This window comes from Trichosurus vulpecula, chromosome 4, assembly GCF_011100635.1.
Source record: "Trichosurus vulpecula isolate mTriVul1 chromosome 4, mTriVul1.pri, whole genome shotgun sequence".
NCBI classification, from domain to species: domain Eukaryota; kingdom Metazoa; phylum Chordata; class Mammalia; order Diprotodontia; family Phalangeridae; genus Trichosurus; species Trichosurus vulpecula.
In genome coordinates, this window is record NC_050576.1 from 365616838 (window position 1) to 365761016 (window position 144179).

The window sequence follows — 144179 nt, forward strand, 5'->3', positions numbered from 1 at the left end:
TAATATGGATTAGTTTCATGGTGGGGTGGGATGGGGGGTGGGGGGGGAATCATCTTTGGTCTTGAGGCCACACATGAAAGGCCCCGGAGGATCTTACAGGGAGAAAAGAAATCAAACCCTGAGGAAATGGATAAGACAGAGACAAAGACAGAGACTCACACTGAGAGGTGGTAGGAAGATCTGTTAAGCAGCTATTGCAATTATCCAGGAGGAAATCCACTAGACAGCAACTGGGAAGACAGAGAAGGCCATAAAAATCTCTAGCTTGATAACTTTACTTCGTGTTGTCTCTGTGTATCTTCATGTACATGAAATCTGATGAAAGGCTGCAACCTCTTATCTTTACTAATGAAGTCAAGACACTCTCAGTGAAGCTAATAATAGGCGTATTATTTCTTAGATAAGTTTAATTCGTGGGAAAATATACCTTTTGCCTTATACATTTTCTTGATATTGCCAGCCCCAAACTGACTTTTTTTTATAAGTTGCACACAAATGCACGTAAAATTAAATTCTATTTCCCTTTTTCAAAGCTCTGTTTCTAACAGACAGTGTAGTCTAGTGGCTACAGATGGCCTTGGAGTTGGTAAGGCCTGCTGTGTGATCTTCTGAAGAAGACTTTTAACAGTTCAGTGCTCCAGGCAGCTTTCCAAGACCATAAATTGCAGAACAGGTACTGATCTGCATCGGGAAAGCAAATCCTTCACCTACAGCTCCCAACCCTAATGAAATCATACAAATCTGATTTTTAAAAAATTCTCTGTAATAAATATCTGTTGAATTATTAAAGATGATAGAAGATCTGTATGTACAGCCATACAGGTCTTATTTGTCTATGTACTTACTTGCTTTTTATTTACTTCTTTTTTTATTTGTTTGTCACCACCATTCTACACCTAGGTAGGTTCACCCAGCTCAGTTTTCTTTTTGACCTGGGCTGATTGGCCTCTCCTTAGAGAAGCCCAATCCCCATTTGGGGTGAGGGGCTCACTATCTTGGTTGTGGACTTCCTGCAGACACTTGATTGACTTTAAGTTTCCTGAAACTCAAAACTCCAGAGCTCACAAAATCCACTGGCTTCAGCCTTCCCAGCACCAAGAACTGCAGATGTGCAGGAGCACATCAGGCATACAGTCTCTGTGCCCTTCCATTCACTGTGCCCCACATCTAGACTGTTTTTACTCCTGACCTCCATCCCTTTGTATCATCGGCTTCCTACAAGACTGGGTTCAACCACTTTCTGCCTGAGACCCTCCCAGCTGGTAGTGCCTCCCCAACAAAGATTGCTGTGTATCTACTTTGTGTATATTTTGTATATTCTCTGTAAGTGCACACTGTTTTCACCTTGCTCAGATGTAAACTCCTTGAAGTTGAAGGCTGTCTTTGTACCCTAGTAACATTGCCTGGCACACAGTCGGCTTCATAAATGCTTGTTGTTTGATGAACAGTTTTTGGCTAGTGTGAGTAAAGTGATTTCTCCTCAACTATAAATTAAAATTGTGATTTTTAAGAATATAAAGAATGAAAGGACCAAGAATCAGTGCAAATGGTTAATCCAAGGAAATGTATTTATTTAAAGCCTTTAAATCACATGTTGATGAAGGTCTTATTGTTTTTATTGTCTTTGTAGACATCAACATAAAGCTGCTGTGTGTGTTTGCCAAGCCCAAAACAATTAACTCAATTATCCTCCAGAACATCCAACCAACTTTTCCATATGAGCTACTCCACATCCATCAAGCACACTCCTGACTAACCCAGTGAATTTGGCTCGATGCCCTAAAGGCCAGAAAACTTGGATTCTGGAAGATGAGTCCCAGAGGCAAACACTTCTTCAAAATAGCTTGGCTCAAACCCCAGTCTTCACTTTAATGAAGTGTGTCAGACCCTGAAAGCAGGAGTCCTTGTTCACAAAGGATTAACAACCTGAATCATACACTAAAAAAATAACCTCCCCCCCCAAAAAAAAGAAAAAGAAAAAAGCCCTGTTCAAGTATCTCCCTTCTCAAACCACTTAAGAACATATTCCCCAAATCCTGTGTTCATTCAAGGTGGCTACACCAGAAATATTAATATAGGTCCTTTCTTCTCTTCCCCCAATGTAAGACTGGAAAAGAGAAGCAACCGAGCAAATTTTGTGTGAAGGCACTAGGGTACTAGAAGGCCTTGTTCCCCCAGCCTTGTTCCCCCAACCTTATTCCTGATCGCCATCATCCTGTTTCTTCAGTCCTCTCCACTATGATTCTCTGGACTTTTCTCTGCCATGTCTCAGAAACCTCTTCAGCCCTGGAAGTTCACTTCAACCCTGGACTTCTCACCCTGGAAGTAGTAATAATAGTTAGCATTTATATACTAAGCATTTACTTACTAAGTGCCAGGCACTATGCTAAGCACTTTACAAGTATTATCTTATTTGATACTTAGGACCACCTTTCAAGGTAGATGCCATTATTACCAAACATTACAGCTGAGGAAACTGAGGCAAACAGAGGTTACGTGACTGTATTAGCAAGGCAATAAATACAACATAGACGATAATTGTCCATATGCCTATGTGGTTCTGTATCACAAAATATAAGAGATTCTCTATATAGAAGGTAGAAGAAGTAAACCATTTATTCAGACACCAGAGAACCAGATCCCAAAACCAGCAAGCCCAATCCATCATAGCAGCAAAGAAATTGATACACATTATCACAGCAGTGAACCACTCCATTCCATAACTTCCCTCCCTCCCCGCCTGGGGCCTTGTCACCAACAATCACTGACAGCACAGGTCTGCTCTTTCCCTCAGCTCTAACTGCTCTCTCTCTCTCTCTCTCTCTCTCTCTCTCTCTCCCCCTCTCTCTCTCTCTTTCTCTCTCTCAACATTTCCTGTGACACACTTTCCTTTTCCTCTCAGCAAGCTGCTCCCACCACATGTGACTTAGGCTTCCTGTGATGTAAGCAGGTCACATGGCCTATTAATGGGTGGGAAAGATCTTCAAATCTAAATTGTTATTACAATGACTTGCCCAAGGTCACAAGCTAATAATTATCTAAGACTGAATCTGAACTCAGGTCTTCCTGACTGTAGGTCCAGCACTCTATAACTCTATCTATCCATCTATCACTCTATCCATTGTTCCACCTAACTACCTAGCTCTGCCCCTTCGGTCTCTTCCTTTCATCGGTTCCTCCCAGAACCTCCATTTTAAGAAGATGCCTAGATCAGCCATGTCTTCATTCTTCTCCAGGATGTGCTCCTGACTGTCTGGACTCTCTGTACCATGCCCCACTTGGGTCCACTCCGCCCTTTTCAGCTTCCTTTTATGTCTCATCTTTCTTCTATTAGAATATAAGCTCCTTGAGGTTAGGGGCTGTATTTCTTTCTGCTTGTCTGTGTGTTTCCTTTCTTAGCACACTGTGTGGCACATAGTAAGAGCTTAATAAATGCTTGTTGATTTAACTTTTCTCTTCCGCCAGGGTTGCTGAAAGTCAGAGGATAGAGTCACAAAGTCTGCACCAACTACAAATTCATATAAATTCAGAGCTGGAAGGCACCTCAGAGGCCATCTAATTTTACAAATGAGCAAACCAAGGTCCAGGGAAGTTAAATGACTTGTCCAAGAACATCCTAGTAGGAAGTTGACTCAAACCCAAACTCTTTATATTGTACCATACTATTTCAAATCTTAGAGAGGCCCTTGATGTTGCTTAACAATCTTTTTTTTTTTTAATGCAATTTATTTATTTAACATATTTGGTTTTCAGCATTGATTTTCACAACAGTTTGAATTACAAATTTTCTCCCCATTTCTACCCTCCCCCCCCACTCCAAGATGGCGTATATTCTGGTTGCCCTGTTCCCCAGTCAGCCCTCCCCTCTATCACCCCCCTCCCCTCTCATCCCCTTTTCCCTTCCTTTCTTGTAGGGCAAGATAAATTTCTACGCACCATTGCCTGTGTATCTTATTTTTTAGTTGCATACAAAAAGTTTTTTTGTTTTTGAACATCTGATTTTAAAACTTTGAGTTCCAAATTCCCTTCCCTCTTCCCTTCCCACCCACCCTCCCTAAGAAGTTGAGCAATTCAACCTAGGCCACACATGTATTATTATGTATAACCCTTCCACAATATTCATGTTGTGAAAGGCTAACTACATTTTGCTCCTTCCCAACCCATCCCGCTTTATTGAATTTTCTTCCTTGACCCTGTCCCCTTTCCAAAGTGTTTGTTTTGATTACCTCCATCCCCATCTGCCCTCCACTCCATCATCCCCCTGCCTTTTATTTTTTTTTTTATCTTCCTCCCTCTTCTTTCCTGTGGGGTAAGATACCCAACTGAGTATGTATGGTATTCCCCCTCAGGCCAAATCTGATGAGAGCAAGGTTCACTCATTCCCCCCTCACCTGCCCACTCCCCTCCTCTCCTAGAACTGCTTCCTCTTGCCACCTTTATGGGAGATAATCCACCCCATTCTATCTCTCCCTATCTCCCTCTCTCAGTAAGTTACTCTCTCATCCCTTAATTTCATTTTATTTCTTTTAGCTATCTTCCCTTCATCCTCAACTCACCCTGTGTCTGCTCTCTTTCTTTTACATATATATATATATACACATACATACACATACATACATATACACATAGATACATGCATACATACACATTCACTTATATATATACATAAACATATATATATGCATATATATATATGCATATTCCCTTCAACTACCCTAATACTGAGGTCTCATGAATCATACTCATCCTCTTTCCATGTAGGAATGTAAACAAAACAGTTCAACTTTAGTAAGTCCCTTGCAATTTCCGTTTCTTGATTACCTTTTCATGCTTCTCTTGATTCTTGTGTTTGAAAGTCAAATTTTCTATTCAGTTCTGGTCTTTTCACTGAGAAAGCTTGAAAGTCCTCCATTTTATTGAAAGTCCATATTTTGCCTTGGAACATGATACTCAGTTTTGCTGGGTAGGTGATTCTAGGTTTTAATCCTAGCTCCATTGACCTCCGGAATATCGCATTCCACGCCCTTCGATCTCTTAATGTAGAAGCTGCCAGGTCTTGGGTTATTCTGATTGGGTTTTCACAATATTCAAATTGTTTCTTTCTGGCTGCTTGCAGTATTTTCTCCTTGATCTGGGAGCTCTGGAATTTGGCAACAATATTCCTAGGAGATTTCTTTTTGGGATCTATTTGCGGAGGCGATCGATGGATTCTTTCAATTTCTATTTTGCCCTGTGGCTCTAGAATATCAGGGCAGTTCTCCTTGATAATTTCCTGAAAGATGGTATCTAGGCTCTTTTTTTGATCATGGCTTTCAGGTAGTCCAATAATTTTTAAATTATCTCTCCTGGATCTATTTTCCAGGTCAGTGGTTTTTCCAAGGAGATATTTCACATTGTCTTCCATTTTTTCATTCCTCTGGTTCTGTTTTATAATATCCTGATTTCTCATAAAGTCACTAGCTTCCACTTGCTCCAATCTAATTTTTAAAGTAGTATTTTCTTCAGTGGTCTTTTGGACCTCCTTTTCCATTTGGCTAATTCTGCCTTTCAAGGAATTCTTCTCCTCATTGGCTTTTTGGAGCTCTTTTGCCATTTGAGTTAGTCTATTTTGTAAGGTGTTGTTTTCTTCAGTGTATTTTTCAGTATTTTTTTGGGTCTCCTTTAGCAAGTCATTGACTTGTTTTTCATGGTTTTCTCGCATCCTTCTTATTTCTCTTCCCAATTTTTCCTCTACTTCTCTAACTTGCTTTTCCAAATCCTTTTTGAGTTCTTCTATGGTCTGGGGCCAGTTCATGTTTTTCTTGGAGGCTTTGGTTGTAGGCTCTATGGCTTTGCTGTCTTCTTTAGGCTGTATGTTTTGGTCTTCTTTGTCACCAAAGAAAGAATCCAAAGTCTGAGACTGAATCTGGGCGCGTTTTCGCGTCCTGGCCATATTCCCAACCAACTAACTTGACCCTTGAGCTTTTCAGTGGGGTATGACTGCTTGTAGATTACAGAGTTCTATGTTCTACGTTTGGGGGGGAGGTGCCAGCTCTGTCAGAGCCGCACTCCTCCTTCCCCAAGGACCCCCAGTCCAGACTGGGCTCAGATCTTCGGCAGGCTGTGCACCCCTGCTGTGATCCGCCACTTAATTCCCCCCACCAGGTGGGCCTGGAGCAGGAAGTAACAACAGCTGTAGCTGCCCCACCTCCGCTGCCCCCGGGGCTGGAAGCCGAACAGCGAACTCCTTCCACTCCCGCAGCTTTTCCCACTAACCTTCTCCGCAGTCTTTGGTGTTTGTGGGTCGAGGGGTCTGGTAACTGCTCACGTATTCAGGGTGCTAGGGCCCCCTCCGCCCGGCTTCTGGCCTGGATCGTCCACGCCGCTCAGGCTGGGCTCTGCTCCACTCCGTTCCCAGCTCCCAGCTCCCAGCTCCGTGTGGAATAGAGCTCACCCAGAGACCATCCGGGCTGCCCTGGGCTGGAGCCCTGCTTCCCTCTGCTGTTCTGTGGGTTCTGCCGTTCTAGAATTGGTTCAGAGCCATTTTTATAGGTTTTTGGAGGGACTCGGGTACGGAGCTCACTCTAGTCCGTGCTTACCAGCCGCCATCTTGGCTCCGCCCCGCTTAACAATCTTAATAGTCTACACTTATCAACTCAGTTTTTCTTCTTAATTTTTCCAATCCTCTGAGCTGCAAATGCACCCTCACCCCCATCCCCATATTTATAACAGATGACCTATCTTCCTATTTCAGTGACGCTGACAAGACTTCAGCTCTCAGCCTCCATATCTCAGCAAGAGAAGCTTCTTTCCTCCTTCCCTTTGTTCAAAGAAGAGAGATCCCTGGGATTTGAATACTGACTCAGCTAGTTCTAATCAATCAATCAATGAACGTTTATTAAGTGCCTGCTATGTGCCAAAATATGACATGACACCAGAGATGAAGATGATGTTCAAAGCTTCCCATGTCCTATTTAAAAACCCATAGCTGGTGTCTTCTTATTCCTAGGTCTGTGACACTGTTGTCAGTGAGATAATGATATAACTATTTCCCAGTCTGGGGGGAGAGGAAGAAGTGAAATTTCCTAAGAAACCAAACAGGTGCAAGTGAAGTGCTCCTCCCAGGGGGATATCAAGGAAAGGAATTTGAACTTTACATAGTGGAGCTACCCAGAGCCAATGAAGAATGGCTCTGGTAATCTCTGATACCGAGAACAAAACTGATGAATCTTCTACCTCTCAGTCTCACACCTCTACCTGGAGCTCTCACCCTGAATCTATAACCCATTCCTCATTTCTTTGAGCATCTGTGCCTTTTCTTTATTTGCTGAGGGTCAAAAGAAACCAGTTTTCCAAGGTATCATTCATAGTGTACGTATCCGTGAGGGGATTAAAAAGTACACCAACCCACAGCGATACCTGAAGGGAGGAGTCAGGAAAGAGTATCCCTGCCCACAGGAAGGAAGAGGACAAAGAGGAGTGGTTAGTGCTCCTCTTCAGACAAACAACCTCATACTCCCAACCACAAACTAGCTATGTAACTCTAGGTAAATTAACTTCCCTGGCCTTTAATTTCCCTTATTTTAGGGGAAAATAAGGAAGTTGGACTAAAATATCTCAAGTTCCTTCCAACTCTACATTCTTTGATTCCTAAGGCTGTATCCCCCTGAATCTATTTTCCACACAGCTGCCAAGGTGGTATTTCTAAAACACAGGTCTGACCATGTTAGTCTCCTTCTCAAAAGGTGATAATGGCTTCCTATTGCTTCTAAAATCAAATACAAATTCTTAGGTCTGGCATTGAAAGTCCTCCAGAGCCTGGTTCCAATCTACCTTTCCAGACTTATTACGCATCACTGTCTTCCACACCTTCTGTGGTCTCACCAAATTGTCTTATTTTCAAATTTTGTGTCATTAGACCTTTGCATATAAGTTGTGACCCATGCCTGAAATGTGTTCCCTTCTCATTTCCACTTCTTAGAATGCCTCATTAGAGCTTAGCTCAAATGCCACTTCATCGATGGGGCCTTTCCGGCTGTTGGGATCTCTAATCCTACCTGAAATTATCTTGTATTTACTTTGTATATAGCTACTTATATGTATTTGTGTTGTTTTCTCCACTCCCCTGAGGACAGGAATTGGTTTGTTTGTTTGTTTGTTTTTGGTCTTTGTGTCCTCAAATCCAAGCACGGTAGAGTACCAGAAGCCTTTAGGGGCTTAAATGCTAATTGGCCTATTGAGCAAATCCATTCCCTTAAGCCTACTACAGGACCTAAGTCACTCTTTCTCTCATATGTATCTTCAATTCACTTTTGGACTGACTCCATCTATCTGCTATGAATGCTATCAGGTCTCCTCAGTAGGAAAAAAAAAAAAAAAAAGCCCTTCCTAGGAGCTTCACCCAGTCTAGTCTATCCAACTACCAAACCACCTCCTCCTCTAAATGTTCCACCCCTTGAAAAAAAAAGTCTACAGCCAAGACCTCCACAGCTTCACTATCTGTAGATCTATAGATCTGTACATCTGCACATCTGTACATCTACAGCATCTACAGATGTTGACTCGACATCTAACAATCTGGGATCTGCTTCTACCACTTGGCAGAAACTTTTTCCCCTAAGGTTACAAATGACCTAGTCACTACATGCAAAAGGTATTTCAAAATCCTCACCCTTATCTACCTCTTCGTAACTTTTGGTATTCTTGATCACTCCCTGTCTCCTTCCTTGACTTCAGAGAAGTCAATTCTTCTAGTTTTCCTCCTATTCTTCCCTCTCTATCTCTTTTGCTGTCTCCTTATGCATTTTTCAGCACCCTAGTTCCCAAGGTTCTGTCCTTGGTCTGCTTCTCTTCTCCTAACACTCTCTTCCTTTGTAACCTCATCCACTGTCATGGCTTCAACTGCTACCTCCATGTAGTTGATTTCCAGATCTGTCTTGAATTCTCTTCTGAGCCCTAGACTCCCATCTCCAGCTACCTATAAGACATTTCTATCTGGATGTCTCACTAGTACCTCAAACTTAACATATCAAATATGTCCACTTCCTTTTTTTTTTGCACATAAAACTGCAAATCTATTATGTACAACTTGCTCCTTTTAAATATATAATTAAGTTATCGCGTAAGTTTCTTTTTTTTTTACCTTTTTTTCTTCCCCCCCCCACACCCTAGAGATGGCTACTATTAGACAAATAGGTACATGTCTGTAAAATTATTCTATACATACTTCTATTTATCAGTTCTTTCTCTGCATACAGATAGCATCTTCCTTCATATATCCTTTACAATTAATTTGGGTATTTATAATAGTCAAAATTACTTATTTGCTCAAAGTCATTCTTAAAACAATATTGTTGTTACTGTATACAATGCTCTCTTAGTTCTGCTCATTTTGCTCTTCATTATTTTCCCTTTAACCCACTTCTTCTGACTTCACCATTTGTCAGGAGCATAACCTTTCATCCAATTTCCAGGTTCAAAACTTTGGGGTTGTATTTGAAACTCAGCACTCCTTCACCTCTTATCCAATCTGCTCCCAAAGTCTGTGGATTTCAGCTTCACAGTATTTCCTGCCTCCGTCCCCTCCACTCTATTCTTGCTTCCATCTTGCTCATAAAGACCCTCATTATCACCAACCCAGACTACTGTGATAGGGAATAGGTCTTCCCTCTTCTATTATGCTTCCTCCAAATCATCCTTTATGGGACTGTAGGAGTAATCTTCCTTAAGCACAGAAACGGTTATGTCCTTGTCTATTCAAATATTTTTAATGGCTTCCTGTTATCTGAGTAATGTTCAAATTTCTTTCTTGGCCTTCAAGGCCCATCACAATCTCATACCACACTACTTTTTCTGCTCTATTTAATGTTATTTTAATCACTGTCTTCTATGTGCCAGCCGAATTGGGCTTACTTCATGTGTACCACCTTGGTGTCTTTGCTGCTTTTCCCATGCCTAGTATATCCCTTACCCTCTCTTCCTTCATCAGTTTAATTCTTATCCACCTTTTAAGTCCAATTTAAATGACACTGTCCCTACAAAACCTTCCCTGATCCTCCTAATCAGTAATAACCCCCTCAACTCCCCCCCTCCCCTCCCAAGCCTGATTGAACTCACATTTTGTTTTGCAGCTGTGGAAGCATATTAAAAATCTTCTTTTGAGTTCAACTGCAAGTTGATAAATAAATATTTCTACAGTCTAAAGCCCTTTTCTCTTTCTTGGTCTAACCCTTTTCCTTCAGGAAAGTGTTTAAAAGGTCAAGAATAAAAATTAAGACCTTAGAAAACGGACTAAGGGTGATAACCAAATTTAGAAAGAGAAGTACCTCTTCTCCAGTTACCTGATCCTCTGAAGGGTTTAGAGTTATGATCCACCTAAGGGCAGTACCCTCTTCCCCATGTCCTGAATGGATTAATATTAACAAGAGCTAATTACACAGCACCTACAATGTTCTAAGCACTGTGCTGATTGCTTTACAAATATTACCTCATTTGATCCTCACAACTAGCCTTGGGAGGTAGGGGCTGTTATTATCCCCATTTTCAGTTGAGGAAACTGATGAGGATGACAGAAGTTGAGTGACTTGAACAGGGGTCCCATGGCGAGTAAGTATCTGAAGTCACATTTGAACTCAGATCTCCTTGACTCTAGATCTGACTATACAACCTAACTGCCTCATTAAGGTAATTGTCTGTGTTCTCAAAGAGGACCATGACATTAGGGAGGTAAAGCCATGACATGCAAGTGAATTAGATTTAAGTGAGGGGATGCTGTGTGAAGTTCTGGTCCTCTTTGAGGACAAAGTATAAACAACAGCCTTGGTGAGTAGAAGTAAGGGCTGCCACTGGAACTGGCCAGTGGCAACACAGTTCTTCCTTTCTCCCTTCCCTCCTTTCTTTCTTTTTCTTCCTTTTTCTTTCTTCCTTCCTTCCTCCCTTCTTTCTCTTTCTTCCTCCCTCCCTTCTTTCTCTTTCTTCCTTCTTCCTTTCCTTCTTTCCTTTTTCTTTCTTTCTTTCCTTCTCTTTCTTCCTTCCTTCCTTTCTTTCTCTCTTTCTTTTTCTTTCTTTCTTTCCCGCTGTCCACATAGGGTACCATACCCTTATCTGCAGACACTGCCCAAAGGAATGTAAATTTTGGTCTCTGAAAACTTTTTTTTCTTTAAGGACCACACCTCAAACTCATTTCACTCTGGCCTCATTAAGGTATGGATCAGAGGAAAGGAGTCCCTTTGATTACCTCAAGTCACCTGAGACTACCTGGGGGACAGCCTATAAGGGGTATGGTCAAAGAAGGATAGAGTAATACCAATGATCTCTTAATTGACAAATCTAACAGTCTTTTCTCAATCTTCCTAAGTCTCGACTTCTCTGCAGCCTTTGACATAATCAATTACCCTCTTCTTGACAATCTCTTCTCCCTAGGTTTTCATTTTATCCTCTCCTGGTTGTCTTCCTACCTTGTATGACATCTACTTCTTAGTCTCCTTTGCCAAGCCTACTGGGTGTCCTCCAAAGATTTGTTCCTGACCCTCCTCTCTTTCTAAACTATCTTCCTTGGAGATTGAATCAGCTCCCAAGGATTCAATTCTCTCTCTGAAGTTGATTCTCTTATCTCTTCATCCAGCCTTAACCTCTTCTAACATCACTGACTACTAGAAATCTCAAACTCAACATGTCCAAACAGAACTTATTATCTCCTCCTGAACCCCCCCAACCCCAAATCCTTCCTTTGCTAAACTTCCCCATTACTATCAAGGGCACTGCCATTCACCCAGTCACCCAGGCTCCTGACCTCAGGCTCAGCCTTGATTCCTCATTTGTACTCACTCTACATATCCAATCTGCTGCCAAGCATCATTGCTTCCACCTTCATGTCTCTCATTTATACCCTCTCCTCTCCATTCACGCAGGAATTATTCAGGCACAGGCCCTCCTCACCTCAGACCTACTATTGCAGTAGTAACCTTTTGTTTGGTCTCCCTGATTCAAGTCTCTCCCCACTCCAGTCCATCCTCCACTTAGCTCATAAAATGATCTTCCTAAAGCATAAGTACAGCTATAGTGTGTTTTCCTTCCTCACCTTCTCCTCCTGGCTTCCTTGATCTTCTTCAAGACTCAGCTCAAACTCTAAGGCAAGAGGCCTTTTCCAGTCTCCCCACCCCTACCTCCACTCCCCAGTTAATGTTGTTTAGTTGTTTTCAGTCATGTCCAACTCTTTGTGACCCCATTTGGTGTTTTCTTGACAAGGATACTAGAGCAGTTTACCATTTCTTCCTCCAGCTCATTTTAAAAACGAGGAAACCAAGGCAGAGTTAAGTGACTTGCCCAGAATGACACAGCTATTAAGTGTCTGTGGCTGAATTTGAGCTCAGGAAGATGAGTCTTCCTGGTTCCCAACACAGTGCTCTATCTGCTGTACCACCTAGCTGCCCCTACTCCAGAAAATACCTTATGTGATTTCTTTCCATTTATATTGTATATATTCCATATGCTTTATCATTCTATTGCTAACACTATAATGCCTTGGCAAAATGTCTATGAGAGTATACACAACAGGTGACTCAAAACAGGGCTTCAGACTTGGAGAACAGTTCTTGTAGAAAAAAAAAAACTAGTTTAGAAGGAAGAAAAAAGAAAAGAAAGAAATGAAAGCCACCATTCTGTCAGCTAAGTGGCATAGTGAACAGTGTGCTAGATCTGGGGTCAGGAAGATCTGAGTTCAAATCCTGCCTCAGACACTTACTAGTGGTGTGACCCTGGGCAAGTCAATTAACTTCTGTCTGCCTCAGTTTTCTCATCTGTAAAAGAGAGATAATAATAGCACCTACCTCCAAGAGTTGCTGTAAGGATAAAATATATGTAAACTCCTTGGACACCTTAAAGTGCTATATAAATGCTAGCTATTATTATTATTATATCTGATGGCAGATATAGAAGACCTCTAGGGAGAGTGTTTAGAGGATGAACTATGTGTTAAGGGCTTGCGAAAGTTAGAATTGCAAAGATTCTCACTCATTAGTCAATTTATCTGAAAAAAAAAACTATGGAAAGATAATGGGATGAGTGAACTTGGATAGGGAAAAATACATCTTTATTTCAATATAATTAGTTTCCTTCATATTTTCATGTATTTCAAAACATTACTCTGAGAAGGGTTCCATGACCCAGAAAAAGGTTAAGAATCCCTCTTCCAAAGGCAATTCCTACATACAGTAAGAGATTAGTAGATGACCTCAAATTTGTTCCCAACTCTGCAATTCTATTATTCTGGTATTCACAGGACAAAGTGTCTCACTTTTGGTTCTTGCACTCAACATTTAAATTTCTTGTTGAGTCAGACCTTCAATTTTGACCTTCACAGGTGATGAGGAAAATCAGATTGCAGTAATTAGAATACTGTAGTAAAACTGTGGCTTGATTAGTTCATTAGCTTTGCAAACCATAATTTCAGCTACTGAGAAGTTAAAACTGCTTTCATTTTAGTTATATGTTATTCTTTTTTGCCGCCTAAAGATAACAGAAATATTTGTGATGTAATAAGTTTAATTCATTTAAAGTGTTACTAAGGTTTTTTTTTTAAGATGAAAAAATGCTTTTAAAAGAATTGAATTTGTTTTTAAGGAAAATTTGTATTTTCTAAAAAATAATTATTAAGAATGTTCATTTCATGTGTTATGCAAAAACTTTGAGAACACCACATTAGGCTATTTGTAATTTCTCTGAGCAAACCTTAAAAAAATTTCCATTTTTAGTTTATTATTTGAAATAATTTGAACTGTGTGACTTCAAGATTATAAACAACTGTTATGTTTAAATTCTTGCTGAAAATATCAAAATTTTTCTTATGGGCTCTTATGTGTTTTACCTAATTTTTTATCCTTTGTTAGTTGGCATTATATTTTCCTCTATTTCTTAATTTTCATTGACATTTTTCAGCAGCATTTTCATTCCTGCACTAAAGATTAGGAAATGAAGACATGGACCAAACAAAATACAGCATTATTAGAAACTGGATATGGGACTTTCTATGTATAGGCACAGGAGGCATAGTGGATAGAGTGCTAGGCCTGGAGTCAGGAAAACTCATCTTCCTGAGTTCAAATGTGGCCTCAGACACTTACTGTGTGACCCTGGGCAAGTCACTTAACCCTGTTTGCCTCAGTTTCCTCAACTACAAAATGAGCTGGAGAAGGAAATGGCAAACCACTCCAGTGCCTTTGCCAAGAAAACCCTAAATGGGGGTAGGACTTAACTGAGAAATGACTGAACACCACCACTGCCCAGAAAAGGGATGAGGATTATCACCTGACCTTGGCATTTCAAATTTCTCTCCCCTTAGCCCTGAAATTAGCCCTAAATCAATACATTAGAAGGATGATTATGAAGAAGCTGACAAGGCAAGGAAGCAAGAGTGTTTTAGATTCTTAAGTAAGACATGAAAAAGAGAATGCATTTTGCTAAGCAATAGTGCAATTTTTCTACACGAAGAACAATGACCCCGAAGTCAAACATTGGTATGAGTAACCAATGAGGGTTCAAATATTGGTTTTCCCCTGGATATTAAAAAAAAAGAAGAAAAATGTTTATCTGTCCTGAATATAATCAGGCTAATAAGCCTGTCTGAAGATAGAATGATAAATTGATCGGTCTCTGGATTCTTTTCAGCTTTGTGTTGCTGTGGCACACAAGTCAGAATATGTGCAACCAAATCTTAACATCTTACCACTATATATTTAACACCAATATCTTTGTCTATTACATGGATTCTGATTAGAATGTCAAAAACTGTGTCAAAGTGTTGATTTGTATGGGGAAAATCAATAATAATTGCTACCTTTTATATAGCCGGCTTGAAAAGCTCCCTTACAAATATTAACTCATTTGATCACAACTCTGGGAGATAAATACTATTATTATTATTATTATTAAAGAATGGAATGGGGGTGGGGAGAGGGAAGATTACAAGTTCTGTTTTGGAGATGCTGACTTTGGGAAGTCTATGAGGCATGGAATTCATTGTAGATGTCCAAGAGGCAGTTGCTGATGTGAGAATGAAGCTCAGGAGAGAGTCTGAGGCTGGATAAATAGATCTGAGATTCAGTATAGAGAGGATAACTCAATCAAGGGGTATTGATGAGATCACCAGGTTAGAGAATATAGATGAAAAAAGAGAAGAGGACCTTTGGAACAGAGCCTTTGGAAATACCACAGTTAGTAGGCAAAACTTGGATGATGATCTAGCAAAGGAGACTGAAGAGTGGTCAGGAAGGAGAAGCAGGACAGGGCTATGTCATGGAAACCTAGAAAGATGAGAGTATCCAGGAGGTGATCAACCATGTCAAAGGCTACAGGAAAGGTCAAAAAGGGTCAAGGTTCAAAAAAGGTCACTGGATCTGGTTATTGAGATCCCTGGTAACTTTGAAGACAGTTTCAGTTTGAATGAGGAAATTGGAAATCAGATTGCAGAGGGTTTAAAATCAATGAGAGGAGGCACATTTGGAATCAGTACAGATGGCTTTCTCAAGGACTTTAGCTAGGAAGGGAGAATAAATGGCAGGGCTGGTAGGATCAAATGTGTTTTGTTTTTCTTTAACGATGGCGATAACATGGGCATGTTTGTGGGTAGCAGGGAAAGGACTGATAGATAATGGAGAAACTGGAGATTATCAAGAAAAATGGAGCAGACAGTGAGGACGCTCTGTTGGAAATGGAAGGTGATGTGATCAAGGGTTCATGCTGAGGAGTCTGCCCTGGCAATGCTAGAGAAGGGATAGCTTCTCCCCCACTACCACTTCCAGATTATTCCTTTACCACCAACACTCAGGAACCCCTCCTCTTTTGAGGATGCTATCCAAATTTATTACCCAATCCATATCTTGTTATCTATAGAATAAGGAATATTCCAACTCCCCTCCCCCCCCCAACCAGTGAGGTATGACCAAAAGTCTAATACTTTTGTGTTTGTAATAATTCAGTACCAGAAAGGGTGGTCAAGGATTGCTGGAAGGAGATACCAGGAGGGAGCCAGGTCTCAGTGAGTGCCAGAAGATTGAAGGGGTGAAAAAGGGAGATTAATATGAAAGGTTAAACATGGAGCAAGTATTCCAAAGAGCAAAGTGGGAGTTGCACGTAGATCTAGAATAGGACACTGGTGAGTAGGGGGAGGGGTAGGATTGAAAGTATGGAAATGAAGAAGCAGGTGTCTGGGTACCAGGAGTACGATTTACTCATCAGCAGGGTGGTGTTCAAAATAACTAGGCTGGAGAATGAGATGGTGGGAGTATGCTAACTATTGAGGAATGGGACCAGGCTTTATCAGTGGATAGAGGTTCACTGAGAGAGATGGGTGATTAATAATAGCTACCATTTATATAGCACCTACTATGTGTCAGGCACTATACTAAGCACTTTATCTCATTTGAACCTCACATTAATTCTGGAAGGCAGGTACTATTAGCCCCATTTTATAGAGGAGGAAACTGAGGAGAAGAGTCCAAGTGATTTGCCCAAAGTTACACAGCTAGTAAATGCTTGAGGCTGGATTTGAACTCATCTTCCCGATTCCAGGCTCAACACTCTTAATTGCGCCACCCAGCTGCCTAATTAGCATGTCTTCCCTTGAGATTCAGCCCCATGGCAGGTAGTGATGTACCACCTCAGGTGAAAGTATGGCCCGGAAAAGTTTAATCAGGAGGTAGAAAGTGATAGTATAAGGGGCTGAAAAAGTTTGAGGGCAAGGGAGGTTTGATTCTGGTTCATTAGATGGTCTCTGCAGCACTGGAGAAGGCTCATGGGAGTCCAGAGGCAGATGGCTAGGAGCCAGGACTGGTGCAAGGTGTTAGTGATGGTACTGGGACAAACATAGGGGAGGCAGATGGTTGAGATTTGGAGTTGACATTGTAGGTTTGAATATTTCTATCCTGATTATCCCATAAGGTGTAGGTAATGGCGGCAACCCATCCAAGCTCTTTGGTATCTTCTTGCTCATTCCCTATCCAAGCTGTTGTCCTGGCAAAGCTGGTGTCAAAGACACAACACCTTTGTTTCCTCAATATCTTAACTGTCCACATGCACAGACGCTCTGGGAGGCAATGTTGTAAAGCATTCACATCATATTGTCCAATTTCGTTTATAAACCAGATAGCCACTGAGACTTTGGGACATTTACAAACAAAAGGCAAGCATAAACAAATATGTGAGAGTCATCAATCACTGATCTCACTTCTCCAATCAAATCCCTGGAAAAATGACAGCCATAAATAATTTTGGGAAGCTCACATACCTTTGACCAACATCTTTATGGATGAACTGATTCCATTCCAGAAACGGCTTGGTAAGATTTCTGCACCCAATACTCATCTCCACCAGAAGTAAAGATATGCTAGATTTACATCAAATATAGACAGACATTTCATCCCAGTTTTCACATGCCTTTTCCTTTTATCATACTTCCCATTCGCCCAATAGTTAGAAGCGTCATTTACCTTGTAAGTAATCAACAAATTCTAAATGATGCTTAAAAAAATTCGAGACAAGAGAAATGTCAATAATGCTTTAATAGAAAATGGTTTATGTGGACATGAACTTTTTATAAATGTTAAAAATCAAAATAATGTTTCCCCTCATAATAAGCTAATTTGGAGAATTAAAGTTAATCTTGACAGCAAAAGACCTGAATTCAATGATATAAAAGGAATTCTAAAAATGAGAAACAAAAATTTTTGGTTTCTTAAAAAAGAACACTTTTTAAAAAGTATTTCTTAAGTTCAATGATATGTACAATGTATGCTCCAAAAATATTTGTTGAATGAATGTTTTAAGTTTCCAGCATCATTTAACCTAAGTTGGTCAAGTTATGCATTTTTGGTCATGAATATAGATAAAATAAATAGAAAATAGAATAAAAAGAATGAATGTCTCATTAAAAACATTAATACGACAATTTCATAAATACAAAATGAAAGCTAGACTTGCAGTACATTTCCTCTTTAACTCAAAATGATTTTTTTGCAGTTAAAATAACTAATTTAGAAACTTATACAAATCTTATATTCCTATTTTTAAAAATATATTTTTAAAAGTTTTTAAATTGCACAGTTAATTTTCTTGAACTTAATCAATTATTAAAAATCAAGTATCAAAATTTAAAAGTGCTTGAAATGTTTTCATCTTGTTTCAACTTTATTGCTTTGTACAGACAGGTATTTCTCATTTTATGGCAAATCATTTATGGAATTTAAAGCTTTAATTAGGATAAACACTCTGTATTACCTTAAGATTCAAATTTATAACAATCCCTAGCAAGGGGAAGTAAATCTGTAGTATATTCACTGTGTAAGAGCGAAGGACCAGGCCTGCAAGTGACACCTTCCCTACTGCCATGACTGATTTCTGAGCCAGTGGACCACTTGTGAAGTAGGCCTTTAGCTTATAGAACTTTCAAACCAAGGGATCGACTCTTTCCTTGTAGATACATCTGTAAGTTGTGCTTCTCCATACTTCATTCATCTTATTTCCCACTGTTTTCCTATTATGCAGAAAAGTAGCATCTTCCTTTGAGAATACAGCTGACAGTAGAACAAAATTCCATCAGGCCAGCTCATAATGCAACTCTTCCATGAACTGAGAATACCTATTATTTATAACATAATTTTACCTTTGAGATTTTGTGCAAAAACACCTGAATCTACTCCCGAAAGGAAAGAAAATTCTGTTTGGTAACTTGATTTCATATCAAGTATCTATGAGGTAGAACGATTTTCTGCTTTTCTCGCCCATAAACATTTCTTATTGTAAAACTTTTTATTCCACAGGAAAGGGTTCCAAAGCTTTTTCTGCATTCTTCCAGTTGTGAAAATTCTCTTTGTACCATTCAACTGATATGAAAAAGAAAGAAAAATTTTTAACTTTTCTTGTCAATTTTTTTTAAACACATAATACTTGACGGTTACCATACTAACTGCCATAATTTTTAACTTTTAAAAAAAATTCTTCTTTACATCAAATAAAAACTAGGAGAAAAACCAACCTGCTAAATATCTTTTTAAAAATGTCTAGTAACTGATGTCTCCATATTTTCATACACATATATAAAACATGCAACACATACACACTTATATATGTATGTCATATACGTACATGTGTGTATGCACACGTGCGTCGACCTATGCATCCAGTTGTTCAAGTACAGAAAATAGCATACTTCAGGGCTTAAGAATAAATTAACCTGTACAAGCACTTTTAATGAGTTGAAAAATAGTTCAAAATAAACTTGCTGGCATTTTTTTTAAACCAAGTCTTCAAAAGTTAATTTTTTCATTCTCTCCCCATTAACTTGATTAAGTTTTTAAAAAGTGAACTTTTTTAAATTCAGTAGAAGTATTAATTAAGTCTATTTGTAAGCCCTGAACCAAGGTTCTCTAAATATTTGGGTGCAGCTGAGACACTGAGACAGACACACACACACAAGGATACAAAACATTAACATTTGCAAAACACTGTGCACTCTCTCATGACACCTGATCCTCATGAACACCCCTAGGAGGTACATCTACGGGTTATTCTGACTCCTGTTTTGCTACAGAGCAAAGTGAGGCTCAGAGAAGTCAGAGACTTGTCCACAGTCACACAGCTAGTCAATGGCAAAGGGGAGTCCGAATGCTACCCTGCTGCCTCCACATCTTGTATTTTTTCATTAGGTCACATTACTCCTTAAGCCAGAATAAATATACAAGCCAGAATATTTCTGCAAAGGGTCTTAATATATGTACCTGTACCAACTTAATCTTGTTTATCTAATGGTTTTGAGGGGATGTGGTGAATGTTTCTTGAATCTCTTATTAAAATATTTAACAATATTTAAAAAAATCAGCTGAAAAGTTGATGAGTAGCTCTCCTGATCACTGTGCAGTCTGATGTGTCTTAAGGACTTTCAAAAGAAAGACAGATTTTTACAAGTTAAATAAACATAGGTAAAAAGTAGTGGCCTCCCCCACTGTCACTTTTCATTTCTGGGCCACCAGAAGTGGCCAATTGTGAAGTGGCTCGGCAGAAGACAGATAAAGACCAACACCCCCAAACCGTATGCCAGATAAAGTCCAAAAGGACACATGACTTAGACATAAAAGGTGACATTATAGGCAAATCAAAGGAACAGGAGGGAAGAAATGACCTTTTAGATTTGTGGTAAGAGGACACAGCTAAGATGGGAACTGGCTTTGCTAGACTGAGTATTTCTAATGAGTGGTTTTGAAAATTGTTCAATTGGGGAGGGGAAGGAACCCAAGGGAGAGAGAACATCTGCAAAAATAAAGACAATTTTTAAATGCCATAAATAAAACATAACTAAAAGCTATTTTGGAAGGCAAGAGGAAGATCAAGAAAGGCAAGCCCTGCTTGATTTGGCTAGGAAGATGATCAAGGACCACTGAGAGAAAGAACTACTTTACTCCTATTCTACTTGTATTTTATCTGCCAAGGAGAATGACATTAAACGTGAATTACAACTCAAAATAAGTAATGAAACAGTTATATCAAATGGCACAGGTAAACTGCATCTTAGGGCACTGAAAACTAGTAGATGTTGACTGTTAAATTTCTGCTGATCACCTTTTCAAGGAATCCTTATGAATTGGAAAGGTGCTGCACAGCTAAGGAAGAACTAACACCCACATTTTCGCCCCCTAACCCCCAAAATGGATGCTTTAAGATAGGCACAGCACCCTGACCTCATTTACTAAGTAAAATTCTAAAATGGATTATTAAAGGGATAATTGTAGGCACTTAGAAAGAGGTGATGCATACAACAGAAAGGGGCTCCTTAAGAACAAATTATACCATACCAATCTCATTTCCTTTTCTGACAATGTTATTAATAAGTAAATCAAAGCAATCATATAGATAAGTAGTTCAGTACGGCAAAAGGCAGCATGGTCTAGGGGACAGAAGACTAGGGTCAGAAAGCCCTGGGTCCAAGTTCCCGTTCTGACACAAACTGGCTGTGACTTTAGACAAGTCATTTAACTCCTCACAGTCTCAGGCAACTTTCTACTACTGTAAGTTGCACAACAGCTGCTGATCTGCACCGGTGGAGGGAGTTTCCTCACAGGAATGAAATCAGACTCATTCTCCCAACCTCATCACCAAAGGAAAGAGTATAGTGTGACATCTGACAACATCTCTCTAACTCTAGCTTAGGTAGGTGGTGGGACTGATTGCCTGTCCAGATCCAAAAAGTGCTGATTAATGAATCGATGTTAATCTGGAGGACAATATTTAGTTCTGGCCCTTACTCACGTTCTGCTCAACATTTTTATCAACGGTTCTGGTGAAAACAGAGCAAACTTATTGAAATTACAGTTGCCATGAAGTTGAGGGTTCCTACTAATACGAGGGATGAAAGTATTAGGACCCCAGAAGTTTCAGCTCATTATTCTATCCTTTCCAAGAAACAAAAAGATGAAATTTAATAAGGATAAATTTAGAGTCCTATAATGCGGGGCAGCAGTGAGGAGAGGTGTAGCATGTCCCTCATTATTAGATGTCTTTAAGGAGAATTTGGATGACAACTTGCCAGCAAATGATATAGGATTCTTGTCTGTGCAAGGGTGTATAGCATCTGAAATTCAAAGACAATTAATATTCAGATCTAGTTCTACAGTATTCTTAAAATATATCACATTTTTCTTTTCTTCAAATTCCTAGTCCTAACCCCAGGAAAAAATTTTTTAAAACATACTTGTTTTCTTTATTCCTTCTTTCCAGGTAACTTTAGGTCTCCATCCTAAACCATGCATTTTTTCTGATTTCATAGGATATCTCATGTCATTGGAAGGTCTAAAAAAACCCAAAGTAAATGAAATAATGACATTTAAACTTGTATCTCACATGTGGTTACCAATTATAACTTTAAATGATGTAAAATGCCCATAACAATACCACCACAACCTTAGAAACTAAAGTACCATTAATTAATGTTCCTGGTCTTTCCTTTTTTTAACCAAAATTTTTTAGGTAAGTTTTGATGCAAATTTTACCTGTGTACACCCATTTATTTACAAGCAAAAGACTGCATTTATTGTCCAAGGACCTAAATAAAAGAGCAGGAGTTCTTAGATTGGATACACAGACTCCCCAGGGGTCAATGGATAGATTTCAGGGAGTCCATTGTAACTATGTATTTACGGAAACTATTCTGAAAAGGAGTCCATAAGCTTCACCAGATTGTCAAACAAGTTTATGACAAAAAAGGTTAAGAACCCCTGCCCTAGGGAGACTAGCACTAGGTAATGAATGTTGCTATGGTGATGCATGCTCCTCACTTCACTTCCACAGAGACCATGATGGAAGAGGAGAAAAAAAAAATCATGAGATGCTATGCATCAATTCAGTTTGGGCCCAGTAAACACCCACTTATCAACAATATGGATTTCTAATAATCATTGATTTGAGGCACTACTAAAGGAATGAAACTACGTCTACACAAAACATTCTAGCTGTAGCTGAAAGCTGGAGAAATTAAAGTTACAGTTAAATACAAGGACATTTGTTTATTCAACAAATATTTATTAAATTATTATTAAATATTATTCCCACTAGCTGTACAGTGGTAGTTGCTGGGGGAAAGACAATGTTTGGGGACATACTCAAAGATGGCAATCATATCTCAAGTCTGTCTTTCTCCAGGTTAAAGAAATATCTATAGTTCCTTCAACCTTTCCTCATTTGCCATAGCCTCAAGGCCTTTTGTCTGGCTGGATACTCTCCTGTAGACACCTTCCAAGCTGATCATGTCCTTAAGCTATGGTGCCCAGAACTAGACACAATACTCTAGATGTGGAATGGTCAGGGCAGAGCACAAGCTCCTTATTCCTGGAAGCTATGCCTCTCTTGCTGCAGCACAAGACCACATCAGCTTCTGTGACTGGCTTATACTGAACCTTCAGTTCACTAAAAAAAAAAAAAAAAAAATCCAGACATTTTTCAGGCAAACTACTGCCTCACCCACCCTATACCTGTGAAGTTGATTTTTTGGATATAAGTCTAAGATTTTATATTATCCCTATCGAATTTCATCTAGGATTCAGCCAAATGCTCTAGCCTGACAAGAGCTTTTTGGAACCTCACTTTATCACCTATATATTAGCTACTGTTTTCAGCTTTATGCTATCTGCAAATTGGATTAGCATGCCACCTATTCCTTTATCTAAGTTTTCAATAAAATATTAAACTGTTTAGGGCTAAGCACAGATCACTGAGGTATTGCACTGGAAATTCCTACAAAGCTGATACTGAAACATTAACAACTATTCAAAGCTCATCCAATCAAACCTATTTAATTGAATTATTGTCTAGTCACACTTTTTCATCGTTTCCACAAAGGTTTGAGATATATTGTCAAATACTTTGCTAAAATCTAAATAAACTTTATTTATAGCATCCCTTAGATCTCCAGTCCTATACATTTAGCAACTCTGCTAGTAGGACTTACTACTGACGAAACCATACCGGATCTTTATAATCACCGTTTCCTTTTCCATACATTTTTAAACTATTTCTTTATTTATATATCCTTATTCATTTATTATTTCAGTTACAACCTAAACATAAGTGACACTAACTTCTATCATATCATACCTCTCCAACTCTTTGGCTATCTACAAAACTACTGTCTTATACTTCCATCTCCAAGTCAGTGGTGAAAAAAAAAATCTTCCCTCTGCCAGATGAATTATTTGGCATTTTCCATGCAGCAGTATGTATCCTGATGCTTTTTACCTAACAGTAGACAAGAAGGACAAGAATAACTCCTAGTACAACATGAGGATAGTCATGCTGCAGCAAAATTCAGTGACCTTCATTTCATAACCCTAAGACCCAGGGAGCCTATGGGACTGCAGTTCCTCCCATGAAAGGTGTTAAGAAATCAATTAACTAATGAAGGTAAGGGAAGGGTGGAGAAGAAACATTTACAGGGCCTACTGTGTGCCAGGCACCGTGCTAAGCACTTCTTTTTACAAATATTGTATCATCTGATCCTCCAAGCAACCCTGTAAGGTATTAATACACCCATTCCATACTTGAAGAAACTGAGGCAAACAGAGAGTAAGCGATTTACCCAAGATCACATATCCAGGAAGTATAAGTAATAGGAAGTAGAAAATAAGCACCTCAGGGAAACAACAAAATTCTAATCAGAGCCCTGAGGTACCTAGGCCTTGAAATCTTGTATCTCCAAAGGTCACTTCGGCATATAGCTCTCAAGGGCTTGGACCATGTCTATAATCTAGAACTCAGCAGCACCTGGTATAGGTACTATGCTACAGTGCAAACCCTGAGGATCGTAGATACAGAGCTGGAAGGGATCTTGGAGTTAGAGTTCAACTCCCATTTACACAGAGGAGAAAACTAAGGCACAGAGAGAATGATTAGTGACTTGCCCAAGGTCAAACACGGAAACGGCAGAGCCAGGACCTGAAGTCTGGTCATCTGACTCAACACCTCCTAAGTGCTCTTTCTTATCCTCTCATCTATGAGGCTATCATGTAGGAACAGTAATTTTATTTTATGTACACATAAGATTTGTGGACACAGAGGCTCATGATGAGCTGTTTATGTGTAGACTGAAGACAGAATAATAAGAAATGGGCTTAAATCCCACATGCTTTTACTTTATTATTATATGTAAAATTTTCTTTAGACTGAGACTTAAAAAACTGGGATGGCCTTTTAGAAAAGTCAATCTTTATGAATCACACAAAATTTCATTTACTCGGGATGATTTCAATGTTGTCCTACTTAAAAAGAAATTAGATGACTTAAGTTCTAAAGTTTTAGGACTTTAAAAATATTGAACACTTTGTAACTCTTTACCAGTACCTTAACCCATTTCTTACCTATCATCAACATAATCAACCCAATTTTCCATTTCAGACTCTGAACTGGTCTCTTTGATCTGTCAAAGACAAAAATGATTTAAGTCAAAACATAACACAAGAGAACTTAAAACATGATTAATTTTGAAATTAATTTGAAAATGAACACATTTCCAAAAGATTAAAAAAGGAGGTATATCTGCAATATAGAACGTCCGTATCATTCATTATGAACCCTGAAAAGGGTTGGATATAACACGAGACAGACACATTGCTTTTTAAACTAGCCTTTCATTCAAGTACAAAAGATTGTCTCTTTTTTTTAAAAAATGGAAGAGGGGAAAGGATTGTTTTGAACACATATTCTCCCTATTATCCTTAACACCAACACTGACAAATAAGTTTCCGTAATACAAAGATATGACTTTAATACCTATTATCATTATATCTACTATAAATACACTTTCAGATGGTTTATTCGAGGGCTCATTTTTATATAACGAATTCCTGTAAGTCGGAACTCAACTGTAAAAATTGTGTCTTTTTATGATGTATACTTACCAATTGTATCAATTCTTTGGCAAGTTGTGCGATTGACATCTCAAAATTGGTTCCTATGTTATAAATTTCACCTGGTTTCCCTTTCTTTAGAACAGTGAGAAAAGCTTCTACTACATCAGCAGCATAAAGGAAATTTCTTTTTTGGAGTCCTGAACCATGAATGCAACTAAAAAGATTAAGCAAAATTCAGTCATGTCCCATAACTGAACAAACACTTTTACTATAAAAGTAGCAGAAATGTGCCTGGGTGCTGATCTATAGGGACACTAAACATTTTCTTATATTCCTTATAATATATAATATATATAATATTATATATTATATATAATATATAATATAAGAGGCCAGGGACCTGACACCATAGTGTTAGGAGGACTACTCCCAATGTGAACTTATGACTACAAAATGGTTATCTCAGGTTGTCTAAAATAACATCGGGATTCCAGGATGCTCCCTTAGGGAAAATATGCCCCTGGAGAGTTAATCATTTATCAATTTTCCTATAAGAAATGTATCCTACAAATTCATCCAGTTCTATCTACAGTGTGAACATCAAGTTAAGTTACGTGTAAAGAGATAGTCAAATTCTAATATCGCTGATTGAAATACATTTGAAAAGTAAATTTAACCTAAAAAATTACAATTGATTCATGAGTTCCCATTAGATTAGAAAAATAACAAGGGACAATGGTAAATTAGAGGCAACTATTATCAATATAAATACATTACACATCAACATGTACCAAGAACATGTACATTTAAGGAGAGGTGAAGAGAGATTAAAAAGGGAAGATTACGTACCATTTTCTGTTGTGTTGCAATAACGATATAAATTTTGGAATAACCTAAAGAGAAAATTTACCATTATTTCTGATTCTGGAAGTAATTAGGCCACATTCATATTTATTTGACTTTTCCATACGATTAGCTGTCGTTATGATGCCCTTGCAGAAGATTAACACCATTATATGCAAAATCTGCTTCATCACTAAAAGTGTGTATTTGTTGACTCTACTTTAGTGGTCTGTTGGTTTTTTTTTTTTTAAATGTGAGAAGTCCATGAAAAGGTACTACTATATATCTTGAGTTTCTTAGAACTCTTGAGAATACTTGAGACTACTTTCTATCATATGCTAATCTGTCCCAGATAATAGATAGCTACTACATTATATCCTCTAACATGCACAATTTTTCGATGAAGAAAAGAGAAAAACAAACCAAAAAAAAAAAGTTTCTGAAAAATTCAAAATAAATATTTCACAGGATGTTACCCGTCAATAGTTTATTATATTAAAAAATCTATTTCTGACTTTATAACAAATCCAAGAAAGATTACATAAGGGGCAAGAGAAGAAAAACTGCTCCTCTCTGACTGCAACACCGCCTGAAATTGCTAAAGGCAGATTTTAATCTCTGTCTAATGTGGCACCATGTAAGAAATGGAGCAACTTCAGGGTTAGGCAGCTCAGACCCTACTTTAGGATCCTCGAGCTAGAAAGCAGAGGGGCTCTTAACATCTCAATTACGTATCCTCTCACTAGGGCTGTCAAGAATACGGCAATAGCAACACAATTAATTTGTATTTAAGTCTCAGATATCACTATCTAAACTTACTTAAACCTAAGCTTTAAAGTTTTTCCAAATCTGGCCTGATATCACAATGCTAATGTAGGAAGAAGGCAAAGAGGTAGGCTAAATGACACCTGGATAGAAGTCTGGACATGGACTGAACAAAGTTATAAACAATTCATTTTTCACATTGAAAAGCAAAACCATTGCTGGAAATACGTCAAGTGGAACTTAAACTTACCTTTTCTGGATACTGATGTGGTCCATAAACATTACTGCTCCTTGTGATAACAACTGGAAACTTCAAAGTATAAAAGACAGTTATTAAAAAGGTAATATAAGCTTAAGGCTTTTTTATAAAGCGAGGTATGATTTTTAAAGGTATCTGAGTTTACCTCAATCTTCCTGCATATCACAAATTATATAATGCATAAACTGCCAAAAAGGGAACTGAAACGGAATGAAGTTAAGTGACTTGCTGGAGGTCACCTCAGTAAGGAAACGGCAAAGTTCAGATTGGAGCCTAGTCCAACTCCAAAAAGCAATGATCTTCTACTACAGAGCCAGCCCTCCACCCAGATTAAAATGTCTTTGGGAAATGTTTAACAAAATAAATAAAATACAATACAAAACAGATCATGTTAATTTGTGGTTTTCTAAGTCACTATGCAGTCACATGGACCTATTTCTACTTGAGTTTAACATTAGTGTTCTACCACATCACACTTTCTGTACCTCTGGAATCGTGTTAAGGATGAACCTTTAAACTCTAAGTTAGATTTTTACATGTGCTACACAAATTTCTTTTTCTAGGGAAAAAAGGAGAAACAAAGACTGTTACTGATTCTAAAACATTTGAAGACAATTCTTCCAACATATAAGAAGTACATCTTACAGTTCAGATAATAAAGGCCAGAGGCAGAAAAGAAAGAGTGCTGGTGGTAAATTACAAAGAACTGGAAAAAAAAAAGCAGATACCCATCAACAGGGGAAAAGATGAATAATGGTGGTATATAAATGTAGCAGAAGGTTACTGTATCTAAAGAAGTGACTGAATCCTGAGAAATTTGTGAAAACTTTTATGAACCTATAGAGTAAAATAAGCAAATACAGAAAAATAATTTACATAATAACCACAGTTTTGTAGAGGTAAACAATGCTGAAAAACTTGAGAACTCTGAAGAGTACAGTGATCAGTCATGACTTTAAGATAGTAACAGTGAAGCATGTGTAATGTAGAGAGGTGGTGAACCAGAAATGCAAAATGAGGGGTATGTTTCTGGGCACGATCAATGTTAAACAGTATTTATTTGTTACAAGGGAAGATTCTATTGAGAAATGGGAAAATGACAGTGATGTCTTTATAATGCTGCTTTTACTGTAAAAGGCAGTGCTGTGGCACACTAGGTAAGAGTACTAAGGACAGAGTCAGGAAGACCCAAGTTAGAATCCCTACTTAGAGAGATTCCGGTTCTGGCGACCTTAGGCAAATCATTTAAAATTCTCTGAACTTCATGTCCTCATCTGTAAGATGGGAATAATAACACCCTTAGTACCTGGCTCATAGGGTTCTTTTAACAATTACATGAGATGATATATGTAAAAGCACTTTAGGGTTTTTCTCCCTATTCTCCATCCACCGGATAAGAAGTAATGAACAAAGGACCTCATACTCTTTATTTTTTCCTTTAAATGTTTTTGTTAAAAACATTAAAATAAATGAAAACGACTATGTTTTATAGTAATTACAGAGCAAAATTAAACACATAACAGATTAAATTCCAATCAGGATTCTTTATCTTTTTATTTTCACTCACTTTTTTTATATGAGTGTAGTTAATAAATAATCTTCTGGTTTTCTTTTCTTCCATTTAAAAAGATTTGTTTTTGGTTTTCATTTCATTTTATTCTTACTCTGAACTTAAACATTTAAAAAATGAGCATTTCCATAGAAGTTGTAGGAGAGGACCAGAGATGACACCACATTTCTGTAATCTAGAGCTTGCTTTTTTTTTTTTTAATACATATTTAATATATTACTTTCAAAGCTGTCCTGCTTGCCTGTGATTCCTTCTGTTGGGGGGGAGGGAGGCAGGGAGTGGGACTTTATACCTAATTCCCCTCACCCACCCATGTAAAATACTGAAAAACTTAAAATGCAAGAGACCAAACTTGCATTGTTAGAGTGAATAATCCAAACTTATGTCCCTATAGCAATATCATTTCCTTTCGGAAATTATTATGGTACTGTGAACTGGATGGAAACAAATTTCCCAGCCAGTAAGACTCACAAAGCAACTGTGAGCAATCCACTCTCTTTATAGGGAATCAAAAGCACAGGCATGAACATTAACATTATCTCCTACCTTTGTCCTGACTTGCTCAACCCATGGAATACCAATAGGGAAAGAATCAGGAATGCTTTTTTCTTCCTCACCCTATGAGGACTTATTAGTTCTGGCTCCTTTCTTTGTAGGTATTAAAAGCTTGAAAGGTAAAATATTGTACTTACTTCATGAATGGTCACATTACTTTTATGCCACTTTATATTTCCTATTTCCCATGTGGCATTTAATCTGAGAGGTCAATCAGAGGAGTGCTGTTCTTTTAATCTTTTAAAATGCTGTCAGGTTTACTAATCAATCAGTTCTAAACCAGGATAAAATTAACATACTTTTTGAAAGCACTGACATGTCTACATATTTGTTTTTTTAAAGAACTTTCACTTTCTCAATGTCGGATCCAATGTACTTGCAATATCATCTTCTCTTAATTTATCAAATTCTATTTTTAATGTATTAACAAAGTGGGCAATTAGTGATTTAAATGCTGATATGTTAAAATAGCATGTGGTCCCTAGTTTATCTACACAAAATAGCAAATAAGAGAATTGTTTATTGTTTTTTATAACTTAACACATAACTTTACTCAGCACCTGTCTCCTTATCTACAAGTAAAAGGTTAATGGTTGCTACTACAGATTATTTCATAGATCTCTGAAATGAACACTTACCTTATACTGTTCCCAGTAAGACTGTACAAAACATTCTGCAGCTGCTTTAGATGATGCATAAGGATTTGTAGGTTGTTTTGGTGAAGACTCATCAAATTCCTAATTTTAAAAAAGAATATCAAGGAGCTTTTAGCATATGTGTCTATCCAAGGGAATTATGAAGCACATCACAAACTTGACATGTTCATCACATTAAAGAAATAGGTAAGTTTATCTTAACTGCACTGAAACAAGATACTTTTAGCTTTTTTTCAACAATAAATTATAGTATGGACAGGGACTAACCTGTGATTTCACTGGGATTTCTGATGTAGACTGGCACCTTCTCTGCAACTTAGGGTCTTAAAGAGTTGCTCTACGGCACTGAGAAGTTAGGTGGCTTGCCTAGAGCCACAAAGCCTGTATTAGTCAGAGGCAGAATTTGAACACAGATTTTCCTAACTCCAAGACCAGTTTTTCTAACCATTATGGCAAGTTGCCTCTCAAACTATGGCAAATGTTTAAAACTGCACATTTAAAAACAAAATTCTTAAAAAAATGCATAATAGAGTACAACATGACAGATCAGTAGTGATAAGAGCATGATCTTCTCCAGGCTCTGATCATCACACTTTGCAAAGAAATTAGGGGTAATTATTTGCCTATAAAACCTGACAATTCAGCCAGATGTTACAAAATCATGTCGATATTTTATTAGTGAGACTTCTAGATTGTTGCCCACCATTTGAGGAAGAATCATAAGGACCACTGGCACATAAAATCTCAAAATGGAAAAGCACTTAGATTATTATCTAGTACAGGGGTGGGGAACCTGCGACCTCAAGGCCACATGTGGCCCTCTAGGTCGCAGGTTCCCCACCTCTGTATCTAGACCTGATGTATAAATCCCTAGTACAACATTCCCAATAAGTGGATATCTAGTTGCTGCTTGACCATCAGGACTTCTCTACCTTAATGAAGTAGTTCATTTCGACACTAGAGACATGTGTTTGAAATTACTCTATAAAGAGACAAAATCTGCTTTTCTGTCATTTCAATTCATTGGTTCTAGCTGTGCCCTCTGAAGCCACAGAGAAATAAAACCTAATTATCACAGCCTAATATGTGAAGATGCTTACTATTTCCCTCTAAACCCTTCCCTTTTTCAGCCTAAACATTCCCAGTTACTTCAATTCATGTGGTTTCAAGTCCAAGTTCCCTCAATACCCTCATTCTTCTCCTCTGGAAGCATTCCAGCTTGTAAATGACACTTAAAATATGCCCATGAAATATTCTACTTGTGGTCTGACCAGTGCAGAGTACAATGGACTTAATATTCTTCTTGACCTAAACCTTCCTGCTGATGTAGCCTGAGATCATAATAGTATTTCTAGCACCTATACCACACTGCTGGCTCATTTTAAGCTTGGAATCAACTAAAATTCAAGTACTTTTCAAGACTAATTTATATTTGTCCAGATTTATTTCATTTTACTCATTACAGATTAGCTGTTCTTGCCCACCCAGATCTTTTTGTCAGATCCCATTTCTGTCCATATCAGTTCTCCTCCATGCTTTGTGTCTATGACATGTTCAAGGAGTGCCCATTACATGCTACAACAAAGATGGTGTGGGACAGTGAAAGGAGTACTGGACATGAAGCCAGAGGATCTGGGTTCAAGTTTCCAGCTTGGCCACATTACTCCCTGTGAGACTCTGAGTGAGTCATTTAACCTTTCTGGATCTACTTCCTTATCTGTAAAATGTCTGAATGTAATGACTATAAAAGCAACCACTCATTTGGTCTTCCTATTTGCAGCCTTTATTCCATCCAATCTAACAAATATGTAACTGCCAAAAAAGGCATTTGTTAATAAAGAAATAAGCTGGATTTTATAAACGTCAATTTTTATCAAATCCCATGCCTTTTACAACCACTTTTTTTTACCTCATAGCCTGAGAAATGTGGTTATTTTTAAAAGTCTATCCTTAAGAAGTTTAAAATAAAGCACATGAAATATAAGGTTTTCCAAACTCACCTCATCAAGGCTACCTCCATATACTTCATCAGTGCTCACATAAATGAATTTCTCCACTCTGGCTTCATAAGCAGCACTCACCAGAACATGGGTACCATAAACATTGACATAGGTAAACTCCAAGGCATGGACAAATGAAAGATCTTTAAAAAAAAAAAAAAGTAAAATTAGATGATATTCAGAACTTAATACAGAACAGACTAAATAAGCCAGAATATCAAGTCTTACTATATAATTTCTAGGGATTAAAAGGAAAGGGGGAGAATCATACATGGGAGGCTATAAACAGTAAAATGCTAGATTCAAAACTAAGAACAATAGTCAAAAAAATCTATTAAGAGAAATTCTCTTCAATCGCCATTTGAACAATTTTACAAACAAAAATCTATGTATAATGGCCATTTCTATATCCTATGGTATACTATGACTACTACTGTATAGGTGAAAGTTAAGGAAAAACCTCTAGTCCTTTTGGTATTCCCAGCCCCAGAGGTTTGTATGAAAAACAAGGATGGGGCAGTTAGGTGGTACAGTGAGTAGAGTGCTGGCCCCTGGAAGTCAGGAGGACCTGAGTTCAAATCTGGCCTCAGACACTAGACACACTTACTAGGTGTGTGACCTTGGGCAAGTCACTTAACCCCAATTGCCCTGCCTTCCCCCCTCAAAAAAAGAAAAAAGAAAAACAAGGTTGATGATTCCTACAGCTTCAACCAGTTCCTCTGCAGTTTTGCTAAGAGAAATGATGTGAGGGAACCAGGGAATGATAGGAATTAAAATGATTTTCTACCCTTAACTCAGCTAAGAAATGGACTGAAATTTCAAAGGACAGCTGAAGGGACCAAGTGTTTTTAAAAAGACAGAATTTTTAAAATGCCTAAGGGCTTTTACTAGCTAGCAAGCAGAGTTCAGGTGGCTGGGTCAACATCACAAAGGAACTAAGGATGGCCCTGGGGCTTAAAGCTAAGAACTGTCAGAACTAAAAGTTCTACTTTTAGAAGTAGAATTACACCAGAAGAGCAGCTAACGGCACCAGAGAGCAGCAATTGTTAAACAGCAGCAGGCAAGACACAGTGGACAGAGACCCAGTAGAAAGCACTCAGGCAGAAATACCAGAACAGCAGAGGATCCACCCCAACAGGACGTCAACGTTCACCTGACTGACATCACTAGAGGCCGTTGGTGGATGCATAGCATCAGAGGCCAGAGTTCTTCCAACCACTCTGTACCCTCCCAACATGTGTGCCTTTTGCACGTGCCATCTGATGCCATTCCCTCCAGGTGTGCTCTCTCCCCCACTGGTAACGTGGTAACCTGGGGGAGACTCTTGTCTGTACAGAGAAATTTCTCTGGTTACTTACCTTGCTCTACAATAAAGCGTCCTCTGTTTGGTATAATACAAGTAAATGCATCTGTGGAAGCTCATGAGCTATGGCTTTATACGGATGGTGACCCACCAAACACCTAGCATTTGAGGGAGCTTTCTGGGGGCCTACATGCTAAACTATTAATTGCCAATTCTAGGAAAACATCACTTTAATGATAATAACAATAACAGCCAGCATTTCTACAGCACTTTAAAGTTTGCAAAGTGCTTCACCAATCTCATTTGATCCTCACAATAACCGTGGGGGGGGGGGAGTGCTTTTGTTACCCCCATTTTACAGGTGAGGAAACTAAGGAAGACAGAGTTTAAGTGACTTGCCCAGGGTCACACAGCTGGTTAGTGGTTCAGCCTGGATTTGAGCTTGGGTCTTCCTGAATCCACATCCAGCACTCCATTAACTGCTGGGTCTTTCTGTGGATGGGGGGAGAGGCAGGAAGGGGACAAATGTGATCGTGGGGAGGTTGGGGAGCGAGAAGACACTAGTAATGTTGAACAGAGCTGAGTCAGGGATGAGATGGGCTAGGAGTTTCTGGGTCTCTGGCTCCAGTGGGGCATGGTTAAGAGCTTGAGCACTTATTTAGCATCTACTATGTGCCAAACTGTGCTAGACACAGTGAATGGAAGGTTATTTGGCCAGGGCCTGGCAGATATGGGAGTAGGGCAGCTGGGGCAGCCTTAGAAAGAAGGGTGGGGGAATGGGGTGATCCAAGGTGGGGTGAAGGGCTGAACAGGACAAAGTCCCTGAGGAGATTATATACAGCAGGGAACAGTGTTGTGCTGGGCTGGTGTCTTTATAATGGGCTGACACAAAGTTACAGTTAAATTTCATTCCAAGTGGATTTTGGTTTTAAACTTTAAACAGGAGGCAACAACATTTTATTATATTTAACCCATTATTTCTTTAAACATTATGTTCAAGCTCTTAAAAACACTAACACAAATAATTATGATATGAAAACTGTATGGATTGTGGTATTTTCATAAGTGATTTTTCTAGGAAGACTTACCAACAACTATCTAATCTCAAAATTTAAAAACAGAATAAAGTGCCATAGTATTGCACAGTTTTAATTCCTCTTGTTTAGCATCTAAAGATATATAATAAGGGCCTAAAGGATGTTGTGCCTACAAAGTCTCTGCCTTCTAAAATTTGATGGTCTCCAAGACCATACTAGAATGGAAAGAGAACTTGTTTCATACTTCCATACCTCACACGTATTTCTATACCTAGGATGGTTTTAGGAAGGAATATTTATTGCTTGAATGAAAAACATAAAAGATACAAGCATAAGTATATCAACATCAAAGATACATATTAACTTTTAAGAGATTTTTTAAAAAAATCAAAATTCTAGTCCTTTATTACTATGTTCAAGAGAAAATACTGAGGAAATGGTTTTTTCTCTCACAATACTAATATTAGAAATTTCCTTAAATAGGGATCTAAAATAAAGATTATCTGAAAATCTGCTGAACTTCACAAAAGTGACACTGACTACACCTTTTCCATGTAAAAGTCTATCTCCCTTTTTTGTTTTCCCCTTACTACATTCTCCTTCTCGGTAACCTCTGCATTGGTTGTCCCACATGCCTGCAAACGCACTCCCTTCTTTTTACATTTAGAACTCAGCTAAAGTGCCATCATCTGCATAAAGCCTTTCCAGATTCTCACAATCAACGGTGGCCTTGCTCCCAAACCACTTTGTATCTGTCATATTTATTTGTATTTGCTCTTTTTTACATACAAGCTGTATGCATTTTTATATGTATTTGTCTCCCTCATTATAAGATTCTTGCAAGTAGGGATTGTGTTAATTATGTTTTTAACATAATTATCACATGATAATAAACACTTAGTGATTAATGTCAAATTTTTTTGGAAGCTGTCAGGATATAAATGACAAATAATATAGCAGTGTCCATTTAAAAACAGTTGGTTTTCAACACAGCTTAAAAAGCAAACTTAACAAGCATATTAAAAAACAATGGTGCATAATCTAAGCAGTTATTTTTTCCATTCATAAAGCTCCTAACTAAAAGAAAGTTTGAAGACAATCCCTTGGCTGGAACAGTAAACCCTTATGCCACTCTCAGTGATCAAACCGTAAATTAGTTTATAGTGAAAATGCTCAAAGACCTTGAAATCTTGCCAAACTAGCTTCACTTGGGATTTCTGGGATTACCAGAAATGGAGTAAAAAAGAGAGAACAAATAAAAAATAGTGAATAGACCATTGGTTCTGAGAAAGCTTAATGTGTCAATCATTACATACAAAAATGCTCACCTACATGTGTTTGAGCTGCAAAATGTAGTACTATATCTATCTTCTCAGTTTCAAAAAGCAGTTTTATGAAGTGAGGTTCACAAATGTCACCCTAAGTAAGAAAAGAGAGAAATGAGTTCCCTAAGCATCATAACCACAATCATTTTTAACATGGAAAAAATAAAAACTATAGGAAAAAGTTGAATTTACAAATAATATCAACACAATTGGTAGACATCAAAATCACAACCAAACCAAGAAGACAAAGTACAGTAAAGACTGGGGAATTAAATATTCTACATTAGTGAGTGTTCAAGCTAAATCAATATCCCTTAAGTGTAAAATATTTTAAGCTTTTAAAATAGAAATATTTCTGAAATGTATTATGATTTCCCTGTTTTCTTAAAGATCTTTTTCTTAATGACTCAGGTCCATAATGAATGCATCAATTATTGCTTCGATAAACTTTTTTCTCTTGTCCCCTAAGTTGTAGCTTCTGCTTGCAATGGCCTGCCCATTGCAAACTTTCTTCTAATTTGCTGCTTTCTGAGCTGCTGTCTCCAGAGGAATCAGATAATTAAAGTTTTTAGAACTGTGTGTAAATTAAATCATTAAGCTTTAAATGCTGGCTAGGAGACCTCTCCCAGAATGTTAATGTTCTCTAATAAACATTAAATGAAGTAGTTCTATAGGACAATGTTAAAATAATTGGTGGGTTCTAGAGCAGCTAAAAATCCAGATTATCAAAATTTTAAATTTATTTTACCAGAAACCTAACATTTTAATAAAGAATCTAAATGTAGAATCAAGAGCTTACCAGCTGGAGAAAAGCTGAAGGAGGAAACAACTGCATTAGGGGAAGAGAATTTTAGATGTGTCAGGCAACTTCTCTAAGGCAGCAAAGGGATCTTAGAGAAGGAAATGGGGCCCTTAAGGTCCCTTATAGGCATACTAAAGGGATACTCAATTGTGTTCAGGTACAGAAAAATCTCTAGAAATGTCTTTCTACCATTCCTAGTCAAGTATAAACCAAGAAAGTTTCTCTTCCAACCTTGTGAACAATTAAAAAATGCTTATTAAGGGCATATTATGTAAAAAGCAAATTTCTGTCCTGAGAGGTAGAGACATATAGTGCATTAAGTATTACTCTTGGACTTAATCAGACTTGGATTTGAATCCTGCCTCCGAAAATTTTAATTGTGTGACTTTGAGCAAGTATTTCAATTGTGGCCTCTGTTTTCTTATCTATAAAATAAGGGAGTTGGACTTGATAATCTTAAGAAGTCTGGTCCAGTGTTGAATCTATGAGTAAATGGTCTTAAAGAAGCTTATATTCTGCCAGAAATATAATAAAGTAATTGTGAGAACCAAGAAGAAACTTAAAGGTGCATAAACTTCCACTGTTAATTTCTGACTTTTCAGAAGTCAAAAACCCCTCACAGATTTGCCCCTCATCTAGAAGCAGTCCTTTTTATGTAAATGAACCAATCTGTCTTAACAGAAACATAGGACTTTAGAAACTTTCCAGTCTAGATCACTCTATGTAGGTAGATCGGTAGATGGATTCAAGGCACTGCAAATAATGCAGTTAATTAAAAAGTGTTTTTATTGAAGACAGTTCCTTGGTAACTCTTTAAAAGAGCTACCAAAAAACTTAACTTATTTTTTAAACACATTTTTGAATTAGCAATGAGTTAAAAACAAAAGTAAAAATTCATTTAAAAAAATTACACTACTTTCATACTACTGTAATTTTTCCCAATTCCCCAAAATATTTTACAATTGGTAATTGTTCTTTAAGCTGTAAAACAAACTTTTCTTTGCACTTGGGCTGGCCCTATCTGCCAATTTGCAAATGAGTCAAACCATTTGCAAACAGGCTAAATTACACATACTGGCTTTAACAGAATGGTTTTATGGACCCCGAAATGAGAGCAATTACACTATTTGTATCACTTATTAAGAAAAAAGTGACAAAAATCATCTATGAAAAGGTCACAATTGATTCTGAAAAGGTATATATCTCTTCCAATAGAACGTAAGCGCCTTGTGTGAAGAATTGTTTTATTATTTCTGGTTCTGTATCCCTAACGCCTAGCATAGTGCTTGAGAAATGTTTACTGGGGAAGTGATATTTGAGTTCAGTATCCACTGGAAGCTTACTGTGCCAAATGGAGTAAGATGCTGAATTAAGCTTTTTTTTTTTGGTCAAACTACTTTCCAACTTTTCTAATAGTTTTTGTCCAGCAGGAGTCCTTCCCCTAGTAGTCTGCATTCATATCATGGGGCTATTATGTCTGATGTTTTTGGGTCTCGCCTATTTATTCTGTTTCACTTATCTACTTTTCAGTTCTTCAAAATCAGCACCAAATAATTCTGAGGATAACTGTTTTATAACAGAATATTACAATATGACAGTGCTATACTACCTTTAATCCTAAGAATCTAAATCTTTTGCTTCTCCAAATGATTATTTACAAATTATTTTGTCTACTTCTATAAAGCAACACCTTATCAGAATGACTGTTATCATCTTAAATCTCTAACTTAGGTAGTACTATCATTTGTATTTATTCACATAATCCAACCACGAACAATGAATAATTCATCATTATTTTAAGATTTCCAGTATTTTTGTAAAGAGTTCTATATTTGTAGATGTCCTAAATGTGTCTTGGGAGGTTAATAACCAAATGTTTTCTGCATTTTATTAGTATTTTAAATGAAATTTCTTCCTAACTTCCACTTGGATTTCATTAGTACCATGTAGAAATGCTGATTTTTTTATTTTTTCAGTATCCTGATAATTAAATCATCTTGATTAGTTTCTTTGCTTACCCCTGGAAGCTTTCTAAGTAAGTTATCATGTCATCTACAGATGAGGATAATTTTGTTTCCTCATTGCCAGTTTATACCTTTCTTTCCTCTCATAAATAATCAGATTTTAAACAAAATACATAGAAACAGTAATAAGAAAGATACTATACCTGTATAAACTTGTAGTTTTGTTTGTTAGAAATGGTTTCAAGGTTCTTCAGGCTTGCACAGTAGTCCAGCTTAAAAGGAGAAAAGCAACAAAATCATTATAAAGCACTATTTTCACCCTAGAACTGTCACTTTATAAATTAATTTTGTTAACTATAGTAGGGTCAGTTGTAGCTATTTTAAACTTTTAAGGTAGCAGCAGGTTATAATGGGAAGAGCACTGGATTTAGAATTTTAAAACCATGCCTCAAACCCAGTTCTTCTACTTACTATGTACATGGACTTGGACAAATCACTAAACCTCCTTGGGCCTCAGTTTCTTCACTTGTAAAATAAAGATGTTGAACCAGATCACGAAATGAGGTCTCTATGACTGCCTATATCCCTTAATGGCCAGCATCCTCGTAGATCAGCAGTTGGTGCTCATTCAAGTCTCAATGAAAATCTTCTTTGTGATCTAAAGTGGTGGTGGTGTTTTTGGTTTTGTATGACCACCATAACCATGCTACTTCCAATTAGAACCTTTTTCTCTGAACATAAAGGGAAAACTTGACCTTCTTGTATTGCATCACTTTATGAGGCTAGTGCTTGCTACATAAGTCAAGCTGATTTGAGGGATAGTTGTCACTCCAGCAAAAGCATTGTCAAGATAGAGTGACATAATTCATACTTAACTGATCTGAGGTCCAAGTGATATAGGCATTGCCTCCCTGGATGCAAATCACAACCCATAACTGTTTCTTATACATGTTCTCCCTCTATCTCAGAGGACTGTCCCAATATAATACAAGTCTTCTTAGAGGTTTTGTTGTATTTCCTAAGTACCTGGGCTGTCTATCTGTTATGCTCCAAGGGCACATTATAAATAATTAAATGATTATAGGATTTTATGTTCATTTTACACTGAATACTGCTTTATCTATTTACTAAAATGATTAACACAAATTGTGGTATTTCTTCACGGTAAGATAACAATATGTCTATTTTAAAATTAAACTATATTTTTTTGCATTACTTGTTAAAGTGTGCAAGTACATTTTTTATAAAGCTTACCTTGTCAAGATTTATGATCATATAGTCCGGATAATCTTCTACTAGAGAGACTATCACATGTGATGCACTACAAGAAAGAATAAAATAAAATCAAAGAGGGAAATATATTTTTAAAGAAAATGTTGACATTTTCCCCAAATTCTAGTATGTAGGCTTTATCTGTCCTTTATCTATACTAGCACCTTGAAAAAAATATGCACTTTATGTCTTCTGATTTGCTTCCTAGATAAAGGCAGTAAAAGTCCTGTAAGAATCTCCTTTTTCCTGCTAAGCTTCCCCATGACAGTATCTTACATTTGTGTAGTACTTAAAGTATTTTCACATGCAAGAACTCATCTGAAACTTTTTAACAATTCTGTGAGGGAAGAGTGCTATTACTTTCAGCCTTATTTTAAAGATAAAGAAGCAGGCTCAAGAGGGTGAAGAAAACTGCTCAGTCACAGTGATAACTAGCACCCAGGTCCTTGACTTCTAATCTAGATCTGTTACATTGCACATTAGCACTCACTTCTTTTGGGCTCCTAAAAAAAGGGAAGAGAACTTCTGTTTGACTCCAAAATTTCTAAGTCAACTCGTTGAACTCAATCTCAAGTCACAAAGAACATATACTGCAAGTTTTAGGTGTATCTGTGTCATGGTGCCATTGTTCATCTTGGCACTGATATCTGAATTGTATTAAGCTACAAAGGAAAAAAAAAATAATTTACTTGCAAAGTTACCCTGATCAACATATTTGTCAGTACAGGGAGAGCAACCTGGTGTAACAGAAGGAACACAAAATTATGTATTAGGAGACCAAGCTTTGTGGGCCATGGGCAAACTGCTCACCCTGTTTCCCCAATGAGGCAGTTGGAAAAGGAGATGTGTATGGTTCTAGAAGTCAAAGTGCAATTAAACATGCAAACAAAACAAGCTATTTAGTTTCTTTACCTAATAAGCTATGCTTTGGTTACTAACTATTGGTTACCACTAAAAATTAAAATTTGCTTCTACCTTACAAGCTTTATATTTCATGCTAAGGAGCTGTGATCAAGTCAATATTATGTTACAGAAACAGCACTTTTTTTTCCTCAAAAAAACTTCTTTGTGGTAAAAAAAAAAAAGAGTTTAATTCCACTAAGGCATAATATTCTAACAACTTAGCCTGCTGAATTCCTACTCAATCCTTAAAAGCCCAACTCAAATCCTTCAATCCCATCCTTTGATGAGATCTTCCCAAATCTGCTCCTCTACCTCTTCCAATGTTCTAGCACCAAAAGAAGTTAAAAACCAGGACTAGTCCCAAAATATTTATGAGCATGCAAAACTTCTTGGTCTCTAGCAACAAAAACATATGACGGATTTTCTTGCAAAAACCCTCCTTCACAAAGCTTTTCCTGATTCCACCAATTGTTACCCTCATTACTTTGTATTTTTCTTACACACAACCTGTGTTTACTTATCTGTAAACATGCTATTTCTTCCAATAGAATGTTAACTCCTCAACAGCAAGGACTGTCTCACTTTTATACTAGTATCTCCACAGCAGTGCTGGGCCATAATGAGCATTAAATAACCATTTGTTGGTTGACTGAGGTATTAAATAAAAAATTAAAAAGAAGGCACCAGTACCTGCTGAAACCGTTTTTACATCAGAGGCTAGACACATCCAATTTGTTCTATAAAAATGTTCATATTAGATTGTAAATGTTTAAGGATAAATTAGACATTAAGACTAATCTTTGATATCTTACCCCACAGGAAAGAAGGAGGAAGAAGATAAAAAAGGGAGGATGATAGAAGGGAGGGCAGATAGGGGGAGGAGGTAATCAAAAACAAACACTTTCGAAAAGGGACAGGGTCAAGGGAGAAAATTCAATAAAGGGGGATAGGTTAGGAAGGCGCAAAATACAGTCTTTCACAACATGAGTATTGTGGAAGGGTTTTACATAATGATACGCATGTGGCCTATGTTAAATTGCTTGCCTTCTTAGGGAGGGTGGGTGGGGAGGGAAGAGGGGAGAGAATTTGGAACTCAGTTTTAAAAACAGATGGCTCAAAAACAACAACAAAAAAGTTTTTGCATGCAACTAGGAAATAAGATACACAGGCAATGGGGTGTAGAAATTTATCTTGCCCTACAAGAAAGGAAGGGAAAAGGGGATGGGAGGGGAGTGGGGTGACAGAAGGGAGGGCTGACTGAGGAACAGGGCAACCAGAATATACGCCATCTTGGAGTGGGGGGGAGGGTAGAAATGGGGAGAAAATTCATAATTCAAACTCTTGTGAAAATCAATGCTGAAGACTAAATATATTAAATAAACTAAATAAATAAATTAAAAACAATGAAAAGGGTAAATACCATCAATAAAGGTGAAATTAAAGCAAAAAAAAAAAAGGCTAATCTTTGCAAACTGGAAGTCCACTTCCACTGGTGTTTGTTCTAAAAATTTAGTTCTTCTCATCATTTGAAAACACTTGTCATCCTTGGGACTTCATTTCATCCCTTGCCCCCTCTCTTTTCCATCTTCAAAACTGGCTCCTCAAAAACACTGGCTCCTCACCTCCGCTTGAAAACATTTCATTCAAACTTCTCCAAAACTGCTATTCTCAAAAAGCTCACCAATGATTTCCTAGTAATAAAATCCCAGGGCTTTTCTTCAGCTCTCATCCCTCTAATCTTTCTGCAGCAATTGCTACCACTTGTTAATCCTTTCCTGAAAGCTCTTTTCTGTTGGCCTACGCAAGCGTATTCTCCCAGTTCTCCTACACCCAAGACACAGGTTCTGACCTTGGCCCTTTTCTCAAATTAGACTTGGGTATTTCTTGACCTTTGCTAATTCAATGGCTTAAATTTCCCCTCCATGCAAATCACTCTCAAATCTCTCTACTTCCAAGTTTTTCTCCAAAGCTCCAAAATAGTATTTCTAAACACTTCCACTTCCACATACATCTCAAATAGATTGTTACAAACTTATTTTCTTGTTCCAGAATAAGGTCCTCCTGATTTCTTTATTTCTATCAACTGCACCAACTTTCTCCAAGTTACCTTCACTATCACTGTTTCCTTTACTACTCACACACAGAGAATATTCAGATCTGAGGATTCTACTTCTTCATCACAAAGTCTCTTCTTTCCATTCCCACTGTCTCATTAGAGGCTATTGCAAAAACCTTCTAACATTCCCTTCTACCTCTATGCTATTTTACATACTACTGCCAGATTAAATGTCCTATTAAATCTGCCCTATTTCACAGGGCGGTAAGAGGAGCAGATGAGACAATAAGAAGTGTCATGAAGTAATGAAGCTGTTTCTCACGTATGCCTTAAGTAAATCAGTCATTATAGTTATGCCTCTTACGTGAAAGTGCTTTTAAATTAATCATTTGATAAACATACTATTACTAGATCATTTTATGTGGAAATGTTCTACGAATAAAAGGAGCCAACCTCTTGAGAAATGGCAAAAAGGGAAAAGCAAATGAATTATCTTGATTCTCAAAATAAGAAAACAAAAAATAACAGTAAGAAAAGAAGATAAAACACTTAATATGAAGGTAGGCTTTCTTACCCTTTCACAACTCACATATTAAGGCCTAATTATTATTAGAATAGTATGCAGAATGGATTACTTATTCATCTGAATTTATAATTGTAAAAAATTAAACATTTCTTTCTTTATTTATTCCCTCACTGGGGAAGGTAATAGTTGCAGTAGCTAATTCACAGGGATATTATGAAGACTTTCAGCTATACCAAAGTATATTAAATATCACTGACTCATATACTAGGAAATCACTGTCATTTACTGAGTTCCAGGGATGAGTGCCACTATGCCTACCTAATCAGCCTAAGGGTGTTAAGCCCCAAACCGATTCAGTGACTTAGAAGCTCTGGTTCAATGGTTGAAAATAAAAGAATTACAAAATAAGAAGGAACCTCTGTACTCATCTTATCTAACTCCCTCAAACTACAGAGAGAACTTTACCCAGACAGATTAAGTTATTTGAATATGTTCACACAACTAGTCATTTGGTAGTAGAGCCAGGAATAAAGGTAGGCTTACTTCTACTTAGTCCAACTCTTTCCAACTTGCCAATACAAGGTAGCCTGGTGATGTGAGTAAAACGTTGGATTTTGAGAAAGCAAGGCTTGAGTTTAAACACTACTGGGCATTTACTAGCTATGGGCAAGTCACACCCTCTCTGAATCTCAATTTCTTCATCTGCAAAACGAGGATATCTATTTTTCAAAAAAAGTTAATGTATAATATGCTTTGCAAAATTTATTGCACTACATAAATAACAATTGTCATTACTATTCCCAAGCTGGCCCTGGACTAGACCAGACTTCGAAAACTGTGTAAAGACAAACTGCCAATTACAAAAACAAACAAAAAAAAACCACAAAAAAAACCCCAGCACGATACCAAAGAAAAAAATATGAGAAGACATCAAACCCTACTTACTCCTTTGCGTAAGTGGAATGTTCCTGGGTGTTAATCACTACATGTATTGTCAGGTTTTTTTTTTTTTAACGTAATGGTAAGTTTTACTGAGTTTTTTTTTTCCTTTCATGTTCTTAAAAAAAAAAAAAACTTTGTTATATGGGATGGCTCTCTGGGAAGGGGGAAAAACACAAGGGGGAAATTTGGCTATATAAGAACAAAAGATATCAGTTAAAATTTAGTCAAAAAAGACTTGTCTATAACGTCCTCCCTCCTCTCCATTTCCTGTTGAATGAAGGTGTTGAACCCACCTCCATTTACCACCTTCCCAATCAAGCTTTCCTTGACTGACTCACACTCAAAGCATTTTTTGTTTCTCTTGAATGTAAGTTATTACTGAGTTCTCATGAATCACAGCTGCTATTAGTCATAGCTTCATTTTAAACCGTAAGATCAATTAGAGTAGAATTCTGCCTTATTTACACTTTGTGTCTCTTTCTAGACACATTATACACACAAGAGGTAATAAATGCCTGCTGAACTGAATTGATCGGATGACTATGATGTTCCCAAGGAAAACGTAAGTTTTAGAGGATTCTAAAGCGGCTAAAAGAGAGAGAAGAAAGATCTGTCTCGCTGTGTCCCACTTCCTGACTCAGAACAACATCTCCCTGAGAGGGCTTCATGCGCTCAGCGCTAGAGCCTTTCCAGGATCCTGACGACAGATTCCTAGATCATCCAGGTGTCAATTTCCTAGCCCAGACAAGCAGGAGGCGGGGGCCACGCCCATCTTGGTCCCGGGCCGCCCAGCAGAGGGGCCATCACCCTCCCCCCATCCCCCTGAGGACAGAGATCACCGTTACCTACATGAAGCCAGCACCGCCCGTGACCAGGACTCGCTTGGCGAAGCCGCTCGGTGGCCCGGGGCCTTCTCCGCCAGCAGCAGCCGACATCTCTGACTCAGCTCTGCCCTGGAGCCTGACGGGAACCACCACACTGCGACCTTTTGCGACTCACCCTTGCCCTCGCATCAGGCTTACTTGACGGCAACGCGGAGCTCCCGAGCCCTTAGGCAGGGAGAGAGCCCCACCCCACCCCGCCACGGCCAAGCCTGGCCATTCCTTCGCAAAGGTTACTGGGCATGCGTACATTTCCGCACATGCTCAGTAAACCCTCCGGGACTTGAGGGGCCAGGCTAGTTCTTAACGTTTTAGGTGGCCAAAGAGGAAGTGTGGAAGAAACTGCTCTTATCTAAAAATTCAGATTGAGACCTCAGTTCTTCAGACCAGAGGGATGTGCAAATTTGCTTTGCTTGACTGGACAAATAGGGAGTAGGAGGGTGCTGATGCTAAGGAGAAAGAAAAGAAAATGTCAGTGAAACGTTTTAAAAAGGAACAAGACTATTCCCCAATTGATGGGCATCCCTTTGATTTCCAATTCTTTGCTACTACAAAAAGAGCCGCTATAAATATTTTTGTACATACAAGTCCTTTTCCCACTTGTGTGATCTCTTTGGGGTACAACCCTAGAAGTGGTATTGCTGGGTCAAAGGGTATGAACATTTTTATGAAACGAGTTGTGGTATATGAAGGTAATGGAATACTATTGTGCTATAAGAAATGGTGAAGATACGGACTTGATAAGAACCTGGAAAAACCTACATGATGTAATGCTGAGTGAGCAGAGCAGAACCAGGAGAACATTATACACAACCACAGATAAATGGATTCTGTGATGACTAACCCTGACAGACTTAGCTCTTCCCAGCAATACAAAGTTCAAAGACAACTCCAAAGGACTCACGAGGGAGAGAGGTATCTACATCCAGAGAAAGAACCATGGAGACTGAATACAGATTGAGGCAAACTGTTTGCTCTCCTTTTTTTTTAGGTTTTTTTTTTTGTCCTTTGTTTTTGTTTTTTTTGGTTTTGTTTTTTCTTTCTCATGATTCATTCCGTTGCTAATAATTCTTCTTTACAACTCGACTATTGTGTAAATAAGTTCAGTGTGAAGTTATATGTAGAAGTTGTATCGGATTCCATGCTGTCTTGGTGGGGGGGGGGGGGGGAAGAAAATCTGGAACTCAGGATCTTGCGGACCTGAGTGTTGTAAACTAAAAATAAAAAAAAATCTTAATTAACAAAAAGAGGAAAAAAAAAGGAACAAGACAAAAAGAGGAAGAGTTCCAAAGGAGACTTATTGCAAGGCTGTTTTGTTACTATCATGTTAATTTTTTAAACTACATAATAATACATAATTAAATACACAATCCTCTTTTTCTGTCTTTTGAATGTTATCCATTTCATGCCCTAACTTAGGTGTCCCTCAAGGTTCAGTCCTGGGACCTTTTCTCTCCTTCTGGTGATTTCATCAGCTCCCATGGATTTAATTACCACCTCTATGCTGATAATCCTTCAATCTCACATCTCCAAGTGCCTTTCAGACATCTCAAACTGGATGTCCAGGAAATAACTTAAACTCAACGTGTCCAAAATACAACTTACAATCTTATCCCCCCTGCCTACCCTATGATTATAGAGGGCAATATCATCCTCCCAGTCCCTCAGGCTCACAACTTAAGAGTCATACTTGACTCCTCACCATCTCTCACCTCCAGTATAACAGTTTGCTGATTTCACCCTGCAACATCTGACCCCCTTACTTCCTCCAACACTGCCACCACTCTAGTGCAGGCTGTCCTGCAGAAGCCTTCTGATGGGCATGCCTTCCTCAACTCTCTTCCCCACTCCAGTCCATCCTCTGTTCAGCCACCAAAGTGATTTTTCTAGGCACAGGTCCAACCATGTCAGTCAGCTATTCAATAAACTGAAGTGACTCCCTATGGCCTCCAGGAGCAAATCTAAAAATCTTCTGTTTGGCATTCAAAGTCCTTCACAATCTAGTCATCGCCTACTTTTCCACTCTTATTACATCTTACTCCCCACCATGTACTGTTCAATCCAGTGACACTTACCTCCTGTCTCTTCCACAAACAAGACACTCCATTATCATATGGATGATAAGACCAGACAAGTAGATTTCCTCTTTCATTTTTTCTTTGTATCTCCCTCAAGTGGCACATAGGAGTCTCCTTCACTATTTCTCCTGTTTCTAACATGTAGGCCTTCTTCAGGATTTTGTTTTATGTGTTTGTTTTTTAATTTAATATTTTATTTTTCCCCAATTACATGAAAAAGCAATTTTAACATTTTTTTCTTCAAAATTTGAGTCTCAAATTCTCTCCTTCTTTCATTTTCTCCTCCACCCCACACCCCCATAGATTTTTGTTTGCAGCCTTATTCTGTTGCCTGGGCAAATTACCTAAACTCTTGATTTCATTTTCAGTATAAAATTAAAATAATAATAACACCTATCATGCAGATTGTTGTGAGGATCAAATAAAATTCATCCACCCATTCATTCATTGATTCAACAAGATTTATTTTAAAAATTATTTATTTATTTATTTTTTTTTTATTATTAAACATCCCTGAAATTCTAGGAGGGAATGTCCCCTCTGACATAAATTGTCTGTGTGACCCTAGGCAAGCCATTCAATCTGTCTGTGCTTCTCCAGGCAATTCCCTAAGGCCTCTAAGTTACAGAGCATTTGCTGTTCTGCATTGGTAGAAAAAATTGCCTGTATCATTGTTTGTAAGCCCCTACCTAAGTGTTTACCTTTCAACAATTCTCGAAAAGATATAATTAGCTCAAAGGAAAGGCATTTTCTGGAATACCATAGTAAAGAGATTCTTAATTGAGTACTTTCCTAAGATACATTCAGCACAGTTTCCTAAAATACATATCATCAGTTTGGAGAGTGAACAAGCATAGAGACTGAGCAAAAGGTCCTCCTACACCAAAAGCACACATAGAAAGACAACTTAGACCTCATGTACTTCAGAAGAGACGTCAAACACACGGTGGGGAGTGTGGCCTCAACCAGATTAAAATGTATTTGGGAAATATTTAACAACATAAAAATACATGTTTAACATGTATTATTTAACAACATAAATAAAATAATGTTAACATATGGTTTTCTAAGTCAAGAGCAGACTGCTTATTTGTGCTTGCCTTTGTATTCCCTGGGTTTAGTTCAGTGCTTACTACTAATGGAAATTTAATAAATGCTTTTTCTAGTCTGAAATACACCAAGTGCAGAGTAGGAATTCCATAATTCGGAAGGGTTGACTGTGGTACCCTCACTCAGTTCACTTTCAGCATATTGTATCATATTGCTAATCAGAAAGTGTTAAACCAATATTTTAAAAAAATGAATATTCTCATTAAGAATTTTATTATTGATATTAACACAAAGAAGCAGATAAGAGGTGCAGTGGATAGAGCATTGGACCTAGAATCAGGAAGACCTGAGGTCAAATCTTGCCTCAGACCTTTTAGTAGCTGTGTGAAGTTGGCCAAGGCATATAACCTGTCTGCTTCAGTTTCCTCACTAGCAAAATGGAGAAAACAATATCACTCACTTCCTAGAGTTGTTGCAACAAGTATCTATTACATACATGTGCATTTTCACACTATACTTGGCTCATTTTGTCATGTATACAACTTTCTGGACTTTTTAAGTTAGGTGGTTGTAAAAAAAAAGATTGATATTTTAATCTACTGTAGGAGTTCTTTACCTGGTTTTCTTTAATAAAGGGTATCCATACGTAAAGCACTTTGCAAACTCTAATTCTTTTTAAATTTTATTTTAACATTATTAATCTTTTTAAATAGTATTTTTCCAATTACATTCAAAGTACATTTTTAATATTCATTTTTTATAAACTTTTGAGCTCCAAATTTTCTCCCTCCCTCCCTTTTCTCCTCCCTCCCTAGGATGGTAAGCAATTTGATATAGGTTATATGTGTGCAATCATGTAAAATCTATTTCCACAATAGTCATGTTGTGAAAGAAGCAGAACAAAAGGGAAAAAAAACACACAAAAAAAAGTGACAATTGTATGCACTGATCTGCAGTCAGACTCCATCCATCAGTTCTTTTTCTGGATGTGGATAGCATTTTCCATCATGAGTCTTTTGGAATTGTCTTGGATCATTGTGTTGCTAAGAAGAACTAAGTCAATCATAGATGATCATTGCAAAATGATGCTTTTCTCCTGGTTCTGCTCATTTCACTTTGCATCAGTTTGTGTATCAGTTGTCTTTCCAGCCTTTTCTGAAATCTGCCTGTTTGTCCTTTCTAATAGCATAATAGCATTCCATTACATTCATGTACCAGAACTTGTTCAGCCTTTCCCCAGTTGTTGGGCATCCCCTCAGTTTCTAATTCTGTGTCACCACAAAAAGGAGCTGCTATAAATATTTTTGTACATGTAAGTCCTTTTTCCTCTTTAATGATCTCTTTAGGATACAGACCTACTAGAGGTATTTCTGGATAAAAGAGTATGCACAGTTTGATTGCCCTTTGGGCATACAAATTCTAGTTCTTAATAATATTTACTGTGAACTAAAAGGTTTTTTGAACTATTAAATGAGTTATTTTAAAATATTATTCATTTTATCTTTTTAAATTTTTATTTTTATGCATGCCTTAAATGTACACATTAGTGCAGCAGTGCATGTATATGATTTGTAAATAAAAATACATATATTGGGGTACATGCTCAAAATCTTTTTTACCAAGAGGAATGTTTGATTAAAAAAATTTAGAAGCTATGTTCTGGTGCACCCCTTTCACCCTTTTTTCTTCCAAAAGCTCTACTATATTATGTTTATGTATGTATGTTTATATGAAAACAATGCGATATTCTAAACATGAGGAATCATCAGGGTCTCTTGTACCTCCTTGCTGCTATATCCCCTAGAGGCAGAGCAGTATACTGGAAAGGACAAGGGAGTTATGAGAGATTCAAATTTATATTCCACCTCTGACATCCACCAACTGAGACTGGATAAATCAATAAGTCTCTACAAACCTTAGTCTTCTCACTTGTAAAAGGAGACTACTAGTCACATTGACTTGACAAAATTATAGTGAAGATCAAATAAGTTAATATTAATGTACTGATAGCTCTTTGCAAACTAAAGCACTGATAAGGGAGGGATTCTTAACGGTTTTTTTTTGTTGTTTTTTTTTTTTTTGTCATGGCCCTTACGTGAAGCCTATGGCCCTTTTCTCAGAATAGTGTTTTAAATGCAGAAAATGCAAAGTATTACAAAAGAAACCAGCAGTGTTGAAATAACAGTTATCTAAATACAAACAACTGCATTAAGGCTTTTGGAGCACCTTGTATTAAAGAAACTAGGTTAAGAACTTGCATATTCGATAAAAATGTCAATCTTTTTTTGAGCATCTACGTCTAGAATCACCTGACTGAAAACGTACAGAAAGTTGTGTACATGACAAGATGAGCCAAGACTAGTGTGAAAAGACACATATGTGTATGTAATAGATACTTGTTGCACGAATGATTTTTCTACTCTACATCAGAAATTTTCAGGAGAGAACGTAGTGTGCTGGAGAAGGGCACTCATCAGACTAGAATCTGTCCAGAAAAGCTTAATCACGTAGCAATCTTTGCTTTTAAGGCTGTTCATTTCAATACTTTCCATATTTAGCTGTCTGTCTGTCTATCTATGTTTGCATGTAGTCTCCCCCATTAGACAGTAAGCTCCTTGAGGGCAAGCACTGTCTTTTGCCTGTGTCCAAAATTTAGTTCAATGCCTGACACACCCTTAACGTTTAATAAATATTTATTAAATTTAATAGATCACTTTCTATATATTTGTTTGCATGTTGCCTCCTTCATTAGATTTTGAGCTCCTTCAAGGCGGACGCTGGCTTTTGCCTCTTTGTATCCCCGGCACTTAGCACAGTGCCAGCACGTTGCTGCTGAACAACAGCAGTCATGTCAAACTCTTGGCCACTCCATTTGGGGTTTTCTTGGCAAAGATACTTGAGTGGTTTACCATCTCCTCCTCATTTTATAGATGAGGAAACTGAGGTAAACCGAGTTAAGTGACTTGCCCAGGGTCACAGCTAGTAAGTGTTTGACGTGGGATCTGAACTCAGGAGGATGTCTTCCTGACTCTAAGGCTGGCGCTCCATCCACTTTGAGGTCTAGCTGCCCCGTGGCAGCAGGCCCATTGGTAGGCGCTAAACAAACGTTCGAGGAGTTTTAAAGCTTTTCTGCAACTAAAAGAGACTTTTCGCTGTCCCACTCCTTTCTCATTCTTCCTGCCCTGAGGGAATGTAAAAGCCCGATCAACTTTTTAAAAAACGTACTGAGATTGCGCGAAACTTTCTGCGCATGCTTAGTAGCTGGGGGGGGCGGGACAAATTTCTACAGCCTGAAGCTTAGCCCTTCCAGTTTTCAGGGAAAAGGCGGGAACCAGCCAGCGGGGCACCGGAGGGGTGAGTGTCTAGGCGGTGTGTGTCCCGCCCACATCGCATCCTGATTGGCGAGCACCCTCGTTCTGGGCAGAGAAGTCCGGCTCTCATTGGCTGTCTGTCGGAGCAGCGGTGTGTAGCCGGCACCTTGCCCCGCCCCTTCCCTCAGCTGTCTACGTGGGGGACCCGAAGCAGTTTGGGGGTCGGGGGTGGAGTTCAGGGGCCCCGCATGAGGCCCGGCGGGTGTCGGGGGCGGGGATGCGGGGGCTTCGGCTGCTGCTGGCGATGGCTTTCAGCTGGTTCTCGTGGCTGCCGAGCAGCTGGGGCAAGACCCTGAGGGGCAGCTTCAGCAGCGCCTCGGCCTGGGAGCTGCAGGGCCAGAGCATCAGCCACTTCCAGTTCCATGGTAGGTACCCGGCGCTGAGCAGGGGGTGCCGGGCCCTGTCCCTCCGGCCCCTGCCCCTCCGGCCCCTGCCCCGGGGCCTGAGCCGCGTACGTACCGCAGGCCTCTGGGCCCGCGACGCGTGTCGCGGTGAGGGACAGCGGGGTGGGGGTGGGGCGGTCTCCTCCGCTCTCCCCTCTCCCTGCTTCGGAGCGGGTGGAGAAAGGGTTAATTACGAAAGAAGGGGGCTTCCTCCTGGCCCCGGCCCAGTGGGCCTGTCGTGCATCACCCCCTCCACCATCCTCTCCCCGTAGTGGATGCTTAGACTTAGAGCTGGAAAGGGACCCAGGAAGATAAAACTTGCCCAGAGTCACACACACGGCAAGTGGCAGAGCCGAGAGTCCAACCCTGGCCCTGTGGTTCCAAGTCCAGCCAACGCTCCTTACGGCTCAAACCGCGGAGGAATCCTCTAGAAATATTAATCTTCCTCCTCCTCCTCCCCCTCTTCCTTCCCCCCTCCCCCCCTTCCTTCCCCCCTCCCCCTCCTCCTACACCCCTCTCCCTCCTCCTAATCTTCCTCCCCCTCCTCCTCTGCCTTTTCCCCACCTGCAGCCTGGCGTTTAAAAGCACATCCTTGAGAAAACGCCTCTTGTGTGCCAGCTGGGCAGCCGGGTGGTGCAGCGGGTAGAGCGCTGGGCTTGCAGTCAGGAAGGTCTGAGCTCAGACACTCGCTAGCTGTGTGACCCTGGACAAGTCCCCTAACCTCTGTTTGCCTTCATTTGCTGGAGAAGGAACGACAGACCGCTCAAGTATCTTCGTCATCCACGATCCCAAGAGTTGGACGGGATTGAACTGCCAACACGTGCCAGATAATGTGCAGAGCAATGGGAATAGAAATCCAAGCAGAAAGAAGTACAGCCCCTGCCCTCCTAGAGATCACCCTGGAGCGGGATATAAAGTAAAAGTACATGAATAAATAAATTTCAGAGGACCACATGTTTAAGATCTTTTTTGGTTCCTCTCTGTAAGACCAGATTTTCTTTATCTTGCGATCTAGCCCTGCTTTATGATTTTTGGATTGCAGTTGTACAAACCAAGGCACTAACAATTAAAAGTTCCCTCTGACTAAAAAAAACAAAAAAACCCATAATAAAAGGGCCTGGATTAGATTTTATAACCTTTTATTTCTGCTCTCACATTTGATTATGCCTGCTTCATTCTGGCCCCAAAAAGCTTTGGAATCCTAAGTTAAATTCCAGTTATTCGTGGTTTCAACAATTTGTCTACTCTTTTGTTTGGTCCTTGAAACCTGGAACAACATCATACTTCTATCTTTAGTTCCCCAAACCTGTAACACAGTGCATTATACTTGATTTGATGTAGTTAGTAAATATTTAAGTGGAGTTGTGGACAGAAAGATCCACAAGTAGAACCCCATAAGAGATAAGGAGGCAGCTAGGTGGCTTAGCATCAGACACTTGCTGGCTCTGTGATCCAGGTAAGTCACTTGACCCTGTTTGCCTCAGTTTCCTTATTTGTAAAATGAGCTGGAGAAGGAAATGATAAGCCATTCCACTGTCTTTTGCCAAGAAAACCCAAATGGGGTCACTAAGAGTCAGATACAATTGAAAAACAACCAATAAGAGATAATAAAGAAAATGCTGACCGGGGAATCAGGATTCCTGCAATGAAGTCCTGGTTCTGTCATTAACTCATTTTGTGATAATAAGCAAACCATTTTGCCTCTCCTGGCCTCAGTTTCCTCATCAGTAAAATGAGGAGATAGCCTTAATGAGTCAGTTTGGTGTAGTGGAGAGAGCCCTGGATTTGAACAGGGTTTGAATCCTGGTTTCTTCATCTGTAAAAGGAAAGGTTGTAGATTTTTAAAGTTCTCCATTGAACTCTTCATCCTGTGATCACTAAGATCTCTTCTGTCAGTTATTCCTCAGTCATCATTCTATTTCTTCCAGAATCAAAATTGCCCATGTCCTGCGGGTCTTTGTTCGCATTTGTTATTGATTATATGATTTATGGTGGATGACCTGTATCTCCTCTTCTTACTTTGACAGATACTATTTTAAATCACCAGTGTTTACCATGGTGGGGTTTGTTCTATAGTTAGGTTCTTGGGGCCAGAAGACGGTACTGTGACAGGATGTTGATCTAGGGATGATGATTCTTAGGAGAAAACGCTGAACTAGAAAGATTCTTGGGAGAAACTAGAATCAGAGTCAGAGAATTTTAGTGCTAGAAGGTAAATCATCAAATTCTGACCTTTCAATTTACAGAAAATAAAACAGGCTGAGGGAGGTAATAGCAAATTAATAATGAGCTCGGACCAGAATTCAGGTCTCCAGGTTTTCAGTCCAGTGTTATACAGTACTACAAAGCATGCTGCTTTCTGCTATTTGGGTAGAGGAAGGAAGGAAAGGGTCTATTGAGAAGTTAAGGAAACACTGGCCAAATAAAGAGAGGGAAATTCTTATAAAAGACCACCAAGAAATATAATTGTGTAACAGTTTAACTTAATCACATGCTACTTTTATCCAAGGAGAAGTTAAAATTTGAAAAATGCAGTCTTTATTTACATATGTAACACATAGCTATAGTATGTGCTTTGTCATACTGTATTCTACAAGAGAATTTCACATTTTCAATTTAACAATAAATTGATTATAACTATACCTAAACTATATTGTTTTTCAGTATGATAATATAATAAAGATTAATAAAACACATAAGATTATATATTATATAATTATAAACATGTACGGTTATATATCATACATAAGACAAATATAATAAGATTGTTAGAAAATGCAATCCATTATTAATAATTAAAAATATGATCCTGATTGCTCTGTGGGGGTTTTAGACTAAAGTGTGTGGAGAATTACTAAAATGTTGCTGATTATTAAATATTATATCACCTTTCATGTATTTATGTACCTCTTACACCCAGGCAATGCTGAGACAATGTGGAAAGAACACTGGATTTGTATACAGAACTCCTTTTGAATCCTGGCTCTGCCTTTTACTGTCTTTGTTACTTTGAATATGCAGCTTACCCTTTCAGGTCCTCAATTTCCTCATTTGTAAAATGGGGAACAAAATGATCTTTAAGGTACCTTCCCACTCTGACATTTTATAATTTTTCCATTAAAATGGTAGGATATAGGTTACTTAGGACCAGCAAAATGAGTTAGATTGCTTGAATACGTCAACATGTTAACCTGATAATCAGAAATCTTATAAGAAATTACATGTACAGTAAGCTCGCATCTACTACATATATTTGAAGACTATTTCTCCTACTGAGTTTTTTGTATGCTACTCATGCATTAGCAAATATCAGGTAAGTAGAATAGTAAAAATGCAGCACCAAAACTGTATAGACACCTTATGATCTTACATTGCTTCACAGATGTTATAATAAACAGTGATTATTATATTATGGTGATTATGGAAGGTTTAGAAGGCCTGGTTCAATATGTACTGATGCCATGACAATATACAATATTGTAAATGTCTTTTTGAAATCACCTATGATTTAAACTTGGATAAGAATGCATGTCCTAGTGGAAAGAGCATGGAACTCAGAGCCAGAATACCTGGTTTTGGATTTGGTTCTGTCACTGATCATGTGCAAGTCTGAGCCTCAGTTTCCTTATCTGTAACATAGAGCTAATACTTACCCAACTCACTTCACAGGGTTATTTTTTAACCACAAAATGCTATGTAAATATGAATTGTTACTATCAGCTATTTTATTTGTCATTTTTCTCTTTCTTCTAAGTCAGATACAAAATGTGTCCTCCCCCACCAAAAAATAAAGATTGTTTCAGCTCTTTAAGTGTTTGGACTGATAGCCACTTTTTATATCAGGATTTTGAAACATTTTAAGTGTGAGTTTTTAAATTCCTGATTCTAAAACAGGAAATTAAAATTTGAAAGCAAACTCTCTATAGATTGCTAGTCATCCAGTGTAAATCATCAGTTAATCAACAAACATTTATTAAGCTCGTGTTACATGACAGGCACTGTGCCAAGTGCTGGCCCTAGAGACGTATAGATGACCTAGAGATAATACGGGTGAAACACAGGTCAACTCATGTTAAAATAAATACAGTAACCACATACATCTACAAATATAACCAAAAAGCTTAATGATCTTTTCCAACAGAATTCCAGTCAACAAGTAAAGACATTCCCTCAAATTTCATACTGACTTGATTTGTTGTATCATTTACTCCACAAATATTTATTGGCTTATCTACTTAAGACTGTGCACTAAGTGGTGTAAGAGATAAATTAGACATGGCCCTATTGTGCTATTTAGGCTAATGGGAGAAATAGCATGGAATATGATAGATACACAAATAGTTACAATACAAAATAGAATGTGAAGCAAGAGAGGTACAAGCAAAGTTGAGTGGGATTGAGAGAAGGTATGAAGAGGTGTGTCATGGCATGGTGCAAGTAGGCGTGGCAGACTTGTAGTCAAAGGATCTGAACTCAGATCCCACCTCTGCCACTCTACCCATTTGACCTTGGTCAAGTTACCATACTTTTCTGGGCCTTATCTATAAAATAAGGGGTTGGTCTAGATGATCTTTGAAGTCTCTTCTAGCTTTACATTTACAATCCTCTTATTATTCGCAGCTGAGATAGAAATTGACTTAGAACTTTAGGTATAGTTTAAGAAGTAGCTTGAGGAACCCTGGGAGAAGTGCTTTCCTGGTAGAGGTCACAGTGTAAGTAAGGCAAAGTCACAGTTCACATCCTGGGAAAGGCTAGTAAAGTTTGGTTGGAATGTAGGATGTATAAAAAGGGAGTAGTTGCAGATAAGGCTGGAAAAGTAGTTTGGGGCTTTAAAAGATTTGGCCAATTTTGACAGTTATTTCATCATTTCTTTCATGATTTTATATGAGACCAAACTAGTTAATAACATCTTTTTTTCGTGTCAAGGTGACCATGCTCTTCTGTGTGTCAGAATCAACAACATAGCAGCAGCTATTGGAAAAGAAGCTAAACTTTACCTGTTTCAAGCACAGGAATGGCTAAGACTGAAGGAAAGTACCCAAGAGGATTATAGCTGCACAGAAAAATTATCCAAAGCTCCTTTGACAAGTGAGTTTAACCCCCCCTCATAAATATTTTCTTTAAAATAATTTTTCCACATCAATTCGTAATGTATATTTTGCATTTTTATGATATTTTGTTTTAGGTTTGTGTTCTATAAATGAGAAGTTTATGGAAACATGTTGTTTTATTTGTTTGCCACTTAACAGAATACATTTTTTAAAATATCTATACTTTTGGAAAATTTCCCAAAATATTATAATTGACTGGAACTAGCATTGGCAAGCTATGTACTGATTCAATTTGGGTTTTTTTCCAAGTTCTGTAATTCATACTAATGAAGATCATAGCACCTCTTTTGTCAGATGTATTTTGGCAACCTGGCAGTAGTCTGATTCCATAGAGGTTTGAATTTCATCTTAAGTGCTAATACTTTAGAAGCTGTTCTTGATATATGAGAGATAAGATTAGACACCTTTCTGTAATAGTCTAATTCTCACCATGGCCCTGCCCATGGACAGAATTCATTTTCATTAATCCAAACTAATTAGGGAAATCCTTCAGATTTTCCAAACTTTTCAAAACCATTCAAAACCATTCTAAGCAGCAAGGCGCACATTACCCAGAGTATACTAGAAATCTTTGCTAGCAAAGAACTAAACTATTTGTGCTCATTCTACCTATATCACATTTGGTCATTTAATACATCTTGAATACCAGGGATAAGAGTTACACATTTCAAGTTCTGTAAGTGATGAGTAGGAGACAACCAAGAGCCACATAAGGAACTACTCTGTTGAATGGTCTCCATATTCCTGATGCTTCCTGGACTCCTCAATTTTAATATGGGCACATATTAAGTTTTTACTTCTATCCATCCTGAATTCCTGCTATTTGATTCCCCTAAGGGCTATGCTACTGGGTCAGACAAGGAAAAGGCACGAATCGAACCATGCCCATCACTTGCCACTCATTTATGAGTATTCTCCTTTGCCATTGTGCTCTTACCTTCATAAACCTGAATAAGCACACCAGGTTGTTTGTCTGAATAGATGGTTAAGGTCTGTGTCTGCTTGGTGGGGATGGTGGTATTATGTTTGATCAGAACTGTCAAAACTCCACCAGCAGTTTCAATTCCAAAGGAAAGAGGAGTGACATCCAATAGCAGCGAGTCCTGCACATTCTCAGATTCACCTCCAGACAAAATGGCAGCCTGGACAACTGCACCATAAACAACAGCCTCATTAGGATTGGTACTCTTGTTGAGTTCCTGGCCGTTGAAGAAGTCTTGCTGAAGTTTCTGGATTTTGGGGATTCGGGTGGAACCACCCACCAGGATGATGTCGTGAATCTGTGATTTATCTAGCTTGGCATCTCTTAAGGCCTTTTCCACAGGGTCCATTGTGCCATGGAAGAGATCAGCATTCAGCTCTTTGAAACGGGCTCGGGTGATTGATATATAGAAGTCGATACCTTCATAGAGGGAGTCAATCTCAATACTGGCCTGGGTACTGGAAGAGAGGGTACACTTTGTCCGTTCACAAGTGGTGCGAAGATGGCAAACAGCCCTCTTGTTCTCACTGATGCTCTTCTTGTGCGTTTACTTGAACTCGGCAAGGAAATGGTTAACCATTCAGTTGTCAAAGTCCTCCCCACCCAAGTGGGTGTCCCCAGCTGTGGGCTTGACCTCAGTGATGCCATCTTCAATGGTAACATTCAAAAGTACCACCTCCAAGGTCAAAGTTCAACACACTTTTCTCAGCACAACCTTTTCCTCCAAGCTGTAAGCAATAGCAGCAGCAGTTGGCTCATTGATGATTCAGAGCACATTGAGACCAGTGATAGTTCCAGCATCTTTGGTGGCCTGACCTTGGGAATCGTTGAAGTAGGCTGGTACTGTGACCACAGCATTTGTGACAGGCTTCCCAAGGTAAGCTTCAGCAATTTCTTCCATCTTGGTCAAGACCATAGAAGATATTTCTTCTGGATAGAAACTTTTGGTTTCCCCTTTGTACTGCACTTGGACCTTAGGCCTACCCACCATAAAAGGCCAGTGCTTCGTGTCTAACTGTGCAACTGCATCATCAAATCTGCAACCAGTCAGACGTTTGGCATCAAAAACTGTGTTGGTGGGGTTTGTTGCAACTTGATTCTTTGCAGCATCACTGATTAAACATTCTGTGACAGTGAAAGTGACATAGCTTGGGGTGGTCCTGTTTTCTTGGTCATTAGCAATGATCTCCACTTTCCTGTGTTCCTCCTACACAGGAGTAAGTGGTGCCAAGATCAATACCAGCTGCGGGTCCCTTCAATATGGTTGCTGGGGAGTCAGGGGTCATAGCTGACCACTGTGGAGGAAGAAGGGCTGCTGAGTAGCTCATTTATGAGTATTCTGATCTAAGTGCGTGAGACTGGATGGGTGAGAGGCCTGGGTGATAAGATTCAGAAATTGTAAGGGCAGTTTGCTATGTAAATTGTCCTCTTGACCATGAACTTGCTTTTAGCACTGGGGATTCATTTGTACTTAGTCAGTTCTCTAACGATGTAGGAGAGAGGCTTTTTGCAATTTTGCTCTTTCTGAACATTCCACACGTGTACAAAAAGTTGTTGGATTTCAGTTCCTAGTTAATGGAAGGACAAAGTCTGTTTGCATTGTTGTGGCAGTAAACCAGAACTTGGTGCTTATTAAAGCTTATTCAATTTGGGTTCTGTTGTGTTTCGAGCCAAAAGATTTCCATCACTAGTAAAAACTGTCTACAAGTAATTTCAAACTTTATTTATATCTACGGTAATTGATTACTTACTATTAGACTGTAAGCTCCAGGGACCATCTTATCTAAACTTTATATCTCCCCCAGTGCTGAGCACAATACTTTATACATACATGGTAAATGCGTAATAAATGTTTGGTAAAATTAGTGTGTTCTAATTATGTGGTCAAAATCATGAAACTTACTTGTGAAAAACATGATTTTCATATCTGTTGATGAACTATACTTCAGATCTCATTTTTGGAGATTCAGCAGACATGGAATTATATCTGCGTGTTTTTATATATACATATATATGCATCTATGCACATATATTAAAAAGTAATCATCTTAAAAATTGCTATTGGGTGAAAAAAATTAAGATAGATCAGTGAAAAATCATAGAAAATCTAGAAGCAGAATCTATGAGAGACTGGCAAATTTAAGATTAAAACATCAAGGAAATAAATTATTGAATAAAAACAATTAGGAAAGTTGAATGATGATACAGTTAAAAATGAGTTTAGATCCATAAAAACAGATTTGTGATCTTGTTGATGGAGTATGTACTCTAGTAGTGGTGATCACAACCCAATCTTGTGCTCCCTTTGTCCAAGTCGTGTCATAAATATACCACAGGAAGTACATATAGCATGCTGGAAGTTCCTTCAGATCATTTGACATAGTGCAGTACCAATGGATGGATGAATGCAAAAACAAGTATTAAGTGCTTACTTTTTTGCTAGATGCTGTGCTAAGCACTGGGGATACATAAACAAGAGGCAAGGTAGTCCTTGCCCTCAAGAAGCTCACATTCTAACAAGGAAAGACAATACATATAGGGCAGTGGTCAACAAAGAAGGATATTTTGGTTGGGGAAGTAACAGGAATAATGAGTGGAGCCGTAGGTTAAATGCTTGCCATGTTCTTTCCAGAAATGCAAGGGTTGATTTGATTAATGTTTCCAGAACTAGAGATGGAAGGAGGGTGAGGAGAAGGGTATGCCCTCAGTGATAGGAAGTGTAGTAAGGGTAGAGGTGGAGTTATGGTATGAAGATGGCTAGAGAGTAATGTGGCTTGATATGGAGAATTCTCACCAATCAGGAGGATCCCAGTACAGAAACTGTAGTGCCAGGGTTGAGGTAGAGATTGGAGTCAGGAAACATAAAATGAAGATGTCCGAAGAGCTGCATAGTAGATCTTGGTCTGGGTGAAATTGAGAAATACTCACCAGTCAGGAGCACAGGGTATAGAGCATAGGCTTTCCATCTGTTATTCCTTGTTCATGTTACTTGATTGGCTTATCTCTTTTTTCATTCATACCTCTATGATTATTAGATCATAGTTTTAGTGCTAAAGGGGATCTTTGAGGCCATCTAATTTAATCTCCTTTTACAGACGAAGAAACTGAGGCCCAGAGAGATTAAGTGACTTGCCCAGGGTTACACAGGTGTTAAAGGCAAAGGTGGTATTTGAATCTGGGTCCTCTGATTTCCAGTCCAGTGCTCTTTCTACTTTATCACATCACTTCTCCAGTAATTTTTTACACTGTTTACATGTAGTTCATTAAACTGCACCTTACTTATATCTGCCATAGATCCTCGTTATCTTTTGGGTTCATAGCTACATAGCATCACTGGTAGACTATTAGCATGAAAAAGATGGGTCTTTACTTCATGGAGAAATATGAGCTCATTAGGGGTTTTTTTTCTTTTCTCCCAATTCAATAAGTCTGTTCTCTTGCTATTCAATTCCAGACTTAGTTCATTGTCCATCTTTAGTGGTTGTTTAATATAGGTTCACACTTGTACCAGCTCTGTGTTTTATAGATGACCATCCAACTCTATATCATAATTTAGACAATAAGCATTCTTTGTGTATTTGGTTTTTCTGTGTGATTGCTTTAGCAGCCTTTTAAATGTTTAAATGTTTTAAATCTTTTAAATGTTCAGGAATCTCATTTAGAAAGTTCTGCAATTATGTTTGTCCTATACATTAAATATCATTATGTACCTCAAAAATTTAAACATGTTTTTAAAAAATAGTGTATAAAGCTAGAGTGATTTAAAACAATTGATTATAGCTCTATTGGGTGAGATAGAGCTAGAGAAAAACTAGAAATCATATAGTCTGACTCTTACATTTTACAGATCAGAGAATTGTAGAACTTTGGAATTGGAAGTAACATTTTCTTGCTTAGGTTATTTCAGCAAATTAATGGTTAAAGTTACTTTTCAATAATCCAGTGCTATTCCCCTTCACAAAAAATGGATGAATTTTAGGTTTTAAAGTAAGCCAGTGCTAATAAGTTCTATTAATTAAATGTACTGAGGATAGGTTATAGGTTCCTCTGTAGGTAATATTAAGATGGAAATCAGCATTTATTGTGAGGTCATAAAGTCACAATGTGTAAATTTATATGTTAAAGCCACTTGTGATATTCCTGTTTATATCATAATTACACATTTTAGCCTCCTTTTGTATTTGTTTGATAAATCATTTAAAAATGATTGTGTTGTCATTCCATGTAGTTTTGGTTAAAATTATTCATTTCCTTTTATAATTTGATTCAGCAATTAGCTGTAGTACACCAATCTCTGTAATTCAAATGTTGTTAATATTTGAGGTACTAATTACACTAGCATAGAATATGCATGCTGTGCTGTAGTCTTTTGTTTCAAAAACAATGACACACAGTTTTGTCAGGAGGCATATTTCTCAGGCTTGCTGGAAACAGCATTGTTCAAAGGTGGCAAGACAAAACGAAAGGCCCATGTTAATTTTATGGAGACCAGATTTATTTGCCTGTGATATATAAATCCACAAAAAAAACTGTAGTCTTTAAAATTGATTTTCAAAGTGTCATCAAGATAATGGATAATCTGCGTATATATCTATCTGAAGTAAAAAATGACAAAATGACAAAACCACAGAACATCAGATAGTAATGGCCAAATGATATAATTGAAACTTACTGTCTAAAAAGAATAGTTTTTGAATGATTATTCATATCATATTAAAAATTCTGATTAAAGGTCTTCTGTTACTTAGAAGATAGAACCTAGACATGGCATCGTGGTATAATGGAAAGAATACTGGATTTGAGGACAGCAGACCTGGATTTGAATCCCAGTCCTGTTACCTGTGTGGCCTTAGTCAATTCACTTTAAATTTAATTACATGCACATTTATTAAATGCTTACTATGTACATCACTCTACATTAAAGTCTTACTGTGATGCTTATTTGTTTCTTGAAGGTGACACTGTATTCTTGGGGGTGAGACCAGTAGAGTGCAAGTGCTGGAAGGTCTCATGAGGTGGGAAAGGTTTCAGTAGTGTGTATTCAGTATTCAGTATATCTGTGACTATCTGAGGATTGCCTTGGCTAAGTTTAGAAGGGACCCATCACCAAGTTGGCTGCAGGGTGATGGATTTTTTTATTATAGCCCTTTTTAGGACCACCAAATTCTATGGGGGTTGGTTGCTTTTTCCATCAGTGGAGATGCAGCTTGGCCTGCAGTAAGTACTTAATAAATTCTTATTGATTTGCTTGAGATTATAATGCTTTGATGTCAGCTGTATGTGCTTGACATAAGAAAGTATTTATACTAAGTATTAGTAGAAAGAAAGCCTCCCTAGGAGACAAGGAGACCTGGGTTCATTCACAACCTCAGATGAATACTGGGCCTGGTCAAGCTACTTAACCTATTGCAAAGATTATAAGTTTCAGAAAACATTCAGACTTGCTTTGGCAGAGGAAGTCTTCTCTACCACCATAGGTCCAGAACAAAAAAGAAATTAGATGCTAGCTAGGGATCCAAAGGTTTGTTTATTTGTTTGTTTTGTTTTTAACATAAAGTTGTTGATCTCAAGGGGCTTATAGTCTACTTTTTCAATGTGTATGTATTTAGGAGGGCTTATAGGGTACATATACAGATAAGTATAACATAAGGTGGCATGCAATTTGGTGAAGAAGAGGAGAGGTACAGGCAAAAGTACTTTAGGAAAATTTGGGGAGAGAACACTTTTAGCTGGGAGGATCAGGAAAAGGTAGGGAGAATCTTCTGTAGACATGGATCTGACTTTTAGAGAGGGGAACTCAGAGACCCTCTGCTCCAACCCTTTCATTTTACAGATGAATAATCAAAGTAACCCTTTAGCTGAGTTGTAGAGAAAGAGAAAGATTCTAGTAGGCTAAGATGTAGAGCTAGTACTTTCCAGTTGTGGGGGAACAATTTGGGAAAATTCTTAGAAGTAGAAGGTGATATGTCATCTTTGGAAAAAGTTAATAGTTCAACGTAGGTGAGATAGAAGGCACATGAAGAGGGAGTTGTGTGAGCCATTATTGGAAAGGTAAGTTGGAGCCAGATTGTTGAGGGCCTTGGATTCCATAGTCAGAGGTTTGTATTTTACCCTGTGAATGTAGTGAGCCACTAAAGATCTTTGAGCAGAGGAATAACACTGACAGATCTAGGCATTAGGAAGATTCTTTGGCAGTTGTTTATAGCATAGATTAGAGATGGGAAAAACTTCATCTCTGTGGTCTTCAGTATGTAAAATGAATGTGTTAGAGTAGACGGTCTTTACAATCCAGCTCTAAATTCTATGAATATTAGTTTACTGAATTACCTCTGAATTTTTATAGAAATCTCTGTGCAGCTAGGGAACCTATTTGGGTGGTTTTAGCCATTTCTAGGTGTTTGTAAAACCACTCTTTGAATGAAATTTCCCAGTCTCTATCTCAAACTGCTTATGTATAACTTACCTGACATTGAAGATGGTAAATTGTCAAAATTTGAATTGTTAGCAAAAGTCTTTTTGCCTTTACATTTAATCATTAAAATATTTTTGCTAAGAAAATGCTGCCTAAATTATTCACATCTTTTGACCCATCAGTCCCCTTACTGCATATATACCCCAAGAAGGTCAAAGACAGAAAAAGATGCAATATATATCATAATATTCACAGCAGCACTCTTTGTGGTAACAAAAAACTGCAAACAAAATAGGTGTCCATCCACCAGGAAAGGCTGAACAAACTATGGTATGTGAATGTACAGGAATATTACTGTGGAATAAGAAATTATACATATGAAGAATTCAGGGAAACACAGGAAGATGTCCATGAACTGATACAGTGAAATAAACAACTAGGAGAAAAGTAAACACAGTTGTTATAACTAAAGATGACTAAAAAGGAAATGAACTCTGAGTAAGTGAAAAGCCAGTGTTGGTTGGCCCTGGTGACTAGATAATGAGCATACCTCTCTTATGGATGAGAGACAGGGTTGAAGAGAGCAGAATGTTATATTCATTGTCAGACATAGTCAGGGTTTTTCTTAACTTTTTTTTTACATAGAAGGATTGACCTTGGAGATGGGGAGAGGTTTGTCAAGATGAGACAATAATGTAAGAAAAAAGAGGCATCAATAAAACTTATTTTTACAAAAATGAATTATTTTTTCCCTAGGGTCAATAAAAAATTCTACTAAAGTACCGAAATGAAGTTGATTGAGTACTGCTTTGGTCCCAAATATTGGTTGGGCCCCCTCGTGGATGAGAATACTTTACTGAAAAACAGTGTAGCATGGAAGAAATAATGTACTTGGAACCAAAACATCTGCATTCTGTTCTTGGCTGTCTTGGTATGATACTGGGTAAATCAGTTACTCTACGGACCTCATCTCCCAAGACATGAAATGGAAAAAAGTAATACTTGTGTACTACCTCCCTTGCAGGATAGTTTTGAGGAAAATGTTTTATATATACCTAAAAGTGCCATGTTAACGTAAATTATTATTTCATAAATGAATACATAAATGGAAGATGTCTGGAAGAACTTATTTCACAGTTCTTTCCCTTTATATTGCACTTTCAGCCACATACATCTTTGACTTTTTCCTCTTTTCCTCTCAGCATGGCCCTATGGCACCTTTCGATGAGGTATGGCGCCTCCATGGAGTTTGGAAGAACAAGGAAGGAAGGACAGCTGTCTGTGTTTTTTTAATGTTGAGGAATATCCATACTGTCTTTGTAGCATAGCAGTAAGAAATCCCTGCACTACCCTTACTACTGTAAAAACTGGAGCTCTCCTAAGCACCTGGGGCTACTATTGTCTGGGAGACTCCTAACAACTCTGTCATTCCTAGGGGCCACAGGGTTAAGTGGAGGGGCATCACATTCTTTCTCATATCTTGGGTTTTCTGGCCATTTGAAAGTCACTAGTTTAGTGTAAAAGGACTTGAAATCAAGACCATTTAGATGTGACTTTATATCCTGTCCTTAATCCACTGGCAGTGTGACATTAAAGAGGCAAATGTGATATTTGCTTGTTCTTACTCCACGTTATGGCTTCCCCACTCCCAAAGCTTTCTATCTACATCAACAAGGATGGAGAATCTGTTCATTTGGAATAAGTGGCTCTATTAGAGTGCTAGTCATATATAGCAGATTCTCAATAAATGCTTGCTAATTAAATGAGAATATTCCAGCCTCCAGAGGAATATTCTACCCTCTCTCCTTAAGGATACCCTTTATAACTACCATTCCTATATATTCCCAAGGATGGGATGGGCAATAGAAAATGTTAATGGGACTACATTTTAGGAAGAACATTGATAAGTTGATGATTAGGGCAGCTAGGATGGTGAAATCAGATGGCACTGACTTCATGACATATAAGGATTAGTTGGAGGAAGTGGGCATATTTAACCTGGAGTAGAGCCGACTTAGGGAATACACGGTAGCTGTGTCAAAATATTTGGGAGTCTATTATGTGGAATGTGATTCAGTTTTTCTTGTCTCCAAAGGGCAGAACTAAGAGCACAGGACAGAAGTTGCAAAGGTAGCAATTTGGGCTTGATATTAGGAAAAACTTACTAATAATTTGTGCTTTGTAAAAGTGGAATGGATTGCCTGAGAGACCAATGGATTGTTCCTCACTGGAGGAATAACTGTGGGGTGTGGTGTAAAAAGAAGTCTTGTTAAGGATTGGGTAGATTAATTAGATGGCCTTATCTGTTAACTTCAAAATTACCATGACTACAGAATGGTTTATTTCATAAAACAGTATACTTTGTCCATGTAATTTAATTTAGTACATTGGGTGGGAGTAGTTTATTTTATGTTATTTTTAATTTATGGAACAAAACAAGCTTTTTCCATAACAGTATAACGAAAAAGATGATTACACATGAACCTGCAGATCTATTATGTACAACTTGCTGTTCCTTTTAAATATATAAGTTATCATGTAAATTTCTTTTTTTTCCTTCCTTTTCTTTCCCCCTGCTCTAGAGATGACTACCATTAGACACCAATAGTAAAATTAATTCTATATGTAAAATTATTCTATACATTCTTCTATTTATCACGTCTTCATCTGGATGCAGATAGTGTCTTTCTTCATATGCCCTTTATAGCTAATTTGGGTTTTTATAATAGTAAAAATGACTTATTTGCTAAAAGGTGTCCTTAAAACAGCAGTGCTTGGACCCTAAAGCTTGGGACAAAGTACTCTCTACTCTACAAGCAGTCATACCCTGACAAAAAGTTCAAGAGTCAAGTAGTTGGCTGGGAACATGAACAGGCAGCAAAAACGAACTCAGACTCGAATGCAGACTCAAACTCAAATTCTAGATTCCTTTTTTGGTGACAAAGAAGATCTAAACATACAGCCAGAAGAAGTCAACAAAGTCAAAGAGCCTACATCAAAAGCCTCCAAGAAAAATATGAATTGGTCTCAGGCCATGGAAGAGCTCAAAAAGGATTTGGAAAAGCAAGTAAGAGAAGTAGGGGAAAAATTGGGAAGAGAAATGAGAAGGATGCGAGAAAACCATGAAACACAAGTCAATGATTTGCTAAAGGAGACCCAAAAAAATATTGAAAAATACACTGAAGAAAACAACACCTTAAAAAATAGACTAACTAGAATGGCAAAAGAGCTCCAAAAAGTCAATGAGGAGAAGAATGCTTTGAAAGGCAGAATTAACCAAATGGAAAAGGAGGTCCAACGGACCACTGAAGAAAATACTACCTTAAAAATTAGATTGGAGCAAGTGGAAGCTAGTGACTTGATGAGAAATCAGAATATTATAAAACAGAACCAAAGGAATGAAAAAATGGAAGACAATGTGAAATATCTCCTTGGAAAAACCACTGACCTGGAAAATAGATCCAGGAGAGATAATTTAAAAATTATTGGACTACCTGAAAGCCATGATCAAAAAAAGAGCCTAGATATCATCTTTCAAGAAATTATCAAGGAAAGCTGCCCTGATATTCTAGAACCAGAGGGTAAAATAGAAATTGAAAGAATCCACTGATCGCCTCTTGAAAAAGATCCCCAAAAGAAAACTCCTAGGAATATTGTCGCCAAATTCCAGAGTTACCAGATCAAAGAGAAAATACTGCAAGCAGCCAGAAACAATTTGAGTATGGTAGAAACACAATCAGGATAACACAAGGTCTAGCAGCTTCTACATTAAGGGATCGAAGGGCTTGGAATATGATGCTCTGGAGGTCAAAGGAGCTAGGATTAAAACCAAGAATCACTTACCCAGCAAAACTGAGTATAGTGCTCCAAGGCAAAATATGGATTTTCAATAAAATAGAGGATTTTCAAGCTTTCTCAATGAAAAGACCAGAATAGAAAATTTGACTTTCAAACACAAGAATCAAGAGAAGCATGAAAAGGTAAACCAGAAAGAGAATTCATAAGGGACTTAGTAAAATTGAACTGTTATGTTTACATTCCTACATGGAAAGCTGATGTGTGTAATTTAGGAGACCTTTCTCAGTATTGGGGGAGTTGAAGGGAATATAGACAGAGTGTACAGAATGAGTTGAATATGAAGGGATGATATCTAAAAAAATGAAATAAACTTAAGGGGTAAGAGAGGAATATATTGAGAGAAGGAGAAAGGGAGAGATAGAATGGGGTAAATTATCTCACATTAAAAGTGGCAAGAAAAAGCAGTTCTGTTGGGAGGGAAGAGGAGGCAGGTGAGGGGGAATGAGTGAATCTTACTCCCATCGGATTCAACTTGAGGAGGGAATAACATACAAACTCAATTGGGTATCTTACTCCACAGGAAAGGAAGGGGAAGGGGATTAAGAAAAAGGGGGGATAATAGAAGGGAGGGCAGATGGGGGAGGAGGTAATCAAAAGCAAATACTTTTGAAAAGGGAGAAAATTGAATAAAGGGGGACAGGATAGGATGGAAGGAAATATAGTTAGCCTTTCAGAACATGAGCATTGTGGAAGTGTTTTACATAATGATACCTGTGTGATCTATGTTGAATTGCATGCCTTCATAGGGAGGGTGGGTGGGAAGGGAAGAGGGGAGAAAATTTGGAACTCAAAGTTTTAAAAACAGATGCTTAAAAAATAGTTGCTTTTTTGCATACAGCTGGGAACAAGACATATAGGGAATGGGGCATAGAAATCTGTCCTGCCCTACAAGAATGTAAGGGTAAAGGGGATGGGAGGCAGTGGGGTGACAGAAGGGAGGGCTGACTGGGGAATGAGCCAGTCAGAATATATGCCATCTTAAAATGGCGGGGAGGGTAGAAATGGGGAGAAAATCTGTAACTCAAAATCTTGTGGAAATCAATGTTGAAAACTAAAATATTAAATAAAAATGATGAAATAAAAAAAAATTTAAAAAGAATGTCACATCCTTGAGGTCAGGGACTTTTTAAAAAAATTGTATCTCCATACTGAACACAATTTCTGGCACATAGGGAAAAATTAACAAATGTTATTCATTCAAAGAAAGGAAAAAGAACGAAGAGGGGAAAAACCTTTTAACAAAACTGATATGCAACGCATTTGGGGGTTTTGTTTTCTTATTCAATTTGAACTCTTTTGTTTTATTGGATCTTTTTACCTTTTTCTAACCACTTTTGTTTTTTAGAATCACCCCATCATACACAACTCATCCCTAAACTTTCTTTCAAACTACCTTAGCAATGATGTTTTAAGAGTTTTAAGAATACTGATAACATTTTCATATATAATAAATAGTTTGACCTTAATAAGTGCCTTATAATTAGTCTGTAATGTTTTCCTTGTATTTCTTCTGGATCTTTTATATAGAATTTTCCATTGAATCCTGTTCTTTTTGTTACAAATACCTGAAAGTCTTTCAGTTTGTCAAATGTCTTTTTTCATTCAGGATATGCTCAACTTTGCCTTTTTAATTTTAAAGGCTTCTTCATACCAAACAGGGCATCCCAAAAACATTTGTTCTGCTTTAGACCAAAGGGTTCAGAGGACTCACTATAAATGTAAAATGTTGTTCATATCAAATCCCTCTGAAATTGCCTCCAATGTATGCTCTGGGTGTGTGTGTGTGTGTGTGTGTGTAGTATATACATGATTGTTTGAGTATTGCCTTCTCATTAGAATGTGAATTCCTTGAGGTCAGAGGCTATGTATATTTTTACTCCCATAACTTAGCAAAGTTCATGGCACATAGTGAGTGCTTCATAAATGCTTGTTGATCTACTGACTGTCCAGAGAATTACTTAGAGGGATCATCTTTGATATACTTGTTCCATTTATCTAGAAACATATAAATCTTGGAAGAATGACAAATGGAAATATATTGGAATTCCAAAAGGAGGAAATGGATCTTGCTTAAACTCACATCTCCCCATCACAATACATGGATAAAGACAAACCAAGGAGAAACTTATTTAGGACATCTGCAGTTATTCCTAGCTCTTAGCAGCTATTTCATTTGAAAAGAAAGACCCTGCTAGCGGGAATCAGAGCTCTAAGGCACATAAAAACAAGCCCAGAGATATACAAGAAAAGTTGGGGACAGACAACAGAGACAGTCTTGCTGAGGAGGTTCTCCAAACCTTTTAAAGGGACACGTACTCCTGGGGACAGACAATGCTGCTAATTCAGACAAATCTCATAGCAGTTCATTGGAGGAGTATTTTACAGGTTCCTGCTTCTAAAATCTTGCTGAAACAGAACAAAACCACACCGGCTTCTCCTTAAGGAGTCTCTTGGATTTAGAATGGATCAGTTCAACCTAAGGGTGGGGAACAAGCTGCTTAATAGGAACAGAAAATCAGGAATAAAGGTTTTTATTCACACACACACACACACACACACACACACACACACACACACAATGCCTTGAAAAAGTGTTGAGTTTCTGGATAGCAGCCTTTTCTAGCCCCTAAATAGATACTTAAACAGAATCTCTCTTATCTTTGACCTAATCCAAGAAAGTAAGTGGAGGAGGGAGCAACCAGTGGCTTATTCTTACTTTTCCGTGTTTAGGATTCCCAGTCAAGGCACCAGCCTATCACTATAAGAACACACAGCTTAAAAAACACAATTAAAATAGTAAGTCAGAAGGAAATCAATTTAGGGACTCATGGTTACAGGGAGGATTCTGCAAAAAAAATAAAAATCCTCTTCCCCATAGGAAGATAGGAGAGTTTTTATGCCTTAATCACAACAGTATGTTATTTTGAAAGCTGTCTGTAACTGTCCTTGCAGATAGTGAGTATAGGGGAAATGACACACAAGGAATAGTTTGGTAATAATACCAAAAAAGGTGGACATCGATAATCGGATCCATAAATCTGCTTCATCATTAAAATTTTTATGAACATGAACTGTATATATATTGAGGATATCCTTGATGAAAATTTGAAAAGATACCAGGCAGGCTGTCAGGTCAAATCAACAAACATTTATTAAGTTCCTACTGTGTTCTAGGCATTGTACTAAACTCTAGGGATAAAAACATAGGCAAAAACACTATACCTGCCCTCAAGGAGCACACAGTGATGGGAGAGACAACATACAAACACCTATGTACAAACAAAACATATACAGGATAAACTGGGGATAATTTCAGAGGGGAGGCACTAGCTTTAAGGGGGACTGAGAAAGGCTTCCTGTAGAAGGTAGAATTTTATCTGGGACCGCAAGGAAACCTGGAAAACAGGAGATGGAGATGAGGAGGGAGAATTCCAGATATGGGGGACAGTTAGTGAAAGTGCTTGGAGTCAGGAGATGGAATGTTTTGTTCAAGGAACAGCAAGGAGACCGTATCACTGGATCAAAGAGTAAGTGGAGGGAGCAAGGAGTAAGGTATAAGAAAACTGGACGAGTAGGAAGGAGATAGGTTATGTAGAGCTTTAAAAGTCAAATAGAGGATTTTGTATTTTATCGTCAAGAAAATGGTCAGTGGAGTTTATTGAATGGGGTGGGATGAGTGATGTTGTCAGACTTGCATTTTTTATAAGGAAGATCACTTGATAGCTGAGTGGAGGATGGACTAGGAAAAAGAGAGGCTTGAAGCCAGAAAACCAACCAGCCCACTATTGCAGTAGTCAAGGTGTGAGGTGATAAGTTAGGTGCATCAGGGTGATAAGTGTTAGGAGAGAACAGAGTATATGATTAAATTTTTTTTGTCTTATTTTTTAAATTATTTAATATTTTTAGTTTTCAAGATTGATTTCCACAAGATTTTGAGTTACAAATTTTCTCCCCATTTCTACCCTACCCCCCCCACCCCAAGATGGCATATATTCTGATTGCTCCTTTCCCCAGTCTGCTCTCCCTTCTGTCACGCCACTCCACCCCTCTTATCCCCTTTCCCCCTTACTTTCTTTTTCCCAGTTGCATGTAAAAAAACCCAACTTTTTTTTTGAGCATTTGTTTTTAGAACTTGGAGTTCCAAATTCTTTCCCTTCTTTCCTCCCCACCCACCCTCCTTGAGAAGGCAAGCAATTCAACATAGGTCACACAGGTATCATTATGCAAAACATTTCCATAATAATTATGTTATGAAAGATTAACTATATTTCCCTCCATCCTATCCTGTCCCCTTTTATTCAGTTTTCTCCCTTGACCCTGTCCCTTTTCAAAAGTGTTTGCTTTTGATTACCTCCTCCCCCAATCTGCCCTCCCTTCTATCATCCCTCCTCTCCTATCCCCTTCCACCCTACTTTCTGGTGGGGTAAGATACCCGATTGAGTGTATATGTTATTGCCTCCTTAAGTCAAATCCAATGAGAGCAAGATTCAGTCATTCCCTTTCACCTGCCCCCTCTTCCCTTCCAATAGAACTGTTTTTTCTTGCCACTTTTATGTGAGATATTTTACCTCATTCTATCTCTCCCTTTCTCCTTCTCCAATATAGTCCTCTCTCATCCCTTAATGGTTAGATATTTTAAAGGTAGAAACTAGAGCACTTGGCAAAAGATTGGATATGGGAGGTAAGAGAGTAAAGAGTCAAAGATGACACCTAGGTTGAGAACCTGGCTGACTTTGTGCATCAGATCGTATCATCAGAGTTTCACAGTTGACTGGAAGAATGCAGACCACATAAAATCTCACTGAGTTTATTATTTGTTGATATAAAGTATTTGATTTAGTAGATCAGAAATACATATTAAGGTTCTTACTCTGAGTTCTCAAATATTAAGATTATATAAGTTTCCTTAGTAAATTCACTCACATAGAAAACTTTTAATGATCTTCTGATTGTTAGTGTAGACTTGTAGGGTCACTAGGGTTGTTTAGCGCTGTAATGGGCAATTCTAGCATAAAGTTCCAGATGCAAGAGGGATTTGCTACAAATACTGAGGTCCTGCAGATGCTCCTATTTGCAGATAATGCTATGCTGAATGAAACAAGTCCCATAATACTATAGAGTCTTCTTAATGAGATCTCTAATCACTCTAAAGAGTTTAGCCCAGTCATACATAATAGACAAGAATGAAGGATTCTATTGGCTCTAGATTATGTTATGCAATAGAAGCATCAGTAGCATATTGGTAGCCATATCTAGAGGAAAAACTGTGGTATCTGAATGCAGACTGAAGCACATACTATTTTCTCTTTTTTTGTATTTTGTTTTTTCTTTCTTGTGGTTTTTCCCTTTTGTTCTGATTCTTCTTTCTCAACATGACTGATGTGGAAATATGTTTATTATGATCATAACTGTATAGCCTATATCAGATTGCATGCCATCTTGGGGAGGGGGCAGTGGACGGAGAGGGAAAAAATTTAGAACTCAAAATCTTGTAAACGTGAATGTTGAAAACTAAAAATAAATTAATTTTTTAAAAAGTAATATATTGAGTTAGTCCATTTATAAGTATATCTTGGAGAGATGGATATTGGACTGGACCCAGAATATAATAGGGTGAGGAAAGTGGGCTTGATTGCATTTAGTAAAGTGTTGCATTTGTGGCTATCCTAAGCCATTCCCTGACACAATAAAGAGAAATTGATTTTCTCTCTAGATAGTCTTAGAATAATTTAATTAATAAAGTTCTCTCTCTTAGAATTGTGCCCCAAACACAGAATATAAAATTTTTCTTCCATTCTATGAAATGTTGAAAGCTCTTATGGAAGCTATCTTCAAGTTAGGTGGACTCTCTATGAAGAATTTATGGGAGGACCTGGCCAAGAGTCCTCAGAGTAAGGAGGTATGGATTGATGGTGATCTGCCCTGTTAAACAAGAATTTACTGACCACCTGCTAGAAGTTATGGTAGGCATTGGGAATACAAAGAGAAAACAAAACATTCCCTGAAGAAGTATTCACATTGATGAGATTACAGATTATAAATACAGATTTCAGTGAATTTCTCTTTGTAGAATAATTATTTAAATCTAAACTTTCCTTATAAACACTTCTTATTTACCATCCCTGTCACATTTCTTTTATTTCATTCTAGTGTTTTAAATTTTTAAAATCCTTATTACCAGACATTTAATTCCACATCAGATCAAGTAATTTAGTTGGTATTTGCATTCAGAAAAACAATTGGAAAAGATGGCTTCCAAGTACTTTGCATTATTATAAGCACTAGATGGAATTGTATGCCCAAAGAGTAGGTTAGGTTTGCAGTGTTGGCATTGTATTTGACTGGTCACTCTCCCTTATCTCGTGTATATCTTGTCAATTCTATTTCCATATCTCTCATGTCTGTCTCCTCTCTACTCACAGAGCCACCAACCTCATTTAGAGCCTCTCACCTCTTGCTTGTAAATTACATTAGTCTTTTAATCAATGTCTGGCCTTAAGTCGCTGTGCCCCCACCCCACCCAGCTGCCAAAGTGCTTTTCCTAAAGCGCACCGTCTAATCGTGTCATTCAATAAACTCCTGTTATTCCCTACTGTCTCTCTAATCAAATGGAAGTTACTATTTAACTTTAGCTCTTTGTACACTGGCCCCAGTTTACCTTTCCAGCCTTATCCTATCTGTGTGCTCCTCATCCAGGACACTGGTTGTGTCCCATACGGCATTCCTACCTCACCTCTGCCTGTTAGAATCCCTTATTTGCTTCATAGCTCCACTCAAGTGCCACCTTCTAATGACATTCCAGATTTCTCCTCTACCGCAATTTAACTTATATTTATGCTGTCTCCCCTGGTAGAATATAAGTTCCTTTGGGCAGGACTATTTCATTTTTGTTTTTATATCTCCAGTACCTAGCACAGTGCTTTAAACATAGTACGTGCCTAATAAATGCTTGTTTGGTTAATCGATATGCTATTTTCTGGTTCTCTTCATTCTGCATTACTTCATACAAAACTTCCCAAGTTTTTCTAAATTCGCAATATTTACTTTTCTTTATGACACAGCACATATAAGTTCCTGGAACTGTTGTTCTTTTGTGTTTTTGTGTCTGTGCCTGGTACACAGTACATGCTTAATTTGATAAATTAGTTTGACAAATTGAATTTAATATATTATTTATATTTTATTTAATTTATATAATTTAATATATATTTATATTTAGTATATTAATGCATGCTAGGCAGTGTGGTATAATGGTTATACAGCTTCAGAACCAGAAAGACCTGGGTTTGAGTCCTTCCTCTAACTCATACTGGCTGAGTCATCTTGTGTAAGTTACCTTCTCGGTGCTGTAGGCAATGCTGAGAATGTAAATTACTCAGGTGAAGGTCTGACTTTGTAGAGGGAGTTTCCTTAGCTGAAGGTTCATTATATTAATGAAATCATAGGTTTCCAATCCTTCTTCCCAGTCTCTTTATGTATGTACCATAATTTGTTCAGCCAGGCCTCATTAATTGGGCACATTGTTTCCAGCTTTTTTGCTATTATAGATCATCTCCTATTTTTCATTTTCATTATGTATGACCAGTGTATATCCTTTTCGAGTAATACTTATACTTGATGATTTCTTTTACCCAATTTCCCACATGTAAATCATTATTGAGAATATGATGTAATTGAGTTATATCAATCTTATGTCTTCCTGAGGCTTTTTTTAATAACTATAATTTTTATTCTGGAATTGTATCGTTCCATGATTTGCAGTTATATACTATTTACTAGGAAAGCATTGGTATTAAAGAGATGAGCTTTTATTTATTTTTTTTATAAATTTTTTTTTTTGCAGGGGGGAAGGCAGGGCAATTGGGATTAAGTGACTTGCCCAAGGTCACACAGCTAGTAAGTGTGTCAGGTGTCTGAGACTGGATTTGAACTCAGGTCCTCCTGACTCCAGGGCCAGTGCTCTATTTACTGCTCCACTTAGCTGCCCCAAGAGGGGAGCTTTTGCAGCAGCAACAGCTTATGATTATTCAAAGTTGTATAAAATTTCCCAAATACATTTCAGTTTTAACTCTTGCTCCTGAAAATTTCAGATTCAGCTCATTATTTCATCTGTAATCTAAGATACCTATCTACACAGTCATGTTTATCACATCTTGGATAATTAAAATGTGTGGAGGACACCTTGCTTAAGCCTTTAAATCTGCATTTTTTTTTCCCTAATGAGCTAAATTTTTTTTTAAAGAAAAGAAGCAGGTCATTACAGTGAGATCTTATATTCTCTATACCTCTTAGCTGTGTCACTGTAAAAATGTAGTTTGTCATGGAGAGAGGTTTTTAGAAGCCTGCCTGTTCAAGTTTCAAAGTCCATCAAGGGTGCCCTTGATGTTTTCATAGACCATACTCATAAAAATTACAAAGATCAAACAATGAAAAATAACTTATTAGTTGTTAATATGCTTTTAGTCAACTTTTTGAGCAGGTGAAAGTACTGTCTGTAATCTTTTTTATGCCCTTAGAATCCTTCTCCCCTTGAAAATGACTGACTTTAAAATTCTGTTGCTTCCAGCGCACATATTTTCTAAAAGCATTTGGTTAGATATAACCATTCTTCCCGTCTTCATCTTGTTAAGTTTTGGTTCCTCAAGTATTATATAGGGTAAGGAAGTGATGGAAGTAAACTTGAAGTGGCATTGTCCCTTTTTTGCCTTTTAAAAACACTGGCAGATTTGTTCCATTTTGTATGTTTGTCATCTACCTTTTGGTTTCATCTACTAGTGCTCTCAGGATAATTTAGCTTCACTGGATCTCACGCCAAGCTCTTTGCTCATTCGTTTTTTCCTAGATTGCTTTTTGAGGAACTTTACTTGCAATCATCTATCATCCTTCTCTGTAACATTTTTTAACGTAAGTTTTATTGATGACTTTTGTTTTTAAATCATAGTCACTTCTAGATCTATCAACCCCGTCCTTTCCCTCCTCCCCCCATGAAGATCATCCCTGTGACAAAGAAAACTTGTGAAACAAAATCAGTCAACCTTCAGAGCAGCTGAATGTAACATTCTGCACCTGCAGTTCCCTATTTCTCTACTGAATTGGAAGGAGGTGTGTTCCTCATCTCTTCTCTCAAGGATCAAGCTTGTTCATTAAAATCACCCAGAGTTCAGCTTTATTTTAGTGTTACTTCATTTATATGAGTGTCATAATGTGTTACTGTTCTTCAGGTTCTGCTCCATTCACAATATATCAGTTCATACAAGGTGTCCTATGTTTTTCTGAATTCATATTCATCATTTCTTACTACACAATAATATTCTCCTGCTTTAATATTCTGCACTTTATTCTGTTCCCAAATTGATGGACTTTGCTTTGTTTCTATTTTTTTGCCACCATAAGAAATGGTGCTATGAATATTTCGGTATAAATGGGGCCTTTTTTCTGTCTTTGATTCGGTGATCTCTGGGTCAAAGGATATGAAAAGATGTTAAATTTTTCATATAATTCCAAATTGATTTCAATAATGAAAAAGATTGTTTTCAGGAATTTCATGGATTAATTCACAGTTGCACAAATAGTGTTAGTATTTCTGCCTTTTTCTTAGCCCCTCAAACCTGACTTTTTTCATCTCTGCCAGTCTGTTGTTGCTAAAAGTGTGAAATGAAACCAGCATTTTCATTTATATTATTAGTAATTTTGGTTGTTCGTAGCTTACAGTTCTTTTGAAAATGTCATATCCTTGACCACTTATCTTGTTGGGGAATGTTTTGGTCTCGTTTATGATAATTCTCTATGTATCTTGGATCTCAGACTTTTTTCAGAGATAATTGATACAGTGATTTGTTTCCCTTTTCACCCATTTCTCATAGTTGCATCGATTTTGCTAATGTAAAAAGATGTTTAATTTTATGTAGCCAAAACACTCTATTTCCTCCTTATGAACACTTTTCTTTTTTCTTGCTTGGTTTAGAATTCATCCTTTAGGCATAGTTTCCATTATCCTCTAACTTTTTTTTTTAGTTGTGACCTTTTAGATCTTGGTCTTATGCATTTGAAACTTAACGCTTTCGTAATGTTTTGTAAATAAGCTTATACCATAAACCAATATTGCCCATGTAGTCTATGAAATGGAATAAAGCCATTAAAAGGAGGACCATCATATCCTGCCACTTTTAAAGACCAAAGGTTGGATATTTTAGAGAAGGAAGAAAATTTTAAAGCAGGAAAAGGAACCTTATTATATTGTCTGATCCCTTCGCTTTATAGAACAAGGACCCCTCTTTTTGACATCAGTATACTTTGGGTGATGCTATGTGGTTGAAAGGCATGGAATACAACAGTTTCCAAACATTGTGGGTCATTCAAAGGCCAGCGTGCATAATGAGTGTGTGCAGCATATTTCTGAATTGCACAAGTGGTGAAAATGACTGATGTCATCAGAGAGATTTAGACCAGAACAAGAGGGAGACTAGCTAGAGAAAGAGGTCATGCTGCAAGAATAAGAGATAATTGCTACACAAACATGCTCTATTGATAACACATACTGAGATCTAGAGGAATTTCTGTGACACACTGGAGACTCCTATAGAAGATTTGTGAGAGGACATGATCAGGAATTGGACAGGATTAAAAGATGCGAATGGGTTGTGATCTGCCCAGTAGGAGGGAATACTTACTTTGAGGAATTCCCAAATCCATTGAAATAAGACTAGAATAATGGAGGTGACTCATATTTTTTTTTCTTCAAATAATTTTTTCAAAAGTAGTTTATCCAGAAAATTCATAAATAAAAATTTTGCTAATGAAAGTTAACAAATTCTCTAGTGACTACAAATTCCTAAGTTAAACTCTTTGTGGCATTACGTTTTATCTCTAGATATTTTTCAGAAAAGTAATTTATATCACTTGGAAACTTTCGAGTGTAATTTAAAATAGTTATGAAGTGAAGTTCGAGGGAAACTATTGCATTAAAAGGCATTTTTAATACAGTTTTTAAAGCATTCATCAAGAGTATGTGTAATTGTGACTCATGTTCAGTTTCTGATTGCTCTATTATCTAAAGTAATTACCTACAATAATCTTCCTACACTGAACCAGCTATTTCCAGGGTAATAAGAATAAAATAAAAGGGGTTGTACAGTTTCGAATAGGATGAAATTACCGGTTGAGAGTAGGATGGCATCATTTATTTATATTATGAATAAATTGTTTTCAATTTAAAATCAAGTGCCATCTTCTTTCTTTTCTTTCTCTTTAAAGTGACTCTGAATCATACTGAACACAACCTAACCGTGTCTCAGATTCCATATCCCCAAATGTGGTATGTGTTTTATGTTGACAAGTTTACGTGTGATGATGACTTTGAAAATTCTGAATTAGAAGACATATCATTTGAAATGATATTACTAAATCCAGATGCTGCAGGGAATCCATTGGATCATTTTAGTGCTGGAGAGTCTGGTAAGGATACTTTTTCTTTATAATACATTGTTTAATATATATGTATATATTATATATATATATATATTATATGTGTGTGTATATATATGTACTCCGTGTGTGTGTGTGTGTGTGCGCGTGCGCGCGCGCGTAGTGGGCAGGTAGATGGGTCAGTGGATAGAGTGAGGGCCTGGAATCAGGAAGACTTTTCTTCTTTAAGTTCAAATCTGACCTCAGACACTTACTAGCTCTGTAACCCTGGACGAGTTACTTAACCCTGTTTGTCTCTGTTGCCTTATCTATAAAATGAGCTGGAGAAGGAAATGGCAAATTATTACAGTATCTCTGCCAAAAAAAGCCCCTCGTGGGATCACAATGAGTCAAACATGACTGAAAAATGACTCAATAACAGTGTATGTTTGTGTATATATGTATATGTACATATATGTGAGAGGAGAGAGAGACAGATTAAGAATTTGGGCAAGTCTAAAACTTATTAAGTAGGAATAAAGACTGATCCAAACTCTATCTCTTGCCTTTTGCTTCATGCCAAATTTTAACTTAGAATTTTTACTTGTGCCATTATATCATACTTTGTGTTTGTGCCTTAATCATTCTGTACCAACCCACCTCCTGTACTACCTGTATATCTTTATCACACTAGCCCAAACCAATGCCCTGACATGGCCTCTCTTGATCTGTGTGTGTGTGTGTGTGTGCCTTTTTATAAGTTTGGACTTGAATATAATTAGAATCATTTTTGACCCAATCTAAGAAAAAGAATGTGTTACTAAAACTACCAGAAGATTTCTTTTTATAACATATTGCCATCAAATGGCTCCCAAAGACTACATTAATTGAGTGGAAGATCTAACAAGTTTTATGTTATTTCTTTGCCATAGTTTAAAATATAAACTAGTACCAAAATAAAATATCAAAATATCAAAGTTTTAGGAGCACTTTGGTTTGTAAGTTGAACCCCTAGGGAGATTTTTCTCCCATATGGCATCATGTATGAAAATTGTGTTTCCAGTTAATCACTTCCCATTAGTTCATTTCAGGAGTGTCTTTTAGTCTATATTTCACTTAACTCATTTCCAGACTTTGCCCTTAAAGGAGGAAAATTGTCTCAACTGTACCCATTTTCAGAAGAGAGGTGACTTACCAAATATTCATCAGAGGTATTTTGAGTTATAAAATTATGGTGCAGATATTTGCAATTAAGGTTGTATGTGATCATTATTTATTTTCAAATCAAATATAATTCTTTATACCTGCTTGAGTTAATACTATATTTTTTGTAGATTCATTCTCTGCAATAGAAAAAAAATCCAAGTCACTTATGCTTCACATTGACATAGGTTATGACATATTTATGAGCAGAACAAAGTAGAATGCTTTAAAAGTCAAAGTAGTTCTTCAGCATTAAAAATGTAGTTATGCTAAATCCAGTATACGTCCAGGTACTATATAGTTTATTTTGAAGAACAAGAAAGAAATTCACATGTGAACCAGGTGTGGTGGTATTGGACTAATTTTCATTGGTATGTGGTCTAGTTACATTTTTAACACCTCCACCTCACCATTTGTGAGAATAAAACATTGATGTACAGTTCTGTACCTGAGGGGAAAGCTAGTGTATACTCACTTTCCTTGCCCTCCTTACTCTTCCTCATTCCTGCATCAGAATTTCAATACATCATTGTGAAATTTTACCATTCCCCCTCTCCTTGCCCTGCTATATATTTTTTACTATTATCTTTCACCAAATTCGTCTTAGTATTCTCTGATTTTATTTCTTCATTGGCAAAAGAGGAAAAATAGCATTTGCCAGTTACCTGTATAAAAATTGCAAAGGATTCTTCCCAATTTGGTTTGTGTTCAGATTTATGTGTTTCATAATGTAGGCAACATTACCATCTGTTTCATGCTCCCTTAAAAGTATATTTTCTTTTGAGTTTATCTAAGTTTTTCTCTTTAGTGCCATCTTTTAAAATTAAACTTGGTTTTCACAATTAACAAACTTATTATTGTTTTCTTCTGATGAAGGGTAAGCAGCTGAATAAAATTAAAATTGGTGGTTGAAAAGTAAATGAAAATGTTTTTTTCTTTCCCTTAGAACTGTATTTACTTAAAAGAACAGTGAATTCAAAACAAGGAGTATATTTTTAAACTATCTTGTAGGCAATCAAGGCAAGAATGATTTATGCAAACTTCAGTGAAATTGCATTCTGTGAGCCAAATGCTACCCATGGCTGCACAAGTGCCTTCAGTCCAATTCATTTTATGCATTGCTGTCTCAGTGAAATAATTTCCTCTGCTGATTATTATCTTAGCATCCGGAAGTGCCATTCATACTGAAGAATCCCAAAACATCTTTCTGGTTATATGAGATTCATTTTCAAGAGTCCTTTCCTCATGTTACTTGGTAAATAGTGGGGGACTTTTCCTTTTGTGATAGATTTGTATACTTATGAAACTTGCCCATTTTCTCCTTTATAGAAAGATTCTAGATAAAAGAAAGATAGTTTTAATTCACTAATACTGAAGAGTAAAAGGAAATCAGATTAGCATGGTATATTGCACAGGTGGGGAAAACCTGTGGCTCAAGGCCATATGTGGCCCTCTAGGTCCTCAAGTGCAGCCCTTTGACTGAATCCAAACTTCACAGACCAAATCCCCTTAATAAAAGGATTTGTTCTGTAAAACTTAGGACTCAGTCAAAAGGCTGCAGGTTCCCCACCCCTGGTATAGTAGGGAGCAGAGTTGATCTTTGGGTCAGGAAAACCTAGGTTCAAGTTCAACCTCCAACATAGGACTAGTTGTGTGACCTCAAATTGGTCATTTAACCTCTTAGTAACAACAAGACTGTGTTTACTGATCTGTGCCTTCTCTATGAAGTCTTTCTTAGCCCTCATCTTCCAGCTGCTAGTGCTTTCCCTCCTGAATAGGAAAAAAATACATACTCATCTTGAATTATGTGTGTGTGTGTATATGTACACACATACACATACACACATATGTTCATAGATAGATAAATAAAACCTTCATTTAGTGCCTGCTATGTGCCAAGCACTGAACTAAACACTGGGGACATAAATACAAGCAAGACAGTTCCCTCTAAGAACTTATATTCTGATGACAATACATAAAAGACAATAGATAAAAGAAATGTGATGTGTGTAGTAAGTGACACATATAGTGACAGTGGATAAAGGCACCTATGAGGAGTGGGCAAGGGAGGTGGAGGAGCTACATATGTGGCAGCATGGGAAGCATGGTTTGGAGCTAGTGTCAAGGAAGTGAGAGATAGAGGGAAATTCCCCACTTGGAGTTCCCCTATACAGATAAAATCATGGGCCAGAGAATGAAAGTAAAAACTTAACAAGTGTAGAACAGCATAATTTAAATAAAATTGATTGATTTTAGTTATGGTACCCATGATTTCTGCATTTGCTATAGTGAAATGTGCAGCATTCGTGGTCCCTGTCTAATTTTCTTATGAGAAATAATACTGATCAGGTGGTGACTCTACCCCTTTCAGACATGTATACACTATATCAGTACTGATATAATTCTCTAAGTAATAGGGGAGGAATGTATGCTCCCACCTGTAGTTTCCTTATTTGTTCAAGTCTAAATATAGTGATGTAGTTTGGCATGTTGTCTAAGACCATGAGTCTTAGAGTCAGGAAAATCTGGCTTAAGTCCTTTCACTGATACATAATGGCTTTGTTATTGTGGGCAAATCACTTAATATCTCAGTGCTGCAGACAGTTCTTTAAAACCGTAAGTTACAGGGAATTTGCTGATGTGCATTGATGGAGGGAGTGTCAAGAGTTCTCTGCACTGATGAAATCACAAGTTTAAACTAAGTCTAAGCATAGCTTTTCACCTGGATTTTCTAATAATCTTCTACTAAAGTTTTTATCAAGGTTCAGAAGTGATCCTGAGAGAGTGCAAATTGTGATAAGTCATGCCAAGCTTTTTAGCATGGGATCAATCATGGACTATGTGTTTGCCGTCCAGCCTAACCAAATATAGAGAGACTCATTACCAGAATGCCTTCTAGGTGATGAATTTTTTTAGCCACAGGAATTCATGAATGTTGGCCCAGGCATAATTGGAGTTATAGCTATGGAGGTTGTAACCACATTGATAAAATCAGGTCCTTGAAGTTTTGTAACATGGGTGCCTGAATTCATTTTACGTGGAGCAAGTGGGACACCCAGTGGCTAAACTATTTATTGGCTTTTCCTTTTTTCCATTTTCTTATTATTCCTTTCATCAAACACATGATTGAACCATTTATTGAATACATCTTGTCCTGATTATCCTTGTAGATGTTTTCATTTGTCTTTCAAAAACTATTATTTTTCCATTTTCTTTAATAATAAAAATGTTTATGGTATTAAACTTTGAATTTGGTCACAGATTTTTCAGTCTTAAATTTAAAACTTCTCAATTACTTTTCTGCTGCTGTGAAATAAAGTTAGAAATGTAATTGAGCACAGCATTTATTTAATTTAAAATGAGACTTGCTATTACGGTAACTATTCATCATTTATTATTCTTTGTTTTTAATTCATAGGAAAATAACTGATTATATAATCAACCACTAATATATTTTTATGAAAATTGCTTGATCCTTGGTTTTTCTTAATTTGAAACATTGAGAGTTTGTATATATGAAAGGATCATCCACCTTACTCTCTCATTATAATCCCTATCTTTTCTTAGCTGCTAGTACAGTCTGTTTACCCAGGAGGTACCCAGGATTATAATAGAAGCAAGAGTTGGCTAGAGCCATTCCCACCACACATTCATGGGATTCAGATATTAACCAGAAACTTGAGCTAGGGAATTGGCTCCATGAATATAAGCTATAGTTAGTCAGCTTTACCACCAAAACTATCATTTCTGAGTTTTCCACAACAAACATATTTCTTCATTAATTAGCTGAGATAATTAGTCGTTGGGCCGTTTTAAAATGTGCCAAACCATTGGTGACTATAACAAAGTGTGTTTCTAACAAAAACAAATTCTTAGCTTTCACTTTAATATGAAAAGAACAACATTTTTGGAGAGAGGCAAATCTATGTATTATACAAATGAATGCCAAATTAAAAGTATTGTTTTAATTTACTTGTTTTGGAACGAAGTCAAAACATGGGTTCTGTTGGTGAGACTGTTAGAGCCAGTAACTTTCACCTTGGTTCTTTATAGCATAATTGTAACCAAGAGAGGACGTTTATACTGTTTAAACTAAGGGATAGAAGATTATAGCATGACGTGCTCTTTTATGAGTGAAATTTTGTTCTAAAATTAGAGGACTAGGTTTTTAAAAATAATTTTTTCAATGCATGACCAAAAGCAAACACTTATATGTGAGTCCAGTTTACTTTGAAATACCAAATGTGATTCAGATTTAAAATATTTTTTTAGAAACTTTTGTCAGAGGGATTTTAGTAGACTTAGAAAATACACCTTTTATTTTTCACTTGATGCAAACCATCTTCTTTTTTTCTCTTCCAGGATTACATGAATTCTTTTTCCTCCTAGTCCTGGTATACTTTGTGGCTGCCTGCATTTATGCTCAATCGCTGTGGCAGGCTATTAAGAAAGGAGGGCCCATGCACATGGTTTTAAAGGTCTTAACAACTGCATTGCTCTTGCAAGCTGGTTCAGCTTTAACTAATTACCTGCATTTCTCCAGGTACCTTGCTACCATTGAGACTCACTCATTAAAGTTAATGAATTCTAATGCATCTTTCCAAATTATGGCTATTTTGATTATGAATTTTGTTTTAGAACTTTCTAGTTTACACTAACGTTATTCTTTTCCATTTCTTAGTTACTCCAAAGATGGAATTGGGGTCCCTTTTATGGGAAGTTTGGCAGAATGTAAGTATCTTTTAAAAGTTCATATATTTTTAAGCATAGCCATTAGTTTTTGTAATTATTTTTGGTTGTGATTATGTTTTATTTATCTAAGGTTGGTAAGTTCATTTGATTCAACTTTGGCACTAATTCAGCCAAAGTTGGAAATTCAGTCTCTATATGGACCAGTTAGCTCTGTGTTCTTCAATAACCAATGCCTGTACTTGTAATTCAATAAGTCATTCTTGTAAAATGAGAATCAGTTTCTTTAGTGATCACTTGAATTTTTGCCAAGTCTGGATCAATGTAAAAATTTCAAAGGGTAATCAGTCTTATGTGACAATGATTGACAGAGGTACAGTAATTGTCATGATACAGATCTATATTTAATCTTAAAGTTTCCTGATTTTTATTTTTGGAGTACAGAATTAAATTGGAAAAGTTCAGCTAGGCTTGAGTACATACCATTTCACAATTGAGAAGAAAAAAAATATGAAGACAAACCTTGTAGAGCCTACCTTAAAACTCAGGTTCTAAATATGAATATTTCCTTCAGAGAGTAGCATTCCTTATGTTTCTGTCTCCTCCACATTTCACTATGAAATAGGTTGTCATCTGGCTAGTTACTTATACTGGTCCAGGAATCTACTCTGCTAATTCTGTTGTCTAAGATTTTAAAAAATAGTGAGCCTGAATTTTACTTGTATTCACAAGCAAGACATGAATGAACTCTTGGAGTCCCATCTGTATCAACTTTGGTTTATCAGTGGGCTCATCCAATTAGTGGAATGTTCAGGTCACTTGGTTTTCTACCTCTCTACCTCTTTGTCTTTTACAGAATCATAAGATTCTCAGTTAGAGATCATCTACTCCAAGCCTGCCACTGTGTAGGTGAAGAAACTTACACAGGGAGAGTTTTAAGTAATTTGTCCAAGGTCACACAGCTGGCTAATAAGAAATATGGGATATGAACTAGTCTCTTAACAACAGGGGAAGTGTCCTTTCTATTATACCATGTGGCTGCTACATGCTTTGTATCTCTACCAAGTGTGGATCAAGAAAAGTAAGAAAAACTTAAGTGGTAATATAATTATATATCTGTTAGGGTTGAATCAGTGAGGTATTTAAAGTTCCTGGACAAAATGGAATTTTTTAGTATCCATATTATTTTGGACTCTCATTCATAGTTTGTTGTACCTGTAGTTAGTGGGTAATTTACTCCCTTTCAGATGAACCAAACTACCTTGTGTTCAGCGGGAGAATTATATCCAAAACATTGTATGTTATTTTGTTTCAAGTATAATTTTCAAATACTTAAAGAAATAATTTGGAAAATCAGACTAGTTGTCGATATTTGTCTTTGGCATTTTTTGCAGTTTAATAGTGACAACAAATACGATGATGATGATAATATGATGATAGCTAGCGTTTATATAGCTTCTACTTATGTGCCAGGTAATATGCTAAGTACTTTACAATTATTATCTCATTAGATCCTCACAGCAACCTTGGCTATTATTAGTTCCACTTTAAATTGAGGAAACTGAGGCAAACAGATTGAATGACTTACTAAAAGTCATCCAGCTAGTAAAGATTTAAGGCCAGAATTGAACTCAGATCTTCCAGCCTCCAAGCCTAGCACTCTATCCACTGTGCCATCTAGCTACATTGTTTATATAGGATAAATAACAACCAAATGATATAGTGACCAGATAGCCAGTTGTGCAATGTTTGCCAAAAGTTACATTTTAACTTTTGCGATTAAGAGATCCTGTATTAATATTGTATTAAAATCTAAAATATCTTTATATTATCAGTCATTTAATAAAACTGAGTTTGGCATATCCTATCCTAAAATGAAAATATAAACATAAAGGCAAAATAACCCCTTATAATTATGACTATCTGGGTTGACAGCAAACTTAAATTATTTGATCCAATGGATCAAATGTAAGTAAACTTTGTTATACAGTTAACCTTATATCACTTTTAAAAATAGCTTCAGATGAAAGTAGTAGCTGTCCTAGGTAGCTTTAAAAAAAAATTTAGAGAAGATTCTAAAGAAGGATGTAAATTGTGGTAAATTTTACCATGGACCAAATCAGAATTCATTAGAACATAAACGTGGTTCAGGATTTTTTGGCCTACGGAAAACTAGTTTGTGAAACAACAACCACATAAACTTAAAATATTTTCAGTTTTTTTGGTTTACTTGATTTTATTACTATTTTGTTACACCATCCCTTAATGCCATATCTGCATTAATGTCGCTTCCATTGATGTCAACTTGCAGTTTTAAATGATGGCCACCTGATGGCGTATCACACTAGTGCAACGGGCATTCATTTTTCTTCAGAACTTGAAACTGTGACACTCTACTGTTAATCCTCAGATAGCAAATCATTTAATAGGCATGTGTCTGTTACCATGTTATTTCATATTAATATTTTGTGTTAGAAAATACTGACTCTAACCGCTGTAGTTAAGGTAAGGAAACAAAATATTGTGGCCTGCTCTGATAAGAATCACAACATTGCAACAATTTCAATGAAATAAATCACAAGTTATATGTTAAGAGAACTGAATTAAGGAACAAGTCTAAAAACCTACTAATAATTGTAGCTTACATTTGTGCAAGCTGTTTTGCACTTCACAAAGTATCTTCACAATAGCCTATGAGATAAGTAGTGTAAGTATGATTACCCCCATTTTACAGATGAAGAAATAGTCTCAGAGAGAGGAAGTGACCCACTCAGGGCCAGACAGCCAGTAAGCAGCAGAGCCAGGGCTAGAACCTAAATCTTTTGTTCCCAAGTGCATTGTTCTTTCTGCTGTACCACACAGCTATTCAAAATTAGATTTAAGGTAGGTTTTTTTCTAGAGGTATTCTACAAGTACTCCTTTTAAACAAAACAATAACATTTACTCAAAGAATAAAGACCTAAATGATCTTAGAGATTTATTAAAAGTATTACTTCTGTCATGATCAAATTTGTGATTGAATATTTATATTTTTCTTTGTATAAAAGTTGTGCTACAAATACTTGGATCTAAAATAAAATTGATACTAACTTGGCATGGTCTCATAAAGTATACTAATGGGGAATTAAAATCCAAGTTCTGCCATTGATAAACTGTGTGACTGTGTCCTTTATTAAATCTGAATCTCAGTTTCCATATTTATGAAGTACAGGGTTACACTAGATGATGTCTAACACCCTTTCCAACTTATTTGATTGAATTTGGTAACCATTTACTCAATGCCTACTATATATGCAAGGCATTGTACTAGAAGTTAGTTCTTGGGCTCTGAGATTTTTCTGGGTTGAGATGTATCTTAAAAATAAGGCAAAAATGGGCTATTGGGTGGTGGTGGTGATTGATGAAGCACTGACTAATAAAAGTTAATTAAGTTAGTGGGCTTAATAAATAAACAACACTGACTCCATTTTCGTATTTATCTAAATTGCCTACATGTTGTATTGAGTACTAAATGAAAGGTATAATTCCAGAGTGTCATTTTAATTCACGGACTCGTTTGCTATTCTTTTATCTCTTTTCTTTGCTGGTGCCTTAGAAGGAGAGAATACTTTGTATGAAGAAGAATGACTGTCAGTTTTTGTTTTCATCTTTCGTCAGTTTGTGACATAGCCTCCCAGATCCAGATGCTGTACTTATTACTGAGCTTATGCATGGGTTGGACAATAGGCAGAATGAAGAAGTATCAAAGCAGACCTCTTCAGTGGGATTCTACACCAGCATCTACTGGCATAGCTGTAGTCATTGTCATAATACAGGTCTGTGCTATTTATTTAGTCTTTTCTTCCTGCTTTGCTTTGTTTAGAGGGTAGAATTAAATTTGGGAAGTATTATCAAGTTTGAATGTATTCTGATTTTAAAATTACGAATAGACAGTCACATGGACTTCTTGTTACATTTACAGAATTGAGTACCAGCACCTAAAACAGAAATTTTTATTTTTTCCACCTTGAGCCTGATAGTACTATTATCATTTAACTTCATGCCATTTTTAATTAATACCCTTTAACTTTAACTCACCTGAATCAAAATCTCCTATGGAGGAATTTGTGCTATTTCAGAATAACCTAGTGTTAAAGATGATTAATTACAAAGTCATCAGGTCCAGTTTTGTTACTTAGTATATCAGAATTCAAATCACTAACTGAAAAATGGAGTTTGAATTTAACTGGAAATGAAAACCTAGAATGGGAAAGAAGCAGAATTTAAGTGAACTAGAGAGCATTTTGTCTTAAAGAAAATCTTTGTTACTGATTTTCTCTCAACCTCTTTTTCTTAAACTGAATATAGTGTGATGGTATCAATTTCAAGATACCAGGTTCTAGGTATAAGATATAAAAAGATATATAAAAATCAGAGTAAAGAAAGGAAATTTACTGATGTATATGAGTTATGATTGATTAATGGTCAGTATTATTTTCAGGTAAACATAAATATCATGTCATAATTCTGTAAGGAATAGTTTAGAATAAAAAACTAATAATCTGGGGAAGAGAAGCCCCAAGGCTTATCACAGGTAAGTATATACATTCATTACTTAGACAGGAAACAATTCTGTTATGCCAGGAAATAAATATTAATGGAAAAAATAAACCTAAAAATAAATGAAAAAGGACAAAATTCTAACAATTGTGTTTTGATCCTGGAAAATAATTAGTATAAGAGATAGATTTACTAATAGATCAAATTCCTGTTTCTCATTTTATGTCCTTTCCTTCATGGAATTCCTATTACCTTTTAAAAAGAAGACTGAATGTAAATGAATTTGATCCCAAACTCTTTGATCTATTTAATTTTAACACATCACCATAGACAAATTATATATTGAGTATTCATAGAGTATATGTCACTAAACCAGATTCTATGAGAGCTTATGGAGTATAGATTGCATGTCAAGGACCCCCAATTTAATAAGGTGAAAAAGATGGTTAGACACTCTATCAACATAAATATATAGATTGATTATATATCAATTTATGTTTATAAAGTGAGAGTGAGCTGGAATGTGTAAAAGTGATGTGAAGATGATTAAAGAGTAGTTTTCTGTTAAATGAGAAGCATTTTCTTAAAAGAATGTTTTGGAACACAGCTTATAAAATGAGAAGGGTTCAGTATGGTTGGGCTTAGAGGGGTTAGGGTGGGGTGGGGCAGGCTGTTCTAGTAATGGAGAATGACCCGCACAAAGACTTTAACCTGAGAAGACAGTCTCCTCCATGGGCAATGGCAAGGGAATTTAGTGACTAAAACACTGATTTGTACAGATTGAAGCCCCTGAGAAATCCAAGAGTAGCTTAGGAGACATTAAACGCTCTAAGGTGGACTGAAGGGGAGGCTAATGAGTAGGATTTCTGTAAAGTACATTACAGCAATTCAGGTGCATGATATTCAGCCTTTGATAAAGAGCTTTGGCAGTGGGAGAGATGATGGACTGGTTGTAGGAATTAAGGATGCTGATAAGCAAACATAGCAAAAGTTAAATCCAAAAAGTACTGAAGATTCATAGGGTACGTAGTAATAGTTTACAGTATATACTAAATATAATGTCTGAAGACGTGATAGGAGAGACAAACCTTTAATAAACAACTGAACAGATTTCCAGATTGTAAAAGAACAGTGAGGTATTGAAGATTGTCCCCAAGGTCGTAGACTTGGAGAACCAACCTGATCCTGATAAGGAAGACTGGAACAATGAATGAGTTTTAGAGGAAAGGTGAAGATCTCTTTCTTTTTATGTTGCATTTGATACTTAGATCTAGAAAAAAAACTGTCTTGTTTGTTTTTTTTGTTAAAGAATGGCAGTGTATCATTGAATAAAGGACTATGCCTATGTTTTATCAAGTGACAACCTTTGAGGTTTGCTTGACTACGTAACATCTTCAGTAGTTTTTAGAAAAGCATTTGGTGGGGGGGGGGGGCGAAATTGACATAAATGTTTTCTAAAATCTAAGATTGCTATTTTTTTAACAGAGTATTTTGCTGCTCTGGGAGCAATTTGAAGACACCAACCACCACAGCTATCATGAACAGCATAATTTAGCAGGGATACTTCTAATTATTTTAAGAGTTTGCCTAGCATTATCTATAGGCTGTGGTCTCTACCAGATCATCACAGTGGAAAGAAGTACACTTAAAAGGGAGTTCTACATCACATTTGCCAAAGTAAGTGTTCTGTGTAGGAAATAACTTTATTATATTTTCTTTAGACTTTTTTCGTAAAGGTAAATGGCATATAAGTGCAAAACATCCATTTGGGAAGTAGGAGATTACTTCTAAAGGCCTTTCTAACTCTAAAAACCATGATCTTGTGTCTCACAGAGGTCTTTCTGCGTTATTGTTCAAAGGCAAAGAAGAGAATAATGAAAATTATCCTTCCATTTCTCTTTTGCCTTTCTGCTTCTGTTCTTGAAGCCAATTTGATTTTAATTTGAATTAAGAAAGGGAAGTTTTCACAGAGATTCAGCAAGGATGCAGGAGGTATGGTAGAGAGCCGACAGCCATTCAACAGTTCATCCTTGTCCCAGGTCATGTCTTCTTTCTAGACCAGGAGTGAGGAACTTGCAGCCTCGAGGCCACGTGTGGCCCTCTGTGTACTCAAGTGGGTCACCTCGCCTGTTCTAGACTGTACCAGGAGCCATACCTAATGTCAGTTATATCGGTCCAATCCCCTTATCCTTGTATACTTCACTTCAGATCTACCCATCAGGGAAGGAAATGCCACTTTGTTTCATCTTAAAAATTCTTTAGAGATTAAAGAATTTTTTTTGTTTTGGGTGCCTTTAAGAAACCCTATTTAGGTATTTTATTTACTAAAATGCAGTCTTTTTCTTTCACTACCTTCAGATTCAAAGTATGATAAACTTGGATTTAGTGGTTCTAACTTTTAAAACTAGCCATCTATTAATCAGTTTTTGAATTTCAGGAAAAAAGGTAATTCGTTATGTATGATAAATATAGTGCAAGCCTGTAAATTACATACATAAAAGTTCATTATTGGTGCATCAGGATAAGAACTCATGTATACATGGCATGAGTTTCTAAATGCTGTAAAAATACAATCAACTTGGTGAGACGAAAAGCTTATTAACATGACAGTAGCAAAATCAGTACTTCCAGGTCACTTTGAAGACAAATGGAACTGTTTTTAATCAGCCTTTTACTATATTACTATAGTCTTCTTGTAGTTTCATTTCAGAGTATAAGCACAACCTTGCTCATCTAACATTTTATCCTTCTGTTTCAGGGATGTATCTTATGGTTTTTATGCCATCCAGGTCTGGCAACCATTTCTGTTATTTTTAGTGACTACCAAAGAGAGAAGGTAGGTAGTGTAAAATTAAAATGATTACACATACACATATATATGTACATATGTGTTGGTTAAGTAATAGAGTATAATTATATGTATGTTTGATTAAGTGATTATTAGAAGGCCAAAATTGTCTCAGATTCAGAAGTTAAATCTGTGGAAAGAAGGGGAAGAGGGTCTCTGTAAAACACAACTTGTAATGAAGCAATGGGTCTTTTCACTTAAAACCTGTGTGCAAATTAGAGCTTTAGAATAAAGTTCCCCAGAAGAAAAGTAAATTATATATTTTTTTCTTTTTCTGTATCACAAAACCAAAAATTAGGCAAAAAAGCAGTTTTTAAGGAGATTATACCCTAGACAAGAAGTGGAGTCAATGTTTGCAGCTTAACACCAGATCTTAGCCCTATTAGAGATTTTCTTTAAATATGCCTTTGATGAAAATGTAGTCATTGCTTCACATTGCTTTTGTTAGGATTTTTTTTTTAATGCTTAGCCAATTTCAAAATAATGTTTTACAAAGTCAAATTAATTAGAAAAATCACAGTACAATGTTGTCTTTGACCTGAGATTAATTTTTTAAAATTCATGATATGCTTTATTCATTTGGTAAACAACAGTAGAAATCAAGGTGGATTTACAGGAATCTATCTTGTTGCTTTAACATGCTGGGAACTGGAGTGAGGAGGCTGCCACGCTCAAGTATGCCATATTTTGATTTGTGTCGATACCTACCTTCTTAGGTGAATAACTCCATCATTCCAAAGTGGAGTGCTGCCAGCAGCTCTTTACAAGCAATGCAGTGTGTGCTTGAATGCACAAATGTTTTCTGAGCCTGAGGTATTTTACAAAGGGTAAAATAGGTAGAAAGGTAGTCTACAAAAATAGAAAAGTGACTTGAGAATTTGAAAGGGCTTTTAGAGCACTTTCAAGGTTGAGGGGGGAGGGGATGTTTTATTCCTATTGCCGTATTAGCCTGGAACCCAATTTTTCTCATTATTTGTAGAAACTTCTTCCCTCTGTACAACTTGGCTCCCTTGGGAGGGAAGTTGGTCTAGAAAATTATTCTTTTGTGTCTCACTTTGCCATCTACAAACTCACTGCTGGAGGATTTTTACATGTGGACAATTACAATTCTGAACATTTAATGGTATTTTCCTTTTATATTTTTCTATATTAAAATAGTCTGCTGAAGTTCAGGAAAGAAGTAATATTTTAAAATAATAAATATGTAGGCATATAATAAATTGAATATAATCTCTGTGTTTCTTCTTGTAGAATGATGACTTTTACATATTAAAAACATTCACTTTCTCTCTTTTAGGCTATCACAATAGGTGTTATCATCTGCCAATCTGTTTCCATGGTTATCCTCTACAGACTTTTTCTGTCTCATAGTCTATACTGGGAAGTTTCTTCACTTTCTTCAGTAACACTACCATTGACAATATCATCTGGACACAAAAGTCGACCTCATTTTTAAACTTGGTTAAAGGGAGAGTGCATTCATTTAACAAAGTGCAATAAGGATCCAAATACAGTGATGTTTCACATTTTTGTTCATATGTTCCTTTGGAAAAATCGAATAGAAAAAAGCAGAGTGTATTATAGTCCTGGCATTTGAACAGTACCAAAACTGAAGAAAGCTAATAAAAGAAATGTTATGAAATATATATAAAATATGAACTTTTAAAGAAAGGTTATTCTTCTGTGGTGAGCAGTTTTTTCCTTATGGAAACAAGGGAGAAAAGGAACTGTGTAATATTTTGTTTAGATATTTTCAATACATATACTTCCTCATCTTGTATCAATATAGCTGACTCAGGTTTGACAGCCTTATAAAAAGTAATCAGTTAAGTGATTACCTGCTCAAACATGTCTCAAATAGCCCAGTTATGAAATCAGTGTAATGCACTGACTAAGATTGCTCTCTTTTTAAGCTTTAAGGAAAATGCAGTTCATGTTTAAGAGCATAAAGGGCTTGAAAAATGAAATCACTTCAGGAAATGAATGTAAAGTGTTCACGTCTAACTTTAGTAAGCTTTTGTTTATTTGTGGGTGGGGGAAAACCTCATTTTTTTTCTACCACTATTGACTCTACTTCAGGTTTCAACTTGAGTAGCAAGGGGCTTTTGATAAACTGTTAAGTGAAAAATAAAACTTAAAAATATTATATGGATGGTATGGACAGAAAACCCAGAAGAAAGCTTTTAAAAGGTCACAGTATTATGATAGAAAAAATAGCAGGCTTGCATGTTTGAAAAGAAAAAATGAAAAATGGAATGTGTGATATGGCACTAAATTTTTAATCCTCATATAATTCATTTCTCTTATTGGATCCTCAATCATAATTAAGCCATATACACAGATTAAATTAACAGAAGCATTTCACATAAATGTTGGTTTCAGTCATCAACTACCCATGAATTCCTGCCCAAGGATACTTAATCAGGATTAAATTTTCTATGAATAATTGAAAAACAAAATACTCACTGGATTTGTTATAATCCTGGTTGGCACTGGGTTCTAAGTAGTTGCCATCTTGAATCCATTGTAATAGAGCCATACTTTGTTATGCCCCTGTATTGAGAATGCCAGCTGAAAAAAATACTTTATAGAAGTGTCTGTTTATTGAAATAGTGATTAAAAGGTTGACAATCTTTTCTGTATAAAATTAACATTACCATTAATAGTCATTGATAGAAAATTTTCCTTTTCACATTCATTAGATTATTCAAAACTTTAATTTTCACCACTTACTATGCCATTGTGAGTGAAAATTTTATTTGTTTCTAAAGGTGGCATTTTTAAAGAAATGAAACCTTGATTTGGTGATCTTTTTTTAAAATTAAAAGTTAATAATGGAGCTCAATTTTAAAATATCTGTGGCTGTGTATTTTTTTGGTATTTGCCTCAGTTCTAGACTTGTTTCATGTAAGGGCTAAGTATATTTGATTATGACTAAGGCAAAATGGCACCATGACAAAGTGCGATATGCTCATTAAATCATCTCTTGAGGAGTTCTTGGTAATTTGTTTCATAAATGAGAACTGCAGGTTGAGGCTGGAAAATCTGAGATATATTCTAGTTTCACATGTTGTACAAATTGGTCACAGGGTTTTTCTTTTGCTCCATGTTACTGATAATGATAGTCAGGTTCTGTGGTATTCAACCGGAGTATGATTAATCAGTTTTAAAAAATGAAATTCCTTCTCCAAAGATGTAAAACACTAGTAATTGTCAATTTGGAGTTTCTCTTATGCAGAGAAAATACTTAATAAATCCTCAGTTGTCCATCCCAAGTTATGTGAGTCTGCAACGTACATGGCACTTAGCTTTCAATCAGAAAGGATTTTTTTTCCTGTTCTCTCCTTTATATTCATTGTATATATTTGTAGGTTTGGGTGGGTTTTTTTGTTAATTTATTATAGTCATTTCAGGAATCATTGTTTACATGAAGGAAAACTTTTTTTCATTATGAAATTGATAATGCTTTTACTCTAAGTTTATCCAAACTCAGAATTAATAGGATCTGAACTAGAATAAATTATTCCATCTTTTTATTTCACTAATACCTAGCAACCTCATCATCTCAGTTCACAGCAAACCCGGGGCTGGTGTATATTGTAGGAACCTTTTGTGAAGGGATCAAAAGCTGACAAATAAAATGTTTTTCCAGATTCTGTTACTGGCATTTGCTCACCTGATTGATCGCCTATTTATTTTTTTTGTATTAATTTTATTCATTGGGACAATGGGTAGTCAATATCTGGGGAAATACTTCTTGCACTCAAATTTCTTAATAAAGTACAATGTGAAAAAATGTTCTTTTTATTACTAAGTGTATGTTCTTTAGTGGGGATGAATGATTACCCCTCATTTGTTTGTTTTTCTTTTCTGTTGTAATGATCTAAATTAGAATTGTGGTGAAATCAAAAGTGGAGTTGAGCATTTGTATTGTAATTATTACTGCCACAGTACCATAGAAGACTTACTTTGGGAAATGTTTCCCATGGACTCTGAAATGAAGCCTCATCTAAGAGAAATTGAGGATAGGCAAGCAGAGGTGGAACCTTAAGGTAATGAGACTTAATTTTAAAGAATCAGTAGTATTTCTACATCCAGAAAAGCACCATTCTCTTTAAAGTCATCCTCTTGGAACACTAGATATTTAGTCCAGTGATGCTGCCATTGCTCATTTTTACAGCTCTTTTTAGAATTGTCTTCAAGGCCAGTGGCACATTCTTGCATGTCCTCAGCACAGTAAATCTTCCTTCTTTGAGTAGATTTAGTTTTTGAAAGTAGCCACAAGTCATTCAGAGCCAAGTTTGAGGAATGTAATGTGTAATTAAATATAGTTAATGCTATTTTTGGTTTGGAAAAAAAATTAGTTGTGACCAAAGTAATGAGAATAGTTTTGTAAGTAGCATTCCAAAAGAGGAATTTCAGAAATGTTTTTGAGTGATGACAGTATCCTAGCATTACAAGAAGCAACTCATCTGTATGGAACTCAGTTACCTGGAGCAAAGCTTGAGACCGGGCACTTAATAAAACAAAAGTCCTATGGACAGCCAAAATAGATGTCACAAAATCCATGCAATACAGTCTATGAACTTTGTTCATAGGAGAGCCCCTTGGGCCCTCACTCTGCTTGCTTACTTCTTATATGTGAAATTTGGTGCTTCCATTTCCACAGAGGATCAAATGAAGGTTCACCAGCAGGAGTAAAAAGTGATAGCTGACAACATGGCAGCAAGGTTGAAGTCAGAAAAACAATTGAAAATGGACATAAGGACTCAGAAATAACAGTCTGAGGCCATTGGGAGTGGGAACAAGCAATCCCATACTTCCTGCCCTCTCAGGAAGTCACTATTTCAGCCCAAAGTTATGATGATGTTCATGGGTGGATGGTAGGTTATCAAGAAAATGTTGCATTATATTGTTTAGAGTCCGCACATACCCTTTAGGTGTTCATGTATAATATAATTTTAAAATATTTTTGCCTAAACTGGTTAAAGTAAATATTTGGTGCTATTTGGCGGGGTGGCAGGGAAGTTGTCCAAAGTAACTCATTCACTGTGGTTCCCAGTAACCGAGGCTTGGTTACACTTTTAAGGATAGCACTCCTTTGGATACATATGGATTGACATGTTAATTAAATCTCATTGCATTACAGTCACTGTGTACATTGATAATAAATACTTCAGGTTCCCTGCTGTGAGATGCATCATATTATGTAAATACAGGAAGGGCTGAAGATTCTCACATAGACTCAAAAATCTTTGCAAAGTAGTTTGTGGACCCAAAGGTCTTTAACCCTTTTGTGCTTGTTTATGGATAGATGTGTTCTATTAAAATATGAAGGGAGTGAAAATGTTTGTATTTAAAACATGACTTACATGTGTGATTAGAAAACAGAGTAGGTGTGATTGGAAGATGTTCAAAAGTCTAATTCGCATATTACCACATTCCAGCTTACTCCCACACAAAATAAACATTTAGAGCTACAGTTAATGAATCTGCCTAGTTTTTAAAGACTATTCTTCCCGGAAGGTAGCATGTTTTTAAAAATTGAGTTTCAGTGGTTTTTAATTAACCTAAAGTTAATTAAATTTGATTCATTAATTGGTATATGTTCTCCATTTAGTAACATTCAGTACACTTTGTTGACTTTTTACAAACATGGTGCATGAACACATTAGACTTAATGCTCTTTTCTTAAAAATTATCTATTAAAAGTCCATTAAATTCTGTCTTTGGCCTTCTCTCAAAATGTGTACTTTTGAGGCTAAGTTAAGTGATTTAAGAATGGAAGCATTACTCATAGAAGAAATTGAGTTTTAAAAATACTAGCAAAAATTGAGCGGCATAAGAACTGAATTTGTTATGCAGAATCACGTCTCTTGATTTACAAGGTACTGTTATACCTCTGAACCTGAATCCCCTTATAGACAGCCAAGTTTGATTACCTACCCATTTCCATTTTCAGCAGTCCATTTCAGATCTCAGGACTAATTTTCATCATCTCTCATTCTTTTTGACAAGTTCCTTTTTGAAATCTCAAATCATCTTTTCCAGATCAGATGGGCTTCCCTGGTCATTCAGCTTTGTGGTAAGACATTTGCCGTCATTTGCTTTCTCATTCTTAATTCAGTCATGTCCCAATGTTTGTTCTGTGTTCATGGTTCTTGATGCTACAGCAAGATAATTTCTTGTCATACTCAAGCTCCTGCTTTAGTTTCAGCAGCCATGACATGTCTAAACTACATTATCTTAAAAGTGTTGGCACTAATGAAAAATGAAAGGAGCCAAAGTCATAAAACCAAACAAATCAAAAGCTTCCTGAGGATATATTCTCAAACCAGGAAGTACGCATTAGGTTGAGTTTTACTTAGAAGTCTCTTTTCTACCTGCTGCATCATCTGTATACACATTAAGCCAGTGTAATGCATGCTTAGAAGCACTGAAGCTTCTGATTATTGGAACTATCACATAATGGGTACCTTTTGCCTATAAAACACATTCTTAATTAGGTTATTTTGTTTTTGAAGTGATTTATGACCATTTATTAGAAACAAAATCTGCATTGTACAGGGGGTGTGGAAGTTCAGGTACAGTAGTATGTTTTATGGGAGGGTAATCAGAAATTAATAAGCATGTATTTCAATGAGGGTAAAACCTCAATAACAGATGAGAAAAAGACTTTTACTATTTAAAGCTGTGCATAGCTAAACCAGAACAGTAATAGAGGGAAATGGTCTGTCTTTGTTTTGCATCAAGTATTTTGAGTTCCTTAATGTGTCAGCATGACTTTCTCTTCATATATATATATGTATATGTACTTGTTGAAGTTTCGATGTTTTTGTTTTGAGTTTGATCTTTTTATACAAGGTAAAGCTTCAGGGCTTAGGTATAAATATTGCCAGAACAGCTCCCTGAATTATTGAGGGAGGGGAGAAGGAAGGGTAGAAAGATGTCTCTTCAATAAAGATAATTATTTATCAACTTAAGAATAAAAGTCCTTTCTATAATTTTTTGCTTAGAACTTAAGAATATTGCTTTAGGAACTTTAAGGAAAACATACTTTTTATTTGGTATCTTGGACTTACTTGTCAGACAGCCAAATGTCGTGTTCTAGATCTATTTCACACATTATTAGAGATAGTTTTTTAAATCTTTTTTGTCCAACATAATAAAAAACAACTTTAAATGTTTTCTACAAACCAATAATTTTCATGTTAATAATTTCTACTACTTCAGTGCCTTTCATTCAAGAATTTCTAAGTGGTTCATAAATGTATTTGGTTTCTAAGTTGTCAGACACATGCAGTGTTGCAATTAAACAGCAGTCTCTGAAGGATCAAAATTATCGTTGAACTAGAGGCAATAGTGGGTGTAAATAGTTTGGTTGCAACTTATTGTTAACTACTCATATGCAAAAGGTAGTATATCCAGGAAATATACAATTGCGATAGGAAGAAGACAGTCATGAAATGAGAGCTTAATACAACAAACAGATAGCCCAAGTATTACACTGTAGTATCAAAAGACTGAGAGGAAGCTCCCCAGTGTGTTGGATTAATGATGATGATGTTAGCTAGCATTTACATAGTGTTTTAATATTTGCAAAGTGCTTTACATGTATCTCATTTGATCCTCAAAACAACCCTAGGAGGTAGGTTCTATTATTGTACTCCTTTTATATGTGAGAAAACTGAGAGGTTAAGTGACTTACCCAAGATCATACAGCCAGTATGTTTGAGGCAGCATTCTTCCTTACTCCAGGTTCAGCTCTATCCATTGTGCCACCTAATTGCCTATCCTCTAAACCTTTAGGAGGCAGAGGTTTTTAACCTCAGGTCCATGGACACCGAGTCCATGGAGAGACTTTGGGAGATATGTGAACTTGGATAGGAAAAAATTACAGCTTTACAGATATGATTACTGTATATTTCCTCCATCCTGTTTTCTCCTGTTTATCCTCTCTCTCTTCACCCCACCCCTCCTCAAAAGTGTTTTGCTTCTGACCACTGCCTCTCCCAGTATTCCTTCCCTTATATCAGCCCCTCATCCCTTCTCTTATTCCCTTCCCTTCCTACTTCCCTGTAGGGTAAGATAGATTTCTATGCCCCACAGAGTGTGTACGTTATTCCTTCTTTGAGCCAACTGAGAGTAAGGTTTGTAGCCAGAATGGACTTTGTTTTCTTTGAATGACTCAGCTTGCCTCGTTGAGCTTCCCTGGATGCTGGGGCTTGCTCTTCCGGGGCAGGACCAGAGCTTCCTATGTGATGAGTCGCGGCGCTGGCTGAGGGGAGGTGTGTTAACGTGGTCTACGCTGGGGGAGGGGCCAAGTCAAGAACCAATCGGCCCTGGTCGTTCAGGCGGCGCTTGATGATGTCAAAAACTCTATAAGAGGGGAGAGGACAGCTTGAAGATCCTCTTTTCCTTTTCTGGTTGGAGCCAGAGACGCCTACAGCCGAAGCTGAGCTGCCGGTAGCAGAGCTGACTAGAGGCTAGTGGGTAGTCTTCTTACCGTAGAGGGGAAGCATGTATACGATTTTGCCTTATACCATCTCGCTTCTCTGTGGCCTCCTATTTACCCTTGTGAGGCGGACTTATTGGGCCTGGAAGCTTTTGATGAAAATATCAAAATGGGGATGCTGGTTTGTGGGATTGTTACTGTGGAGTGTAAATACATGCTTTAGTTCTGCCTTCTGCCTAGAGAATTCCTTATATCCTGTGGTTCTGGACCTTTTAGGCACATATGAGATTCTCTTTGAAATCATAAATTCTGCCTTCCTAATATAGGTTCAAGCGTTGTGTGCCACCACCACTTCCATCTTCCTCTCTATTCCAAAAGCTCTTTTGTACCCTTTTTATGTGAGATAATTTACCCCATTCTACTTCTCCATTCCCACTTCTCCCACTGCATCCCTCTTTCTCACCCCTTAATTTTATTTTTTTTAGATATCATCCCATCATAATCATCCCTCGTTCTCACCCTTTAATTTTACTTTTTTAGATTCTATCCCATTATAGCCAACTCTGTCCATGTATACTAATAACTGCCCTAATAGTGATAAAATTCTTAGGAGTTACAAGTATCATCTTCCCATGTAAGAATATAAACAGTTTAACCTTATTGAATCCCTTATAATTTCTCCTTCATGTTTACATTTTTATGCTTCCCCTGAGTCTTGTATTTGAAAGTCAGTTTTTGGTACATCCGGGGGCAGAGCCAAGACGGCGGCTGGAAATCAGGGACTAGCGTGAGCTCCCCGCCGAGCCCCTCAAAAAAACCTATAAAAAATGTCTGAACCAATTCTAGAACTGCAGAACCCAGAAAATAGCAGAGGGAAGCAGGGCTCCAGCCCAGGACAGCCTGGGTGATCTCTGGGTGAGGTCTATCCCCCACGGAGCTGGGAGCAGAGCAGAGCGGAGTGGAGCAGAGTCCAGCGTGGGCGGCGCGGACCAACCAGACCAGGAGCCAGGTGGAGTGTGCCATAGCACCCTGAATCAGTGATCTGCAGCAGGTACCAGACTTCTCAACCCACAAACACCAAAGACAACAGAGAAGGTTAGTGGGAAAAGCTGCGGGAGTGGATGGAGTTCGTGGAGTTCACGGTTAGGCTACCGCCCTGGGGGCAGCGGAGGTGGGGCAGCTACAGAACTACAGCTGCAGTTACTTCCGGCCCCAGGCCCACCTGGTGGGAGGAATTAAGTGGCAGATCAGAGCAGGAGTGAAGAGCCTGCTGAAGATCTAAGCCCAGTCCAGGTTGGAGGTTCTTGGGGAAGGAGGAGTGATGGTGTGGCAGAGCTGGCGCATCCCCCCAGGCTTGGAACATAGTTCTCTTAACTCTACAAGCAGTCATACCCCGCTGAAAAACTCAAGGGTCAAGTTAGTTGTCTGGGAATATGGCCAGGCAGCAAAAACGCACCCAGATTCAGTCTCAGACTCTGGAATCTTTCTTTGGTGACAAAGAAGACCAAAACATACAGCCAGAAGAAGTCAACAAAGTCAAAGAGCCTACAACAAAAGCCTCCAAGAAAAACATGAACTGGTCTCAGGCCATGGAAGAGCTCAAAAAGGATTTGGAAAAGCAAATAAGAGAAGTAGAGGAAAAATTGGGAAGAGAAATGAGAAGGATGCAAGAAAACCATGAAAAACAAGTCAATGACTTGCTAAAGGAGACCCAAAAAAATACTGAAAAATATACTGAAGAAAACAACACCTTAAAAAAGAGACTAACTCAAATGTCAAAAGAACTCCAAAAAGCCAATGAGGAGAAGAATGCCTTGAAAGGCAGAATTAGCCAAATGGAAAAGGAGGTCCAAAAGACCACTGAAGAAAATACTACCTTAAAAATTAGACTGGAGCAAGTGGAAGCTGGTGACTTGATGAGAAATCAAGATATTATAAAACAGAACCAAAAGAATGAAAAAATGGAAGACAATGTGAAATATCTCATTGGAAAAACCACTGACCTGGAAAATAGATCCAGGAGAGATAATTTAAAAATTATTGGACTACCTGAAAGCCATGATCAAAAAAAGAGCCTAGATATCATCTTTCAAGAAATTATCAAGAACTGCCCTGATATTCTAGAGCCAGAGGGTAAAACAGAAATTGAAAGAATCTACCGATCGCCTCCTCAAATAGATCCCAAAAAGAAATCTCCTAGGAATATTGTTGCCAAATTCCAGAGCTCCCAGATCAAGGAGAAAATACTGCAAGCAGCCAGAGAGAAACAATTTGAGTACTGTGGAAACACAATCAGAATTACCTAAGATCTAGCAGCTTCTACAATAAGAGATCAAAGGGCTTGGAATACGATATTTCGGAGGTCAATGGAACTAGGATTAAAACCAAGAATCACCTACCCAGCAAAACTGAGTATCATGCTCCAAGGCAAAATATGGATTTTTAATAAAATGGAGGACTTTCAAGCTTTCTCGATGAAAAGACCAGAGCTGAATAAAAATCTGACTTTCAAACACAAGAATCAAGAGAAGCATGAAAAGGTAGTCAAGAAAAAGAACAAGAAAAAGAAATTGCAAGGGACTTACTAAAGTTGAACTGTTTTGTTTACATTCCTACATGGAAAGATGATGTGTATGATTCATGAGACCTCAGTATTAGGATAGCTGAAGGGAATACGCATATATACATAAACATATATATGTACATATATATATATGTTTATGTATATATATGTGAGTGTGTATGTATGTATATATGTATGTGTATATATATATATATATAGAGAGAGAGAGAGAGAGAGAGAGAGAGAGAGAGAGAGAGAGAGAGAGAGAGCGGGCACAGGGTGAGTTGAAGATGAAGGGAAGATATCTAAGAGAAATAAAATCAAATTAAAGGATGAGAGAGGAATATATTGAGATAGGGAGAGATAGAATGGGGTAAATTATCTCACACAAAAGTGGCAAGAAAAAGCAGTTCTGTAGGAAGAGAAGAGAAGGCAGGTGAGGGATAATGAGTGAATCTTGCTCTCATCAAATTTGACCTGAAGAGAGAATACCATACATACTCATTTGGGTATCTTACCCCACAGGAAAAAAGGAGGAAGAAGATAAAAAAGGGGGGATGATAGAAGGGAGGGCAGATGGGGGTGGAGGTAATCAAAAACAAACACTTTCTAAAGGGGACAGGGCCAAGGGAGAAAACTGAATAACAGGGTATAGGTTAGGAAGAAGCAAAGTATAGTTAGTCTTTCACAACATGAGTACTGTGGAAGGATTATACATAATGATATGCATGTTGCCCATGTTGAATTGCTTGACTTCTTAGGGAGGGTGGGTGGGAAGGGAAGAGGAGAGAGAATTTGGAACTCAAAGTTTTAAAAACAAATGTTCAGAAACAAAAAAAAGTTTTTGCATGCAACTAGGAAATAAGATACATAGGCAATGGGGCGTAGAAATTTATCTTGCCCTACAAGAAAGGAAGGGAAAAGGGGATGGGAGGGGAGTGGGGTGACAGAAGGGAGGGCTGACTGGGGAACAGGGCAACCAGAATATACGCCATCTTGGAGTGGGGGGGAGGGTAGAGATGGGGAGACAATTTGTAATTCAAACTCTTGTGAAAATCAAAGCTGAAAACTAAATTTAAAAAAGAGTAAAAAAAAGGCAATTTTTCTATTCAGCTCTGGTCTTTTCATCAGGAATGCTTGAAAGTCCTCTATTTCATTAAACATCCTTTTTTTCTCCTCCAATGGAAGGATTACACTCAGTTTTGTTGGATGGGTGATTCTTGGTTGTAATTCTAGCTCCTTTGCTTTCCAGCATATCATATTTCAAGCCCTCCAGTCATTTAATGTAGAAGCTACAACACCCTGTGTTATCCTGACTACGGCTCCATGATATTTGAACTGTTTCTTTCTGGAAGCTTGCAATCTTTTCTCAGCCTGGAATTTGACTATAATATTCCTGGGAGTTTTCATTTTGGGATCTCTTTTAGGAGGTGATTAGTGGATTTTTTCCCCAATTTCTCTTTGACCCTCTGGTTCTAGGATATCTGGGTAATTTTACTTGACAATTTCTTTAAATATGATGTCTAGGCTCTTTTTGAAAATCATAGCTTTCAGTTAGTCTAATAATTCTTAAATTAAGTCTGGTAAATCTTTTTTCTGGGTTAGTTGTTTTTCCAGTGAGATATTTCACATTTATATTTTTCATTCTTTTGCTTTTGTTTGATTATTTCTTGATGTTTTGTGGCATCATTAGCTTCTAATTCTTAAGGAATTCTTTTCTGCAGTGAGCTTTTGTGCCTCCTTTGCCATTTGGCCAATTCTGCTTTTTAAAGAGTTGCTCTTTTGAGTGAGTTTTTGTACATCTTTTCCCATTTGTCCAATTCTGCTTTTTAAGGAGCTCTTCTCTTCTGTGGATTTTTGTGCCTTTTTAAAAACCATTTGGCCTATTCTGTTTTTTAAGGTGTTACTTTTTTCAGAATTTTTTGTGCCTCCTTTACCAAGTTTTTTACTCTTTCTTTAGGATTTTCTTTTATCATTCTCATTTCTTTTCCCAATTTTTCTTCTTCCTCTATTATTTGATTTTTAAAATCCTTTTTAAGTTCCTCCAAGAACTATTTTTGGGCCTGAGACCAATTCACATTTTTCTTTGAGGCTTTGGATGTAGTTATTTTGACTTTGTTTTCTTCCTACTTTGTGTTTTGATCAAAATGTCATCATAATAAGTTTCTATGGTCAAGTTCTTTTTGTTTGTTTTTGTTTTGCTCATTTCCCAGGCTATTTCTTGATTTTTAATTTGATGTTAAAATTGGGCTTTACTTCTAGGGTAGAAGGGGCATTGTCCCAAACTTCAGCTTTTTTATGCTGCAATTTTTCAAGCTAGTTCTGGAGGTTTGTAGATTTTCAGTTTTTCCAAGGTGGTATGATCTAATTAAAGGTGCGGTCACTACTCTCCTGGCCTGTATTCTGATCTATAAGTGACCACAAGCACTCTTTTCCTCCCTGGAACTGTGACCAGGGTGTCGTTCCCTTGAAGCTGTGTCCTAGTGCTCTTTCTCAGTCCGGAACTCCGATCCAGAATTGTGCATGGGCAGTGAAATACTAGTGCCAGCTGAGGGACCCCAGGAATCGCTTTCCTAACAATTGTCTGATTCCCTTACCATCTGTGGACTGAGAGCACAGCCACCATTGCTGATTCAGTTGCCCTCAAGGCCTGCTGATGGCTTGCTGGGGTGCAGTCTGTCCTGGATTGTGCTTCACTTTCACCCCAGTGATACATACCTTTCCTTCCAACTTTCTAAGTTGTCTTAGCCTGGAAAATTTTCACCCCATCCTTTTCATTGGTTCTGTGCTCCAGAATTCATTTTGAGGCATAATTTAAAATTTCTTGCAGGGGAATGTGGGAGAGCTCAGGGAAGTCCCTGTTTTTACTCTGCCATCTTGGCTCTGTTTCTCAAAACCCTTTCTTAATGCTCTTCTTTTGGATATGCCTTTGGAGTCAAGCAATAAGCCACATTACTCAAAGAAAATCTAATTACTTTACAGTCACACTTTATTTGGGGGGATGAAAACTAGGATCCAGCGAAGTTGTCTCTGACTTGCCTCTGAATTACTTTTGATGGTTTCCAAAAGTGAAATCCCACCTTCAACAGATAAACATTTTCCATCATTTGAGCATAGAATACACTGTAGTCTCTAAAAGCAATTCCAAAAGACTTTTAAGATGTTTTATGTGGTGGCTATATCAAGGGAATGTATGTAAAGCCTCTCCAGGGTACAGCTTTGAAGTATACAGTGCTCTGTAAGCTTCTGTATATTTGATACTTTCAATATGTTATATAGGCCTGTATTTGGTAAATACATATATGAAATAAGTCTACAAGATAATATAAATTATTTTTTAGCAATCAGCCAACAAATATTAGGAGTAAGTAGGTGCCACAGTGGATAGAGTGCTGGCCCTGGAGTCAGGAAGACCTGAGTTCAAATCTGGCCTCAGACACAGCTTTGTGACCCTGAGCAAGTCACTTAACCCTGTTTGCCTCAGTTCCTCATCCGTAAAATGAGAAAAGGAAATGGCAAACCACTCTAGTATGTTTGTCAAGAAAACCTTAAATGGGGTCACAAAGAGTTGGACACAACTAAAAAATGACTAAACAACTGTTGTACCAGAAGTGAGCGAGACACACCACAGAGTATAAGTTTTAAGTGGAGAATTTATTAGCCGGTGGCCATTGGGGTACGGCACCACAAATCAATGGCAAATGTGTTGGGGTGATGGCTTGGCTTATATAGGATATAGGGGTACAGAGTTGGGGGGGGGGGAAACAGGAACAAAGGTCCTGGCTGATCAAAAAGATTCAGTCAGGTTATCTTACTAGTGGGATAATCTCATTTACATTCCTTGGTGGAGTCACGGAGCCCCAGGGATATCTGCTAGACAGGGTCTGCCAGGTTATCCTTCAGTGGGATGGTCCTATCTACTGACATTCCTTGGTGGAGTCATGGAGTCCCAGAGGGTTTGCTAAATGCCAAAGATATCTGAGTCCTTTCTGGGGGTGCTTGTCAGTAGCTAGGGGTTTCTCAGGGGTTCCTAATTTTCCTTGTATTACACAACAACAAATATTAATCAGATGTCCTGTCTTATCAAAGTTTTTAATCAACTCAACAAATGTGTAATTCTTCTTTACTCAGAAGAGAACAGTCACTAAAGATTTTCGAGAAAAAGAATAACATGACCAGATGAGGAAGATACTTTGATTATGGAGGATGGATTGGAATAGGGAGAGGGGGTACTGATGTGAAAACCAATTAGGAGGCTGTTGCAATCGTCTAGGTGACAGGTGACCTGTACTCTGGTGATTGCAGAGGACAGATGTGAGAGTGTGAAGGTGTTGGTAGTATTTTGTAACTGACTGGCTATGAAAGATACAGGAGAGGGAAGAGTAAAGAGGGAAAGGTACTCTTACAGGTTCATAGGTCTACCTAAATATAAAATATTGCTAGAAAAATTAAACAAGCATTTATCAGACACCTATTATGTACCAGGCACTCTGTGCTCAGTGCTATGGATACAAATAGAAAGAATGACATAATCCCTATTCATAAGGAGGTTGTATTCTTATAGGGGTAATAGTAAGTACATGTATAAGAATATAAAGAATAATTATAAAGAGAACAAATTCAGGGTAGTAAGGGAAGAGGGAGGAAAATAGCAATTGGGGGAATCAGGAAAGTCTCCCTGTAGAAGGTAATTTATAAACTGCCTCCTTACTCTGAGTCCAGTTTTCTAGCTGGATGACATGGTGGACATAGTTGGACTGGGGGTTAAAAAAACACTGAGGTCAAATCCTGCCTTGGACACTACTTGTGTGACCCTGGGTAAGTCACTTAACCTGTTAGCCTGTTCCACCATCTATAAAATGTGGATATTAATAGCACCTACTACTTTACAGGATCTCTGTGAGGACCAAATAAGATAACATTTGGAACATAAATTTTGCAAACCTTCAAGTGCTACATAATTACTATCTGTTTTTATCATACAGCATGCCAAGCTGGCTTTGAAGAACAACCTGGGATTCTTATTCAATTTCTCAGCTTGTTTCCACATTTAAAAAAAGACAGTTATACCTAACATTCAGTAGTGTTTTGAGATATAATTATTAGCTAATTAAAATTAAATGTAGAAAGAGCTATTAACATATCCTTTTCTTTGACATTCAATTCACTTTGTAATTGTGTAATTCATTTGCCTTTGTGAAATCTTGAAAGGAAGTGTTGCTTTGGAGGTAGATGTGCCTTGGGCCTCCAGCACAATATAATATGTATTCTTTAAGGATGATTATTTGAGCCATTATAGAGCTCATTCAGGGGGCTCTAAAATGTCCTGGGGCATGATACGATCAGTGCTATGTCATCCACAGCCAGAATCATCTGAAAGATCTTACTGTTCATGGGCATCCCCTTTTTTCATTGAACACTCCACTAGGTATCCTGTACAACAGCAGAAAACATCTTTGGCAAGCATGTGTCTCATTACTCTATGTCTTGCTCAAGGACTGCTGAATAAATTAATTTCTGTTACTGCATCTTTCAAGAGATCTTATGATTTGATCATATATATGGCAAACACCCATGTTGCAGAAAAGCCTTTAAAGTGACAGTTTGCTCTACCAAATCAAGTAGTAAATGCCTGACAATATTAAGAGTGCAATATACAATGGATCTGTGATCTCATCAATATGTCTTGCTTCCAAGGATGCACATCATAACCCATCTTGCATGACTAGTCCTTGTCATAGAATCATAGGAGTGTAGATTTAGAGCTGGAAGAGACCTCAGAGACCATGTAGTCCAACCCATTTTAGAGATGAGGAACTGAGGCCCAGAGAGATTAAGTGATTTGAGAGAGGGCTTCCCACTAGTTATCCTTTACTCTTGCTGCATGACTGACCCATTTTTTTTCATTCATAGTTTCTTTGATAACATCCTTTACGCTTCTTTTCCTTTATAATTCCTTATTTGCAATGTGTTACAGCCCCATTCACACCCACCATTCAATTCTCCATTGCCCTTTGGGTGAACCTTGACTTCAGTTCTTCAAAGACTATATAATATTCTTTGACTTGGCAGCCACACCATTTCACTGGAAGAATTTTGGTATTCAAAAGATGAGCCTTTGTTTCCACGAGGAGTTTGAAGTCATTTCCCAAAAGCAGTCTAGCCTGTTTTTCTCCTGTTTAACGGATTATCCATTTCCTTCATATATCACATACATATGTGGATATATACATGTATACACATATACATGCATATGCACATATATAATATGTGTATACCAATACAAAATATACATATGCATATATGTATATATATTTGTTTCTGTTATTACAGCTTTCAAGGAATCTTGTATGATTTTAAGATATTCATGTCAAACACTTTATTACAGAAAAGCTTTTGACAGTTTGCTCTACCAAATCAATACTACAATGGATGCATGATCTCATCAATATAAGTGTACCCTCCAGTGGAGGACATCTATGTGTACATACACACCACACCACTAAATGAACTCTCCAAGTTACCCACCCAACTACGTATCACAATCCGGACAATAAACATTCTTCATTCATTTGGTTTCTCTTGGCATGCATGGTTAGCCAAAATCTTTTGAGTAATTATGGATCGTCATATAGCAAGTTCTGTAGAGCTCTAGGGATTGATGCCATTAGCATAATATCAGCTGCAAATGCAGCAGCTAAGTGGCACAATGGATAGAGCACCAGGCCTGATGTCAGAAAAACTCATCTTCCTGAGTTCAAATCTAGCCTCAGATGCTTACTATCTGTGTGATCCTGGACAATTCACTTAACTCTGTTTGCTTCAGTTTTCTTACATGTAGAATTAGCTAGAGAAGGAAATGGCAAATCACTCCCATATCTTTGCCAAGAAAACCCCAAATGGTATCACAAAGAATTGGATACATTTGAAGATGACTGAAAAACAACACTATCTGCAAATAGGAGTTTCTGGAGGACGTAACCATCTGTGAAGAATTCATCTTCAGCTTGGACACTGCTGGATCTTTTAGTCTTGAAGGTAGCATTTTGCTGTATGATATAAATGCTTTTATCTAGTCAATAAACAAGATGCACTGCAGGCTCTTGTATTCTCTGCATCTTTTAGGCAATGGTGCATTGGCAAAGATGTGAGTCTTCTGAGGCATATCACTTTTAGAAACCTGCCTGCTTCTTTCTGATATCTTCATCATGGATGCCTTTTATACCTAGATGGATTATTCTCATAAAAATCTTATATAGATTGGAAAGTAGGCATATGGATTAGCAATTCTTTATTTTCTTTTTACCCTCTCTGCTTTTGATATCTTCCCTTCCTACAAATATAATGCCTTTCAAATTCTGTCACTTACAACTTGGATATCCTCTGTGTAAACTTTGTCTAAGATAGTTGCTTTTCTCAACTTGCCATGTTCTAGGACCTTGATGTTAGAGCCTAAATGTGATGGCTTTGCTGTCCTTGATGATGGAAAGTTTGCTATGAAAATCTTTTTTTCCATCTTTCATCTGTTTGTTATCAATCTTACAATTCATACTTAAATATTCTCAGAAAGATTTTTCCTAGTTTATTTTCACGCCAAACTTTCTTCAAATTGTTGGTTTCTCTTCACAAATTCTTGCTATTTTTGAAGTAATAGCAGCTCATACTATTTTACTACCTTCTTCCTCCAGATTTTACAAATGAATTTGTAGTTTAAACAAGGGTTATCCTTGGGTGTTATATCTCTCTGGTTGACAACAAGGATTATATTTGTTGGCTGAGATGGTTTCTAGACTCTCTACATATTGATGGATGAACTCTATAAGTTATCTACCCAATTATATATTATAGTGTGATCAATTGATGTTTCTCATTCATTTTCTTTTCCTGGCTGGATCAGATTGAATTCTCCTTGTGCCAATGAGTTTACAACAGTTAACCTTCCTTAGGAAATGGTAAGTCAATGTCAATATCTATTCTTTTATCCATTTTGTATTTAATACTTTTTTAGAATTAACAACTTGATTAAATAGATCAGATTTAAGTTTCCTCTATTGGGTGCCATATCTTATTCATTTCATTTTCATTCTTCTAATTTGGCATAGACTTTAATTTTTGTTCCAACAAGTTGATAGTCTATTCACAGCTGATTGAAAAATGACTCCCTTACAATTACCACTCATTTCCTGACTGTCAGGAAATAATCAGTTAAATTTTTTATGGTGTTATTTGGTTCTATATCTAGCATCATCTCACTCTCTTCTAGAAGAAACTATGATATAAAAGGCCTGAGGCATCTTTACATGCTGTCTTTGGCATTATATCCTTTTCACCATAAAACAAATATTCATTGTATTAAATGTACTTTCTTTGAAATGAGTTGAAAGGAATAAAAATTTTGTCCTGTGTTTTAAATAAGCAACTTTTTAAAAAGTTAGCTCCCTTTTTCTCATACTTATCTACTTTTGCCTTTGCAAACCTTCTCAGAAACTTATTTTTCACTGTGCATTCCATAAAAGGGAATTGTCTGGGAGCCTGAAAAATAGGTGTGGCATGACTGTGAACTGAAAATATTTTGGCCTCCAGGATAGTATGTTAGATTAGAATTTAGCTCCTCCTCTTTTTCTTAACTTTTCCTTTTCTTTTTAAAATTTTCCTACAAAATTCAAATAGTTGAATCCAGAGTTTATTGTAGTCAGCCACATCCTAGAATTCTTTTGCTTGCAAATGTCAACAGAGTATACAAGAACATTAATTATTTTGTAAAGACTTGGCAATGCATCTGCTGTTGGGGTAAGGAGAGATTGGGTTGGTTGTCCTGGTTCCGGTTTTATTAACCAGGAAGAACTGCCTTGAAATTGTTACTTGCTTAATAGAATGTGAGTTCTTATCAAAGATAGTAGTAAGTAATGTATAAAAGATATTATACTTAGTGACCATGCAGGTCAAAATAACTATTGTGGCCAGAAAATATTAAAAAGTAGTTTTATTATCATAATTCCCCTCCTTTCTTCCAAATCTGTCCATCTTGCTAACTTTCCTGTTTCTATTGATGTTACTACTATTCAGGCAGAGGGGCTTAAAACCTCATAATCATCCTTGACTTCCCCCATATTTGCTAAGTTACAATATCATCTTCGTTCTATTTCCTATATCTATCTCTTCCTCATGCCTTACCCTCACTCCCCTTGCCTCTCCCTTTATTACCCAAGGCTTGGACAATTGAAATAACTATCAAACTGATCTCTCTGACTCCAGTTTCTCCCCTCTGAAACATACTTCACATTGCTTTCAGAATCCCTAGTGGAATGATGTGGGCTATGTTTTACTAAAATTATGGAGAGTCAGAATGGAGTGAGTGACTAGACCAAAAGATCAGTTATTAATGGCTCAGTGTCAACTTGTAAGAAAGTCTCTATTAGAGAGCCCAGAGCCCTTGGTTCTATGTTATTTAACATTTTTATCAGTGACTTGGATGCATATCGTTCTTATCAAATATATTACTCTTATCAAATTTGAAATTAACACAAAGCTCAGAGGGATAGCTAGTACTTTGGATGACAGAATCAAGATCCAAAAAGATGTTGACAGGCTAAAACATTGAGCCAATTTTTTTTTTCAATTAAGAAGCATTCTTTTCTTTCCCTCTAATTTTTTCCTTCTCCACTGGGGTGATGGTGGTGGGGTGACCCGAAACTCTTGTAACAAGTCAAGCAAAACAAATTTCCACATATTAAAAAATATGCATCTCAATCTGCATATTTAGTCCATCATCTATCACAAATGAGTGGTATTCATCATTGATCCTCTGGAATCATGGTTGGTTCTTGCATTGATCATAATTATTAAGCCTTTCAAAGTTGTTTGCTTTTTGTTACAGTATAAATTGTTTTTTTTGTTTTTGCTCATTTAATTCTGCAGTCAATTCATACAAGTCTTCTCTGGTTTCTCTAAATCTGGTCCCTCCATTGATTCTTACGGCACAAAAGTATTCTATTAAATACCATAATTTGTTCAGTCATTCCGCAGTGGAAGGGCACACTATTTAGTTTTCCATTCATTGCCATCATGCAAAGAGCTGCTATAGATTGTTATATAAATATTGGTTGACCAATGTGAAGTCCAACTGAAAAAGAAATATAAGACCCTTTATTAAGTTTTAAAAACTCAATTTCATAAATATATGATGAGAGACAAATGAGTAATTTAGAATGCTTCTGAAAAGGAATTGGGGATTTTAGTGGGAGAAGTTTAATATGAGTCAATATTGCCAAACAGTTGTAAAAAAAAAAAGCGAGTGTGATATTAGGGTGTTCAGCTCTGGATACCACCTTTTAAGAAGGATATTGCTGAGCTAAAGTGTTTAGAGGAAGAGGATAAGTTACTAGATCAATTGAATGGTATATTTTGCTTGGAGAAGACTTTCTAACAATTAATACTATCTAAGATAGAATAGACTTGGGAGATAGTGGATTTCCTTTTGAAATCTTTAAATGGAAGTCAGATGACTACTACTCAGGGATATTATAGAAGGGAATTTTTGAATTGATTACATGGCTTCTGAGGTCCTTTCCAACACTAAAATTTTGTTGCTATAATTCTGTAATCATATCACTCTTTGCCTAAGAGACTATTGGTGGCTCCCCATAGCTCAAAGAACAATATACGAATTCCTTACTTTGATTTTAAAGGACCTCTGAGACCTCCAATCTTCCTTCCTCTCCTTATTTCAGTGTTTCCACCATCTCTGTCTTCCTATCCTCTCCTATTTGTGTGTTTTCATATGCTAATCCCCCATTTGTGGAATGGAACCCCTCCAATCATTATCTGTTGAAATCCGCCCCCCCACCCCACTTCAGGGCAGAGTTCAGGTTCTAATTCTTTCTCTGATGTCCCAAGTAGAAATGATCTCTCCCTCTCCAAATTTCTTGCGTGTCTCTATTTAAATTCTCTTATGAACAAGGCTCATTTAAATTTGTATTATAATGATATTTGCTTTTGCCAAATTACAAGATTGCAGGCTCCTTGAGGGCAGGGAGGGTGTCGTTTTTGCTCTTGTAATTCCTACACCTAGGTACTATGCTTTGCATTTAATAAATAATTACTGAATTGACTACTATATCACTAGAAATGACAGGCCCGGCCCAAATTAGTAGGGAAAAAGGGATAATGCTTTGCTTTTTTGAACATGAATAAATCTGTACTGCTCTTATTATTATATAAAGCTAACTTTGGGAGATGTTAAGTAGGAATATTATTGGCAAGTGCTAAAAATTAATGTTCCTTGTCAGCATTACTTGTGTCTTGATTGTAATATGTAATACGAGTTTGGTATGTGCCTACACCTCCTCCATGTGGAAGAAATGAAGAGACTGATTTCAAGAAACTAGAGGATCAGAAAATATGTGGACATTCTGCGTTTTCTACCACGTGCTGGATGCAGCCTTTGTCCACTGGCTTTGTAGCCAGAACTTTCAGCATCTTTAAAACCTGCTTAATTCAGTAACTCAGGGGACTTTTACTGTTATTCTAAGAGTGAAAGATGACTTCACTCATATCACCCTCCCCTTTCCATCTTATAACATGAAGACCCAAGAAATGGGCTTGAATCTTTGTCCTTTTTGTCTAATTTTTTTCCTTTCTAGGTACAAAAAACAGAGTCTATGATCTGACTGAGGGACATGGAGGAATCCAGGCTAGATGTTGCATCCAGCTCAGCAGTGATACCTTGTGGAACATGGTCCCAAAGATTCTAGCCTAATTGCTTCTCCCTTCCTTCCCTAGAGACCAAGGTGATTTAGGAGGGGATTATGCCTCCAAGAAGCCAGGTGGCAAATATTTGTATGTTTGTTCTTGGTATGTCTTTGAAGTAAATATCCTTTGGTAAAAAAGTTAACCTAGGAGGGTGGAGCCAAGATGGCAGCTGGAAAACAGGGACTCGCTTAAGCTCTCCCGCAAATACCTCCAAACGCCTGTAAAAAATGGCTCTGAGCAAATTCTAGAGCTGTAGGACCCACAAAATAACAGAGGGAAATAAGTCCCCAGCCCAAGATGGCCTGGATGGTCTCTGGGAAGGGTCTATCGCACCATGCTGGGAGCAGACTGCAGCCCAGCATGGGCCGCACCAGGACAGACCAGACCAGGAGTCAGGAGGAGCAGGCCTTAGGGCCATGAATGCCTGAGCTGTGGCAGTTACCAGATTTCTCAACCCACAAACTCGAAAGACAATGGACAAGGTTAGTGGGAAAACTGCTGGATCTGGGTGAGAGAAGTGTACAGTCCAGCCCAGCCCCTAGGGTGGCAGAGGTGGTGCAGCAGCAGCAGTAGCAGGAAGCTCTTACAGTTGCTTCCAGAACTTCGGAAGCAGCTGCTTCCGGCCCCAGGCCCACCCAGTGGGAGGAATCAAGTGGCTGATCAGAGCAGGAGTGCAGGGATTGCTTTGCTGGTGCAGAGGCAGGGTTCTCTTACTTTGCCCTGCTTGGATCTGGGTCATGGTCCTGGTTGGCAGTTCTTGGGGGAGGAGGAGCGTTAGTGTGGCAGAGCTTGCGGTGACTGGAGTAGAAGTAGCTCTGAAAACAGGAGCACAAGGCCTCTAAAACTTGGGACAAAGAACTCTCCACTCTGAAGGCACTCATAGCCTGACAAAAAGCTCAAGGGTCAAGTAGTTGGCTGGGAACATGAAGAGAGAGTGAAGACAGTCTCAGATTCAGACTCAGACTATAGAATCTTTTTTTGGTGACAAAGAAGATCAAAGCATACAGCCAGAAGAAGTAAACAAAGTCAAAGAGCCTACATCAAAAGCCTCCAAGAAAAATATGAATTGGTCTCAGGCCATGGAAGAACTCAAAAAGAATTTGGAAAAGCAAGTAAGAGGAGTAGAGGAAAACTTGGGAAGAGAAATGAGAGTGATGCAAGAAAATCATGAAAAACAAGTCAACGACTTGCTAAAGGAGACCCCCAAAATACTGAAGAAAATAACACCTTAAAATAGACTAACCCAAATGGCAAAAGAGCTCCAAAAGGCCAATGAGGAGAAGAATATCTTAAAAGGCAGAATTAGCCAAATGGAAAAGGAGGTCCAAAAGACCACTGAAGAAAATACTACCTTAAAAATTAGATTGGAGCAAATGGAAGCTAGTGACTTTATGAGAAATCAAGAAATTATAAAACAGAACCAAAAGAATGAAAAAATGGAAGACTGTGAAATATCACATTGAAAAACCACTAACCTGGAGAATAGATCCAGGAGAGATAATTTAAAAATTATTGGACCACCTGAAAGCCATGATCAAAAAAAGAGCCTAGATATCATCTTTCAAGAAATTATCCAGGAAAATTGCCCTGAGATTCTAGAACCAGAGGGTTAAATAGAAATTGAAAGAATCCACCGATCACCTCTTGAAAAAGATCCCCAAAAGAAAACTCCTAGGAATATTGTCACCAAATTCCAGAGTTCCCAGGTCAAGGAGAAAATATTGCAAGCAGCCAGAAAGATACAATTTGAGTATTGTGGAAACAAAATCAGGATAACACAGGATCTAGCAGCTTCTACACTAAGGGACCAAAGGACTTGAAATATGACATTCCAGAGGTCAAAGGAGCTAGGATTAAAACCAAGAATCACTTACCCAACAAAACTGAGTATCATGCTCCAAGGCAAAATGTGGATTTTCAAGAAAATAGAAGACTTTCAAACTTTCTCGATGAAAAGACCAGAACTGAATAGAAAATCTGATTTTCAAATACAAGACTCAAGAGAAGCATGAAAAGGTAAACAGGAAAGAGAAATCATAAGGGACTTACTAAAATTGAACCATTTTGTTTACATTCCTACATGGAAAGATGATATTTGTAACTCATGAGACCTTTCTCAGTATTAGGGTAGTTAAAGAGAATATACATATATACAGAGGGCACAGGGTGAGTTGAATATGAAGGGATGATATCTAAACCAAATAAATTAAATTAAGGGGTGAGAGATGAATATATTGGGAGAAGGAGAAAGGGAGAGATAGAATGGGATAAATTATCTCACATAAAAGTGGCAAAAAAGCAGTTCTATTGGAAGGGAAGAGGGGGCAGGTGAAAGGGAACGAGTGAATTTTGCTCTCATCTGATTTGACTTAAGGAGGGAATAACATACAGACTCAATTGGGTAACTTACCCCATAGGAAAGTAGTGGGGAAGGGGATAAGTGAAGGGGGATGATAAAAGGGAGAGCAGATTGGGGGAGGAGGTAATCAGAAGCAAAGACTTTGTTTTTTTTTTCTCATTATTTTTATTATTTCTTCTCACTTGGTATTTATTTTTATCTTTGATTTAACAAGTCTTGGCTGTAGACAGATGAGTCAGAAATTACTTCCAAATCAATAATTGGTCATCTCCTTAGTTTTAAGATAAGTCAGTTTCATTTCTTCTAATGGTATTTGGAACTTTCCACATCTGTTGCCTCCCAACTTGCTTCTTTTTTTTAAATTAAGATTTTTTTATTTTTAGTTTACAACAATCAGTTCTGCATGTTTCTGAGTTCCAGATTTTCTTCCCCTCCCTTCCCTCCCACCTCCCCCCAAGATGGCATGGAATCTGATATATCTTCTACATATACCTTTGAATTAAACTTATTTATACAATAGTCAAGTTGTAAAGAAGAATTATGGCCAATGGAATGAATCATGATAAAGAAGAAACAAAACCCCCCAAAAAGAGAGTAAATAGTTCGCCTCAATCTGCATTCACACTCCACAGTTCTACCTCTGGATGTAGATAGCTCTTTCCATCATGAGCCCTTTGGAGTTGTCTTTGAACCTTGTATTGCTGAGAAGAGCCAAGTCTATTGAAGTTAGTCATCATAGAATCAATATATCTGTGGTTGTGTACAATGTTCTCCCAGTTCTGCTCCGCTTACTCAGCATCATATCGTTTAGGTCTTTCCAGGTTATTATGAAGTCCATATCTTCCCCATTTCTTATAGCATAATAGTATTCCATCACACTCATATACCACAACTTGTTTAGCCATACCCCAATTGATGGACATCCCCTGGATTTCCAATTCTTTGCTACTACAAAAAGAGCTTCTATAAATATTTTTGTACATATGGATCCCTTTCCCACTTGTGTGATCTCTTTGGAATACAGCCCTAGAAGTGGTATTGCTGGGTCAAAGGGTATGAACATTTTTATAGCCCTTTGGGCATAGTTCCAAATTGCTCTTCAGAATGGCTGGATCGGTTCACAACTCCACCAACAATGTAACAGTGTTCCAATTTTCCCACATCCTCTCCAGCATTTATCATTTTCCTGTTTTGTCATGTTAGCCAATTTGACAGGAGAGATGTGGTGCCTAAGAGTTGTTTTAGTTTACATTTCTCTAATCAATAGTGATTTAGAGCATTTTTTTCATATTCCTACAGATATCTTTAATTTCTTCCTCTGAAAACTGCCTGTTTATATCCTTTGATCATTTCTTGATTGGGGAATGATTTGTATTCCTATAAATTTGGCTCAATTCCCCATATGTTTTAGAGATGAGGCCTTTATCAGAGACACTAGTTGTAAAGATTTTCTCCCAGTTTTCTCTTTCCCTCCTAATCTTTGTTGCATTAGCTTTGTTTATACAAAAACTTTTCAATTTAACATAATCAGAATTATCCATTTTGCAATGCTCTCTATCTCTTGTGTCATGAATTCATTCCCATAAATCTGATAGGTAAACTATTTCTTGCTCTCCCAAATTGCTTATAGTATCAGCCTTTATTCCTAAATCATTAACCCATTTTGACTTTATTTTGGTATACAGTGTAAGATATTGGTTTATGCCCAGTTTCTGCCCTACCATTTTCCATTTTTTCCCAGGAGTTTTTTTTTGAAATAGTGAATTCTTAGCCCAGAAGCTGGATTTTTTGGGTTTATCAAAGAGTAGAATGCTATAGTTGTTGACTACTGGGTCTTGTGTATCTAACCTATTCCTCTGATCCACTACTCTGTTTCTTAGCCAGTAGTAAGTAGTTTTGATGACTGCTGCTCTATAGTACAGTTTAATATCTGGTATGGTTAGGCCACCTTCCCTAGCATTTCTTTTCATTAATTCCCTTGACATTCTGGACCTCTTGTTCTTCCAGATCAATTTTGTTATTATTTTATCCAGCTCTGTAAAGTAATTTTTTGGTAGTTAAATTGGTATGGCATTGAATAAGTAAATTAATTTAAGTAAAATTGTCATTTTTATTATATTAGCTCAGCCTAACCACAAGCAACTGATGTTTTTCCATTTATTTAAATGTGACTTTATTTGTGTGAAAAATGTTTTGTATTTATGTTCATATAAGCCCTGGGTTTGTCTTGGCAGGTAGACTCCCAAATATTTTATAGTGTCTACAGTAATTTAAATGGAATTTCTCTTTCTATCTATTGTTATTTGACTTTGTTAGTAATGTATAGGAATGCTGAGGATTTACGTGGATTCATTTTATATCCTGCAACTTAGCTAAAGTTGTTTATTATTTCAAGTAATTTTTTACTTGATTCTCTAGGATTCTCTAAGTAAATCATCATATTGTCTGCGAAAAGTGATAATTTAGTTTCTTCTTTGCCTATTCTAATTCCTTCACTTTCTTTTTCTTCTCTTATTGCTACAGCTAACATTTCTAGTACCAAATTGAATAATAGGGGTGATAATGGACGTCCTTGTTTTACCCCTGATCTTATTGAGAATGCATCTAGTTTATCCTCATTACCTATTATGCTTGCTGATGGTTTTAGGTAGATGCTATTTATAATTTTAAGGAAGGCTCCGTTTATTCCTATGCTTTCTAGTGTTTTTAATAGGAATGGGTATTGTATTTTGTCAAAGGCTTTTTTTGCATCTATTGAGATGATCATATGGTTTCTGCTAGTTTTGTTGTTGATATAATCAATAGTTTTCCTATTATTGAACCAGCCTTTCTTGCATTCCTGGAATAAATCCTACCTGGCTGTAGTGTATTATTCTCATGATAAGTTGCTGCAATCTTTTTGGTAATATTTTATTTAAAATTTTTGCATCAATATTCATTAGGGAAATTGGTCTATAATTTTCTTTCTCTGTTTTGACCATTCCTGGTTTTGGTATTAGTACCATATTTGTGTCATAAAAAGAATTTGGTAGGACTTCTTCTTCACCTATTTTCCCAAATAGTCTATAAAATATGGGAATTAATTGTTCTTTAAATGTTTGATAGAATTCATGTGTAAAACCATCTGGCCCTGGAGATTTTTTCCTAGGGAGTTCATTGATGGCTTGCTCAATTCTTTTTCTGAAATGGGGTTATTTAGGTATTTTGCTTCCACTTCTGTTAACCTGGGCAATTTATGTTTTTGTAAATATTCATCCATTTCACTAAAGTTGTCAAATTTATGGGCATACAATTGGGCAAAATAATTCCTAATTATTGTTTTAATTTCCTCCTCATTGGAGGTGAATTCACCCTTTTCATTTTTAATACTGGTAATTTGATTTTCTTCTTTCTCTTTTTAAATCAAATTGACCAAAGGTTTATCAGTTTTATTGGTTTTTTTTTCATAAAAACCAGATCTTAGTTTTATTTATTAATTTAATAGTTTTCTTAATTTCAATTTTTTAAATCTCTCTTTTGATTTTCAGTATTTCTAATTTGGTATTTAATTGGGGATTTTCAATTTGTTGTTTTTCTAGCTTTTTCAGTTGCATGCCCAATTCATTGATCTCTTTTTTATCTATTTTATTCATGTAAGCATTTAGAGATATAAAACTTCCCCTAAGAACTGCTTTTTTTGCATCCCATAAATTTTGATATGTCGTCTCATTATTGTCATTCTCTTGGATGAAGTTATTAATTGTTTCTATGATTTGTTCTTTGGCCCACTCATTCTTTAGGATTAGATTAGTTAGTTTCCAGTTAATTTTTAGTTTATTTTTCCATGGTCCTTTATTACAAATAATTTTTATTGCATCATAATCTGAAAGGGATGTTTTGACTACTTCTGCCTTTCTGCACTGGATTGTGAGGTTTTTATGCTCTAGTGCATGGTCAGTTTTTGAATATGTGCCATGTACTGCTGAGAAAAGAATATATTCCTTTTTATCACCATTCAGTTTTCTCCAGAGGTCTATCATATCTGCCTTTTCTAAAATTCTATTCACCTCCTTAACTTCTTTCTTGTTTATTTTGAGGTTAGATTTATCAAGTTCAGAGAGGGGGAGGTTGAGGTCCCCTACTAGTATAGTTTTGCTATTTAAAAGCAAACACTTTTGAAAAGGGACAGGGTCAAGGGAGAAAACTGAATAAAGGGGGACAGGATAGGATGGAGGGAAATATAGTCTTTCACAACATGACAATTATGGAAGTGTTTTGCATAATGATACAGGTGTGGCCTATGTTGAATTCCTTGTTCTCTCAAGGAGGGTGGGTGGAGAGGGAAGAAGGGAGAGAATTTGGAACTCAAAGTTCTAAAAACAAATACTCAAAAAAAGTTGTTTTTACCTGCCACTGGGAAATAAGATATATGGGCAGTGGGGTATAGGAATCTACTTTGCCCTACAGGAAAGTAAGGGGAAAAGGGATGGGGGCTGTAGTGGGGTGACAGAAGGGAAGGCAGACTTGGGAAAGGGACAGTCAGAATATATGCCATCTTGGGGTGTGGGGGAGGGTAGAAATGGGGAGGAAATTTGTAACTCAAAATCTTGTAGAACTCAATGTTGAAAACTAAAAATATTAATTAAAAAATTAATAAATAATAAAAATATGGAAAAAGTTGACCTAAAGTTAATGGGCTAAATGGGCTCCCTAAATTGGGAGATGATGTCTATCAGGCCAAAGAAATGAGACTGCCCAATTACCATAAGATGCCAGAGAATTTTGGGGGGAAAGTGGTAAACTATGAGACCTGGCCCTCAGAGAGTGGGGTTACATCATTTTCAAATTGTATTTCAAGATTTTAAGAGAAAAATGGATATGTAGCCAGAAAAGTAAACAAGAAATACAAAGTAGGACCTATGAGGAAAGAAAAGGAATTTTTGTTTTGAAATTTAAAAAGAAATTTAGGGGACAATTTTAATATTGTTATGATATTTTATTGAACTGGGATAACATATCAAGGAAAGAGCTGTGTCCATTTGTTTCCATAGACAGCAGAATTTTAGGAACTTAGTTTGAATCTCAGCAAAAAGGCATCTCAGTTAAACATAAAGTGATTAAGTACTAATATAGTAAAGCCGACAAAAGAGGTCAGATCTTTAAAAATAGTATCATTGTTTTTACTGGAAGCAGGGGACTGGATGAAATGGTCTCTTGTGATCCTTCTGTGTTCCAAGATACTGATCCTATAATTGTTGGACTTTGTATAATCTCCACTCTTCCACTTAATGCCAGTGTGACCTTGGACAAATCGTTTAATAATTCTGGGTCTGTTTTCTCGTTTGCAAAATCATTACCTCTAATTTCCCTTTAAGCTCTGTATCCTATGATTTTAAATCTTCTAACTTTCCTGAGTTAAAAAAAATACCTAATTCAGGAGATATCTCTTTTATAGTGTCCTCATCACACCATCGTTTTCTAAGAATCGCCTGACACATCTTACTTTCTATTTGTCTTCAGGAAAACCTTTTCTCTCCTACTAGCTACAGGAAAACTATGGACAAGATATTTTTGTAGCCAACCATCAGACTGTTTTTAGAGCAATACAACTAGGTCCATTTTTAAAACCACCATTTCTAGTTCAGACCTTCATCACTTTTTATCTGGACTATTGCAATAGTTTTCTAATACGTTTCCCTACCTCAAGTTTCTCCTCTTTCTGGAGCTTCCTTGGACAGCTGGCAAAATTATTTTCATAGTGCAGTTTTGACCATGTCACTCCCCTGCTCAACAACCTCCAATGGTTCCCTGTTGTTTACAGTGGTTCTTGGGTCATCTTCATGTCTAATCCATGGATGTCTCAAACTCAACATATCCAAACCAAAACTCATTATCTTACTGCCCTCCGTAGCTAACGCTCCACTTTTCCAGACTTTTCCTATTGAATGGCACCACCCTACTCCAGTAGCCCAGGTCCTAACCTTTGTGTCATCTTCAGCTCATCACTCATATTCACCCAATATATCCAGTCTGTTTCAAGTCTTGTCTGGTCTACCTTCACAGCATCCCTCATATTTCTCCCCTTCTCTCAATTCACATGACTGCTGCCCTAGGGTAAGCCCTCATCACCTCATGTGAGGACTATGCCAATAGCCTTCAGGTTAATCTCCCTGACACAAGTCTCTCCTTATTCTAGTCCATCCTTCATTCAGCTGGCAAAGTAATCTTTCTAAGGTGTAGTTTTAACTACATCATCCCCTATTCAATCAACTGCAATGGCTCCTTATTACCTCCAGGATAAAATAGGAACTCCTCTGTTTAGCCTTTAGAGTTTTCTATAACCTGCTCCCTTTTGAGTCTTCTTACACTTTACTCTCCTCCAGTAACACTGACATTCTTACTTTCCCTCCCATACTACTTTTGATTTCTTGACTCCATACCTTTTCACTGAGTGTCTTCTATTCTTGGAACACTGTCACTACTCATCTCCACCTTGGACTTCCTTGGCCTAATTCAGATCCCATCTTCTGCCTAATAGAAACGCCTCCGAGATTCCTTCTTATTTACACAACATCTATATCTATGCTTATATCTATGTGTAATCTATCTTGTATGTATAATTTTTTTGTATGATGCCTCCCCTAATAGAATTTGTGGTCCTTGAGGTTAGGGACTCTGGTTTTGCCTTTTTTTTGTACCCTCAGTGGTTAGCATACACAAAATATAAATGGTTTTAAAATGCTTTAAAATATTTAACCCATGTCAACTTGGGTTCAAGTTTACCTCTGATATCTACTATCTATGTGACCCTGGAAAAGTTCCTTAACCTGTCCATGCTCAAGGCTAATAAGACAATGACTTGCATTGGTAGAGGGGGTTTCTTTACCAAAGAGTTCCTTATACCAGTGAAATCACAGGTACCTATTCCACTGATTGACCTCTCCATTTTTAAAATCAGCACCAAATAGTTTTTATGCGTGTTACTTTGTAGTATAGTTTGAGATCTAGTACTACTAGACCCCCTTTCTTCCTACTTTTCCCCATTATTTCCCTTGAGATTCTTGGCCTTTTATTCTTCCAGATGAACTTTGTTTTTATTTTTTTTCTAGCTCTATAAAGTATGATTTTGGCAGTTTGATTGGTATGGCACTGAATTTAAGTTAGTAAAGCCATTTTTACTATATTGGCATGTCACAACCACCATCAATTAAAATATCTCAAATTATTTAGCTCTTTTTATTTCTGCAAAGATTGTTTGGTAATTGTCTTCATATAGTTCCTGTGTGTGTGTGTTGGTAGGTGAACTCCTACATATTTTGTGTATTCTACAGTTATTTTGAATGCAATTTCTTTTTCTGTCTCTTCTGCTTCATTGTGATTATAATATAGAGAAAAGAATCTACTTAACAGTTCCTCTCCAGACTCATTCCTCATATAATTATCTTTATAGTGTTTCTTCATAAAATAACAGACAGTTCTCACAAGAACATTCCTCCTCATCTTCTTTTTCTCTATCTTCTCCAATAATTGAACTTATACATCCTCATAGATCTAAGATAAAAATATATACTCTCCCTGACCCTATAGGGAAAAGCTCTTCCTATAATGACAGGTACAAATGCTAACTCATGCTAACTCTTGGCTTCTATGCTTTTAAAGGCTCAGTAAAAGTTTCTATAGCTCCTATATGGGAAAGGTTTTTGAAACAGGTATTACAATTATAATCTGAGGTTTATCAGAATCAGTGCGTATTAGCCATTATGGATCTTAGAATCCTAGATTCTTAGAATTGGAAGAGATCTCAGAAGTTATGTAGTCCAATCTCTCTACCTGAAGCATAAATCTCCCTCCACAAAATCCCTCCAGTAATGGGAAAATCACAGCTTCCTAAGCATTTTACACACGGGGGAAGCTCTTATTGTTAGCAAAATTTTTATTTACATTGTACACCCATTACCGGTACTTTAGATGTGGCCTGACCTACATAGAGCATGAGGCCATTCCACCATCTGAGCTGTGTTTTATTAATTCATCCTACATTTTTGGCTGCCATATCACACTCTTAACGGGTTGAGCCTGCACTTTGCTAAATCCCCAAAATCTTTTTCATAGGAATTGCTATCTAGCCACTTGTGTGGTTGACCTAAAAAAAAACAAAAACAAAAAACTCCCAGGTAGGATTTTCATGTTTATCCTCACTGAATCTCATCTTGTAAAACTTGCCCCCGAATTCCAACCTATTGAGATCATTGCTCTATTCCTAACTTCTGATCTGCATACCCCCACAAAGCCTAAGAAGCCCTCATTATTGCTCTTCAAGTTTCCCATAAACTTCAGATAGTTTTTTAGCCTCTTTGACACTGTTTTTGTATGTAGAGAAATTCTTTCTGAAAATTGTAGACTCATTACTTCAAGAAGGATCTCTTTGGCAGTATTTCTCTTAAGGTCCTTTCTTGGTCACAGTGGACAGTGCATTGGACCTTGAATCAGGAAAATTTTAATTCAAATCCAGCCTTGGATTCTTACTAGCTGTATGAGCCTGGGCAAGTCACTTAACCTCTCTTTGCTTCAGCTTCCTCATCTGTAAAAGGAAAAGGAATGAACATTCATATAGTACCTGTTATGTTCCAGGCACTGCGCTAAGCACCTTTTGCAAGTATTATTTCATTTGATTCTCAAAACAACCCTGAAAGGTAGATGCTATCATTATCCCCATTTTCACCATTGAAGAAATTGAAGCAAATCGCAGTTAAGTGACTTGCCAAGGGGCATGCAGCTAAGTATGTATGGGAAGCTGGATTTGAACTCAGGTTTTCTTGACTTCAGGTCCTGTGCTCTATCTATTGTACTACTAGCTGCCTCCTGTAAAATAGGCTAATAATAGTACCTACCCCCATGAGGTTGTTGTGAGAATAAAATGAAATAGTATTTACAAAATACTTTGCAAACCTTAAAGTACCATATAAATATTAGTATTTACTAATACAGCTGGTATTGCTGTTATTATTATTCCTCAGACCAACTGTGTCTTCACTCTTATGTATATACTGAATAGAAATGGGGTGGGTATTTTCCCTCCTTACCTAATCCCTTAGCCTTGCACTTTGCACAAAGCTCTAACCCTCTGTGTAAACATGTATTGTCCCTCATTACGTAGGTCCTATATTGCATTATCTTCATTTGTTGTAACCCCATGTACTTTTGCATGCTTTTAGGTACTAGCTTTTGGCTACCTTATCTATTGTGATCAGAAGCTCTGAATCTTGTTTATCTTTGCTTAGGGCATGGCACCCTACTACACTCTTGTGAACGTTCAATAAATAATATTTGATGAGTTTGGAGTACGGATATGATGGTAAATGTTTAACAACCAACTCTCCAAAAACACAGGACACGCTTTTGAATTTAATTTTTATTATTAACATTTTCTTCCACTTATGCACTGTTGGTAGAGTTGTGAACTGATCCAACCATTCTGAAAAACAATTTGGAACTATTCTCAAAAAGTTATAATTGTGCATACACTTTGACCCAGCAATATTACTATTAGATCTGTATCCCAAAGAGATCAAAGAAAAGGGAAAAGGACCCACATGTATAAAATATTTATAGCAGCTCTTTTTGTGGTGGCAAAGAATTGGAAATTGAGGGGATGCCTATCAGTTGGGGAACAAGTTGTGGCATATGATTGTGACAGAATACTATTGTGTTATAAGAAATGACAAGCAAATGGCTTCAGAAAAACTTGGGAAGACTTATATAAACTCATGCAAAGTGAAAAGAGCAGAACCAGGAGAACATGGTATGCTGTAACAGTAATATTGCAAGGATGATCAACTATAAAAGACATAACTACTCTGATCAAGACAATGATCCAAGACAGTTGCAGAGTATCCATGCTGAAAAATGCTATCTACCTCCAGAGAGAGAGAACTGATGAAATCTGAATGCAGACTGAAGCATACTTTTAAAAAACTTCTTTATGTCTATTATTTTGTTTGATTTGTGTTTCTTTTGTAACATGGCTAATACGGAAATATGTTTTACATGGTGTAGCATGTATGATTGAAATCAAATTGCTTGTCTTCTCAAGGAAGTGGGAAGGGAGGGTGGGAGGGAGAGATTTGGAACTCAACATATTAAAAAAAATATCGTTAAAAATGTTACATGTAATTGTGAACTATTTAAATAAATGAAAATCATTTTTAAAAAATTTCTCCATTACTTTCTTAAGTCTAGGCAATCAACAAAACAATAAATTGAGTCCTGATTTCTAGCATTTGGTTTTTTTTAAATTTTTTTTGTTTAATATATTTAGTTTTTGGCATTGATTTTCACAAGAGTTTGAATTACAAATTTTCTCCCCATTTCTACCCTCCCCCCCACTCCAAGATGGCATACATTTTGGTTGCCCTGTTCCCCAGTCAGCCCTCCCTTCTGTCACCCCACTCCCCTCCCATCCCCTTTTTCCTTCCTTTCTTGTAGGGCAAGATAAATTTCTACGCCCCATTGCCTGTGTATCTTATTTTCTAGTTGCATGCAAAAACTTTTTTTTTTGTTTTTGAACATCTGTTTTTAAAACTTTGAGTTCCAAATTCTCTCCCCTCTTCCTTTCCCACCCACCCTCCCTAAGAAGTCAAGCAATTCAACATGGGCAACATGCATATCATTATGCATAACCCTTCCACAATACTCATGTTGTGAAAGACTAACTATATTTTGCTTCTTCCTAACCTATTCCCCGTTATTCAATTTTCTCCCTTGACCCTGTCCCTTTTTGAAAGTGTTTGTTTTTGATTACCTCCACCCCCATCTGCCCTCCTTTCTATCATCCCCCCCTTTTTTTATCTTCTTCCTGCTTCTTTCCTGTGGGGTAAGATACCCAATTGAGTATGTATGGTATTCCCTCCTCAGGTCAAATCTGATGAGAGCAAGATTCACTCATTGCCCCTCACCTGCCTTCTCTTCTCTTCCTGCAGAAGTGCTTTTTCTTGCCACTTTTATGTGAGATAATTTACCCCATTCTATCTCTCCCTATCTCCCTCTATCAATATATTCCTTTCTCATCCCTTAATTTGATTTTATTTCTTTTAGATATCTTCCCTTCATCTTCAACTCACCCTGTGCCCTCTCTCTCTCTCTCTCTCTCTCTCTCTTTCTCTCTACATATATATATATATATATATATATATATATATATATATATATATATACTCATACATATATACATACATACACCCTCACATATACATATATATATATATATATACACATAAACATACACACACACACACACACACATATATATATATATGCATATTCCCTTCAGCTATCCTAATACTGAGGTCTCATGAATCATACACATCATCTTTCCATGTAGGAATGTAAACAGTTCAACTTTAGTAAGTCCCTTGCAACTTCTTTTTCTTGTTCTTTTTCTTGATTATCTTTTCATGCTTCTCTTGATCCTTGTGTCTGAAAGTCAAATTTTCCATTCAGCTCTGGTCTTTTCACTGAGAAAGCTTGAAAGTCCTCTATTTTATTGAAAGACCATATTTTGCCTTGGAGCACGATACTCAGTTTTGCTGGGTAGGTGATTCTTGGTTTTAATCCTAGCTCCATTGACCTCCTGAATATCGTATTCCAAGCCCTTCAATCTCTTAATGTAGAAGCTGCCAGATCTTGGATTATTCTGATTGTGTTTCCACAATACTCAAATTGTTTCTTTCTGGCTGCTTGAAGTATTTTCTCCTTGATCCACGGCTCTGGAATTTGGCGACAATATTCCTAGGAGATTTCTTTTTGGGATCTATTTGAGGAGGCGATTTGTGGATTCTTTCAATTTCTATTTTGCCCTGTGGCTCTAGAATATCAGGGCAGTTCTCCATGATAATTTCTTGAAAGATGATATCTAGGCTCTTTTTTTGATCATGGCTTTCAGGTAGTCCAATAATTTTTAAATTACCTCTCCTGGATCTATTTTCCAGGTCAGTGGTTTTTCCAATGAGATATTTCACATTGTCTTCCATTTTTTCATTCCTTTGGTTCTGTTTTATAATATCTTGATTTCTCATCAAGTCACCAGCTTCCACTTGCTCCAATCTAATTTTTAAGGTAGTATTTTCTTCAGTGGTCTTTTGGACTTCCTTTTCCATTTGGCTAATTCTGCCTTTCAGGGCATTCTTCTCCTCATTGGCTTTTTGGAGCTCTTTTGCCATTTGAGTTAGTCTGTTTTTTAAGGTGTTGTTTTCTTCAGTATATTTTTCAGTATTTTTTTGGGTCTCCTTTAGCAAGTCATTGACTTGTTTTTCATGGTTTTCTTGCATCCTTCTCATTTCTCTTCCCAATTTTTCCTCTACTTCTCTTATTTGCTTTTCCAAATCCTTTTTGAGCTCTTCCATGGCCTGAGACCAGTTCATGTTTTTCTTGGAGGCTTTTGTTGTAGGCTCTTTGACTTTGTTGATTTCTTCTGGCTGTATGTTTTGGTCTTCTTTGTCACCAAAGAAAGATTCCAGAGTCTGAGACTGAATCTGGGTGCGTATTCGCTGCCTGGCCATGTTCCCAGCCAACTTACTTGACCCTTGAGTTTTTCAGCAGGGTATGAGTGCTTTTAGACTAGAGAGTTCTATGTTCCAAGCCTGGGGGTGGTGCGCCAGCTCTGCCACACCATCACTCCTCCTTCCCCAAGAACCCCCAACCCGGACTGGACTTAGATTTTCAGCAGGCTCTTCACTCCTGCTCTGATCTGCCACTTAACTCCTCCCATCAGGTGGGCCTGGGGCCAGAAGCAACTGCAGCTGTAGTTCTGTAGCTGCCCCATCTCTGCTGCCCCCAGGGCAGTGGCCGAAACTGCAAACTCCATGTCCCCAGCAGCTTTTCCCACCCACCTTCTCTGTTGTCTTTCGTTGGTGTTTGTGGGTTGAGAAGTTTCCTAACTGCTGTAGCTCACTGATTCAGGGCGCTAGGGCACACTCTGCCTGGCTCCTGGTCTGGTTGGTCCGCGCTGCCCACGCTGGGCTCTGCTCTGCTCGGCTCCGCAGCTCCGTGCAGGATAGACCATACCCAGAGACTCCCTGGGCTGTTGTGGGCTAGAGCCGTGCTTCCCTCTGCTATTTTGTGGATTCTGCAGTTCTAGAATTGGTTCAGAGCCATTTTTTTATAGGTTTTTGGAGGGACTTGGCGGGGAGCTCACGCTAGTTGCTGCTTTCTAGCTGCCATCTTGGCTCCCAATTTCTAGCATTTGTTGATTTTTCAGTTGTAAATGCTCACACTGAAAATTTAACTATTGCTGTCATAAGCCCGTAAGAGGTGACTCCAGCATACCTCTGGTTTGGTGGGACACAATACTACATTTTCTACCTTTTTCTATAGTAGTCAGCCAGTCAATAAATATTTATTAAGCATCTGCAATGTGCTAGGCACTATGCTAAGTGCTGAGAGTACAAATAGGAAAAAGAAAGACAGTCCCTATCCTTAAGGAGCTTACAGTCTAATGGAGGAAGACAACATACAAAAGGAAGGTGAAAAGGGTAGGGTTCCTGGCACGATGGAAAAAGCCAAAGGAGTGCAGCCAGGTGGGAAATGAAGGAAACCAGGTGCTCTGCCAGTCATTGCATCCTAAATTATGATATAATCTTCTGAACTCTCTTTTGCACCAGGATGTGCAAAATGTAGCCACGTAAACAACAAGGAGAAACTTAAAAGCTCAAATCATCATAGCATTAATCTAAACATTTTATTTTCTATGTTCAAACTTTGTGAGTTTTCAGTTAGGCTGCATTTTCTCATACACCGATACCTCTAGGTAAGATCACATTCTTTCCCATAGAATAGTATTTGTCTCTAAGTGCTTTGAGTTCTTCAGATGAAAGACACATACACAAGCTACTTATTTGTGTTTATTTCATCCATAGTACACACATTCATCAGTTCTCTCTCAAAGTTTTGCTTTAGGACAGGGCTTGTAATTAAAATTCTTTCATACATGAATTCTAAGAGGGACATTATTTTCTCTAATGATACATTATTACATAGTCCCACAGTTTGTGACTTCATGCAATAAAATAGACTTTATGTGATACTGTATAGCTGGCATCCATGGACAGTTTTTACTAGGGGGAGAGGGGTGGGGCATCATCATTTAGTGGGAAGAGAGTCTAGAGCAGTTAAACTATTGCCCCACAGAGGTTAAAACAGTTGCCGACCGAGATTGTTGCCCTGAGCCACAACCAGAGGTGATTGGTGCCTTTTAGAGGATACTAGCTTCTCCACTGAACCACATCAAAAAAGATGGCGGATGGCTTCATTAGCAGCCTGTTTAGAACAATGTTTTCTCACTTGGAGATAAAATGTTCTGAAGAGTTTGCTTAGGCCTGCTAATGAATATTTAATCTCAAATGGAAAAGGTTCACTAGGGAATGCTATACAAACAGGCAGTTTTGTGAAGCCATCCACAGGTTTGTTTGATTGGGGTTTGTGCATTTGATAGCAGTATGGTGAAACAATTGAATTCTGCATTATAATTAAAGAGTATGAACCATGTATTAGAATTTAGGGTGGGCCAATATTTACATTGTAAACATCCATTTTCAAGATTTTTCTTTTTTTTAATGGTGTCTTCTATATTTTTACCAGGCTGAAACAGCACTGACTAAAAGAAAAAAATGGTTTACAAGTATATATTTGTGTGAATATGTGTTGTAGGAGTGCTTTCATTTTGGAGTCAAAAAAAAGCAACATCTTTGAAGTGTATCAGCCTTTAAATGTTCACAAGATGGAGAACATCAGGCCCTTCATTTGCATTTTCATACTTTGTTTAGCTCAAAATAGATTTGATTAAAAAACAAAATTTGGCAAGAGATTAGTCCATAAAAGGATTTTATTGCTTCTGGGTTTTTTTTTAAATTTAAACAATGCTTTGCTTTGAAGAGTGACTGATGTGTATGTAGAGCTTTTCAAAGAGATGGTAGAGTGGTTTAGTTCGTCTATATATGTACCAGATAATAATAATAAGACCTAACATTTTCATAGTGCTTTAAGGTTGCAAAGCACTTGACATCCATGATTTATTTGATCTTCATATGCTATATCATAATTGGATGGTTTAATATATGCCTTTTGTTCATTTTAAGAAACATAAATTTTTAAAAAATGAATTAGATTTTTAAAAATTATCATTATTTTTCCTTCTCATCACCCCCCGGGTTACAAAGTTTTGTAACAAATATACATAGTTAAGCTAAACAAATAACCACATTGACCATGTTCAACAATATGTTTCATTCTGCATATTAGTCAATCATCTCTCTGTCAAGAGGTAAGTAGCATTCTCTGTCATGACTGGTCCTCAGGAATCAGTTGATCATTTTCTTGCTCAGCGAAATTAAGTCTTTTTACATTGTTCATTTTTACAATGTTGTTATTGTATAAATCATTTTCTTGAGTCTTCTCATTTCACTCTACATCAATTCATATGTGTCTCAGGAATACAGAATTTAAGTAGCATTTCTTGTAAAACATGTATTTCATCATTACATTTTATAACATACTGGATCATTAGGGTTTTTTTAAGGAAAAATATATTAAATGCAATACATTTACCTAAAATTGTAAGAAAATTAAAATATACAGCTAGTTAGTGTCTGAGGCAGGATTTGAACTCAGGTCTTTCTGACGTCAGGACCAGTGCTCTGTTGAATTGTATCTCTGGCAGTAAGTTTCCTTCCCTTCCCCCATGCCTCTGGAATTTATAGTCTAAAAAGCCTCATTTATGTTATATTAGAGATATAGACAACTAAAGATTTGCAGATATTGGTGTCCTAGTAACATACCATCATTTTGGAAGGCTATTTTTCTTTCTCCATGACAACTGATCTTGGTGAAAATGATTGTGATCAAAATGTCTATTATCATTTTAACCTTTATTTTGACTATTAATGGTTTTTTTTAATTGCTTGATAATATGTGGAGTGTTATTATATGGATTGTATGAATACTCGTTCAAGAAAATCATTAATAGTCAAAATAAAGGTTAAACAAATATTTTTATTATTATGGTCTGGAAAACTATTGAGAATAGCCATTTTGATCCCACTAAGAAAACTCAAGTATTCCACTCATATCTGGCAATGTAAAGAAAGGCATGCTTTTTGAAGAATTAAAGTTTCCGGTAGTCCAAAGGATGTTGAAGAGGTGCACAGTGGGCATGAGTAAGCTGGTACGTATTATTGACAAAGAATTGTTCAAAAGAAGTATGTCATTGGAGAGATGTATGACCAGGTCAGTCATAAAATTAGGCTGATGGGCATCTTTCATGCTCTTTTGGTATCTACAAAATGTCAAGAAAGCTAGAATACTACCACCAGCATATTGGACAGATCCCTGTGGATGATTTATAGGAGGACATGAGTAGGATCCCACAGGACAAATGAGCATGGATAGGTTAAGACCTACATCACTCAAGAGAGTTTCTACATTGAAATCTCAGATCCGTTAAAGTATCAATGTAAAATCACATGATTATTTAGGATTTCTTGATGGCCATCACAATATTACTTGCTGAAATGGAATTAGACATGAACTGACAATGTAAATTAAACATATCCAAAGACAGATTTCCAATAAACATGTAGAACTCATTACCCAAAGAGGGTTGTATAAGTTTAAAATAAAAAACAAACTCAAGAGGAACTTAGATAAATTCATGAAACATAAATCCATAACATAATTAGGAGGCCAACTACTAGCCTTTCTCATAAAGCATCTCTTAGATGAAACATACCTGGATTTTAACAAGGCATTTGACAACAGTCTCACTCTATCCTTGTGCACAAGATAAAGAGATATGCACTGGATGAAAATATAATTAGGTAGATTGAGAACTGATTGAATAACTAGACCCACAGAGGACTGATTATTGGATCAAGAAAATGCTGAATAACTAGCAGTCAGGGATAGTGTAGAGATGATTTATACTCCAGGTAGAGGTGAGACTAGATGTCTTGAATGATTCAGTCTAATGCTGAGATTCTATTATTCTAGTACCAATGCCACCCTAAAAGAAAGGCTAGTGGGTTAGTTAGATTATTGGTCTGACTCAGTATGGAATTTCTTGTAATTATAAAATATACATAGAGAAGGTTCCTAGGCTTATTTTTCAAACATTTGAACATTCAAAAGATAGGATATTTCAGGTTAACATCAGAATTTACATTTTATTGGATCTTTCAGATTCCAAATTGAAGTTATATTAGTTAACATTTATAAAGCACTCTAAGATTCATGGAGTACTTTACAAATATTGCATTTTAACCTCACAACCAGCCTGGGAGGTAGGTGCTAGTAACATTTTACAGATAAGGAAAATAAGGCAGACAGAGATTAAGTGACTTGCCCAAGGTCACACAGCTGGTTGGAATTTGAATTCAGGCTTTCTGACTCCAGGCCTAGTGCTCTATCCAATGCACTACCTAGAAGTATGCTAGTTGTTAATATTGCTAATTGTGAATAGCTTTATATCAATGGTGAGTACTTCCTATTGGAAACTTCATATCCTGACAGGTTTAAATAGCAAATTGGTTCTACACTTGGTCAAAATGTAAAAGAACTTTACTGCTAGGAGAGAAATGCTATAATCTGAACAATTTCCTCTAAAATACTGTTTTCTTAGATTCAGCTATTGGACCTATGACTTTTTGATGGTGTGGTGGCAAACAGAGTGGGATTTTTTTTTCTTCTTCGGAGTGCTCCAGTACTAAGGTAGTCAAGTGCCTTTGATTGAGCCTTGCCTTTGTTTCAATCAAGAGTCTTTGATTGAATCAAGAGTCTTTGATGACCTGCTTAAGTCACAAGAAAGCCTAAGTCACATGAGTTTGAGTCACATGATTGTGACACCCTCTGTGGGCTGATTCTGAAGAAGTGTATATATACTCTGAGGTTAATATTTTGCTTTGGGGGGCTCACTCATGGGAAGAGTGTTTATGTGATTTGGCCAGACGAGACTCTGGGTAGCCCTTAAGGAGCCTCCTGGCTTTGAAAACCCAGATGCTGGTGCTTCTCTCTCTGGTAACTATGTATATATTGCTATGGTCAGACAGTTAGAAGCCTGTCTGTTGATTTGTGTCATTTTCTTTGTAATTTCTGTTTGTATTTGCTCTGAAGTTCAGGGTGCTGACTTTTTCCTTGAACTAAGTGAATGATATATGTATGTTTAATTAAAGTGAGATTGTAAAGCCCTCAGAGTTGCTTTCCTTAGAAAAGTAGATCAAAGAATCCGTGCTGGCAGCCTCCTGTGTCTTGATGTTGTTGGTCTTGTTGGTCTTACGCCTCCACAGCAACTTCTAGTAATATTGTTGTTACAGATGGTGATAACCTCTAAGTAATATGGACCACTTAATAGGATCAGAGCTAGTAAAGATTAAAGTTTGTCTTCAAAAATTAAGAGGATGATGGAGTGCTCTTGTTTGATGGAAATATAAGGTAAGAGAGTTTTGGTGAATTACAAGGACACAAAAATGAATAGATCCATTTCTTTTTTGAAAAAAACATTATGTTGAAAGTCTGCTACTATGTTACTCTTAACAATGGAAGGTATGTTTCTAGTACTTTTCACTTTATGCTGTGCTTCATATTCCTCATCTTATTTAATACTCACAGCCTTGTGAGGTAGATAGTACAGGAATTTTTATCCCTATTTTTATTTATTGTTTGGAGTGGAGGTTTGGACCTGTGATTTTATCAATGTAGGGAACTCTAGTTGAGGAAAACCCCTCTATCCACAGCAGACTGTCACCTGCTCTGCTATTTATGGTCTTAAGAGAGTAGCCTGGTACACCGTGAGGTTTGGTGATCTGTCCATTGTCACACAGGAGTATGTTGCAGGGACTGGATTTGAAGTCATGGCTTCCTGACTCGGAAGCCAGATCTCTCTCCACTGTGCTCTGCTTTTTTTTAAACCTATTTAACTGATGGGGAAACAGAGCTGATACTGCTTCACATAACTAAACCTCAGACTTTGACAGAATCAGGGAACTCAGGGGTTAGTCAAATAGTAGTCATTTACCACTATAATAAGTGAAAAATTCTCCTCTTTCTGCAGAAGACTGAGTTAAAATTGTGTTTTTTAGCTGCTGAATTAGTATAAATAACTACTATTTGGTTATTCATGACCAAACCACTTTTTGGTCATTTACATTTACAAACCAAATTATGGTTTGGTTACAAATAACCAAATGGTGATTTTTTAAATATTAATTCAGTATTTCAAGGACCCACAATCTCTACAGTGCTAGTGCTCCCTTTGCCAAAGCAGGATGCAAAGCCTCCATTGCTGCAGTTCATTTAATAAAAATAATTTTTTAAAAAATCCTCATCTTGTGGCCAGCTTTCTGATAATAAGCTGCCATTATTAGACTAGCAGTTTTTCTAGCTTGGAGGACCTGGTAGAATTTGTGTTCCCCTGGTATAATCTCTGAGAGTCCTTTAAGTTACAGTGATGCATCAGAGAAAAGCTTTATTGGAGATTGGTGCTTATTGAGCAATTTAAAAAAAAAACAACACCATAAGATTGGAGATAAGGAGTAGAAGGGGTTATAAATCATTGGCCTGAGTTCCTACTTTAATCCACAATTTAATATATAGTGTCCACATTCTCACCTAAAATCATATTAATGCTCTGGGCCTTAATAACTTGGATCTATCACCTGGATCCTTATCCTTATCCTATAAGGCAACATGGTGCAGAATGTTAGATTTAGTTCCAGAGGACTTTGGTTTGAATTCTTTAGTTTAGCAGATGAGAAGAGCCAAATGTTCCTTCTGATGGCCTGCCTTGTGCCTTCCATCTCCTGCTGGGCACAGTGTTTCCCCTGAGGGAAGGTAACAAGGGTCTGAGCTGGCTGTCTTCCATCTATCCCTAAGGAACAATTTCCGTCTGTGCTGGCACAAGGTGACTTCCACCACCTGCTGCCAGTCCAATCTCCCATCTGGGATGTGGAGAACATCCAGCGCAAGGAGGAGCAACCTAATGTTTGACCTTAGGCCCTCCATCTCCTGCTGTGCCTGTCCCTTGAGGAAAGTGGAAAAGGAAGGTTGGTGGGGATTGGGACCTCTTTCCCCTGCTGTACAGATTTGACTTCCATGTCCTACTGTATTTGCCTCCAGGCGGTTCTCCAATTTCCTTTGGGGAGAAGAGTGGTGCCCTCTACTCAGTGATGAACATTCTGCTCATACCCTTCAGTGGTTCTGAACCCCTGCAGCTCATCATTCAAATCTCATTCCCCATTCCCCACCATCTGATTCCTTATTTTCATCTCTCACAACCCTCCCACCCCAAAATTTCAACCAAATATCACCCAACCTTTCCACTGTGCCTCTGGAAAATGCCTGTTCCATAGGCTACAAACTTCCTTTCATCCTAAATTGTTTCCTTTCCCATTACTTCCATTTACTAATTATTATTAAAATCTGACCCATTCATCCCAACCCTACTACATGACACAGCTTCCCTGGCCACCGTTTCTAATACTGGATGCACTTTCAAACATTCTTCTTATTTCACTGGTTAAGGCAGGAAAATTGTAATACTCCTAACTCCCCATTCCCACTTCCCTACCTTCATCACTCAGTAACCATTCCTCTTTTGAGGTTCATGCTACTTACATCAGGCACCCAATCACAATCCTGGCAACTATTGTCTACATGCCTTCAGGTCACTCCCCTTCTTTCCTCAATGAGTTTGATACATGGTCATAATTTTTCTCTCCTCCTCAACTCCTGCCTTCGTACAAGGGGACTTCAATATACATATTGACTCTCTCAAACACCGTAACTATTCAGTTCCTTAACCTATTCACTTCCCATGACCTATTCCTCTGACCCACCTCAGCCACACTTAAAAATGGTCAAACACTTGATTTTGCCATCATCTACAAATAGACCACATCCATGTCCAAGAATTCTGACATCCCTTAACTGACCATTATTGGCTTTTCACCTCTCCCTCTTCCTTCTCTTACAAAACCCCATCCTTGTCTACACTGTAACCTCTAATTTCTTGTCTCTTTAATTTTCCCCTAGGCTACCCACCCTGCACTAACCACTGTCTCTTCTTTTCCCTATCTTGACCCATTGATGAATCAATTCAACTCTACTTTGTCCTCTTCTCTTGCATCCCTGGGCCCCACTGTCATTTCTGATTGTGCCCTGCTAAGCCTTAGCCGTGCCTCATTATTCACTGCCTTTGTGTTGCTGAATAAAGGTGGAGAAAATAACGCAACCATTTTGATGGAGTCCACTACACATTTATGTTACATAGCCTCCACTGGCGCTTACTGCCACTAAGCAATCCTTCTATACCTTCCTTGTCAACTAATTGTCCCCCTCTCCATAGCAGCTCTTCTAAATCTTTTCATCTTTCCTTAAACTTCCCATGGCTCCTTTCCCTCCTCCCTCTCAGCTGAGAACCTTGCCTTTTTATAGAAAAAAGGCCATTCAATGTGAGCCCCCTCTTCTCCCTTCACACTCATTTCCTATTACCCAGTGGTCTTCTGCCACTATCTCCTCCTTCACCCCTATCTCTCATGATGTGGTGGCCTTACTCCTTACTAAATAAGGGGTAATTGGTACCCCTGTTCAAATTATCCCACTCTATCCCATCTTCTTCAACAGATTGGCCTGTCATCCCCATTCTTTCATTTATTTTCAATATCTCTGTCAACTGCCTCATTCCCTGCTGCTTGTCTCCACCATCCTGAAAAAAAATCCATGATCTGTCCATTCCCACTATCATCCCCTATCTCTTCCATCCTTTGTCACTAAACTCCTCATAAAGGCTGCCTACAATAGATGCTGGTACTTTCTCTCATCTCACTCTCCCAACCCCTCACAATCCAGCTTCTGACGATATCATTCCACTGAAACTGCTCTGTCTGAAGTTATCGGTGATCTCTTAGTTGCCAATCGTACGGCTTTTTCTCAGACCTCATTCTTCTTGACCTCTCTGTAGCCTTTGACACTGCTGACCACCCTCTCCTTCCTGACACTCTCTTCTCTCCAGGTTTTTAGAACACCACTCTGTAGTTCTCCTCTTATCCACCATTCCTTCTCAGTTTTAGATACTCATCTAAATCATGTCCCCTTACAATGAGGGGCTGGACTGTGTTCCACTGAGGGGGAATGTGACTTGTATCACTGAAGTCTTGGTCCAAGAGACTTATCAATATACATATCAAAGAGAGAATCCACTTTTACCCCAGACCTGTCCCAATGAACAGGAATTCACCGATTCTCTCAATCTGGTTGGGTAAGTTTTTGCCCAAGATTTCTCACACTGTTGATTTCTGGATATGGCTGTAGAAAAGGGGAAAAACCTTGGTCCTGATTTAATAATTAGTTATTAATACAATACAGAAGCTATCATTTCTATCAATGTCCAATCTATTGCCAAGGGTCTCCTCTGACACTGCCACCAACAGGCAGGCCCTCAACGCCTCAAACCTGAACTATTATAGCCCGTAGCCTCCTGGTGGGTCTGCCTGCCTCAGGTCTTTCCCAACTTCAATCTATCCTCCATTCAGTTACCAAAGTGACTTTCCTAAAGTGCAGGTCACTCCCTTATTCAATAAACTCCAGGAAGTTTCAATAAACCTCCTATTGCCTTCAGGATGAAATACAAAATCCTCTGTTTGGCATACAAAGCCCTTCATAATATAGCCCTTTCTTACCTTTCCATTCTTTTTAATGCCATGTACTCTTTGACCCAGTGACAATGGCCTCCTTGCTGTCCCATGTAAAAGGTATTCCATCTCTTGGTGCAGTGCATTTTCTCTGGCTGTCCTCACGCCTGGAATGCTCTGCATCCTCAACCCTACCTACTGACTTCCCTGGCTTCTTTTAAGTCCCAGCTAGAATCCTACCTTCTAAAGGAAGCCTTTCCCAACTCCTCTTAATTCCAGTGCCTTGCTTCTGTTAATTATTTCCTGTTTATCTGGTATATAGCTTGTTTCTACATATTTGTCTATATGTAAGTCTCCCCCTTTAAATGATGAGCTCCTTAAGGGCGGGGACTGTCTTTTGCCTCTTTTTGTGTCCTCAGTGTTCAGCACAGTGCCTGGCATATAGTAGGCATTTAATAAATGTTGGGATTTTTTGATTGATTGGTCTGCCACTTGCCATGTGTGTGACTTTAGACAAGTCGTAACTTCTCCCTGTCTCTTTTTCTGCATCTATAAAGTGGAGGGTTTTGGATTTAGGTGGCATCTAAGGTCACTTCCACCTTTAAAACTATGATCTTACAACTAATAGCAATTCTGGCAAGCAACCAGTCAATTCAGTGGAGAAAAAAATAGATTATCTGTCTGATTTGTTAAATTTATGAACAGAAGAACAACTATGTGACCAAATTTTTCTTTCACTTTCCTTACTGTCCCTAGAACTTGCCAAAGCCTCTCCAGAGCTGTTTCCCCCCATTCTATCTTTCTTTCATGCCCATACTCCTGTCTTTTTTCTGCCTACAGAAAGTCTTTTCTGACCATTCCAGGATAAAGTGAATGATCTCCCTGACCAATTTGTGCAATAATAATCTACATCATCCATGTGTCAATTAATCATGGATTTTCTTGTGACAACTCTTTTACTGGAATAGTATTTAAATCTTTCTTCACTGGACTTTTCATGTTTATATTTTATTTCTTCAACTAGATTGTAAGCTCCTTAAGAGCACAGACCATGTTATATAATCCTTTGTCCCTCTTGCTGTTGTTAATGTTTATTTTTTCCCTTGTTTCATAAAGTCACAGCTTTAGTTGAGTATTTCTAATTATCAACGATATTGAATGGAGCAGAGCAGTTCTCTTGGAGTTGAAAGAACCTCAGAGGGCTTCTAATTCAAATCATACCCAAACAATAATCCTTTCTGTAACATTACCTGATAAATGATTGCCCAGTCTTTGCTTTTATTGTTGTCGTTCAGTTGTTTTATGGTCATATTTGACTCTTCATGACCCCATTTAGGGTTTTCTTGGCAGAGATGCTAGAGTGATTTACCATTTCCTTCTCTGGCTCATTTGACAGATGAGGAAACTCAAGCAAACAGAGTTAAGTGACTTGCCCAGGGTCACACAAATAGTAAGTGTCTGAGGCCAGATTTGAATTCAGGAAAATTAAATCTGCCTAACCCCAAGTTCAGCACTCTATTCACGGTACCACCTAGCCTCCCCAAGTCTTTGCTCAAAGACCCTTAAATGAGGGGCACCCACTACTTTGTGAAGGAGCTCATTTCATTTTTGGACAGGTTTAATAGTTGGGTAGTTTTCCCTTATGCTAAGTCTAAATATTCTTCTTCATAACATCCATGTAGGATGTAGGTCAGAGCTATGTAGGTCAAAGCAGAACAAATCCAATTCATTTTCTATGGGACAGTCCATTAAATAGTTGAACCCACCTATTGTGTTAATGGGCAGCTAGGTGGTACAGTGGATAGAGCACCCAGCCTGGAGTCAGGAAGACCTGAGTTCAAATTTGACCTCAGACACTTACTAGCTGTGTGAACCTGGGCAAGTCACTTAATCTATATTTGCCTCAGTTCCCCATCTGTAAAATGGGGACACACTGGAGAAGGGAATGACAAACTACTCCAGTATCTTTACCAAGAGAACTCCATGGACAAGTTTATGGTGTTGCAAAGAGTCAGATGTAACTGAACAAATCCTGTTATAGCTTATTGTTGGGAATCTCCTCCATTCAGCTTCTTCCCATGTTCTTAGTTCTACTCTTCAAGACCAAGCAGAACAAATCTAATCTTCCTTTCCCTGAAAGCCCTTCAAATACTTGAAGATGGTTGCCTTGATCAACCTCCATATTTTAAAAAGTAAAATGAGTTAAAATGTTAGTCTTTCCCTTTCCTTTTCCCTTTGATTGGATATTTTCTGTATGTTGATCTTTGAATAAAATATTCCTTTGTATATTGACCATTAAGTTGAGAGCATTAACTGAATTTTCCATAATGGAGAAAAATGTACTAAGCACAGAGATGGGCTACAGACATAGTTAATTATGTCCTTAAATTGCTTATTATCTAGTAGGAAAGGCAGGACCAATGAAAAAAGATTTCTGAATTCATACAGAAGTATTAACTACGCACCTGTACAGAATTATGGAATTACATACATATTTGATAAGACAGTTCTGGAGTTAGTAAAAATCCAGATGTGTCTGAATCTAGTCAAGGAAGACTTCTTGTGGGAAAAAAATATGAGCTTTAATTTAGAGGAGAGAGGGATTGGGTCTGCAAAGAAGGCCACAGAAGAGATTTGGAGCACCCTAAGTTGAGGTGCAAGATAGAGCAAAAGGGTTTGACTGATGAGTGGAAATTCTAAATAAAGATGGAGTGGGCAACAAGAGTACAATTGTTGCAGAACTACATGGAAGAAGCCAATCATCAGAGCCATTTGAGGTACATTGCCTAACTAAATTTGATAAAGGCTGAAACATATGTCTGAGCTGAGGAGTGACTCAATCCAAATGACGTTTTGAGTAACCCAGTTCCCACCCAAGTGGGGTGAGGGAAAGGTAATCTTATGCTGCTTGTGGAAGGAGGTATATGACTCAAGATTGATGTAGAGAATTTGGGGTTCAACAACGTACTCATATGCAAAGGACTTACTTACCATGTTTGTTCCAGAATTTCCCTGGTAGAGAAACAGATAAATGGAATTTACTCCTGGGAGGCAAGAAAGAAAGAATGTATGAATGGCAGACACTCATGAAAAGCTGGCCTCATCATGTCTCTGGACTTAATTGAAATTTTTTAAAAAAAATTTCAATTTATTTATTTTAATATTCTTCTCTTTTTAAATTTTGAGCTCCAAATTCTCTCCCTGTGTTGCACCCCCTCCCACGCCCACTGAGAAGGCAAGCAATATGATATTTATACATGTGAAATCATGCAAAATATTTCCGTATTAGCCATATTTGTAAAAAGCGAGAATAAAGAGAGAAAATCATACTTCAATTTGCACTCAGAATTCATTAGTTCTCTTTCCGGAGATGGATAGCATTTTTTCATCGTGAGTCCTTCGATACTGTCTTGGACCATTGTACTGATTAGAGTAGCAACATCTTTCAC

At 37.3% G+C, this 144179-nt stretch overlaps 2 protein-coding genes across 2 annotated transcripts; one reads left to right on the plus strand and one right to left on the minus strand.

Annotated features, from left to right (window-relative positions):
• Positions 1 to 17733: 17733 nt before the first annotated feature.
• TGDS (TDP-glucose 4,6-dehydratase) lies at positions 17734 to 45102 on the minus strand. The gene is made up of 12 exons (XM_036753174.1): positions 44992 to 45102; positions 39698 to 39764; positions 38647 to 38715; positions 35681 to 35771; positions 32013 to 32155; positions 29995 to 30093; positions 27223 to 27282; positions 26214 to 26257; positions 25413 to 25578; positions 24873 to 24931; positions 21716 to 21813; positions 17734 to 18854 (listed from the first exon to the last, which is right to left on the minus strand). Exons 1-12 carry the CDS (start codon positions 45075 to 45077, stop codon positions 18781 to 18783), a joined length of 1056 nt encoding a protein of 351 aa, XP_036609069.1. The 5' UTR covers positions 45078 to 45102; the 3' UTR covers positions 17734 to 18780.
• A 6527-nt stretch (positions 45103 to 51629) lies between these two features.
• On the plus strand, positions 51630 to 96746 carry GPR180 (G protein-coupled receptor 180). The gene is made up of 9 exons (XM_036756730.1): positions 51630 to 51887; positions 56832 to 56993; positions 79522 to 79722; positions 85237 to 85417; positions 85556 to 85605; positions 89221 to 89378; positions 91588 to 91779; positions 92861 to 92938; positions 94248 to 96746. The coding sequence occupies exons 1-9, from the start codon at positions 51740 to 51742 to the stop codon at positions 94404 to 94406; spliced, it is 1329 nt and encodes a 442-aa protein (XP_036612625.1). The 5' UTR covers positions 51630 to 51739; the 3' UTR covers positions 94407 to 96746.
• Positions 96747 to 144179: the final 47433 nt, after the last annotated feature.

Bases quoted from the DNA above. Each gene is read 5' to 3' on its own strand.
- TGDS (XM_036753174.1), bottom strand. From the start codon at position 45,077: ATGTCGGCTGCTGCTGGCGGAGAAGGCCCCGGGCCACCGAGCGGCTTC. The intron at 30,094-32,012 runs GTGAGTTTGGAA...TTTTAAAATTAG, and splicing joins ATGGAGGTAGCCTTGATGAG to GAATTTGATGAGTCTTCACC. The intron at 27,283-29,994 runs GTAAGTGTTCAT...TATACTTTGAAG, and splicing joins CTTACTGGGAACAGTATAAG to TTTCCAGTTGTTATCACAAG.
- GPR180 (XM_036756730.1), top strand. From the start codon at position 51,740: ATGCGGGGGCTTCGGCTGCTGCTGGCGATGGCTTTCAGCTGGTTCTCG. The intron at 79,723-85,236 runs GTAAGGATACTT...TTTCTCTTCCAG, and splicing joins TTTTAGTGCTGGAGAGTCTG to GATTACATGAATTCTTTTTC. The intron at 91,780-92,860 runs GTAAGTGTTCTG...CTTCTGTTTCAG, and splicing joins TCTACATCACATTTGCCAAA to GGATGTATCTTATGGTTTTT.